The sequence below is a fragment of the Bombina bombina genome, chromosome 3, assembly GCF_027579735.1.
Source record: "Bombina bombina isolate aBomBom1 chromosome 3, aBomBom1.pri, whole genome shotgun sequence".
NCBI lineage: Eukaryota > Metazoa > Chordata > Amphibia > Anura > Bombinatoridae > Bombina > Bombina bombina.
The window spans coordinates 104,272,892-104,417,070 of NC_069501.1; the positions used below are offsets into that span (position 1 = coordinate 104,272,892).

At 40.0% G+C, this 144,179-nt stretch overlaps 1 protein-coding gene across 1 annotated transcript; it reads left to right on the plus strand.

Moving 5' to 3' along the window:
- Positions 1–12,663: 12,663 nt before the first annotated feature.
- Positions 12,664–97,354, plus strand: SETD4 (SET domain containing 4). Its single transcript, XM_053705949.1, has 11 exons — positions 12,664–12,840; positions 13,595–13,704; positions 14,239–14,334; positions 25,633–25,670; positions 58,026–58,114; positions 60,476–60,905; positions 68,255–68,429; positions 79,716–79,797; positions 87,167–87,247; positions 93,410–93,533; positions 96,115–97,354. The coding sequence occupies exons 2-11, from the start codon at positions 13,632–13,634 to the stop codon at positions 96,244–96,246; spliced, it is 1,320 nt and encodes a 439-aa protein (XP_053561924.1). The 5' UTR covers positions 12,664–12,840; positions 13,595–13,631; the 3' UTR covers positions 96,247–97,354.
- The last annotated feature ends 46,825 nt before the right edge of the window (positions 97,355–144,179 follow it).

A 144,179-nucleotide genomic window follows, 5' to 3' on the forward strand; every position in this document is an offset into this window, starting at 1 on the left:
GAATACAGAGTCTCTCAGCCTTTTTGCAGCAAGCACCCCATCAGGCATACATTTTTGCCCTAAGTACCCCCACTCCACTCTAAATATTATTTGGTTATGTCATGAGGTACTTGTGTATACTGCAGAATGTGATGGAACGGAATCAGATAATTTCCTGAAAATATTGAAATAGCATTGGCAGTGTTTTTGCGGATGTCTTTTTCATAAAAGACTTATATTTGTGTCTTTTGTGTCTAAATCAGACATGAATCTGTCTGTTTTTCTGTAAAAGGAGGTTCTGGAAGGATCCAGATGTTTGCGTAAAACAGAATTGGATCCAACAATGTTTTGATGTGTTTGTGCTAAAAAGACTTGGATGTGTGTGTGCATGTCTAAATAAGACATAAATCTGGTAGAATCTTGCTGTTTTTTCTTTTTTGTAACCCCCCCCCCCCAGTAGATTCTACCAAGAATCCCAAGCAGAAACTGCCACTGATCCCACCAGTGGCACTAGTTACATGACCCAGCTCTGTTTATTGTATCAGCGGCAGTTTTGATTTGGGACTAACAGTGTTTTGCAGGTCCCAAGGACTTTAACTATATGAATAGCTCCTTTTCAAGGGTTAAACACATAGCAATAGCTAGTAGCTAGTGTTAAAATTACTACTATAGAGACAAATGGTAAAATCCTTACAAGATGGTATCTCAGCCCACATTGTCTACATCAAATATACCCTACAGCTGCGGACACACACTTTCCTGAGACCATAGTTCAGTGAGCTGGGTACTGAGTGAAAATTCCAGCCTGCACTGTATCTCAGTACCCCTACAATCTGTGAGTAGACTACATATTTTTTGTTTAACAGTGTTTCTCAACTCCAGTCCTTAAAGTGATGGTAAACCCAAGCGTATAACAAATGCTAGGATTTACCATCACTAAATATAAATATGAGTTTCTCTCATAGTTTTGTAAAATATAGCCTTACACTCACCTGTCAGGGTATTGGTGAGTGATATATATATATATCAACATATAATATATTTAATATTATGTCTTGATACCTGTAAATGATACAGTTCTCTCTATCAATGACTGAGGTGGGCGACCCAGATCCCCCTTTGCTAAAAATGCTCAGATACCCAGCACAAGCCTAGCCTGTCACAGTACACAGAAAGAAAGTATGTTTATTCAGATTGCATGTTGTGACCAGATACACATTACAGATCCCCCTTACTGATCAAGACGCACTTCTAACAAACCTGATGTATGAGAGTTCAAAACAAACATTTGTTTAAATAGAGATAATGTCACATCTCAAGAATTTTTGATCATGGTCTCAGAGAAGAGGTCAGTTCAATAGAGTTTTTGTTGTGTGGTTTTCCCAGATTGAAATCTGTAAATTAAATAACCCTGAGAAACATTTTCCCCAGATCACCACCCCCTGGGGTGAGGGAAATGTTGGGTCTGTACTTTAGCTTAATAATGCTCAAAATCCTCTGGAACATAGTAAATTAACACTTATATGGTAATCAAATGGCAGATCACCAAGTCCTTTCAAGTCCCAATACACAACATACTGGCTAGAGGAGACATTTACAGGCATGTGAAAGCAGACTGGGATTTTAAATAACCTATATTAAAAAAATTCAAATATTTTATTTGTGCCTCAGTAATATATAAATAGATATATGTATGGATTCTGAGGGATATCTCATGTCTCAACCATGTTGCACAATACCTTTAAATATGAAGTGAAATGAATACATATCTATATTGATATTTAAGATGTTTAACAAACAATTTCAGAATTAATTTATTGAGATTTGGCAAGATTTGTGTTGAAATATTTGTTTATATTGTTAACTAAGCATTGTTAAGTTAGTAGTCCATGTTTTGGCATTGGACTAAGTGTTGCTGGTTAAATACAAATTGTTCTTATAAAATTAATGTGGGATATTTATTAAGTGATTCATTTTGAGTTAAGGTTAATTTATAGAAATAGTGTCCATACATGGGATAATAGACAATATCTATTGAATAGTAATTAATCTAAATATCTCTATAGCCTGCTTTATATTTTAATATTGTATTGAGAAATTGATAGATATAACTGGTCATAGGTGATATTCAGCTACTACATAAATATAATCAATGTGTATATAAAGATTAACTGACCAGAATTTAGGAATATTTTATAATGGGATTAAATATTAATTTTTAATAATATTATTGTTGTCAAATGTATAGATATCTCAATAGTGAAATTGTGGGGTACACTACAGAGATTTAACATCTTACTGGAGTGCATTGACAAAATTCTGCTATATTAATTGTAGATATCACTGGCGATAATTTTATACTGCTATTAATGATTAATATTCATAATTACAATACGTAACATGTTGGTGGCAACTGCTGCTGATAAATACACCAACATACAACTAATAAATAATTGTAAATAGGCTTACAAGTAGAAGTAGGTAACTTAAATCTGTGAGGGAAATTTCCACCATTGCCCTAACTGAATCAAGGCTAAGTAGTTTTAGTTTAGAAAAAAATGTTTTTTTCATTCACACACTAAAGTTTATTAAATCAAAATTTAACCACACATACACTTAGCAGAAGCTAAAAATTAAAAACACTGCACCTAAGTTGAACTAAGATTTTTGAATTAATCTGAAATCAGTATCACTGGTATCAAGCAGCAAAAATTATAGTTGTAAGCTAAGCCCTTACAATCCGAGGGCTATTTTAAATTTTAACTTTTTACAAATTATTAAAGCTGCATTTTTACCAGATCAACTAAGGTGAGCAAATTAAAAGGAAGGGGAAAGACAAAGCTTATCCCCAGGACCCCTGACGTACGTTTCACAAAAAACGCTTCCTCAGAGGGGTGTGGAGCTGCTGCAAAATGCTCTATTTATGAGTCATTAAGACTCTCCTCCGGTGTTGGAGTGGATGTCCCTTGATTGCCAGAGTTACATTCTCATTGGCTCATACAAATGTCAGTCACAGAAGTAACTGGTGATAGGGTACATAGAAGGATTGGAATTCAAAACGTCACGCTGCGTCCAAAAATGGGCGTTGTTGTTTACATTGACATTTATTGAACAAATCTCATTGGAGGATTGATCAACCATATGTTATGCTGATGTCTATAGTTGCTTATCTGACATGTCAATGCGAGGTATACCGCAGTAACTTATCAAATTAGATCGCTTACCATAAATAAATAGATCGTGTTAATATATCCCTTGTATATAAACAAACATTGCACTTAGGGAATACGTTTAGTAAAATTGCTGTCCGAAATAATCATACCTGAATACGGGGGATAGTGCATATAAGTGCATATAAATGAGAATCGGCATATCATATCTCCCATTATATATTACTTAACAGTATGCAGCGGTGGTTATTATTGATGGATGTGATGAATCTGCTCATTAACATTTATTCCGTCTATACAAGTGCACTGCTTATACGCTAACATTAATGTTATGTCTGGAGTGGGCGTGTTTGTTTATATTCACTTCTGTAGTAACGATCTTATTGGCTGATCACTTATAACATATGTTAACACATGAATCTAAAACATGGAGTAGTTATTGACAGATCTAAGCGTATATTATGATCTATAAGATTTGATTTTGTTTTAGTCCGCTGTTAGCTTATGTGAGTGATATATAGGGATAAGATATATCTACACGAAAACCAATTACTTAGTTTAATCTGGGTGAACTGCCATGTAAAATTCTAAAAAGAAAAGAAAGGTTACATAAAAGGCACCACTGTTTGTTGGAGAATGAACAGATACCAGGGATGAATTGTTGAGATGTTAATATTATTGTAGGCACAAATATGGTATGATGCCTCTTATTGGAACATGTATATCCGAAATAGCCTTTAGTTCATATTAGTTACCTATTCGGTTATATTTCCAAAGTGGAATAGTATACTTAGGTTTATTAAAAATGAATAGTATACTTAATTTTAATGAGATATTATTGTTCTCAGTAATACAAATGCTAATTTTGTATACAATGTTCAGGTCAGATCACTTTATCATAATAGGTGAAAAAATTATTATGAACAAAAATAGAAGTGAAAATAAAACATAAAAATAAAATGTGTGAAGAGTGCTATGGTGTGTTAAAGAATAAAGTTACATAATAAAATTAACATAAAGAGGGGGGGAAGACAAAGGTGAGACATGCCTAATCTAGTGTGTATATATTCACTGGATGAAATCTGCTTATACAAAATGTATAGGCTAACATGTGTACCGTGTGTGAATAAATAAACAAGTCGATTATAACTCTAAATGAATTTAGCTTATACGAAGTGTACAGGGTGACATGTGTACCATTCTGTGAATTAAATAGGCGAGTTAAAGTGTAGTACCCTTAACCTAGAAATTAGGGTAGTGTGGTGATTGTCAGATCAATATAAGTGAAATCTGGAATAAGCCAGAAATTTTTTTTTAAATACGTGATAAGACAAAGCAGTAATGAAAAGTGATACCCCATTTCATTTATAAATATACAAAGTAATTGTTGAAGTCATTCATGCCATTAGGTTTTACAGAGTTTAAACGGTAAATCCATTTGCATTCAAGTTTGAGTAATGTCTTCTCCAGATTACCTCCTCGTATTCCCAGTGAGGCTTTCTGAATGACCATATATTTCAGATTGCTAGTGGAACACTTGTGATGTATTTGGAAGTGTTTTGCTACAGATGTTAACTTTTTGCCACGGGCTTCATCCTTGTTGGCATTTTTTATGTTGTTAGCATGTTCAAGAATACGTACCCTGATCTCCCGGGTTGTCATGCCAACATAGATCATTTTGCATTGGCAAAAAAGAGCATACACAACCGCAATAGTTCTACAGGAGAAATGAGAAGCTAAATTATATAACTGGCCATCTTTGTCTTGAATGGTTTTTGACTTCATTACGTATGGGCATGCTGAGCAAGTCCCACATGGAAACATCCCTGGATCAGTGTCCTTTTTCTTAAAGGCTCTTACATAATGGCTAGAGACGAGTCTATCCCTGAGATTTGTGGGTCTTTTGTACCCAATTGAAATTCTGTCACCGATGTTTTCCTTCAGAGAAGGATCATTTTGCAGAATTTTCCAGTGTTGGTTGATTATTTTAGTTATTTCTGACATTTGTGGGTTATATGTAGTGATTAATCTTGGATTAGACTCACTGGTATTTTTGACCTTGGGAATGAGTAAATTTTCTCTGTGGGTATTTAGGGCCTTGTATTTGGCTCGTTTGACTGCTTTTCTGCTATAGCCTCGTGCCATAAGTCTGTCCATTAAGTTTTTGCTTTCCGTGAGATATATGTCAGTGCTGGAACAGTTACGTCTTAGGCGCAGAAATTCCCCGAAGGGGATAGCCTTAAGGGTACATGGTGGATGAGCACTAGACCTATGTAATAGAGTGTTAGTCGCTGTTTCTTTTCGGTAAATGGTGGTGTTAATGTAACCATCTTCTTTCTTGAATATGGTTATATCCAGAAAGGAAATTTTATATTGATCGGCTGAATATGTTAATTTGATGTTTTTATTATTCATGTTTATTTTGTTCATGAATTGATCTAATTCCAGAGATGTTCCTTGCCATATGAATAAGACATCATCTATATATCTTATCCATAGCGGAATATGATCAGTATGATGTTGTAATTCAGTTGAGAATACATTAAAGAGCTCCCAGTACCCCAAAAACAGATTGGCATATGTAGGTGCGCAGGCCGTACCCATCGCGGTACCCTGCGTCTGTAAATAGTACCTATCGTTAAAGGTGAAGAAATTATGTGTCAAGATAAACTGCAGTAGTTGGATTACAAAATTATTATGATCATCATTGTCATTTGTATTTGTTGACAAGAAATACTTGATGGCTGCTATTCCATCTGTGTGTCTGATATTAGTGTAGAGTGACTCTACATCTGCAGTTACAAGCCACATGTCATCAGAGAGCTGAATATTTTGTAATATTTGCAATACCTCCATGGTATCACGGACATATGAAGGTAATGTATTTAAGTACTCTCTTAATCTTTGGTCGACATATCTGCTGGCCTTTTCTGTTAGATTTTCATTCCCAGAAACGATAGGTCTGCCAGGGGGTATTTGGGAGTTCTTGTGCACCTTTGGTAAGAAATATAACGTAGCGACTTTAGGGTGATCTACAGTTAAATACTTTTTCTCAGTATTGGTAATGATATTGTCTGTCCAGGCTTGTTTGACTAAGTTGTTATATTGTGTCGTTTTTATTTTGCTCACCTTAGTTGATCTGGTAAAAATGCAGCTTTAATAATTTGTAAAAAGTTAAAATTTAAAATAGCCCTCGGATTGTAAGGGCTTAGCTTACAACTATAATTTTTGCTGCTTGATACCAGTGATACTGATTTCAGATTAATTCAAAAATCTTAGTTCAACTTAGGTGCAGTGTTTTTAATTTTTAGCTTCTGCTAAGTGTATGTGTGGTTAAATTTTGATTTAATAAACTTTAGTGTGTGAATGAAAAAAACATTTTTTTCTAAACTAAAACTACTTAGCCTTGATTCAGTTAGGGCAATGGTGGAAATTTCCCTCACAGATTTAAGTTACCTACTTCTACTTGTAAGCCTATTTACAATTATTTATTAGTTGTATTCTGTCCTTAACTTTAAATCTGTGGCAGGAGATCTCTGTGGTTAGGAGATTATAAAACTCAAATTGGGCCACCTGCCCTTAACCACTGAATCTCTTGTTATAATATACTTTGCCCTACCCCCACCCTCTCACTCTAAAATACACCAACATTACTGGAGGACTCCTGAGACGTATCAACACACCCTAGCTGTTAAGAAAGCATATCGCAAACACAGCATCTTTGGGTGCCCACGCACACCGCTTTCTTCAATGAGGTGACGTTTCCACCTCTAGACCTATAGCCGTCACCTCATTAGAGAAGAGCACTGTGCCGTGGTCGGCCAGAGGCGCTGTTTTGCGATATGCTTTCTTAACAGCTAGGGTGTATTTTACAAAATGATGAGATGAACTCATATTTATTTTTAATGATGGTAAATCCTAGCGTTTGTAATATGCTTGGATTTACCATCACTTTAAATGACCACTTAACACAAATTGTAAACGACATGTTTCTGAACCTTCATATCTGAGAATAATTTTGCAATGAAAACTGCAGCTTTATTTTGTTGAATGAGTATATTTGTTTTATGTTTATTAAAGCGACACAAGGGAAATTTTTGTTACACACATTGTTAAGAATCCAGACAATTTTTGGTTCAGACCCTGGACACTTGTTTATTGGTGGGTGAATTTATCCACCAATCAGCAAGAACAACCCAGGTTGTTCACAAAAAATGGGCCGGCATCTAAACTTACATTCTTGCTTTTCAAATAAAGATACCAAGAGAATGAAGAAAAGTTGAACAGCTTGCTAATTCCCTCGAACCTCTCCTCTCATCCTTCTCCTTTTCCTGCCCTGACCAATCTATCTGCCACTATAATTCCACCCTTACATCCGTCCTTGACAATCTGGCCCCTCTTACCATAGCTTGGAAATCACACACTTATCCTCAGCACTGACATACTTCTCTGACACTGTACCTACGCAGATGTTCCCGTACTGCTAAGCGGCACTGGAGAAAATCTCGGAGTTCAGCCGATTTTCTTCATTACAAATTCATCTTGAACTTCTACTATTCTGCCCTTAATCTCCATAAGCAACACTACTTCTCTACTCTTATCTATAATCTTTCTTCAAATACAAAACGTCTGTTCTCCACTTTCAATACTCTTCTTCGCCCTCCCTCACCTCCTATTACAACTTCTCTGTCAGCTCAAGACTTCGCCAACCACTTCATTAACAAAATCGACTCCATCAGAAACTAAATCAGCTCTCAACATAATTCCATTCTCTCACCCCCTCAAATGCTCTCAATCAACCACAACCCACATAACCTTAAACTTAGCTCATTCTCCCCTGTTACTGCGGAAGACGTATCGGCACTTATACTGCGCTCTCACCTCACTACCTGTCCCCTTGACCCTATCCCCTCACAGCTACTCCCCTCCCTCTCTGCTACCCTTACCCCTATACTCACACACATTTTCAACCTCTCCCTCAGCACCCGTATATTTCCCTCATCTCTGAAACATGCACTGGTCACACCTATCCTCAAAAAACCTTTCCTTGATCCTACCTCCCCATCCAACTACCGCCCTATTTCCCTCCTCCCTCTTGCCTCAAAGCTTCTCGAAAAACTAGTATATGCACGCCTATCCCACTTCCTTACATTAAACTCCCTCCTTGACCCACTGCAATCTGTATTTCGTCCCCATCACTCCACAGAGACAGCAATTGTTAAGTTTACCAACGACCTACTTACAGCAAAATCAAAAGGCCACTTTTCTCTGCTTATCCTCATTGATCTGTCCGCAGCCTTTGACACTGTTGACCACCCTCTTTTGCTCCAAACCCTTCAATCCTTCTGCATCTGTGACACAGCCCTCTCGTGGCTCTTTTCCTACCTGTCAAACCGTACCTTTAGTGTAGCCTTCTCTGGGGCCTCCTCTGCCCCGTCACCACTTTCTGTCGGAGTACCGCAAGGCTCTGTCCTCGATCCCCTTCTCTTCTCAATCTACACGTCCTCACTAGGTGCCCTAATAAAGTCCTACGGTTTCCAATATCATTTGTATGCTGACGACACCCAAATCTACTTCTCTGCACCAGACCTATCTTCTTCCTTGCTAACCCGTGTCACTAACTGTCTTTCTCACATCTCTTCCTGGATGTCCTCTCACTACCTCAAGCTAAATCTCTCCAAAACTGAACTCCTTATTTTCCCCCGTCTTCCAAAATCTCCACCCCCAATCTCTCTATAACTGTCGACAACTCCATCATTATAAACACAAAAAAATAGTGTAAATAGATACAACCAAGTAGCACTAATCCTGAATATATATGCTAATGTGATATATTGATATAAAACATATATAAAATATATTGATGTCTTAATATATATCAATATAATATATTGTAACAAATACAAATCCCACAAAGTATACAATAAATGAAAATACACTCATAAACATAAACAGAACCTGTGTAATCCAATATTTACAGTCCAATGTGTATAAGATAAGAATATATATCCATATAGAAAGTCTGACAGCTCCTCTTATAAAGGTGATTCCACAAACCCCATAACGAAAATTTCTGAAAGAGCGCAGACTCAAATGTAGAGTAGTAATCCTTTAATACGTGCGCACACACAAAAAGTGGCAACTCACAAGATAAATAAATAAAAACAGCATAGGACACAATGTGTTATGGTTATTGATGTGACTTATCCCACAAAACACCGGCTCAGCAAGCAGCTCCAGATACACTCCAACACTCCTGGGCTGATGTCAAAGAAACCCGGTCCGGGTTAGTAGCGATATTGTCCAAGTCTGTTTGGATTCCATGTGCTGATGTAGTTAAGCAGGCTGAAATTCCACTTGGGAAGATACTTTCTCCTCTTCTGTTTGGATCAGAAGATATTTTATTAAAGTGCCTTATTGCTAGGTAGCTCTTCTCTGAACAAACAAACTAATAACTCCATCATTACCCCTACCTCGCATGCCCGATGTCTCGGCATCACATTTGACTCAGATCTTTCTTTCACTCCTCACATTCAGTCCTTGGCTAAAGCCTGCCGCTTCCACCTCAAAACATCTCTAAAATTAGACATTTCCTTACACAAGACACAACTAAGATTTGAATCCACTCTCTCATCCTTTCCCGCCTCAATTACTGCAACTCTGTCCTCTCTGGTCTCCCCACCTGCCGCCTAGCTCCTTTACAATCCATAATGAATGCCTCTGCCAGGCTCATCTTCCTTACACGTTGCTCTTCATCTGCTGCACCTCTCTGCCAATCCCTTCACTGGCTTTCTCTTGCCTCTAGGATCAAACACAAAATTCTCACTCTGACATACTAAGCCCTCAACTGCACTGCTCCCCCCTACATCTCAGACCTTGTCTCCAGATACTCTCCCTCCCTTCCCCTTCACTCTGCTCATGACCTCCTACGCTCCTCCTCTCTTGTTATCTCATCACACTCCCGTTTACAGAACTTCTTCAGACTGGCTCCCATCTTGTGGAACTCTCTGCCTCGCTCCATAAGACTCTCCCCTAGTTTTGAAAGCTTTAATCACTCCCTAAAGACTCTACTGTTCAGGGATGCATGCAACCTACGCTAACCTTTCTTTATACCAGTTCCTCTCCTCCATTGCTATCGCCTGAACCCCCTTAGCATGCAAGCCTAAGAGTCCAGCTGTTTGTAGATCACCTTCATAAGAGCTGACGACAACAGTGCAACACTTGGCAGGGCCCTCTACCCATTTAATCCCTATACTTGTTTTGTTTTACTCCACATTTGTTTATAACGCTGCAGAATCTGTTGACGCTCTACAAATAACTGATAATAATAATAATAATAATAAAAAGTTGGTTAAAATTGCATTCTCTATCTGAATCACGAAAGAAAAAATTGGGTTCAGTGTCCCTTTAATTTCACTGATTTCCCTGTCCCCCAGAACAAAAGAATCCTTGCTAAATAATTACAAACTAATATTCAGATATAGCACAAACTCTGTTTGCACGTGTGCAGTTGAGAGAGATTGGGGAAGGCTGCCCTTATCTCTTCTTTAAAGGTGGTTTAACACTGATTCAACTTAGTTTGTATTGCAAAGAATGCTTCTCCTAATATGATTGTTGATGCAAAACTGATAATCCTCCTTTTACAAACATGTAACTGCTGAGAATCTTAGGGGGGCTAAGTAAACTAAAGCTTACATAAATTGCCTTAACCCTTTAAGGACGCAGCTTTCAGCTTGCTCAATTGTTTTATGACGGAAAAATTCCGTCATATGTCCTTAAGAGGTTAAAGGATTAACCCAAAACCTCCCTTTAAGAAAGTGAAACAAACACAATTTGCAGATGTATTTTACAGCAAAATAAATAATGTATATTGCAATAATGTTTCACTTGCGAAAATGAAACATTTTATATGTTGTTGAAATGTCAAGTTTAATGGTCCTTTAAGTACATACCACAGGTTAAATAATCAGCTGATTAGTTACCTTGGTTACTAACCTGCTCCTAACTATCAGCTGGTTAGTTCACCTGTTATCTAGTTAAGAGATCATGAATATCTAACCTGTTAGGGTACTAGAGGACTATTAAAGGGACAGTCTAGTCCAAAATTTTTTTCATGATTCAGATAGGGCATGTAATTTTAAACAATTTTCCAATTTATTTTGATCACCAATTTTTCTTTGTTCTCTTGGTATTCTTAGTTGAAAGCTTAACCTAGGAGGTTCATATGCTAATTTATTAGACCTTGAAGGGCGCCTCTTAAGAATGCATTTTAACAGGTTTTTCACCACTAGAGGGTGTTAGTTCATGTTTTTTATATAGATAACACTGTGCTCGTGCACGTGAAGTTACCTGGGAGCCATCACTGATTGGCTAAACTGCAAGTCTGTCAAAGAACTGAAATAAAGGGAGAGTCTGCAGAGGCTTAGATACAAGATAATCACAGAGGTAAAAAATATATAAATATAACTCTGTTGGTTATGCAAAACTAGGGAATGGGTAAAAAAGGGATTATCTATCTTTTAAAACATTAAAGGATTACTTTCTGTTATAATTTTTAAGCTAAACAACTAACATATTAAAGTTAATAAACATTAATTAAAACCTACTGACCTATATTTTCTCCAAAACGAAGTTTCATAACGTTCTAAAAGTTATATATTTTATTCGCCGATGATGTCACGTTATCCTGCCCACTATTTTCAGCACTGCATGTTCAAAATACTTAAACCAATAACTTTGTGTTTAAAGCGCCATTTTGAAACCTAGGTATTGTAAACGTATTGGTACAGAGCAAAGGATACCCACGGAGTGGGTTTGGAAAACAATTAAATTTGCAGACAAGATTTCTGATATACGGTAGAGATATGTTAATGAAATGCTATTGATAAAAAGAGTATTTGGTGTAGTTAGTTAGTAACGTGCATAGAAAATATTTACTTACAGTGGCCCTTTAACAATTCTGGTGTAGACTGTCCCTTTAAGAATCACTGAATTGAATAATACAGACTCACTCACATCATGTGGTGCCCCTTTTTCTACTATAATAATTGGAACAAATGCAGCAAACTGTATGATATAATACAGAGACCACAGTACACAAATGATGTAATATAATACATAGAGGCAGACGAATTGGTATTATAGAGAGGTCAGTGTAGGTTAATTGGTATAATATATATAGAGGTCACAAGCACACTGTTTATTATTATTATTATTATGGTACAGAGGTCAGTGCAGGCTTATTATTGTAATACAGAGGTCACAAGCTGCACAAAGTATAATTAGTATAGACGGTACAGAGGTCAGTGCAGGCTAATTAGTAAAAGATCACTTGCACACAGACTATTTGGTTTATATACACACGAAGTACACTACTCTGGACTGGTAGGTAATACAGTCACAGTGAATGAAACATGAATATATGCGGCAGGAAAGTGGCATTACTCGTGGAAGACCAATCAAAGTCTAGGGGTGGTGACTAAAGCCAATAACCCGGAAGTGGTGGTAATTTGTCCCACGTGTTCCGTATGTGCGGAGTTACTGATGGAAGTGAGATGTGTGTTTCACTGTCTTTGGGTCCTGTACCGGAAGCTGAGTTGTGCAACAGGCGTAGTAATGACTATTTATCTAGCAGTGATCATTGAGCTGCTGCAGAATAGTGTAATGAGTAAAAAACGGACCAATGAGGAAGGTACCTGCGCAAACATATTCACATTATGCCCATTATTTTTGTTCAGTAAATCAAAACAAAAAAAGCCATAGTAGATCGTTTAGGTTGGAGTTATCGTATTTAATGCAGCAGGCTTGACTGTCAAATCCATATTTGTTAGGCTGCTTTGTAGTGTTTTTATGTAAATATCTAAAAAAAAATCCATATAGTATTTTTAAACCAGTTCAAAACAAAAACATAAACCCCCACAAAAAACCTATTGTATAAAGATGTATAAATCAAATAAAACTACTTTCAAAACTTGATCGCTCCCCCGTTATTCTCATGAAGTAAATATAACTTGATATGTGATGTGCTTTTATGGTGTACAATAAAATTGGTTTTCACCAACACCTAATTTTAGCAATGCTGTTATTGCTTTAAAATCAGATTGAGTTTATAGAGACTCTTGACTACCAACACACTGCATTATGAATGATAAAGGATACCTCTACCAGAACTAAAATTACAAATAAAAAAGGGAATAGATGTTCTAGATCAATTTTTATTTTAATGACGAAACGTCTCAACTTTGTCTCATCATAAGTATTTAAAAAATATCACAATAAATATGTTCCCCGTAATATTTTTTTTTAATACAGCAAAGAAACTGTGATATATACATTAATAATTTATAAATAGACAACATATTTGTAGGATATTCTGATACCTATTGTACCTCAAGACTAAATTGGCTACAATAAACAAGGTTTGTTTTTACATATTCTATTTGAAGCTACACCTTTGAAAAAAATCAAAACTCAACTAGCAATATGAGATCTAAGAGAGGACGGACCGGGCGCAGGAGAAAAAAGAAAATGGTGACTGACTCAACCCAGAGTGCAGGTACAATAGACCTGAGAAAAAGTTTTTAGATATTCTATTAAAATGTTTTGTTCACTGATATTTAGATCAGTCCCTCTGTTAAAACTGTTACTGAATAAAAGGCACCTTTTATACAGTCTATGATATCTTACTGGCCAAGAAAGTGTCATTATCCAAGGATAGTTGCTTTTATTGTCACCAGGTTAGAAAGTAATCAGTCGCCCGCCTATAGAATATATCGAAGTCTAAGTATATCTGGGATCTTGGTAGTGGGATTATAGCTCCTCACCCCTCCTTGCTGAAAATGTTAGCCTTCCCCTAGTAACATAAGGTCAACAAGTGCATGTTTTTAAACAATCTCTGTCATTCCTTAGTCCGTTTCCCCCACAAATTACTTTTTTTCCTCAAATCTCTTTCCCTTTCCTCTCCCAATTTTTTGACAACTTCATTTATTCTTGTGACCCCAGCACTGGTCTCAGGACTGTGGACCGATAACAGGCATCTTACTGTATCCCTATGAGCTTGACAGTGATTATTTGTATTTCTTGTCCATAGTAAACAAAAGCCATGATAGCGAATATGTACAACTGAAAAGGTGGCTGAAGGTTAGAGGATTTCAGAACCATCATCTGAGGACAGCAGAGTTTACAGGTAGGATCTGGATTTAAAGGGACATGAAACACATTTTTTTTTCTTTCATGATTCAGATAGATAATATAATTTTAAACTACTTTGCAATTTACTTATTGTAACAGAAGCTTCTGTTACTTTTGTACTTGGAGAGGACTGCAGGCCAGCCTCCTCCCCACCGACTATGGATCCTGGAACTTGAGGGGATTCTTTGATTTGGGAGCCGGATGCCCAGTGTACATTTGGAGTACTTTTACCCTGGATTCAGGTTTACCCCGTTTCCATGAATTCCCAGAGACTCTGAGAACTGGAGGGCCCTGAAACAGAGTTTTGGTCCCTGTGTTTTGTTTGTAGTATAAGATGACAGCCCAATCCAGCATTGCTTGCTCCAACCCCCCCCCCCCCCCTAGACTCAGAGACTCAGAATGCTTGAGCTGATTGCAACCTCCTGCTCTTATGTTGGGACCTCCTGCTGTTATGCGTCTGCATATCTAGTCTAGGTGTAAAGTGTCTTTCTATTATTGTGTGAATCATCCATTGTCCTTTTGTAAGTCAGGATGGGATTGTCTCATTGTCTACTATTTCTATTGATTATGTGGTGACTACCCCCCTTTGTTGGAAATGTATAAAAGCTGTGTTTTCTGTGCAATAAAGCAGTTCCTATTTTGACCCTCAAGCATTCAGTCTCGGCTAATGTTCTTGGGGGTAGCTATAATAACTTGCAGTGGCCGTTATTCTAATAGAGGCTGGTATCCAGTGGAGGTTCATTGGTTGGCGATTGGCGGGAGGAAGCGGACTTTAGCGGATATACCCAGTCTGGGGTACCGAGACCCGCTACACTTCTATTATCTAATTTGCTTCATTCTCTTGGTACCCTTTGTTGAAGAAGCAGCATATATGGGCAGCCACCAATCAACAGCTCCTAAACCTACCTAGGTATCCTTTCCAAAAAAGTATTCAGCCGGACAGATAGCTTAGCATGCTAAGGCATTGTGGCTCTGTAGCAACCCAAGGGTTGCAGGTTCCATCCCCGGCAAGGTCCACTCAGCCTTTCATCCTTCCAAGGTCGATAAAATGAGCAGTGCCTTGGGACCCTTATGGGTGATTAGCCGCGCTTTACACGTACCCAATACATACAATACATTCTAAGAGAACAAAACAAATTAGATAACAGAAGTGAATTGAAATGTTGTTTAAAATCACATGGGGGAGTGTCTGAGTGAGACACGGCATGAGAACTAGCGCAGTGATGGGCAGCAAATATAAATATATATGAATATATACATATATATTTATGTGTATATACACATATTACCACATACATGATATATATGTATATAAGCACATACATATATATTATAGGAATACCACAGTTCCACATAGATCGCAATGTAAAGGCACTTTTTTTAGTGTGTTTTTTTTCTAACACCCCACAGCTGCCTACTTTAACCCCTCATAACTAATTATTGCAGTTTATTTATCAAACAATATAAATATGCTACATTTTTTTATTTTTAATCAACACTACACTTTTTTTGGGGGGGGGGGGGGCATTTGTGGCACATTTTGAAAATTAACCAGAGATCTGATCTCTGGTTAATTTTCGGAGTGCTAATTGCTACCGCAAGCTTTTTTTATGTAAGTTAAATCTAGTTTTACTTTTCCTAAATATGAGACACAGAAGGGAGCTCAACATGGAAGTGGTAGTGGAAAGGAAATAGATTAGACAGCAAAGTTGATGTAGGAGATAGGCAGGGAAAAGGGGGTTCATGAAAAAGGGAAAGACGGTGTAGGAGGGAAAGAAAGTTCATATGAAGGGTCTAAAGAAGGAAAAGAGTGTGAGGGAAATAGAGATATGAACAAAATGTTTTGTGTTAGAAAGATGAGGAGGAAGAGAAGGGGAAAGCATGTAGGATGACTAAAGAGTTATAGGGAGAGAGACAAGGGGCAGAAAGAGGGGTTTGTACAGTGTGAAGGATGTGGTGCAGAAACTATGTTACAGAAATTGGACAGGGAAGGTTAAATGAGAAGAGTAAGGATATGGGTGGGTTACAAATTTATAGAGTTAATGGATTTTAATCTGCAGACTGGCAAATTCATGCAGATTGAAGCCAGTGTCTACAGCCTCAAAAACAATGCTCTTCAATCTGTAATATAGATTCTCTTCTTAATCTTTGGCTTTAGTCTTATTAAAGGGATATTAAAGACTTGTGCTTGGGGTATAGGTATATATATATATATATATATATATATATATATATATATATATATATATATATATATATCCCCATTTAAGCACAGCATGACTAAAGATATACAAATAGCTTTAGATGGCATTGTAATAACTATAATTATCTTGCCCCTGTTTTGTTAATATTTCATTCTATTTATTGCCATAAGTATATGTTAGATCAGTTCCTGTTAGAAAAGACAGTTTGTTCACATGAGAACATGTGCGATAATAAACCAAGAACCTCAGAGATTCTTATTATTATCACTTATTTGTAGAGTGCCAACATATTCTGCCTCGCAGTTCTAATATGAAAGGTAGCTGGGCTTGTAGGCTTACATGTTAAGTGCTTCAGTGGTGAAAAAAGGAGAAGACGAACGGAGGTAAGGAAATGTTGGTGTATATTGTATACATCCCTGAACAGTAGTGTCTTTAAGAAGTGCTTGAAACTTTGTAAAATAGGGGAGAGTCTTGTGGAGTAAGGTAGAGAGTTCTACAAGCTAGAGTCCAATCTGGAGAAGTCCTGTAGACAGGAATGGGAAGAGGTAACTAGAAGAGGAGACAAGGAGGTAATGAGCAGTGCGAAGGGGACTGGAGGGAGAGTATCTGGAGGTGAGGTCTGAGAGGAGCAGTGATTTTGACTGCTTGAATGTCAGAGTCAGGATTTTGTGTTTTATTCTGGAGGTTAGATGAAGCCAGTGAAGGGATTGGCAGAGAGGTGCAGCAGATGAGGAGCGATGTCTAGGGAAGATCAGCCTAGTAGAGGCATTCATTATGGATTTTTAAGGAGATAGACGGCAGGTAGGAAGACCAGTGAGAGAGTGAATTAAAATCTTGGTTATGTCTTGTGTGAAGTGGCACATTTTGGAGATGTTTTATGGTGGAAACAGCAGGCCAAAGACTGGATGTGGGGAATGAAAGAAAGATCTAAAGTTAACCCTAAGACATTGGGAATGTGGGGTTGAGGTAATGATGTTATCAACAATTATAGAAAGTTGGGGAATAGAGATATTGTTAGAAGGGGGGGGGGGGGGTCAGTTTTGTAGAGATTTAGCTTAATGCTGTGACAGAACATCCAGGATGAAATGTTAGGACAGTTAGCAACACAAGTTAGCAAGGAAGGAAATAGGTCTCGTGCAGAGAGGAAGATTTGGGTATCATCAACATACCAACAATATTGAAACCCATGGGACTTTATAAAGAAACCTAAGGATAACGTATAAATTAAGAAGAGAATGGGACCAAGGACAGAGCCTTGTGGTACCTCAACATAAATTAGTAAAGGAGCAGAGGATGTACCAGAGAAGAAGGCTACACTAAAGGTCTGGTTAGACATGTAGGAGGAGAAGCACAAGAGGCGTATGTCGCAGATGCCAAAGGATTGGAGGGTTTGGAGCATTAGAGGGTGGTCAACAGTATCAAAGGCTGCAGACAGATTGAGAAGGATTACCTATTGCATGTTTAAGGGATGAGGGAAACATACCAGTGCTGAGGGAGAGATTGAAATTGTGTGAGGATAGGAGTAAGAGTAGGAGAGAGGGAGGACAGTAGTTCTGAGGTGATGGGATCAATGGGACAGGTAGTGAGGTGAGAGGAAGATATAGGGGCAGAAACTCAGTGCATTTTTACAGTTTTTCACAGTGTTAGTACTTGTATCATAAAGATAACATTATGCTCACTCCAGTGGAGTTATTTATAATTCAGTTCTGATTGGCTAAACTGGAAGTCTGTCAAAAGAACTGAGATAAGGGGGCAGTCTGAAGAGACTTTAGGTACAAGGTAGTTACAGAGGTTAAACGTGTATTAATATAACAGTGTTGGTTATGCAAAACTGGGAATGGGTAATAAAGATATTTTCTTTTTAAACAAGTTTGGTGTGAAGGTTAGAAGGTTAGAAGGAGGGAGAGTAGTAGGAGGAAGTGTTGTGATGTTGCAAGTGAGGAGATGATGGTCAGAAAGAGGAGAAGGGGAATTTGTGAAGTTTGAGAAAGTGCAGTGATTGCTGAAAATCAGATCAAGGGTGTCTTCATCATTGTGAGTGGGAGAGTCAATCCATTGGGACAGACCGTAAGAGGATGTGAGCTGAAGAAGATTTGTTGCCCCAGGGGCAGTGGGATTGTCAATAGGGTGGTTGAAGTCCCCAATATTGAGGGTAGGGATGTCTGAGGAGAAGAAATAAAGTAGCCATTATATGAAATTGAGTTGAGGAGCCAGGGGGCGATATATAACTGCAGCACGTAGAGAGAGGGGAGAGAATAAGCAAATAATGTGTGTTTTGAAGGAACAAATGTAAGGGAAGAGATGAGTTGTATTTTTTTAAAGGTGCAATAAGAGGAAAGGAAAATACCTACACCACCTCCTTGCCTTTCTCCAGACCTAGAGGTGTGGCTGAAATAAAGACCTCCATGTGACAATGCAGAAGGGGAGGGTGCGATTGAAAAAGAGAACCAAGTTTTTGTGACTGCCAGAATGGGAATGGGTGATGAAGAGGTCATGAATAGAAGTGAGCTTATTGCTAACAGAGCAAGAGTTCTAGAGTGCAAAAGCGAAGGGGGTGTTGGCTTTAGATACAAAAGGAACTTGAGTAACGTTTCCAGAGTTATAGTTTCTAGATCTATGGAAAGGCACATATGGGTGGGCAAGATTAGGAAGTTGTGGGGGACCAGGATTGGGAGAGATATCACCAGCAGTTAGTATGAGCAAGAGGGAGAGTGACATAAGATGAGATACAAATTTGCAGTATTAGGAGTGTCTTTGGGATGTGGTGCAAGAAGGAGAGTGAATTTAGGAACGGGTGAAGCTCATGAAAGCAAAAGTGAGGTGAGGAGAAAAGAGATGGGCCAATGAATAATGCAGGTGGTAAGGGGGAAGGAGTAAATGAAAAATATACTTTGTATACAAGAGGTAGCAAAAACGAATATGAAGATATAGAGCATTCGTACAAAAAGGGAATCGGTGAAACACACCAAACACAATGTTACAAAGTACTTGTCTTGTGTCTTCTCTTTTATTCACTTCTTGTTCAATTCTTGTATAATTCTTTTGACTAATTCTAATTGCCTCACTTGTAAGATGCTCGTTTAAGAAATATGAGCATTCGCTATTATGATAGTGCCAACCCATTGAAGTGCATTTCCCAAACTAGTGTTAAATTTATAGAGCAGTCAGCTAAATTGACAAGCAAAACCAGAAAGTCAGCTAAATTAACTAATGGCAGGATCACAAATAGCTTAAAGGCCAAATGGGAAGTTTGATTCAGGTCAGGTCAGGGGGAGATAAGTAAAAAAAAAAAACAGAATAGAATTTAGAGGAGGTTGAAATTATGCAGTCAACTATACATTTTAAGAATTATAGCGAGCATTGACAAGACTTGAACATCACATAGCAAATGACAAGACATTAGAAATAAAATAATTGGAAAAATCATCACAAAAATACAGGACTTAACAGCCTACAATCATTCTCAATTGACAAACCAAAATAGAGCTGAAAACATTTAGATTTGCAGGATCTGGTATAGGGACTCAGTTAAAATACATGAAAACAAATTAGAGAGAGTAGGGTTAACTTAAATTAGCTTGATGTAGTGTTTATTCCTTCAGCAGATGTTAATAGGCAGTTCATAAAGCTTAATAAGCAGCACTGTGGTGAGTATTGAGTACAATTCTAGTATAGTTATTTTGCCTAATCTAATTGCCTCACTTATAAAATGCTCATTTAAAGGGATACTAAACCCAAACTCTTTTCTTTCATTTTTGGTTTAGAACCCTGGGTAGCGCTTGCTGATTGGTGGCTACATTTAGCCACCAATCAGCAAGCGCTACCCAGGTGCTAAAAAATAATAATGGGCCAGCTCTTAAAGGGACAGTACACTGTAAAATTGTTTTTATATGAATGTATTTTCAATTACTTCTTATACCAGCTGCAGAGTATAAAATTTATGAGAAATTGCAATTTTCGGTTTATTTGTGTATATGAAGTAGCTGGTTTTGTGCTTTTAAACCACAGCCTATTACAATGGGTTGAGCTTCAGGTAATATCAGATCTCATTATGCTATCACTTTTATGTACACAGACTTGCTTCCTTATCTTATATTTGTCTGGAAAACCAAAGCTCAATACTTAGAGAGAACAATGTAAAATTATCATTTTATTATTTAACTATAATGCCCCCACTGAGAGTGTAATCTCTTTTGCTGGCTGTGTTTACTTAGGCTATTCAATAGAATATACTCCAGTATAGAAACTTTCAGTATAGGTTGGGATACCTCAGGCTAAATTAGCTATTTCAAATGCCAAAATAGGGGTAAAGGAGCTACTTGTAAACAATTTAAAACACTCCAGCAGGTAAAATGAATCATTGGGAACAATTTAAAGGGGAGACAATTTTGGGGTGAACTGTCCCTTTAAGCTTAGATTCTTGCTTTTCAAATAAAGATAGCAAGAGAACAAAGACACATTTATAATAGGAGTAAATAAGAAAGTTGCTTAAAATTACATGCTCTATCTGAATCATGAAAGAAAAAAATTGGGTTTTGTGTCCCTTTAAGAAATGTGAGCATACACTGTTATGATAGTGCTAACTGCCCTTCCAATGCAAACACATATGGCTAGATTACGAGTTTTGTCGGTAATGGTGTGCGGTGCTAACGATCAGTTTTCCCTCACCGCTCACCTACAGACAACGCTGGCATTACGGGTTTTTACAAATTTTGCTCCACATCTCACCTCAATACCAGCGCTTCTTACGTTAGCGGTGAACTGGCAAAACATGCTTGTGCACGATTTCCCCATAGGAATCAATGGGGGAGAGCCGGCTGAAAAAAAACCTAACACCTGCAAAAAAGCAGCGTTCAGCTCTTAACGCATCCCCATTGGTTCCTATGGGGAAATACATTTTATGTCTACACCCTAACATGAACCCGAGTCTAAACACCCCATATCTTACACTTATTAACCCCTAATCTGCCGCCCCTGACATCGCAGACACCTACATTATATTATTAACCCCTAATCTGCTGCTCCGGACACCGCCGCCACCTACATTATACTTATTAACCCCTAATCTTCTGCCCCCAACATCGCCGACACCTACCTACACTTATTAACCCCTAATTTTAACTAGGTAGTTATTAAATAGTTAATAACTATTTAATAACTATTGTACCTAGTTAAAATAAATACAAACTTGCCTGTAAAATAAAAATAAACCCTAAAATAGCTACAATGTAATTATTAGTTATATTGTAGCTATCTTATGGTTTATTTTATAGGTAAGTATTTAGTTTTAAATATGAATAATTTAGTTAATGATAGTTATTTTATTTAGATTTTTTAAAATTATATTTAAGTTAGGGGGGTGTTAGGGTTAGATTTAGGGGTTAATAACTTTAATATAGTGGCGGCGACGTTGGGGGTGGCAGATTAGGGGTTAATAATATTTAACTAGTGTTTGCGATGCGGGAGTGCGGCGGTTTAGGGGTTAATATATTTATTATAGTGGCGGCGATGTCCGGTTTGGCAGATTAGGGGTTAATTTTTTTTTATTGTTTGCGATGTGGGGGGGGGCCTCGGTTTAGGGGTTTATAGGTAGTTTATGGGTGTTAGTGTACTTTTTAGCACTTTAGTTAAGAGTTTTATGCTACGGCGTTGTAGTGTAAAACTCTTAACTACTGACTTTTAAATGCGGTACCAGGCTTGACAGGAGAGGGTCTACCGCTCACTTTTTGGAAGACTCGTAATACCGGCGTTATGCAAGTCCCATTGAAAATATAGGATACGCAATTGACGTAAGTGGATTTGCGGTATTTTCGAGTCTGACCAAAAAAGTGAGCGGTGAGCCTGTCATTTCAAGACTCGTAATACCAGCGGGCGTTAAAAAGCAGTGTTGGGACCTCTCAACGCTGCTTTTTAAGGCTAATGCACAACTCGCAATCTAGCCCTTAGTCTTTTTCAAAAGAAGAGAAAGGGGCGCCTCATAGTGTATCTCGTATGTATAACATGAAGACTGAGTAAAAATAAACTCACAAAAGTGGTGGCATCCTTCCAGGAATAGGTGCAAAACGGCAGGCTAACACTTAACAGTGGTTAGCTCATTGATGACAGGCTCTCAATGCGCTTGTAGGAGATGTTCTCATGTGTATTTGGCTCACCACATCCGCCATGATCATCAGCTGAGGGTAAAACACACTCCGTAGGGCTGGCCGTGTGCGGAGGAAAGAAGCCGTCCTAACCCCAAAGAATTAGTCAGAATACAGGGGTGTGGAATTTTTTTTAAAAACTACTTGTCCAAGAAACTAAAGCAGGAGCCCAACCTACTTGTCCCTCGTGACAATCTACTTGTCCTGATTCGCAAAATAATTTTAACCAAAACTGTATTTAAATAAGATTTTTATTGATAACAACACTGCAAAACACTGCTACCATTGAGTACATGTGCACACTCATGAGCTCTCATGAGCCTACCTAGATTTACTCTTCAATAAAAGATACCAAGAGACAAAGTAAATTTGATAATAGAATTAAATTGGAAAGTTGTTTAAAATTTCTGCTCTATCTGAATCATGAAAGTTTAATTTTGACTAGACTGTCACGAATCCTTAATAGGCACTAAAGCAATCGAAAAGCTGACTTTGTGCGTGAAACATCTTATAAAAAAAAACTGAGCATCTCATGAGGGATACTGAGAGCATGCAGGAGAGGGGGTGCCCTTTACCTTCACACCAGTACGACAGGGCTCTGTTTAAGAATCAGCGTTGCTGAAACTATAAGGGAGTCAAAAGAGGAAAAGCAAGTGATGCTTAGTAAAAATACATGTACAATAGCACGGTGAGTACTAGCCATGCTATTGTACTTAAACTATATCCATGCTATTGTACTTAAACTATATCCATACTATTGTACTTAAACTATGTCCATGGTATTGTATTTAAAGTATATCCATGCTATTGTACTTAAACTATATCCATGCTATTGTGCTTAAACTATATCCATGCTATTGTACTTAAACTATATCCATGGTATTGTACTTAAACTATATCCATGCTATTGTACTTGAACTATATCCATGCTATTGTACTTAAACTATATCCATGCTATTGTACTTAAAGTATATCCATGCTATTGTACTTAAAGTATATCCATGCTATTGTACTTAAACTATATCCATGGTATTGTAGTTAAACTATATCCATGCTATTGTACTTGAACTATATCCATGCTATTGTACTTAAACTATGTCCATGCTATTGTACTTAAACTATATCCATGCTATTGTACTTAAAGTATATCCATGCTATTGTACTTAAAGTATATCCATGCTATTGTACTTAAACTATATTCATGCTATTGTACTTAAACTATATCCATGCTATTGTACTTAAACTATATCCATGCTATTGTACTTAAACTATATCCATGCTATTGTACTTAAACTATATCCATGCTATTGTACTTTAAATTATGTACATGCTATTGTACTTAAACTATATCCATGCTATTGTACTTAAACTATATCCATGCTATTGTACTTAAACTATTGGGTTGTATTCCCTTAAACTGACAGTGCTCTGATAGTTTAAGGGCACTGTAAGCAGTTTTGATATGGAAGGGATTTTTAACATAGAAAACACTTGACATTACTAGAGTGGAAAGCGAATAAAATCCAAGTTCATTATGGTCAGTTTGGGTTAAAAAAAACATTAAACTTATAAATGAATAATGGAAAAAAACGTAAAAAGAAATGACATCTGGTAACTATGGAGTTTATCATTCCCCCTCACCGCTGCTCTGCCCCTGTCCCCTCCAGCCTTACTGTGCTTAACACCAGGGCTGAACTGGGAATAAAAAGCAGCCCTGGAAAAATGTAAGACTAGCCCTATAGTCCATAGAATATATGCACGCACTATAAAAATATATACATAATTTATTAAACTAACACAAAAGGTAAACTTTGACTTTCCAGATTCAGATAAAGCATGTAGTTTGAATACAATTTTTAATTAATTTATTTTATCACATTTACTTTCTTCTGTTGGTATCCTTTGTTGACAAGCACATGTACATATGCTCAGCAGCAACATAGCACTACTGGGAGCTAGCTGATGATTGGTGGCTACAGACATGCCTCTTGTCATTGGCTCAGCAAATGTGTTCAGCTAGCTCTCAGTAGTGCCTTGCTGCTAGAGACCCTTTGCAGGGGTTAAACACATGTTACATGTATTTAAAACAGTGCAATAATTAAATGCTCTAACTTAAAGTGAAGGTAAACTTTGGTGAATGAAAGCCCGTTTTTTAAAAATACTATTAAAAACAGGGGCACTTTCATTCATCAAAGTTTACAAAGCAGCCGTTTTGTTAAAAAAAATTACCTTTTTTTCCTTTTCACAGCCAGAGCAGCTTCCCCCACCTCGAGATCCTCTATTCACATGTCATCAATGACTAATCCTGCTTCCTCCAATCACAGCTTTCCCCCCAGGGTAGTTATTGCCTGAGGCCATGCTGTGATTGGAGGAACAGTCTGTGTGTGAAAAGTAATTATAGAATGGGTAATATAGCGAATTGTGATATATCGCCTAAAAATAGGTGTATATGTAAGTGTGTAAAAACTCTTGAGGTGTTGCGCTATGTGAATGGAATAGATGAAAAGGAATAAAAAAATGGGACTGGGGATTGAAGCTGTTTGATAATATAACATTTAATATAATGCTTAAAATTGCATGCTCTATCTGAATATCAAAAGAAAAAAATTGGGTTTAGTATCCCTTTAATAAATGTGATCATACACTATTATGGTAGTGCTAACTGTCCTTCCAATGCAAACACTTAGTCTTTTTCAGCCTTATCATATCGGTCTGATCCCTTCTCTCCTGGGAAACACAAACTATTCATTGATTGGTTGCAGTTCAATATTTCTTTATTTAGCGTCACTTATTGGATATACATTTATTTGAATACATTTTTAACTACAACCAGCTACTGTATATGTATATGACTGCTAAGGGGGTATTGTTCATATTCCAGTTTATCCATCACTTTAGATACATTGATATTTGTTCTAATCTAGTAATCCAAATGTTATTACTTTATAGATACAGGAAGAGGACTGATGACTACAAAATTCCTACAGGTTAGTGACCGTGTAACAGAGAGGTTTGGAGAGATTAAACTTTGTAACCTCTATTTTATGTGAGGTCCAATAACAAATTAAAGTGACAATGTTGTGTAAAATAGTTTTTCTTTCCTAAGACATGGAGAGTCCACAACGTCATTCCAATTACTAGTTGGATATTCACTCCTGGCCAGCAGGAGGAGGTAAAGAGCACTCCAGCAAAGCTGTTAAGTGTCACTTCCCTTACCCATAACCCTCACTCATTCTCTTTGCCTCTGTCAATGGAGGAGGTGAAGTTCGGTGTCTGAAGATTTTATTCCTTTTTTGGGTACTTTTCCCTGCAGGCAAGGATTTGAGTGTAGCTGTGTCCACGTCAATCTCTTCAGTAGAGTAGTGGTGGCTTTAAGCAGTTAGAAAGTGGTGAGGTGGTTCTTGCTTTGTTTTCTAACATATTTGCTGCCCTCGGTATAGAAAGCCAGAGTTGGTTACTCTGTTCTTTCTTTTTCTACAGGTCTCTGTAAGGAGTATGTGTCCTTTCACGCCTTGTAAGCTGTCTTCCTGTCTGACAGCTGGATTTGCAGGTAAGTGCTTTTGTCTTCTAGGTATTGGAGACTTGCACTTGAGAAGATTTTTTCTGCAGTATTTATTTGGGACATGTTTAATCCTTTATATAGCATTTAAATAGGCAGTATGCAGACACTTATTGTATGTGTTGAGACTAAGGGGTTAATCTTACCTTTCTGTTTATGGGAAGTTTATTCTGTGGCTGATAACTTATGTTTTAAGTGGGATTTATGTTATTTTTGGGGATTTGGAATGTTGGGCTCAACATTTAATCCTCCGGTCTTACTCGGCTGTTTTATAAGAAACGTGCTCTTTTGACTTGCTGAGCAGTTTCTTTTTCTGCCGGTCATGGGACTTCCCACTCATCCGCTTGAGTCTCTGAGCGGAGCGGCATCATTACTGTGCCGGCTTCTTCTGCGACGGCTCACTTGATGATCGGCAGGACATTTTCATGACAGTCTAAATTTGGGATACTTTGAAGGTTCAGGTAGGGCACCTCAGACTGTTTGAGGTGTAGAGGCGCTTATTTTGTTTCTCTTGTTCTAAGGATTAATTTGAGCGCATATAAGCTCTGAGGAAATAACATTTTTTTTCTTAAAGTGACAGTGTCATTTTCAAAGTATTTGCCATTCCTTTAATTTTTGGGAATTCTTTCAGTTATGGACATGTAACAGAAGTCTTATTTATATTGATAGATGTTTATTGTGACTAGATGCCCAAATTGTTTTGCCTATGCAATTTTGTTCTTCATGTTTAGCTAGAACGCTAGAGTGTAAAGACACATTATTGCCCTCTGAGCCTTTTGTCTTCCAGGATAATGCTGTTCAGGTTATGCCACAGCTTTCTCCTCAAACGTCCCAAGCCTCAATGGCATCACATACAGTGCCCTGTGGTTCCTCTCAGTCTCCTGGAGGAGTGTATTTGCCCAATAGATTTTGCTGCACAGATGGGAAAGCGCAAGAGGAAATCAAAACATTTTTCTGATAGTAAGTATCAGTAAGTATCAGATAGTGTCTGTCCCATCTGCTGCTGTGAAGGTTGACCTCTCTCATAAGTCTGATGAGGAGGATACCTCGGTAGCTTCTGAGGGTGAAATCTCAGATTCTGACAGTATAAATCCTTTGACTGATTCTGAAGAAGTAAACTTCAGATTTAAGCTTGAACACCTTCATTTACTTCTAAAGGAGGTATTGACTACTTTGGAAGACTATGATCCTGTTGCTGTCAACTCTAAAAAATTTAGTAAGCTTAACAAATATCATGATGTTCCTTCCCTTGTGGAAGTGTTTCCTATTCCAGACTGTGTGTCAGAGATAATTTCACAGGAATGGGATAAGCCAGGGATTCCTTTTTCCCTGTCTTCTGTCTTTAAAAAGATGTTTCCTATTGCTGACTCCATTCGAGACTCATGGCGCACGGTGCATAAGGTAGAAGGGGCTATTTCTACACTGGCCAAGAGAACTATGACTCCTATAGAGGATAGCTGTTCTTTTAAGGATCCCATGGACAAAAAGCTGTAGGCTTATTTAAAGAAAATGTATATTAATCAGGGTCTACAATGGCAACCTGCAGTTTGTATTCTACCACAAGACAAGAAGAATAGACCTTAGGGACGTCAAAATTCTAATTTTCGCTCCTTTCATAACTTCAAGGGTAAAAGTCTTCCTCCCCCTCCTCCAAGCCGGAGCAGTCCAAGTCCTCTTGGTGATCCAATCAGTCTTGGAAAAAGGGGAAGCAATCAAAGAAGCCTTCATCTGAGACTAAGTCAGCATGACGGATCTCCCCCCGGTCCGGGATTGGATCAAGTGGGGGGCAGACTTTCCTTGTTTCGACAAGCTTGCATTTGCGATTTCCCAGATCCTTGGGCTGTGGACATAGTATCGCAGGGTTGCAAAATAGATTTCAAGACTCATCCTCCCAGGGGCAGATTCCTCCTCTCAAGGTTATCTGTGGATCAGGTAAAAAGAGAGGCATTATTGAGCTGCGTTCAGGACCTTTCCTCCCTGGGAGTGATTGTTCCAGTCCCAGTAAGGGAACAGGGTCTAGGGTTTTATTCAAATCTGTTTGTGGTTCCCAAAAAAGAGGGAACTTTTCAACCCATTTTAGACCTAAAGTGTCTCAACAAATTTCTCAGGGTACCGTCCTTCAAAATGGAAACTATTCGTTCCATTCTTCCTTCGGTCCAAGAGGGTCAATTCATGACGACCATAGACCTGAAGGGTGCATATCTTCATGTTCCCATCCACAGGGATCATCACCATTTCCTGAAATTCGCCTTTCTAGACAAGCACTTTTAATTTGTTGCTCTTCCGTTTGGCCTTGCCACAGCTCCCAGAATTTTTACAAAGGTTCTGGGGGCTCTCTTGGCAGTTGTCAGGTCTCAGGGAATTGCAGTGGCGTCTTACCTGGACGACATATTGGTTCAGGCGCCATCTTTTCAACTAGCAAACTCTCATACAGAGATCTTGTTGTCTTTTCTACGTTCCCACGGATGGAAAGTGAATCTGGAAAAAGAGTTCCCTTGTTCCAACTACAAGGGTGTGTTTCTTATGGGCCATCATAGATTCCCTATCTATGAAGATTTTTCAGATCCAAAAAATCCAAAATTCTCTTTTCTTGCCTCTCTCTCCAGTCTACTGTTCGGCCATCAATGGCTCAATGCATGGAGGTAATTGGTCTGATGGTCGCTTCCATGGACATCATTCCCTTTGCTTGATTCCATTTGAGAGCTCTACAATTATGCATGCTCAGACAATGGAACAGAGACCATTCGGATCTGTCTCAGAGGATAGATCTGGACACGTTGACAAGAAATTCTCTCTCGTGGAGGATTTCTCAGGATCATCTGTCTCAGGGCACATGCTTCCGGAGACCCTCCTGGGTGATTGTGACCACGGACGCCAGCCTGCTAGGCTGGGGAGCATTCTGGGACTTGTTAAAGGCTAATGGCCTTTGGACTCGGGAGGAGTCTTCTCTCCCCATAAACATCTTGGAGTTGAGAGCGATCTTCAATGCCCTGATGGCTTGGCCTCAGTTGTCCTGAGCCTGGTTTATTAGATTCCAGTCGGACAACATCACCTCAGTGGCTTACATCAACCACCAGAGAGGAACGCAGAGTTCCTTGCCATGAAGGAGGTGATTCGCATCATTCAGTGGGCGGAAGCTCAAGATTGTCTCCTGTCTGCCATCCACATTCCAGGAGTGGACAACTGGGAGGCAGATTTTCTGAGCAGACAGACCTTTCATCCCGGGGAGTGGGCTCTCCATCTGGATGTGTTCTCCAGGTTCACCCTCAAGTGGGGGGTGCCGGAGTTGGATTTGATGGGGTCTCCTCAGAACGCCAAGCTTCCATGGTACGGTTCAAGGTCAAGAGATCCTCAGGCTGCCCTGATAGATGCTCTGGCGGTTTCTTGGGATTTTGGTCTGGCATACCGGTTTCCTCCGTTTGCTCTCCTTCAATGGGTCATTGCTCGTATCATACAGGAGAGAGCGTCTGTAATTCTGATAGCTCTTGCATGGCCTCGCAGGATCTGGTTTGCAGACTTAGTGAAGATGTCATCTCTTCCTCCTTGGAGGTTACCTCTGAGGAAGGACCTTCTAACTCAGGGTCCTTTCCTCCTTCCAAATGTCGTTTCTCTGAAGCTGACTGCATGGAGATTGAATGATTAGTTCTGGCTAAGCGTGGGTTTTCTGACTCAGTCATTGATACCATGCTTCAGACTCGCAAGCCTGTTACTCAGAAGATTTAACATAAGGTATAGCGCAAATACCTATATTTGTGTGAACCGAACGGCTTCTCTTGGAGTAGGGTCAGGATTCCTAGAATTTTGTCTTTTCTCCAGGAAAGTCTGGAGAAAGGATTGTCAGTCAGTTCTCTGAAGGGTCAGATTTCTGCATTATCTATTCTTTTAAATAAGCGTCTTGCGAATGTGCCAGATGTTCAATCTTTTTGTCAGGTCTTGGCCAGAATCAGGCCTGTGTTTAAACCTGTTGCTCCTCCTTGGAGTCTTAACCTAGTTCTTAGAGTTTTGCAGCAGGCTCCGTTTGAGCCAATGCATTCTGTAGATATTAAGTTGTTATCTTGGAAAGTTTTGTTTCTTATTGCTATTTCCTCGGCTCGTAGAGCTTCTGAACTCTCTGCTCTGCAGTGTAATTCGCCTTATTTTATTTTTCATGCGGATAAGGCGGTCCTTCGTACTAAATTGGGGTTTCTCCCTAAGGTGGTTTTGGATTGAAACATTAATCCGGAAATTGTTGTTACTTCCTTTTGTCCTAATCCTCCTTCTCATAAGGAACGTCTTTTGCATAACTTGGATGTTGTGCATGCTCTAAAATTTTACCTACAGCCTACTAAAGATTTTCGTCAGTCTTCTGCCCTGTTTGTTTGTTTCTCTGGAAAGCACAAGGGTCAGAAGGCCACTTCTACTTCTCTTTTCCTCTGGTTGAGAAGTATGATTTGTTTTGCTTATGAGACTGCAGGTCAGCAGCCTCCTGAGAGAATTACTGCTCATTCCACGAGGGCTGTCTCCTCTTCTTGGGCGTTCAAAAATGAAGCTTCTATGGAACAGATTTGTAAGGCGGCAAAATGGTCTTCTTTGCATACTTTTTCCAAATGTGATACTTTTGCCTCGGCTGAGGCCTCTCTTGGAAGAAAGGTTCTTCAAGCAGTTGTGCCTTCTGTTTAGGTCTGCCTGTCTTGTTCTCCCTCCCTGTTCATTCCGTGTTCTCTAGCTTGGGTATTGGTTCTCACTAGTAGTTGGAATGATTTCGTGGACTCTCCATGTCTTAGGAAAGAAAATAAAATTTATGCTTACCTGATAAATTTCTTTCTTTCCGGACATGGAGAGTCCACGACCCCACCCTTTAGATTAGACAGTATTTTTTACTAAACCTCAGGCACCTCTACACTTTTGTGTTATCTTCTTTTTCCATTTCCCTTCGGCTGAATGACTGAGGGTTATGGGTAAGGGAAGTGACACTTAAGAGCTTTGCTGGGGTGCTCTTTGCCCCCTCCTGCTGGCCAGGAGTGAATATCCTACTAGTAATTGGAATGACGTTTTGGACTCTCCATGTCCGGAAAGAAAGACATTTATCAGGTAAGCATAAATTTTATTTTTCCTTAAAGTGACATTACACTCTAAATAAATTATTGATGTATTCAGAGCAAAGATTAGCCTGAGAATAATTTGTACATGCATTTTTAACCCCTTAAGGACCGGGCATTTCAGACAAAAACTTCCCTAAAAGACCAGAGTATTTTTAGCATTTTTGCCATCACTACATTTAAACAGAAATAGAGTCTTTTTATATTTACCTATCAAAACTATATATTTCTCTTGCAAGGTGTATCCAGTCCACGGATTCATCCTTTACTTGTGGGATATTCTCATTCCCTACAGGAAGTGGCAAAGAGAGCACACAGCAAAGCTGACCATATAGCTCCCCCTCTAGCTCCACCCCCCAGTCATTCTCTTTGCCGGCTCTAAACACTAGGGTCTCTCTACGGGAGGGTAAAGTGAATGTGGTGTTAGAATTGTAGTTTTATATCTTCAATCAAGAGTTTGTTATTTTTAAATGGTACCGGTTTGTACTATTTACTCTCTAGCAGAAAAGTGATGAAGAATTCTGCTGAGAGGAAAATGATTTTAGCATGTTGTTTCGGGGCTGGACTGCACTGTTAAGTCAGGATCAGACTGATATGCTACAGGAAAGTTCTTCTCTGTGAAAGGCACATGTTGAGCAAAAAGAGGCTGCTTCTAGGGTGGTAACTAGCCATAGAACAAGCTATTATGCTATTGTTCGTTCCCAGGTTGAACGCTTCTCTCTTTTAATTTATGCAAATTATGACACTTGGGGAAGTCTCCCTAAGTGTGATGCGGGTATCCAGACATGGACCCGTTGCTCAGTGTGCCTAGAGGGTTATGGCTGCACCTCACTGACGAGGCCCACACTAGGCCGAAACGTACGTCTGGGGTTTTGCTGTTTCCCTTGTTCAGAGAGGGATTGCCTGGTATTTCGGGGCTGGACTGCACTGTTAAGTCAGGATCAGACTGATATGCTACAGGAAAGTTCTTCTCTGTGAAAGGCACATGTTGAGCAAAAAGAGGCTGCTTCTAGGGTGGTAACTAGCCATAGAACAAGCTATTATGCTATTGTTCGTTCCCAGGTTGAGCGCTTCTCTCTTTTAATTTATGCAAATTATGACACTTGGGGAAGTCTCCCTAAGTGTGATGCGGGAATCCAGACATGGACCCGTTGCTCAGTGTGCCTAGAGAGTTATGGCTGCACCTCACTGACGAGGCCCACACTAGGCCGAAACGTACGTCTGGGGTTTTGCTGTTTCCCTTGTTCAGAGAGGGATTGCCTGGTATTTCGGGGCTGGACTGCACTGTTAAGTCAGGATCAGACTGATATGCTACAGGAAAGTTCTTCTCTGTGAAAGGCACATGTTGAGCAAAAAGAGGCTGCTTCTAGGGTGGTAACTAGCCATAGAACAAGCTATTATGCTATTGTTCGTTCCCAGGTTGAGCTCTTCTCTCTTTTAATTTATTGTAACTAAAATCCACTGCTGTTCCCACACAGGACTGAGGAGTACCAGAAAACTTCAGTTGGGGGGAACAGTTTGCAGGCTTGACTGCAATGAGGTATGTTCAGTCAATTATTTCTAGACAAGACTGAGATAATGCTAGAAGACTGACAAGATCCCCATGTGGGGAGGGTAAGCTATGTTCTGAGACTTAGTATAGAATTGAATGCTTACATAACAGGGCTAAATAGGCTGGTTGACACTAATGCAGGGCAATCGATTATTTATTTAAGAAATACTCGTTGGAGACACTTTTTTAAGCACTTTGGAGTGTTTTACTGGGGTTATTATCCACATGGCATAAATTTAGTCACTTAGAAGTGATTTTTGTAGGCCTCACAACTCCGGAGTGGAGTGGGAGGGGCCTAATTTCGCGCCTCAGATGCGCACTTAGAATTGAAAGACTGTTCATGCTGCTTCACATGGAGGGTCCAGCTGCTTATTGAGGGCCTAAAAGAAGCTTTATTCCCCCAAATCTGATCCCTAAGGGCAGGTAGGGCTACAGCAGTAAGCTGTGGCAAGGTGCTGTAGTTAATTAACCGGTTGTTGGCTTTAGGCTGCTCCGGTTTGGGCATTAAGGGGTTAATCGTTCTGAAACTTGTGGTGCAATCATATTAAATCCTTAGGTACATACTGTGAAAATTTCAAAAAGATTGGTGCATTTTTCACTGTTTTGTAAAATTGTGTGCTCTTTTTATTTCTTAAAGGCACAGTAACGTTTTTTCAAATTGTGTTTTTTATTTGATTAAAGTGTTTTCCAAGCCTGCTTGTGTATACTACTAGTCTGTTAAACATGTCTGACACTAAGGAAAATCCTTGTTCAATGTGTTTAGAAGCCATGGTGAAACCCCCTCTCAGAATGTGTCCCAATTGCACTAATATGTCTATACACTTTAAAGATCATATTGTTGCACTTAAAAGTGTGGCCCTAGATGATTCTCAGACTGAAGGTAATGAGGATAGTCCGCCTACCTCTCCCCATGTGTCACAACCAGTTACGCCCGCTCAAGCGATGCCTAGTACCTCTAGTGCGTCTGCCCCTATTACATTGCAACAACTAGCGACAGTCATGGATAATTCCCTTGCGGTCTTTCTATCCAAACTGCCAGTTTTTCCTGCAAAGCGCGATAGCTCTGTTTTAAGAACAGATTATGAGCAGTCTGAAGCTTTGGTAACCTTATCTGATGTACCCTCACAACACTCCGAAGTGGGGGTGAGGGATTTGATGTCTGAGGGAGAAATTTCCGACTCAGGAAAGGTTTCTCATCAGGCAGAGTCAGATTCATTAGCGTTTAAATTTAAACTGGAACACCTCCGCGTATTGCTCAGGGAGGTATTAGCCACTCTGGATGATTGTGACCCTATGGTGGTCCCAGAGAAATTGTGTAAAATGGACAAGTACCTAGAGGTCCCTGTATACACTGATGCGTTTCCGATCCCCAAAAGGGTTGCGGATATTGTTACTAGGGAGTGGGATAGACCAGGTGTCCCTTTTGTTCCCCCCCCTATTTTTAAGAAAATGTTCCCCATAACTGACCCCAGGCGGGACTCGTGGCAGACGGTCCCTAAGGTAGAGGGGGCTGTTTCTTCACTTACTAAGCGCACAACCATACCAATTGAAGACAGTTGTGCTTTTAAAGATCCTATGGATAAAAAGTTAGAAGCTTTACTTAAGAAAATTTTTGTTCAACAAGGTTTCCTTCTCCAACCTATTGCCTGCATTATTCCTGTAACTACTGCAGCGGCTTTCTGGTTTGAGGCGCTGGAGGAGTCGCTCCAGACGGAGACCTTATATGACGAAATTATGGATAGAATTAAGGCTCTAAAGCTGGCTAATTCTTTTATCACAGATGCCGCTTAGCAATTAGCTAAGTTAGCGGCAAAAAAATCAGGTTTCGCCATTATGGCGCGCAGAGCACTTTGGCTCAAGTCATGGTCGGCCGATGTGTCGTCAAAATCCAAATTATTAAATATCTCTTTCAAGGGAAAGACCCTTTTCGGGCCAGAATTGAAAGAGATTATTTCAGAAATCACCGGGGGAAAGGGCCATGCTCTCCCTCAGGACAAGCCCTTTAAGGCTAGAAACAAAGCTAATTTTCGTTCCTTTCGTAACTTCAGGAGCGGTCCCACTTCAGCCTCTACAGCTGCAAAGCAAGAGGGTAACGCTTCACAGCCCAAGGCATCCTGGAAGCCTTACCAGGGCTGGAAGAAGGGTAAACAGGCCAAAAAGCCTGCAGCTGCTACCAAGACAGCATGAAGGGGTAGCCCCCGATCCGGGACCGGATCTAGTAGGGGGCAGACTCTCTCTCTTCGCTCAGGCCTGGGTAAGAGATGTTCACGATCCCTGGGCATTAGAGATTGTTACCCAGGGATATCTTCTAGAATTCAAGGACTCCCCTCCAAGGGGAAGGTTCCACATTTCTCGTCTGTCTACAGACCAGACAAAGAAAGAGGCGTTTTTACGCTGTGTAGAAGATCTACTTAAAATGGGAGTGATCCACCCAGTTCCGATTGCAGAACAAGGACTGGGGTTTTACTCAAACCTGTTTGTGGTTCCCAAAAAAGATGGAACTTTCAGACCAATCCTGGATCTCAAAATTCTAAACAAATTCCTCAGAGTCCCATCATTCAAGATGGAGACCATTCGGACAATCTTACCAATGATCCAGGAGGGTCAATATATGACTACGTGGATCTAAAGGATGCGTATCTGCATATTCCTATCCACAAAGATCATCACCAGTTTCTCAGGTTCGCCTTTCTGGACAAGCGTTATCAGTTTGTGGCTCTTCCTTTCGGGTTGGCCACTGCTCCCAGAATTTTCACAAAGGTGCTAGGGTCCCTCCTGGCGGTGCTAAGACCGCGGGCATAGCAGTGGCACCTTGCTTAGACGACATCTTAATTCAGGCGTCGACTTTCCAAAGAACCAAGTCTCACACGGAGATCGTTTTGGCCTTTCTGAGTTCTCACGGGTGGAAGGTGAACGTAAAAAAGAGTTCTCTCCATTCCTAGGAACCCTGATAGACTCGGTAGAAATGAAAATATTTCTGACGGAGGTCAGAAAGTTAAAACTGTTAACTACTTGCCGAGCTCTTCATTCCATTCCTCGGCCATCTGTAGCTCAGTGCATGGAGACAATCGGACTAATGGTAGCGGCAATGGACATAGTCCCTTTTGCTCGGATCCACCTCAGACCACTGCAACTATGAATGCTCAAACGGTGGAATGGGGATTATGCAGATTTGTCTCCTCAAATTCAGTTGGACCAGGAGACCAGAGATTCTCTTCTCTGGTGGATGTCTCAGGATCACCTGTCTCAGGGAATATGTTTCCGCAGACCAGAGTGGATCATTGTAACGACCGATGCCAGTCTGTTAGGCTGGGGTGCGGTCTGGGACTCCCTGAAAGCTCAGGGCTTATGGTCTCGGGAAGAAACTCTTCTCCCGATAAACATTCTGGAACTGAGGGCGATATTCAACGCTCTTCAGGCATGGCCTCAACTAGCTGCGGCCAAATTTATCAGATTTCAGTCGGACAACATCACGACTGTAGCTTACGTCAATCATCAAGGGGGAACAAAGAGTTCCCTAGCGATGACGGAAGTAACCAAAATAATCAGGTGGGCGGAAGATCACTCCTGCCATCTCTCAGCAATTCACATCCCAGGAGTAGACAACTGGGAGGCGGATTTTCTAAGTCGTCAGACTTTTCACCCGGGGGAGTGGGAACTCCACCCGGAGGTATTTGCCCAGCTGACTCAGCTATGGGGCACTCCAGAGTTAGATCTGATGGCGTCCCGTCAGAACGCCAAACTTCCTCTCTACGGGGCCAGGTCCTGGGACCCCAAGGCGGTATATTGATAGATGCTCTAGCAGCGCCTTGGTCCTTCAATCTGGCTTATGTTTTTCCACCGTTTCCTCTCCTCCCTCGTCTGGTCGCCAGAATCAAGCAGGAGAAGGCTTCGGTGATTCTGATAGCGCCTGCGTGGCCACGCAGGACTTGGTATGCAGACCTAGTGGACATGTCATCTGTCCCACCATGGACACTGCCAATGAGGCAGGATCTTCTAATACAGGGTCCGTTCAAGCATCCAAATCTAGTTTCTCTACGTCTGACTGCTTGGAGATTGAACGCTTAATTCTATCAAAGCGTGTTTTCTCTGAGTCAGTTATAGATACTCTGATTCAGGCTAGAAAGCCTGTCACCAGGAAAATCTACCATAAGATATGTATAAATATCTTTGTTGGTGTGAATCCAAGGGTTACTCATGGAGTAAAATTAGGATTCCCAGGATATTGTCCTTTCTCCAAGAAGGATTGGAGAAAGGATTGTCAGCTAGTTCCTTAAAAGGACAAATATCTGCTCTGTCTATCCTTTTACACAAGCGTCTGGCAAAGGTACCAGACGTTCAAGCGTTTGCTCAGGCTTTAGTCAGAATCAAGCCTGTCTATAAACCTGTGGCTCCGCCATGGAGTCTAAATCTAGTTCTTTCAGTTCTTCAAGGGGTTCTGTTTGAACCTTTACATTCCATAGATATTAAGTTGTTATCTTGGAAAGTTTTGTTTTTGGTAGCTATCTCTTCTGCTCGAAGAGTTTCAGAATTATCTGCCTTACAGTGTTATTTACCTTACCTGGTGTTCCACGCAGATAAGGTAGTTTTGCGTACCAAGCCTGGTTTTCTTCCTAAAGTTGTTTCTAACAAGAATATTAACCAGGAAATAGTTGTTCCTTCTCTGTGTCCTAATCCATCTTCAAAGAAGGAACGTCTACTACACAATCTTGATGTAGTTCGTGCTTTAAAGTTCTATTTACAAGCAGCCTCCTGAAAGAATTACTGCTCATTCTACCAGAGCAGTGGCTTCCACATGGGCTTTCAAGAATGAGGCTTCTGTTGAACAGATTTGTAAGGCAGCGACTTGGGCTTCACTGCATACTTTTGCCAAATTTTACAAATTCGATACTTTTGCTTCTTCGGAGGCTATTTTTGGGAGAAAGGTTTTGCAAGCAGTGGTGCCTTCCGTTTAAGGTACCTGTCTTGTTCCCTCCCTTCATCCGTGTCCTAAAGCTTTAGTATTGGTATCCCACAAGTAAAGGATGAATCCGTGGACTGGATACACCTTGCAAGAGAAAACAGAATTTATGCTTACCTGATAAATTACTTTCTCTTGCGGTGTATCCAGTCCACGGCCCGCCCTGGCATTTAAGTCAAGTAAAATGTTTGTTTTTGTTTAAACTACAGTCACCACTGCACCCTATGGTTTCTCCTTTTTCTTCCTAACCTTTGGTCGAATGACTGGGGGGTGGAGTTAGAGGGGGAGCTATATGGACAGCTTTGCTGTGTGCTCTCTTTGCCACTTCCTGTAGGGAATGAGAATATCCCACAAGTAAAGGATGAATCCGTGGACTGGATACACCGCAAGAGAAAGTAATTTATCAGGTAAGCATAAATTCTGTTTTTGTTTTAGTAGACAATCCAAAGTATTGATCTAGGCCCATTTTGGTATATTTCATGCCACCATTTCACCGCCAAATGCGATCAAATAAAAAAAAAAACTTCCCTGAAGGCACAGGGTGTGTGGACTCATGAGGAGGCTCTCCTTCCAATAAATATTCTAGAACTGAGAGCGATATTCAATGCACTTCAGGCCTGGCTTCAGCTGGCTTCGGCCAAATTCATACGTTTCCAGTCGGACAATATCACGACCGTAGCATATATCAATCATCAAGGGGGAACAAAGAGTTCTCTAGCGATGATAGAGGTTTCCAAAATAATTCGATGGGCAGAGACTCACTCTTGCCATCTATCAGCAATCTATATCCCAGGAGTGGAGAACTGGGAAGCGGATTTCTTTCATGTAATTAGCAAGAGTCCATGAGCTAGTGACGTATGGGATATACATTCCTACCAGGAGGGGCAAAGTTTCCCAAACCTCAAAATGCCTATAAATACACCCCTCACCACACCCACAAATCAGTTTTACAAACTTTGCCTCCTGTGGAGGTGGTGAAGTAAGTTTGTGCTAGATTCTACGTTGATATGCGCTCTGCAACAGGTTGGAGCCCGGTTTTCCTCTCAGCGTGCAGTGAATGTCAGAGGGATGTGAAGAGAGTATTGCCTATTTGAATTCAATGATCTCCTTCTACGGGGTCTATTTCATAGGTTCTCTGTTATCGGTCGTAGAGATTCATCTCTTACCTCCCTTTTCAGATCGACGATATACTCTTATATATACCATTACCTCTACTGATTCTCGTTTCAGTACTGGTTTGGCTTTCTACTACATGTAGATGAGTGTCCTGGGGTAAGTAAGTCTTATTTTCTGTGACACTCTAAGCTATGGTTGGGCACTTTTATATAAAGTTCTAAATATATGTGTTTAAACATTTATTTGCCTTGATTCAGGATGTTCAACGTTCCTTATTTCAGACAGTCAGTTTCATATTTGGGATAATGCATATGAATAAATCAATTTTTTCTTACCTTAAAATTTGACTTTTTTCCTGTGGGCTGTTAGGCTCGCGGGGGCTGAAAATGCTTCATTTTATTGCGTCATTCTTGGCGCGGACTTTCTTGGCGCAAAAATTTTCTTGTCATTTTTTTGCCGTTTTTGCGCCAAAAAATGTCGGCGTTACCGGATGTGGCGCCATTTTTGGCGCCAAAAGCATTTAGGCGCCAAATAATGTGGGCGTTTTTTTTGGCGCTAAAAAATTTGAGCGTCATTGTTGTCTCCACAATATTTAAGTCTCATTATTTATTGCTTCTGGTTGCTAGAAGCTTGTTCATTGGCATTTTTTTCCCATTCCTGAAACTGTCATTTAAGGAATTTGATCATTTTTGCTTTATATGTTGTTTTTTCTATTACATATCGCAAGATGTCTCAGATTGACTTTGAATCAGAAGCCACTTCTGGAAAAACGCTTAACTGAGTTTCAGTTCTACCAAAGCTAAGTTCATTTATTTTAAATGTTATAAATGTTTATCTTTAGCTATGGTTTGTAATAAGTTATTATGATATACTTTTACATGCAGAATCCATTAGTATTTATGCTTTATATATTTCCATTCTTACATCTTATGTACAAGAAATATTTAGAAGATTTATAAGAAATATTTTTCTGATTCTATTTTAAAGGCTTTGTCTGACTTCGTGCCTTCTAATAAAATTCTTAGGTCTTTTTCACTTCTTTTTTAATTTTTTAAGTTTCAAATGACCAACAATATACTGATTTATCCTTCTCTGATGATGTTTTTTCTCTTTCAGAAATTTTCTTCATCAGATGTTGACACTAACAAATCTACTTTTTTATTATTTTTCTATTATTAAAGTACATTTGTTCTTTGTTGAAAAGGTGTTGATTATTTTGGATATTAAGGTAACTAGTTCTTTAAGACTAGCTGACACTATTTCTGCCTATTTATTTCTTCTGTGTTTTCAGAGGTTTTCTTTCCAATTCCCCATTCTAGGGAATGGAATAGGCTGAGAATTTTCTTTTATTCCTTCATCAAAGGTTTTAAACTATATTTCTCCAACATAGGTGTGTCCGGTCCACGGCGTCATCCTTACTTGTGGGATATTCTCTTCCCCAACAGGAAATGGCAAAGAGCCCAGCAAAGCTGGTCACATGATCCCTCCTAGGCTCCGCCTTCCCCAGTCATTCTCTTTGCCGTTGTACAGGCAACATCTCCACGGAGATGGCTTAGAGTTTTTTGGTGTTTAACTGTAGTTTTTATTATTCAATCAAGAGTTTGTTATTTTAAAATAGTGCTGGTATGTACTATTTACTCTGAAACAGAAAGGTGATGAAGATTTCTGTTTGTAAGAGGAAAATGATTTTAGCAACCGTTACTAAAATCGATGGCTGTTTCCACACAGGACTGTTGAGAGGAATTAACTTCAGTTGGGGGAAACAGTGAGCAGACTTTTGCTGCTTGAGGTATGACACATTTCTAACAAGACGATGTAATGCTGGAAGCTGTCATTTTCCCTATGGGATCCGGTAAGCCATTTTTATTACATAAGAAAAAAAGGGCTTCACAAGGGCTTTTAAGACTGTAGACATTTTCTGGGCTAAAGCGATTGATATATAAACATATTTTAATACTTCATAGCTTTGAGGAATTATTTTATTCTTGGGATTTATGTAAAATAACCGGCAGGCACTGTATTGGACACCTTATCCTCTAGGGGCTTTCCCTAATCATAGGCAGAGCCTCATTTTCGCGCCTCTATTGCGCACTTGTTTTTGGGAAGCATGGCATGCAGATGCATGTGTGAGGAGCTCTGATACACAGAAAAGACTTTCTGAAGGCGTCATTTGGTATCGTATTCCCCTTTGGGCTTGGTTGGGTCTCAGCAAAGCAGATACCAGGGACTGTAAAGAGGTTAAATATAAAAACGGCTCCGGTTCCGTTATTTTAAGAGTTAAAGCTTTCAAATTTGGTGTGCAATACTTTTAAGGCTTTAAGACACTGTGGTGAAATTTTGGTGAATTTTGAACAATTCCTTCATACTTTTTCACATTTGCAGTAATAAAGTGTGTTCAGTTTAAAATTTAAAGTGACAGTAACGTTTTTATTTTAAAACGTTTTTTGTACTTTGTTATCAAGTTTATGCCTGTTTAACATGTCTGAACTACCAGATAGACTGTGTTCTGTATGTGGGGAAGCCAAGGTTCCTTCTCATTTAAATAGATGTGATTTATGTGACACAAAATTTAGAGAAAATGATGCCCAAGATGATTCCTCAAGTGAGGGGAGTAAGCATGGTACTGCATCATCCCCTCCTTCGTCTACACCAGTCTTGCCCACACAGGAGGCCCCTAGTACATCTAGCGCGCCAATACTCCTTACTATGCAACAATTAACGGCTGTAATGGATAATTCTATCAAAAACATTTTAGCCAAAATGCCCACTTATCAGCGAAAGCGCGACTGCTCTGTTTTAGAAAATACTGAAGAGCATGAGGACGCTGATGATATTGGTTCTGAAGTGCCCCTACACCAGTCTGAGGGGGCCAGGGAGGTTTTGTCTGAGGGAGAAATTTCAGATTCAGGTAAAATTTCTCAACAAGCTGAACCTGATGTGATTACATTTAAATTTAAATTGGAACATCTCCGCGCCCTGCTTAAGGAGGTGTTATCTACTCTGGATGATTGTGAGAATTTGGTCATTCCAGAGAAATTATGTAAAATGGACAAGTTCCTAGAGGTCCCGGGGCCCCCCGAAGCTTTTCCTATACCCAAGCGGGTGGCGGACATTGTAAATAAAGAATGGGAAAGGCCCGGCATACCTTTCGTCCCTCCCCCTATATTTAAGAAATTGTTTCCTATGGTCGACCCCAGAAAGGACTTATGGCAGACAGTCCCCAAGGTCGAGGGGGCGGTTTCTACTCTAAACAAACGCACCACTATACCCATAGAAGATAGTTGTGCTTTCAAAGATCCTATGGATAAAATATTAGAGGGTTTGCTTAAAAAGATGTTTGTTCAGCAAGGTTACCTTCTACAACCAATTTCATGCATTGTTCCTGTCACTACAGCAGCGTGTTTCTGGTTCGATGAACTAGAAAAGGCGCTCAATAAAGATTCTTCTTATGAGGAGATTTTGGACAGAATTCATGCTCTCAAATTGGCTAACTCTTTCACCCTAGACGCCACTTTGCAATTGGCTAGATTAGCGGCGAAAAATTCTGGGTTTGCTATTGTGGCGCGCAGAGCGCTTTGGCTAAAATCTTGGTCAGCGGATGCGTCTTCCAAGAACAAATTGCTTAACATTCCTTTCAAGGGGAAAACGCTGTTTGGCCCTGACTTGAAAGAGATTATTTCTGATATCACTGGGGGCAAGGGCCACGCCCTTCCTCAGGATAGGTCTTTCAAGGCCAAAAATAAACCTAATTTTCGTCCCTTTCGCAGAAACGGACCAGCCCCAAGTGCTACGTCCTCTAAGCAAGAGGGTAATACTTCTCAAGCCAAGCCAGCCTGGAGGCCAATGCAAGGCTGGAACAAAGGAAAGCAGGCCAAGAAACCTGCCACTGCTACCAAGACAGCATGAGATGTTGGCCCCCGATCCGGGACCGGATCTGGTGGGGGGCAGACTCTCTCTCTTCGCTCAGGCTTGGGCAAGAGATGTTCTGGATCCTTGGGCGCTAGAAATAGTCTCCCAAGGTTATCTTCTGGAATTCAAGGGACTTCCCCCAAGGGGGAGGTTCCACAGGTCTCAATTGTCTTCAGACCACATAAAAAAACAGGCATTCTTACATTGTGTAGAAGACCTGTTAAAAATGGGAGTGATTCATCCTGTTCCATTAGGAGAACAAGGGATGGGGTTCTACTCCAATCTGTTCGTAGTTCCCAAAAAAGAGGGAACATTCAGACCAATCTTAGATCTCAAGATCCTAAACAAGTTTCTCAAGGTTCCATCGTTCAAAATGGAAACCATTCGAACAATTCTTCCTTCCATCCAGGAAGGTCAATTCATGACCACGGTGGATTTAAAGGATGCGTATCTACATATTCCTATCCACAAGGAACATCATCGGTTCCTAAGGTTCGCATTTCTGGACAAGCATTACCAGTTTGTGGCACTTCCGTTCGGATTAGCCACTGCTCCAAGAATTTTCACAAAGGTACTAGGGTCCCTTCTAGCGGTGCTAAGACCAAGGGGCATTGCAGTAGTACCTTACTTGGACGACATTCTGATTCAAGCGTCGTCCCTTCCACAAGCAAAGGCTCACACGGACATTGTCCTGGCCTTTCTCAGATCTCACGGGTGGAAAGTGAACGTAGAAAAAAGTTCTCTATCTCCGTCAACAAGGGTTCCCTTCTTGGGAACAATAATAGACTCCTTAGAAATGAGGATTTTTCTGACAGAGGCCAGAAAATCAAAACTTCTAAACTCTTGTCAAGTACTTCATTCTGTTCCTCTTCCTTCCATAGCGCAGTGCATGGAAGTAATAGGTTTGATGGTAGCGGCAATGGACATAGTTCCTTTTGCGCGAATTCATCTAAGACCATTACAACTGTGCATGCTCAGTCAGTGGAATGGGGATTATACAGACTTGTCTCCGACGATACAAGTAGATCAGAAGACCAGAGTTTCACTCCGTTGGTGGCTGTCCCTGGACAACCTGTCACAGGGGATGAGCTTCCGCAGACCAGAGTGGGTCATTGTCACGACCGACGCCAGTCTGGTGGGCTGGGGCGCGGTCTGGGGACCCCTGAAAGCTCAGGGTCTTTGGTCTCGGGAAGAATCTCTTCTCCCGATAAATATTCTGGAACTGAGAGCGATATTCAATGCTCTCAAGGCTTGGCCTCAGCTAGCAAAGGCCAAATTCATACGGTTTCAATCAGACAACATGACGACTGTTGCGTACATCAACCATCAGGGGGGAACAAGGAGTTCCCTGGCGATGGAAGAAGTGACCAAAATCATTCAATGGGCGGAGACTCACTCCTGCCACTTGTCTGCAATCCACATCCCAGGAGTGGAAAATTGGGAAGCGGATTTTCTGAGTCGTCAGACATTTCATCCGGGGGAGTGGGAACTCCATCCGGAAATCTTTGCCCAAATTACTCAGTTGTGGGGCATTCCAGACATGGATCTGATGGCCTCTCGTCAGAACTTCAAGGTTCCTTGCTACGGGTCCAGATCCAGGGATCCCAAGGCGACTCTAGTAGATGCACTAGTAGCACCTTGGACCTTCAAACTAGCTTATGTATTCCCGCCGTTTCCTCTCATTCCCAGGCTGGTAGCCAGGATCAATCAGGAGAGGGCATCGGTGATCTTGATAGCTCCTGCGTGGCCACGCAGGACTTGGTATGCAGACCTGGTGAATATGTCATCGGCACCACCATGGAAGCTACCTTTGAGACGGGACCTTCTTGTTCAAGGTCCGTTCGAACATCCGAATCTGGTCTCACTCCAACTGACTGCCTGGAGATTGAACGCTTGATCTTATCAAAGCGAGGGTTCTCAGATTCTGTCATTGATACTCTTGTTCAGGCCAGAAAGCCTGTAACTAGAAAAATCTACCACAAAATATGGAAAAAATATATCTGTTGGTGTGAATCTAAAGGATTCCCTTGGGACAAGATAAAAATTCCTAAGATTCTATCCTTTCTTCAAGAAGGTTTGGAGAAAGGATTATCTGCAAGTTCTTTGAAGGGACAGATTTCTGCTTTATCTGTGTTACTTCACAAAAAGCTGGCAGCTGTGCCAGATGTTCAAGCCTTTGTTCAGGCTCTGGTTAGAATCAAGCCTGTTTACAAACCTTTGACTCCTCCTTGGAGTCTCAATTTAGTTCTTTCAGTTCTTCAGGGGGTTCCGTTTGAACCCTTACATTCCGTTGATATTAAGTTATTATCTTGGAAAGTTTTGTTTTTGGTTGCAATTTCTTCTGCTAGAAGAGTTTCAGAATTATCTGCTCTGCAGTGTTCTCCTCCTTATCTGGTGTTCCATGCAGATAAGGTGGTTTTGCGTACTAAACCTGGTTTTCTTCCGAAAGTTGTTTCTAACAAGAACATTAACCAGGAGATAGTCGTGCCTTCTTTGTGTCCGAATCCAGTTTCAAAGAAGGAACGTTTGTTGCACAATTTGGATGTAGTTTGTGCTTTAAAATTCTATTTAGATGCTACAAAGGATTTTAGACAAACATCTTCCTTGTTTGTTGTTTATTCTGGTAATAGGAGAGGTCAAAAAGCAACTTCTACCTCTCTCTCCTTTTGGCTTAAAAGCATCATCAGATTGGCTTACGAGACTGCCGGACGGCAGCCTCCTGAAAGAATCACAGCTCATTCCACTAGGGCCGTGACTTCCACATGGGCCTTCAAGAACGAGGCTTCTGTTGATCAGATATGTAAGGCAGCGACTTGGTCTTCACTGCACACTTTTACTAAATTTTACAAATTTGATACTTTTGCTTCTTCTGAGGCTATTTTTGGGAGAAAGGTTTTGCAAGCCGTGGTGCCTTCCATCTAGGTGACCTGATTTGCTCCCTCCCTTCATCCGTGTCCTAAAGCTTTGGTATTGGTTCCCACAAGTAAGGATGACGCCGTGGACCGGACACACCTATGTTGGAGAAAACAGAATTTATGTTTACCTGATAAATTACTTTCTCCAACGGTGTGTCCGGTCCACGGCCCGCCCTGGTTTTTTAATCAGGTCTGATAATTTATTTTCTTTAACTACAGTCACCACGGTATCATATGATTTCTCCTATGCAAATATTCCTCCTTTACGTCGGTCGAATGACTGGGGAAGGCGGAGCCTAGGAGGGATCATGTGACCAGCTTTGCTGGGCTCTTTGCCATTTCCTGTTGGGGAAGAGAATATCCCACAAGTAAGGATGACGCCGTGGACCGGACACACCGTTGGAGAAAGTAATTTATCAGGTAAACATAAATTCTGTTTCTTTGCCAGCAGTTAAATTCAATTTGGAGGGTTCTCCAATTTATTGGGGCTATCTCTACTTCTACTAATTATGCTATTGTTCCTATAGCAAAATAGTATTTATTTTCCTTTAGATACTTGTATCTTATGTATGGAAAATTATTTAGTTTCAGGTACTTTTCTTGGTCCTGTGATTTATTTGGATATTGCAATTGCTTCATTTTTTCTGTTTACTTTAAGATCAAGTATCAGATTATGATTTATTTTAGCATTGTTAAGGGACAACATTTACTAGACTAGGTGCTGTTGCATTTGTCTTGTTGTTTTGCATTTATTGATTATGCAAGTCCACTGTATTGACTGGTCCTTTAAACTGGACTATCATGCTAATAATTTCATTTGTGTCTTCATTTTATTGAATATCTTCGCAAATGAGGGTTAATCTATGTCTTTAGCTATTTTAGCTAGAAGAATTTTGTGATTTTTAAAAAAAAATAAAAAAATCCATGTTTCTTTTGTTCTAAAATAATCAATTATTTGTTTTATAATTGGTCTCAATTCTTAACTGTTACTCTGGGCTTCAAGATTGAGTTCTAAGACTAAAACTTTAAGCTTATACTAGTTTGGTTGTTCTTATTAAGGAACAAATTCCTGAGTTCTTTCCCAAGTAACATGTTTATAATTGGGGTTCGAAATCAGCTCCCTAATATTGCGATGTACGTGCCGTATTCCAGCTTGGCTGGTAAGGGGCAGGTTAAGACTTCTTTAAAATTTATTTGGTTCTATTTTGTCCAAATTTCTTTGATTTTATTCCAACAAGGCTAACACTTTCTTTAGGTGTGTTTCTGTCCTATATATTTTGGGTACTGTTGAAGCATGGCTGGGCACCCATGGGGTTCAAGCGCTGCTCAGACCTGGAATCTTCTGGGGTATTTCTTCCAGTTCCTTTTTTAGGAACCGGGTTTGGAGTTTTATTCAAATTATTTTGCCTTTTTATGGTCATTGATAGCATTATTTGTTTTCATTAGATACAATAAATGCATATTTTCATTTTTCTGTTTTCATTCAGATTATTTTCTGAGGATGCGGAATCTCATATGATTCACTTGCTCTTCAGGACATAGTTAGAGGATCTTTTTTTCGAAAGCTCTTGATTCCTCACACAAGGGTCACCTTTTTTAGGTTTCCAGATAGTTTGTGTCACTGTCTTTGTCTCTATCAGACAAGGGATAATTCTATTGGGTTCCGTCTGTCGGTACCTTTAGTCTCTATTATTTCCTTCAGTTGCTATATATGCATAGAAGTTTTAGGTCTTATGGCCACAGCATTGGATTCAATTCCCTTTGCTCATTTTCACTAGAAAGAACCTTTCCAGTCTTTTATGAGTGTTGTTTCTTCTAGAACTTGGTTGGAGGATCAATTTACCAAAAAGTTCGTTGATTCCTCAGACAAGGGTAACCTTTTTAGGTTTCCTGATAGATTCAGTGTTCTTGACTCTGTCTCTGACGGACAAGAGACGTCTGAAATTGGTTTCAGCTTGTCGAAACCTTCAGTCTCAATCTCCCTTCGGTAGCCTTATGCATGGAAATTCTAGGTCTTATGACTGCTGCATTGGACGCGGTCCCCTTTGCTCGTTTTCACATGCGACCTCTTCAGCTCTGTATGCTGAACCAGTGGTGCAGGGATTATACAAAGATATCTCAATTAATATCTTTAAAACCGATTGTACGACACTCTCTGACGTGGTGGACAGACCACCATCGTTTAGTTCAGGGGGCTTCTTTTGTTCTTCCAACCTGGACTGTGATTTCAACAAATGCAAGTCTGACAGGTTGGGGAGCTGTTGGGGGTCTCTGACAGCACAAGGGGTTTGGGAATCTCAGGAGGTGAGATTACCAATCAATATTTTGGAACTCCGTGCAATTTTCAGAGCTTTTCAGTCATGGCCTCTTCTAAAGAGAGAGTCGTTCATTTGTTTTCAGACGGACAATGTCACAATTGTGGCATATGTCAATCATCAAGGAGGGACTCACAGTCCTCTGGCTATGAAAGAAGTATCTCGAATTCTGGTATGGGTGGAATCCAGCTCCTGTCTAATTTCTGCGGTTCATATCCCAGGTATAGACAATTGGGAAGCGGATTATCTCTTTCGCCAAACGTTACATCCGGGCGAATGGTCTCTTCACCCAGAGGTATTTCTTCAGATTGTTCAAATGTGGGGACTTCCAGAAATAGATCTGATGGCTTCTCATCTAAACAAGAAGCTCCCCAGGTATCTGTCCAGATCCAGGGATCCTCAGGCGGAGGCAGTGGATGCATTGTCACTTCCTTGGAAGTATTATCCTGCTTATATCTTTCCGCCTCTAGTTCTTCTTCCAAGAGTAATTTCCAAGATTCTTAAGGAGTGCTCGTTTGTTCTGCTGGTGGCTCCAGCATGGCCTTACAGGTTTTGGTATGCGGATCTTGTCCCGGATGGCCACTTGCCAACCGTGGACTCTTCCGTTAAGACCAGACCTTCTATCACAAGGTCCTTTTTTCCATCAGGATCTCAAATCCTTAAATTTGAAGGTATGGAGATTGAACGCTTGATTCTCAGTCATAGAGGTTTCTCTGACTCTCTGATTAATACTATGTTACAGGCTCGTAAATCTGTAACTAGGAAGATATATTATCGAGTCTGGAAGATTTACATTTCTTGATGTTTTTCTCATCATTTTTCTTGGCATTCTTTTAGAATTCCTAGAATTTTACAGTTTCTTCAAGATGGTTTGGATAAAGGTTTGTCTGCAAGTTCCTTGAAAGGACAAATCTCTGCTCTTTCTGTTCTTTTTCACAGAAAGATTGCTAGTCTTCCTGATATTCATTATTTTGTACAAGCTTTGGTTTGTATAAAACCTGTTATTAAGTCAATTTCTCCTCCTTGGAGTTTGAATTTGGTTCTGGGGGCTCTTCAAGCTCCTCCGTTTGAACCTATGCATTCGCTGGACATTAAATTACTTTCTTGGAAAGTTTTGTTTCTTTTGGCCATCTCTTCTGCTAGAAGAGTTTCTGATTTATCTGCTCTTTCTTGTGAGTCTCCTTTTCTGATTTTTCATCAGGATAAGGCGGTGTTGCGAACTTCTTTTAAATTTTTACCTAAGGTTGTGAATTCTAACAACATTAGTAGAGAAATTGTGGTTCCTTCATTGTGTCCTAATCCTAAGAATTCTAAGGAGAGATCGTTGCATTCTTTGGTTGTAGTTAGAGCTTTGAAATATTATGTTGAAGCTACTAAAAATTTCCGAAAGACTTCTAGTCTATTTGTTATCTTTTCCGGTTCTAGGAAAGGTCAGACGGCCTCTGCCATTTCTTTGGCGTCTTGGTTAAAGTCTTTGATTCATCATGCTTATGTCGAGTCGGGTAAAACTCCGCCTCAAGGATTACAGCTCATTCTTCTAGGTCAGTTTCTACTTCCTGGGCGTTTAGGAATGAAGCTTCGGTTGATCAGATTTGCAAAGCAGCAACTTGGTCTTCTTTGCATACTTTTCCTAAATTCTACCATTTTGATGTGTTTTCTTCTTCTGACGCAGTTTTTGGTAGAAAAGTACTTCAGGCAGCTGTTTCAGTTTGATTCTTCTGCTTATATTTTCAGTTTTTTTCATTATAAGATTTAAACTTTATTTTGGGTGTGGATTATTTTCAGCGGAATTGGCTGTCTTTATTTTATCCCTCCCTCTCTAGTGACTCTTGCGTGGAAGATCCACATCTTGGGTATTCATTATCCCATACGTCACTAGCTCATGGACTCTTGCTAATTACATGAAAGAAAACATAATTTATGTAAGAACTTACCTGATAAATTCATTTCTTTCATATTAGCAAGAGTCCATGAGGCCCACCCTTTTTTGTGGTGGTTATGATTTTTTTGTATAAAGCACAATTATTCCAATTCCTTATTTTTTATGCTTTCGCACTTTTGTCTTATCACCCCACTTCTTGGCTATGCGTTAAACTGATTTGTGGGTGTGGTGAGGGGTGTATTTATAGGCATTTTGAGGTTTTGGAAACTTTGCCCCTCCTGGTAGGAATGTATATCCCATACGTCACTAGCTCATGGACTCTTGCTAATATGAAAGAAATGAATTTATCAGGTAAGTTCTTACATAAATTATGTTTTTCTAAGTCGTCACACTTTTCATCCGGGGGAGTGGGAGCTCCATCCGGAGGTGTTTGCACAATTGATTCATCAATGGGGCACACCAGAAGTGGATCTGATGGCATCTCGTCAGAATGCCAAACTTCCTTGTTACGGGTCCAGATCAAGGGATCCCCAAGCAGTACCGATAGATGCTCTAGCAGTACCTTGGTCGGTCAACCTGGCTTATGTGTTTCCACCATTTCCTCTCCTTCCTCGTCTGATTGCCAGAATCAAACAGAAGAGGGCTTCCGTGATTTTGATAGCACCTGCATGGCCACGCAGGACTTGGTTTGCAGACCTGGTGGAAATGTCATCTCTGCCACCGTGGACACTGCCACTGAGACGGGACCTTCTCATTCAAGGTCCGTTCCAGCATCCAAATCTAGTTTCTCTGCGGCTGACTGCCTGGAGATTGAACGCTTGATTTTATCTAAGCGGGGATTCTCTGAGTCGGTCATAGATACCTTGATTCAGGCTCGAAAGCCTGTCACTAGGAAAAATTACCATAAGATATGGCGTAAATATCTTTATTGGTGCGAATCCAAAGGCTACTCATGGCGTAAGATCAGGATTCCTAGGATTTTGTCCTTTCTCCAAGAAGGATTGGAGAAGGGGTTATCAGCTAGTTCCTTAAAGGGACAGATATCTGCTTTGTCAATTTTACTGCACAAGCGTCTGGCAGATGTTCCAGACGTTCAGTCGTTTTGTCAGGCTTTGGTTAGAATTAAGCCTGTGTTTAAACCTGTTGCTCCTCCATGGAGTTTGAATTTAGTTCTTAAAGTTCTGCAAGGGTTTCCGTTTGAACCTATGCATTCCATAGATATTAAGCTTCTGTCTTGGAAAGTTCTGTTTTTAGTTGCTATCTCTTCGGCTCGAAGAGTTTCTGAACTATCTGCATTGCATTGCGACTCGCCTTATCTTGTTTTCCATTCTGATAAGTTGGTTTTGCGTACCAAACCTGGATTCCTTCCTAAGGTTGTTACTAATAAGAATATTAATCAGGAAATTGTTGTTCCTTCTCTGTGTCCTAATCCTTCCTCTAAGAAGGAGCGTATGTTACACAACTTGGATGTGGTTCGCGCTTTGAAGTTTTAATTGCAAGTGACCAAAGATTTCCGTCAAACATCTTCTCTGTTTGTTGTTTATTCTGGAAGACGGAGAGGTCAAAAGGCTACGCTTACCTCTCTTTCTTTTTGGCTGAAAAGCATCATACGTTTGGCATACGAGACTGCTGGACAGCAGCCTCCTGAAAGGATTACAGCTCACTCTACTAGAGCGGTGGCTTCCACATGGGCTTTTAAAAACGATGCTTCTGTTGAACAGATTTGTAAGGCTGCGACTTGGTCTTCACTTCATACTTTTTTCAAATTTTACAAATTTGATACTTTTGCTTCTTCGGAGGCTATTTTTGGGAGAAAAGTTCTTCAAGCAGTGGTGCCTTCTGTTTAGGCATCTGTCTTGTCCCTCCCGTTCATCCGTGTCCTGTAGCTTTGGTATTGTATCTCACAAGTAAAGGATGAATCCGTGGACTCGTCGTATCTTATAGAAAAAAAGTAAATTTATGCTTACCTGATAAATTGATTTCTTCTATGATACGACGAGTCCACGGCCCGCCCTGTCAATTTAAGACAGATTATATTATTTTTGATTTAAAACTTCAGTCACTTCTGCACCTTTTAGTTTCTCCTTTTTCTTCCTATACCTTCAGTGGAATGACTGGGGGGTGGAGTCAAGGGGGGAGCTATATAGACAGCTCTGCTGTTGTGCTCTTTGCCACTTCCTGTTAGCAGGAGGATAATATCCCACAAGTAAAGGATGAATCCGTGGACTCGTCGTATCATAGAAGAAATCAATTTATCAGGTAAGCATAAATTTACTTTTTTCACAATTTTTGGTTTCTCACTGAAATTATTTACAAACAGCTTGTGCAATTATAGCACAAATGGTTGTAAATGCTTCTCTGGGATCCCCTTTGTTCAGAAATAGCAGACATATATGCTTTGGCATTGCTTTTTGGTAATTAGAAGGCCGCTAAATGCCGCTGCGCACCCCACTTATATTATGCCCAGCAGTGAATGGGTTAATTAGGTAGCTTGTAGGGTTAATTTTAGCTTTAGTGTAGCGATCAACCTCCCACCTGACACATCCCATCCCATGATCTCTCCCTGACCCCCCTCAAACAGCACTATTCCCTCTCCCACCTTAAAATTGTCAACGCCATCTTAAGTACTGGCAGAAAGTCTTCCTGGTTCCCCCCTAACCCCCAACCTCCCTGCCCCCCCATAAAAGCTCTCTTACCCTCCCCCCTCTATCTATTTGCCACCATCTTAGGTACTGGCAGCTGTCTGTCAGTTTGTTGCAAAATTAGCAATTAAAAAAAAAAAAAAAAAAAAGGCCCATTTTTTCACAGAGTGGCCCTCTCTGCATCGGTAATTCTGCAAATCTATTTCTGCAGTGCCCCACTCGTGAGGCATGCAGAAATAACGCAATCTCACTATTTTGAGCAATATTGCGGCAGAGAAAAGCCCAGGACTGCAGCGACGTACAGGGTACGTTGCTGGTCCTTAAGGGCATAACGACCAGCGTCGTACAGGGTACGGCGCTGGTCGTTAAGGGGTTAAAAATGATATTAGTTGTTCAAATATTTAAAAAAATAAGGGTAAAGTTAATGCCCATAAAACAGTGGGCGCTGCCAAGTTGTAACTTAGGTTACCTTTTCTGCTGAGGCCAGTAAGGAATGGTTAGAAATGGCTCACTAGAGTATGCAGCCAATGACTGTGTGGAATATATCTGTGTCTGCACTTCCATGTTTAACATGAGTTTGAAATCCTACAATATTCAGAATTAAATTACAGAAAAAGAGAATAAAATAAATAATGATAGTATATTACAAAGTTGTTTTACTACATGTAATTTATATATTGAGGTGTTTAATGTCCCTTTAATGTGTTTCCAATGTCTTGTTATAGCAACTGCAGAGTTTAAAACATATGGGAAATGGTTCCTTTAGGTATATATTTGTATATAAAACGGCTGTTTCAGCCGAATAAAACCACAACCCAATACAATGGACTTATCTTGTAGGGAGAGAATACCTCAATATCTTATCTGTCTAATTATTTACACAAAATCTGCCTTATCTTTATTACTGTTTACTCAAAGGCCAATACTTAGACAACAATGGAAAATTAACATTTTACTACCTCTCTGTCAGCCCCCCCACAGTGAGCATTATTTTACAGGTATGTAAATCTTCTTGTTTATTTGTTGTTTTTTTTTTGTAACCAGAACTTGAGTTCATAAATGTTCAGTAGAGGTGGGAACACAATAGGTAAAATCAGCTATTTCAAATGAAAAAAATATGGTGAAGCGGCTAACAATTTAATACACTAGTATGTAAAATGGATAATTGAGAACACATTAAAAGGGAGACACTACACTGTCCCTTTAAAGTACAAATGTGATATATTGAAAAGGTGTATGACGTTTCAGTCATAAAATACATTAATATTAATAGAATCTTCATTCAAGCTTTAATGTCCCTCAATGGAATGTTCCTGGAAGAGAGGGAATAAAGGAAGTACAATTAGTGCAATGTAATCCTTCTCTATGGAGTTTTAGTCACTTGCAAGCCACTGGTGTTGCAGGGAAGTGCCTTAGCCTCCTCCTGTCTGGCAACGTGAACGTACTTTCTATAAGGTCCCATACTGTTAGTCACAGTTTCTGGACAGATACTTGCTACATATTGAACAAGCAGTGAGTACCATGGTTGCTGGGTAAGTACCCAAGCCAAATATTACTCAGGACATCAGAGAGGAGTCCTAAGTTAGGAACATTGGCCCTACATACCCCTAGTAAGGAGAGTCCTGTAGGGCAGACTATCTGTCATAGCAGATGTGGGCACATTATGTGGGCACAGATTAGGTAGTTTAAAAGTATATGTGGCATGATTGCACTGATTACTATTTAATCTAGTACTGATCCTTTTAGCCCCTTACTCCAGCAGCCTCCGGTACCTCAGAGTTCCAGTCGCATTCTTGTCACTTTCCGGAGTGCTAATAAAGCAGCAGTTTGCACTGTGGAGGTTGGGAGCAGCCAGACTTGCCTTTTCTGTGTGGTGGAAGGAGTTAATTTATTTTGTGCCGCAGGAGAGCGTGTTTTGGCACGATCCTGCCCCTTCCTCTGAGGATACTGATGCCGGAAGGTGCAATCAGGAGGGCGTTCAGGAGGGGTTAGGATTCCTATACTGGAGCAAGGGGGGCATGTACAGGGATTAATGGTACATAGTAAAATAAATCATTTTTGGGAACAGTTTATTGCCTATTCAGCATTATTGGGGAACAGCTGACAAATACATTGCAGTACTACATGCTACTCACATATACATGATTTTTGGGACACTTTTAAATGCATAAAGCTGGTCTGAGCACTTGTTTTCTGCAGTGTTTGCATACACTGTACTTTATAGGTGCTGGGACAATTTTTCTTCTGTTTACCCTTTTACTGTCTATCACTAAGGTTAACATGGATCATTCTGAGACTGACGCAATGTCAGCTGAGGGTCGTTCATTAAGCATTGATATTCCCCTGGATAAATGCCTAAAGTGTAAAATAGTGACAATTTGTCCACCTACTCAGCTGTGCAGGACTTTCTTAGCGTCTTTTTTTACAGCCTCATTCTCAGGGCGCCAGTTCTCTCTCTACTATTGAACATCCACCTGTGTATATTACCCAGATTTTAAATCTAATTTGCAGTCAGCAGTTTCTGCAGCTATTGCAGCGCTGCCAACAGCGAGTAAACGTAAGCTAAACAGCATAAAATATTTCCCTGTACCGCTATTGGTTTCAGAAATCATTTCTAAGGGATGGGACAAGCCAGGAGTTCTCTTCACTCCTCCTACCTTTAAAAAAATCTAATTTAGAATTATGGGGAACTGTTCCCAAGGTAGACGGTGCTATATCTACTTTAGCTAAATAAACTTCTATACCTCTGGAAGATAGTACTTCATTCAGGGACCCAATGGACAGAAAGCTGGAAGGATATTTGAGAAAGGCATTTTTACAAGGGGGACTATTGTTTTAACCTGCAGTGAGCATAGCTGCAGTGGCTGGAGTAGCAGCTTTCTGGTGTGACTCTTTAGCTGATGGGTATGGGTCGAGATCCAGGGACCCTCAGGCAGAGATAATAGATGCCTCAGTTGCCCCTTGGAGATATTGTCTAGTCTATCTGTTTCCTCCAATTGTACGTCTTCCCAGGGAGGTGGCTCTACTCAAGCAGGAAAATGTCCAGTGCTCCTCCGTGGCAGCTTCCTCAGCGTCCAGATCTTCTAACACAGGGTCCGTTCTTCTATCAAAATCTTCGATCTCAAAGTTTAACTGCTTGGAGATTGAACGATTGATTCTTTCTCAGACAGGTTTCTCTGAGTCTGTGATTCAGACTTTAATACAGGCTCATACGCCTAGCTGCTATGAGAAAGATTTAATACAAGGTGTGGAAGATGTATCTTTCTTGGTGTCCTGGTAGGTGTTATTCTTGGCATTCGGTGAGAATACCCATATTCTTCAGTTTCTTCAGGAAGGCCTTGATAAGGGATTGTCCAGTTCTGTCAAGGGTCAGATTTCTGCACTTTCCGTTTTATTTCACAGGATACTAGCTTGTCTTCCTGATATTCAGTCCTTTGCTCAGGCTCTGGTAAGAATCAAACCGGTTTCTCCACCTTTTAAACCAATGCATTGCTTGGACATCAAGTTGCTATTTTGAAAAGTTCTTGTTGGCTATTTCCTCAGCCCGTAGGGTTTTTAGAGTTATCGGCTTTGTCTTGTGATTGCCTTATTTGGTTTTTCATCAGGATAAGGCTGTGTTGTATATGGTGTCTGTTTTTTTGCTAAAGGTATTTTCAGCTGAGAATATTCATGAGGAATTTGTTGTTCCTTCTTGATGTTCCTAAACCACAGTCTTCTAAGGAAAGATTATTACACACTTTGGATGTGGTTAGGGTATTGAAGTTTTATTTACAAGCTACAAAGAATTTTTGCCAATCCTAGAAACTTGTTTCTTATATATTCAGGAAAACATAGGGGCCAAAAGGCTACTGCTTTGTCTTTGTCTTTTTGGTTATGAAGTTTAATTCACAAGGCTTATTTGGAGGCGGGTCTTCAAGAATGATGCTTCAGTGGATCAGATATGCAAGGCTGCAACCTGGTCTTCATTGCATACCTATACAAAATTTTATAATTTCAATGTTTTCGCTTTGGCTGAGGCGGCTTTTGGAAAGAAGGTCCTTCAAGCAGTGGTTCCTGGTAAATAGGTGCCTGCCTTTCTTGTTTATATCCCACCCTAAATTTGTGGACTTCTCAGCTTGGGTATTAGTTCCCAAGGGTAAGGTCTTGTGGACTCTGACAACCATTATAAAGAAATATAATTTATTCTTACCTGATAAATTAATTTCCAGACCAATTTTCTGTTGTTTTAGTTTTGCACCTTTTTACCCTACTTTCATTCCTCCTTTTCTTCCTATCCTTGGCTATACGCACTACTGGGAGGGAAGAGGAAGTGGGAAAGATACTTAAAGGTCGGGTGTGTCTTTGTCTTCTCCTGGTGGCCAGGTGATGTAATTCCCAAGAGTAAGGTCTTGTGGACTCTCACAACTAATAAATACATGAATTTATCAGGTAAGTATAAATTAGTTTTCCCCCCGTATGTAAGTCTTCTTTGCTTGTGTCTGTTTTGATTTTTGTGTTCTAAAATGAAATAAAAAGCCTATATTTATTTAAAATGACAAATAGTACATTTCTGATTACAGTACTGTACAATCTTTCTGATGTATATAAAAGTATTAGACATTATATAACACTACATTTAGGTTACATGTATAAGCTGTATTATGACATGTAAATATTGCCTAAATTACATAAAATATTGTTGTTTACACTTGGTTCCAGCCCATCTTCAAACTGTCCCATTTTGCAGATGCAAATATTCAGAAATCCAAACCTTTTCCGGTCCCAAGCAGTTTGTATAAAGGGTTTTCTGGCACACTACCATTTTTCTATAGGGGATGTGGTATGGCTTCTGATTGGCTTTACTGTATTAAATTGAAGTAGTTGTTTTTGCCTATTAAAAACACCACATGTACAGAAAATGGGTACTGATATATGCCCTATAGAAAAGCTATGTAAACTGGATACAGATGCATACATTATCCTCCCATTGGGGGAAGGAGATTATTTTTGTATCTGAAATAGCTGTTTTTTGACCAGACATAATTAGCATTTTAGTACCTAACTATTTTTATAGGAGATAACATTAGCAGGTTTGTACTTTCTGCAGGCTTAGCCCATTTAAATGGGCATGTCCTTGATAACAATAGGTGATGGTTGTAATAAGCAAAACCAGGTATTTAAAATACAAAAATAAACATGAAGAAACAAAATCTAATACTCTGCATTAGGTGTAACAAGTAATTTGGAACCTCTGCAACAGGTGTAACAAATAATTTGGAACACATTAAGGTAAAACCTATTTTATAGTAGTGTTCATTAAAATGTAATTTGCGATTTAGACTGCGTAGGTCACATACACACCGTGTTTGCACCTACAATCTAAAGGTTACATTTCAAACAAACTGTAAGGTTTTCTTTCATTATATTTTTTGCAGCAGGGAGAACTGATCATTTCTTTGCCAGAAAAATGTCTTATTACAACAGACACTGTTCTCCAAAGTTATCTTGGAAAATACATTACAGAGTGAGTATTTCAAACATTGTTATATTATAGTTACTGAATATTTTGTATTATTGTAATCTTTAATCTCCTCTAGTTAGAATTTTTGGACCCATGTTTAATCTCACTCTGACCCTAAACATGGGTAATATACTGAGACAAATAGATTTTTTCTTCATAAATAGAAAGAGTCCACAGCTGCATTCATTACTTTTGGGAAATAAGAACCTGGCCACCAGGAGGAGAAGGTTGACCCCCCGAAGCCTCAGGGACAGTCGTTCCCCCAGAGAGCTGAACAGGCCACCTCATGCCTGAAGAGCCTTGGATAACGGAAAGCGAACAGTATCTAACACCAACTTCTGGAAGTTGCATACGCCCCAGTGCCAAAATTATGGACATGCGACATTGTGCCGAAATCCCTGAGAAGGATAAGCAATTCTGGGTTACCTGCGTAGTAAGCGATGGTGGAAGGGAACTCGCCACTCGGAGGACAGAGGCCCCAGGGGCGGATGGCTCAGCGGCTCCTTGATTCCCCTATCCCGAGGAATTGAGCACTCTAATACGGCATTCAGAACATAACTGATAGGCTAGTATTATCCGTGGAAATAGGCATTCTGCGCAAGGAGTAGAAATTGAAACAGAGACGTCCGTCTCCACGATATCAGACTCCTCCATAGCTAGGATATTGATACAAAATTTGGACCCAAAACTTAAACGGCACCTGACACCCACAATGGCTGGGGCACTCACCACCTCCTAAGAGCCCGACACCAGAAGATCAGAATTTCTCCGTCGCCACAGGGCCAGGAATGTGGAAATTTAGAGTAAAAAACGTAATCACAAAGTGAACTGTACAGTCCAGAAAAGGCGCGCCCAACCGCAAAGGCTGCGTCACTTCCAAAGGCCGTTATGTTCCACAAAGCCATGAGCCTAAGTAACACTATGCATAAGCAGGTCGAATTACATAACAAACATGATTAAAAAAACCCTGTTCAATAACCCCCTCAGGAGATATTACCCATGATTCCAAGATACAAAAGGCGCCTCACTGAGACCCTTATATATAGTTAGTCCCGCAAGGTGGTAGCCTCTCGTTAAAACATTTGTAATACAATACAATCATGACAAAAGTAAAATGAAACGATCTTACCGGAATCTACGCCGTGGAACAGGCACATGGCCCTTCAAGTGTGACAGATAGTAGCATCGCCTCTCCCATAGACTTGAGAGAAGAAAGCATGCAGCGAAACTCGTCAACACTGATTGCTTGTGGAGCTTTTAAAATGAGTCAGGATGGTTTCGCAGAAAGACTCTCCCTGCATCTCCGGACACTAACTTTCATCCATGCTTTCACTGAAAGGCTGACAGGACTACTTAAAACTCCAGTCCCATGTCGAAGAGTACTACCCTCCATAAGAGACTGTCGAAAACGTCTGACACTTCTCTGCCAACCTCCTGGGACGAAAGGCAAAGAATGACTGGGGGATGAGGGAAGTGGGAGGAGTATTTAAGCCTTTGGCTGGGGTGTCTTTGCCTCCTCCTGGTGGCTAGGTTCTTATTTCCTAAAAGTAATGAATGCAGCTGTTGACTCTTTCCATCTGAAGAAAAGAAAATGATCAGGTAAGCATATTTTATGTTTTCTTTTCTTTCAGTTTTATATTTTTTGGTGGAAAATATTTTGTTCAAAATATAGGCGTTACTTAAAGGGACATAAAATGATTTATGTTTTTGATTTGCTAAATGTCATCATATAAAATAAATGTTTTTAAAATATTTAAAAGTGCAATTTTGCTATAAAAATTTGCATTATTCTGCATTTAACGGACACACCCATTGAAATGACAATTAGTATTGCCTATATTATCTCCGTTGCTGTGGTCAGTCAGCTGCAGATATAAATGAGCTCCTGCACTGATCACGCAATCACTGTGTAGAATGTAGCAGGGTCAGTGTTCTATAGTTTGCATTATGCACTTCATCCTCTCGCTGAAATTAGTAAAAACACAATTTTTAATAATGTATAATGACAAATACATTATATGGGCAATTCAGTTTTATGTTTTATGTCCCTTTAAGATGCCAGTACTTGCCTTTTATACAGTGGTGCCTTAGACTAATCCTATAATAATGTATTTTTTATGAATGAGAGTAAACAAATATAAATGATTACATGAATACGCAAGTCTTACAAAGTATTGTTAATGTATCAGTGCAGGCGCTAGTGATACGCAAATCACTGACAAGAAAACAATATGCCAACATAATACAAGCCAATTGCATAGACTTGTCCTAACTTACTCTCAATGTATTTACTTTTAACTCTAAGATTTATAAAGAGGCAAAGTTAGAACAGTGAAGATAATAACATATTTTTTTTATGTTCAGATGGAGCCCTCCCATCTCTCCCTTGTTGGCTTTGTGTACATTCTTAATCACAGAAAAGCGCGCTGGAGACAATTCCCAATGGAAGCCCTATGTAGCTGTACTGCCCAGAACATATAGCTGCCCTGTTTACTGGGAGTCGGTGGTAGTTCATCTACTACCAGAACCTGCTAAGCAAAAAGCCCTGGAACAAGTGGCTGAATTACATGAGCTGTATCTTTCATCCTTACCATTTTTTTATTCATTGCAATCGCTGTTTCATGATAGCACTGAAAACATTTTTACTTATGATGCAGTGCGGTGGGCTTGGTGTACAGTCAATACCAGGACGGTTTACATGAAGCATAAGCAACGCTTCGGCCTCTCTACAGAACCGAACAACTACGCTTTGGCGCCATATTTAGACCTGCTGAATCACAGTCCCGCTGTACAGGTAAAGAAGGTGGTTGGTTAATATTTTTGAGGGGAGGAAACCCACGTGCTGTTTAGATTTGATAATGGAAATTATACTTCCTCTTTGCTTAAAGGTACAGTAAAATCAAAATTAAACTTTCACGATTCAGATAGAGCATGCAATTTTAAACAACTTTTCAATTTACTTCTGTTTTAAAATTTGCTTTGTTGTCTTGGTATCATTTAGGGCTGCAACTAACAATTATTTTCATAATCGATTAATCGGCTTACTATTTTTTCGACTAATCGGATAAAAAAACAACAACACATTTTTACTTTATTTAGAATAAAATCCACATACTGAGTGTCACAAATAGAAAACTTCAGACTAAAATTGTACAATAACACAACTGTTAATTATTTCAGAAACTTTGCATTGAAATGCAAAAATGTCAACATGCTCCTGGCTGAGGCTGGTTCTCTTTTTTTGCAAGCTATTTTGCCTGCAGCAGAGAAGAGGCGCTCGGATGGTGTTGAGGTGCCTGAGATGTATAAGTAGGGTTTTGCCAATTTTGCCAAGGTGGGATATTTATCTTTTTGTTAGCTCCACCAACGCAAAGGGTTTTCCTCCTTAGCAAGGGGCCTCTCAATAAAGTAAGCCTGGACTATATATCAATAACAGGACAAGGCCTTACACATTTTTCTATACAGAACACATAATTAGCAATAGCAAGCAATCAGCCAATAATTGTGCAAACAGATAATAGTGCACATCAATTCATATAATAACTCCCATCAATCTAGGGCTAGGTATAAATAACAAGCTCGGCACTATATCATGCATAGTCCCAAATCACTTGATTTAATATAAACAATCTAAATGATGACTCCTATTATTTCTGGGTTGCACATAAGCTGCACATAGTTGTAAACTTATAAATAAACGTATACTGTCCTGAAAAAGGGAAAAGTAAACATTTGTTGACATCCTTTAGGCTAAAGACATAACCATAAAACACAAAACCATGTGCAGGAGCTCATTGGAGTGAAGCAGCCGGTGCTGTATGCAGACCAACTAATCGCAGACCAACTAATCGATTATGAGATTCGTTGATGACTATTTTCATAATAGATTATTGATTATATCGATTAGTTGTTGCAGCTCTAGTATCATTTGTTTAAGAGCATACCTAGGTAGGCTCAGGAGTAACAAAGCACTGCTGGGAGCTAGTTGGGGATTGGCTGGTTGCAAATATATGCCTCTTGTTATTCGCTTACCAGACGTGTTCAGCTAGCTCCCAGTAGTCCACTGCTGCTCTTGAGCCCACTCATTAACAAATGATTCCAAGAGAGAGAAACAAATTTGAGAACAGAAGTAAATTGCAAAGTTATCTCTCTTTGAATCATGCATGTTTAATTTAGATATTTTACTTTCCTCTTAATGTGTTCCAAATGACTTATACTTACTGCTTACTATTAAATGTATGGGAAACTGTTCCTTCATGTTCATTTTGTATTTGAAAGCTGTTTTTTCTCATTAAAACCATCACCTAGGACAGTGATGGCGAACCTTGGCACTCCAGATGTTTCAGAACTACATTTTCCATGATGCTCGGCTGGACTGCAGAGTGCCTAAGCATCAAGGGAAATGTAGTTGTGAAACATCTGGAGTGCCAAGGTTTGCCATCACTGTCCTAGGACATGGCCATAGCAAAAGGTCTGAGCCTGTAAGGAAAGCAGACCTTGTAATCGTATTCATGTTAGATATATGCCTGGGGGGTTCAATAAACACAACCAGCTATTTCAAATGCACAATCTAACCCTTCCTCGTACCACCCACTGGGAGATTAATTAGTGCTATTTTACATAGCTTTTCTATAGAGAAAATCTTTGTTACTTATTTTCAGTATAGGTGAGGATACAACAGGTAAAAATAGTTATTTAAAAAAATGTAGCTAAAGGAGCGGTTTACAAACATTTAAGTACAATGGGAACACATTAAGGGCTAGATTACAAGTGGAGCGCTAATTTATTGCACTGGCATATTTGCTCGTTTATGGGTGCGCAATAAATATCCAGCCATTACAAGTGGCTAGTTATTGCTTGCGGCAGCAATTAGCGCTCCGAAAATTAACCAGAGATCAGATCTCTGGTTCATTTTCTAAATGTGCCCCAATTGCCCCCTAAATTAAGCGTGGGGTTATTTTGAAAAATAAAAAAATAGTAGCATTTTTTTTTAAAATTAACTGCACAAAGCAGTTTTTAAGGGTTAAAGTTGGTGGGTGTGTGGTGTTAGATAAAAAAACGGAAAAAGAAAAGTGCCTTTACATTGCGGACTATGGGGACTGTGTGTTCTATATACATTTATATGTATATGCTTATATACATATAATATTATTAACAGGTATTTGTAGAGCGCCAACAGATTCCGCAGTGCTAAATAATTGTGTATATACACACATAAACACATACATATATATTTAAATCTGCTGTCTATCACTGCACGCCTTACCCCCTTCGCTGCGCTAGGTTCTCAGTGGTGTCTCACGGAATGAGAACGAGACTATGGAAGTGCTTCCTTGCAATGCGAACACGAGCTTGTGTTTGCATTGCGCTCTACTTAAAATACCAGCACACATTTGCGTGCCCTGTTTTTTTTAATGAGTGAAGCGCAAATATTGCACTCACATAAGTGCAATTTTGCGCTCCACTCGTAATCTAGCCCTAAATGGGAAAATGTGGAGTACAATGTCCCTTTAAAGGTACATTAAATGTCTATCATGCATATGACGAACCACTATTTTATTTAGGTTTTTTTTTTTTTTAGTTAAAAAAAAAGGTTATATATAATTATATATATATATATATATAGCCACAAACAGGAGAGGCTCTGAGCTTCCTAAACTCATCATCATTATATGATCACTCCCCCCTCTAAAATGGAGATTTAACGCTCTGACTTCTAATAATGACGACTGCAACCTATGAACAGAAGCAGCCCCATAACAGTGGGTGTTTAGTGTGCTTGTGTGATGTATGTGTATGGCCTGACATCCATATCTATCTCTCGATCTCTCTTTCTCTGTCTGTCTAATCTTCTTTGCTGAGACCAATAGGGACAGTTACAGAACTTCTGCACTTATCAAGCTATCGTTGTGTAGAATGTGGAGTTGGACACACAATTTAAATTGAACAAGTTAAATTGCAGTATGGGGGGAAATGAATGGTCAGTACAAAGTATTTCTACTATAGATAATTAACCATTTTATGCTTTTTGTCCCATATAGCTGCCAGCTTTTTGTTGCACATGGGAAGAGGTGAGGAGTAGTGTAAGATACTCCACTGTAACATTAACCCTACTTTGGACTGATAACAAAGTGCTGTATACTGATGGCATGGAAAAAGCCTTGACAGCGAAACGTGTCAGAGGCGTCTATGTTTGTTTGTTTGTTGTGTATCTATTTTAATAGCTAAATGGGAACATTATAACTATATCAAGAAGAGGTAAATATGTGGAATCGGCGTAATTCACTCTAAATTGTGATTGCAGCAGCTCACAATCAATTCTTTGACTAATAATATAGTGGCAAGGGTTCTTGAACCCATACTGGCTTACCATAACGTTTTTTGCCTAGAATATGCTGTAATCGGTCACTTTATTTAAAAACGCCCAATGTCAAATTTCACAATCTAACGGTTCTTTAATAGCCTAAGTGCTCTTACAAACCGGACTGAGCATTACCAGGGTAATATTTAACCCTATGCTTATTACTCAAATACCCTTAATCTATTTACACTGTGCTAAACAAACACCGCAATTGTGAAATCCTATTATTTTCCCTTCAGATTCATTTTCATAATTCCCATTTATGTGTTTTTATCACATAACTTATTTTTTAATTTTTCAACTTTGAATAAAAGTTAAGTTTTAACAAGAGAGCATTAACACTGTCATACTACAATACGTCTGTGAGTGCAATATGTGTATACTTTCTTTTCAGTTCTCAAACTGAACAACCCTTTTTAAAAATGGTTTATAAACAGTTAATGAAATGGATAACTAGATGTATAGAACAGAAGGGCTTTAGCTTGGACAGTCTTATGACACATAATCTACTTCCTATAAGAGTCGTCGTAGCAAAGAGTCTTCATGAAGCAATTGACTTGAAGACATCTAAAGTCAATTTACAAATGTATTAAATGTATAAAAATGTTAATTTGCTTAAAGGAAATACTTGTTTAGGTTTGTAGGGCTTGTTCAGGTCCAATAGAATTGTATGAGTTATACTTGTTAGCCATTGGTCTTCAGTCCCACATACTAGTTCCGGTTTCAAAGTTAAAATAAACTGCTTAAACCTAACCTTTTCTCCAACATAGGTGTGTCCGGTCCACGGCGTCATCCTTACTTGTGGGATATTCTCTTCCCCAACAGGAAATGGCAAAGAGCCCAGCAAAGCTGGTCACATGATCCCTCCTAGGCTCCGCCTACCCCAGTCATTCTCTTTGCCGTTGTACAGGCAACATCTCCACGGAGATGGCTTAGAGTTTTTTAGTGTTTAACTGTAGTTTTTATTATTCAATCAAGAGTTTGTTATTTTGAAATAGTGCTGGTATGTACTATTTACTCAGAAACAGAAAAGAGATGAAGATTTCTGTTTGTATGAGGAAAATGATTTTAGCAACCGTCACTAAAATCCATGGCTGTTCCACACAGGACTGTTGAGAGCAATTAACTTCAGTTGGGGGAACAGTGTGCAGTCTCTTGCTGCTTGAGGTATGACACATTCTAACAAGACGATGTAATGCTGGAAGCTGTCATTTTCCCTATGGGATCCGGTAAGCCATGTTTATTACGATCGTAAATAAGGGCTTCACAAGGGCTTATTAAAACTGTAGACTTTTTCTGGGCTAAATCGATTCATTATTAACACATATTTAGCCTTGAGGAATCATTTTATCTGGGTATTTTGATATAATAATATCGGCAGGCACTGTTTTAGACACCTTATTCTTAGGGGCTTTCCCAAAGCATAAGCAGAGCCTCATTTTCGCGCCGGTGTGGCGCACTTGTTTTTGAGAGGCATGGCATGCAGTCGCATGTGAGAGGAGCTCTGATACTTAGCAAAGACTTTCTGAAGGCGTCATTTGGTATCGTATTCCCCTTTGGGCTTGGTTGGGTCTCAGCAAAGCAGATACCAGGGACTGTAAAGGGGTTAAAGTTCAAAACGGCTCCGGTTCCGTTATTTTAAGGGTTAAAGCTTCCAAATGTGTTCCCGCCGTTTCCTCTCATCCCCAGGCTGGTAGCCAGGATCAATCAGGAGAGGGCGTCGGTGATCTTGATAGCTCCTGCGTGGCCACGCAGGACTTGGTATGCAGATCTGGTGAATATGTCATCGGCTCCACCTTGGAAGCTACCTTTGAGACGGGACCTTCTTGTTCAGGGTCCGTTCGAACATCCGAATCTGGTTTCACTCCAGCTGACTGCTTGGAGATTGAACGCTTGATTTTATCGAAGCGAGGGTTCTCAGATTCTGTTATTGATACTCTTGTTCAGGCCAGAAAGCCTGTAACTAGAAAGATTTACCACAAAATTTGGAAAAAATATATCTGTTGGTGTGAATCTAAAGGATTCTCTTGGGACAAGGTTAAGATTCCTAGGATTCTATCCTTCCTTCAAGAAGGATTGGAAAAAGGATTATCTGCAAGTTCCCTGAAGGGACAGATTTCTGCCTTGTCGGTGTTACTTCACAAAAGACTGGCTGCTGTGCCAGATGTTCAAGCCTTTGTTCAGGCTCTGGTTAGAATTAAGCCTGTTTACAAACCTTTGACTCCTCCTTGGAGTCTCAATTTAGTTCTTTCAGTTCTTCAGGGGGTTCCGTTTGAACCCTTGCATTCCGTTGATATTAAGTTATTATCTTGGAAAGTTTTGTTTTTAGTTGCAATTTCTTCTGCTAGAAGAGTTTCAGAATTATCTGCTCTGCAGTGTTCTCCTCCTTATCTGGTGTTCCATGCAGATAAGGTGGTTTTACGTACTAAACCTGGTTTTCTTCCAAAGGTTGTTTCTAACAAAAACATTAACCAGGAGATTATCGTACCTTCTCTGTGTCCGAAACCAGTTTCAAAGAAGGAACGTTTGTTGCACAATTTGGATGTTGTTCGCGCTCTAAAATTCTATTTAGATGCTACAAAGGATTTTAGACAAACATCTTCCTTGTTTGTGGTTTATTCTGGTAAAAGGAGAGGTCAAAAAGCAACTTCTACCTCTCTCTCTTTTTGGATTAAAAGCATCATCAGATTGGCTTACGAGACTGCCGGACGGCAGCCTCCCGAAAGAATCACAGCTCATTCCACTAGGGCTGTGGCTTCCACATGGGCCTTCAAGAACGAGGCTTCTGTTGATCAGATATGTAGGGCAGCGACTTGGTCTTCACTGCACACTTTTACCAAATTTTACAAGTTTGATACTTTTGCTTCTTCTGAGGCTATTTTTGGGAGAAAGGTTTTGCAAGCCGTGGTGCCTTCCATTTAGGTGACCTGATTTGCTCCCTCCCTTCATCCGTGTCCTAAAGCTTTGGTATTGGTTCCCACAAGTAAGGATGACGCCGTGGACCGGACACACCTATGTTGGAGAAAACAGAATTTATGTTTACCTGATAAATTACTTTCTCCAACGGTGTGTCCGGTCCACGGCCCGCCCTGGTTTTTTTAATCAGGTCTGATAATTTATTTTCTTTAACTACAGTCACCACGGTACCATATGGTTTCTCCTATGCAAATATTCCTCCTTAACGTCGGTCGAATGACTGGGGTAGGCGGAGCCTAGGAGGGATCATGTGACCAGCTTTGCTGGGCTCTTTGCCATTTCCTGTTGGGGAAGAGAATATCCCACAAGTAAGGATGACGCCGTGGACCGGACACACCGTTGGAGAAAGTAATTTATCAGGTAAACATAAATTCTGTTTTTTTTAAATGTAAAAACAAGCATTTTACCATTTGTAATTAGTGCTTATTCATATATGTGACATATTTTTATTATAATATCTCTTTAACTCATTGTTTGCTCCTTGGAATATGTTTGTCCCTATATAAATTAGATCTAAATCAGGGCTTGACAAATACTGGCGAGCCTGGGAGCCATGGTTTCTAAAATTTGACTTCCGACTCCTGATTTGTTTTTTGATTACAAAGTGTGTGACTGACTCTTTTGTTTTCTCCCATATGAAACTTGTTGATCCCTGATTTACATACAGCTGCTGCTCACTTTATTGTAAAGGTGTCTGTTATCTAACTGATGCCAGAGCACCTACAGTAGGTCTTATAATTATGCTCGCCACAAAAAACTTTTATGTAAATATATAACAAGTTCTTGTATCTTTCATCATTTACAAGGTTGAAGCTGCATTCAATGAAAAGAGCCGATGTTATGAGATACGGACTATGGATGGCTGTAGGAAGTATGAACAAGTATTTATTTGTTACGGACCTCATGATAATCAGCGGCTTCTTTCGGAGTATGGCTTTGTGGCAGCGAACAATCCTCACCAGAGTGTTTATGTGACAAAAGGCGAGTAAATAGATTTTTCTTTAATTAAACCTTTTCTCTTTCTCTGCTTTAGTAAGCACTGCATAGAATTTTTAGATCCATGTAAACTATAGTGTGACAACATCTGACACATGTATTAATTGAATTATTGGCATGTAGCATCTGTGTCCAAAGTTCAATCTATTACTTATATTTAAATGTAGGACTGATTATTGACAGGATCAGAGGTAAGGATCTGTTGCTGGCTACAGGAGACAATGCAATAAGATTGTAAATAAATTGTAAGTGTAAATGCTTTTAGCAGAATGTCCAGGAATTTGAGTGAATGATATATAAAGTGACATGAAAAATAAATGTTTTCTTTCAAGTTTACTTCTGTTGACAGATTTACTTTGTTCAGGGGAAGGCTTCCCGGTATGGCCATATTGGTTGGCTTAGTGACTGGGAAGATGATCTGATCTGTTGATTATCACTCATTAGGGAAAACATCCTGCTGTTCCAAATATAAACTCTGATGTAGCAGGGGATACTGATCAAATAGATGTAAGAATTAAAGCAACTTCCAGCCCTATCTACCGGAATAGTGTAGCTTGCAGTATGCCCTGTAGAGGTTAATGGCCTTTACTATCCCCACGTGTACCGGGTAAAGCAGCTGTCCTATTAACACTACTCTCCAGACTGACATCACTGTAAATTTTGAGGTTTTGAGCTGAGATTTCACTATTTCACTATCTTCCAGATTTTTTTATGTTTTGGATGACTCATTGCCCAAGTATCTCATTTGAATTGTGGAGGAACATGCCGACTCTGTGTCTCATGCTTAAATACAATGCAGTGAGCTGCCTTTATCTCGGGTAGAACCAAAATGAGCTGTTTACCACCTATTTATCAGTCATAGCAACAGAGGAGACCAATGAAGAATGGGCTGCAGTTCCTGAGAGAGACAATGTTAAAAGGACACAGATGGCTGCTGTGTGTGGAAATGTAGAAGCGATATAGTGTGTAAGTGCACTAGCCGGTTCTGCCCTGGTGGATAGAAGAAGGATCCAGTGTTCTGGCTGTCCACAATGGGCTGAATTTGACTTTGGAATTGTTCCAAAGAGATCATCTCTGGAGGGGTCCTCTGCTTGGTCAGAGCATTATTCCCATCATGGTTGGAGGATGTTGCCTCTTTGGCGTTTGTGACCTCCCATTTCTGGCAGATTGACCGGATTGTCAGGTGATCGCACAAGCTGGCAATTTGCAGTTGTCTCCATAGCCCATCTAAGTGAAGGGCTCAGGAACAGGACCGCTGTGAGACTTTTGCTGTTCTAGCAACTGCTGTCTATTGAAATCAGAGTCGCTATCCTGGAGATCCAGTATGGGTTGAAATAGACAAATTAGGTCCTGTAATTTTTTTTACTATTATGGCTCTTTAAATTAAAGGCATCTTGTCTAAAATCTTGTTTGTTGATATGTATTTAAAGTTAGAATTTGCTAGAACATATATCTCCAGCTATTGTGGCACGGTGAGTTATAGAATACATAGGTGTCATGACTTATCTATTTAAAATGATAACCTTTGGTTTGAATATTGATTTAGCACTCTGATATATTGGATTGGTTCAGGTATCTGGGTCTTTACTACTAATGAGATACCTGTAGTTTAAGGTTAACCAACTCCACTAAATCAATTCCATGCCTACTGTTCATCCACTATTTTGCTCACTATTGTATTGTCATCTGTTTTATTTCTGTAATTAAGTTATCTGGACAAATTCATTCAGGTGCCAAATCTCCCATTCAAAATGTTCAAGTTCTTAATTTTTCCAATCGCCTCCTCCTTTATACAGTAGCTTCTAACTCGGCTGTATTTACTCATAAATATACTCCTCTTGCAAGATATTATCTGATAGGCTATAGTCTAAGCTAGTATTAATGCGACAAGTGGAAGTACATTTGTATTTGTCTCCTATGTATTATGTGTGGTGTGATAACGCTAGTTTATATGTTAGTTGGTGGACAAATTTATAAGTGTACAACCTTTTGTAATAGTATCTGTATGAACATTTCTCATTTGAACTTCAAAAACTCAAAAATTAATTTGTTTAATTGGTGTCCTTTGTTGAAAAGGAGGTATGTAGGCTCAGGAGTATGCTTGTGCCTAGAGGACTATATGGCAGCAGTTTTGCAAGACAGCTCTTAAAGTGATGGTAAATTTTAGTTCAAATAGCCCTATGCATTCCTTATTGTTTTATAATGTTAATCGCTATGTTTCTTTTTTTTTATTGTGCACGATCATTTAAAAAAATAATATATTTCTTTCCTAAGACATGGAGAGTCCACAACGTCATTCCAATTACTAGTGGGATATTCACTCCTGGCCAGCAGGAGGAGGCAAAGAGCACCACAGCAAAGCTGTTAAGTGTCACTTCCCTTACCTATAACCCCAGTCATTCTCTTTGCCTCTGTCAATGGAGGAGGTGAAGTTTGGTGTCTGAACAATGGATTCCTTTTTCGGGTACTTTTCCCTGCAAGCAAGGATTTGGGTTTAGCTGTGTCCACGTCAATCTCTTGAGTAAGAGTAGTGGTGGCTTTTAAGCAGTTAGAAAGTTGTGAGGTAGTCCTTGCTTGGTTTTCTAACATGTCTGCTGCCCTTGGTTTGTTACTCTGTTCTTTCTTTTGCAGGTCTTCTGCAGGTCTCTGATAGGAGTATGTGTCCTGTCACGCCTTGTGAGCTGTCTTCCTGCCGGAAAGCTGGATTTGCAGGTAAGTGCTTTTGTCTTCTAGGTATTGGAGACTTGCACTTGAGAAGATTTTCCTGCAGTAATTATTGGGACATAATTAATCTTTTCGGAAGGATTTATAAGGGCAGGGGGCAGGCACTTTATGTGTGGAGACCAAGGGGTTAACTTTCCATGCAGTTATAAGATGTTTTCTCTGATATATATCTCTATCTCTATATATAAGTTTCAGTTTATTGGGACTTTTATTTATTAGGATATGTGATTGTTGGGCTCTATTTTGTTGTATTACGTTTTTACTAGGCAGTTGCTGCTAGAAACGCATGCTTTTAGTTGTTGCGGCGCAGTTTCTTTTTCTGCCGGTCATGTGACCTCTCCCTCACCCGACTGAGTTCCTGAGCGGAGCTGCGTCATTTTGGACAGCTTCTTGGTGTCGGATCGTTTTTTTGATCAATGTATAGCTGCTTGCCTAACAATTTGGGAATTGAAGGTTAAGGTAGGGCACCTCAGTTTGCCTGAGGTGTAGAGGCACATTTTTATTTGTTTTGAATATTACTCTGAGGAGATTAAAAGTTTTTTTTCTCTTAAAGTGACAGTGTCATTTTCATATATCATTCCTTTAATTATTGGGAATTCTTTTACCTATGGATATGGAACAGGAGTCTGCTCCTATGGATAAATGTTTATTGTGTCTTGAGGCCCAAATTGTGTTACCTATGCAATTTTGTTCTTCATGTTTAGAAAAGACTTTGAAATGTAAAGATAAACTTTTTGTTTCTGAGCCTGTCTCTCAGGATGATGCTGTTCAGGCAGTGCCACAGCTTTCTCCTCTAACGTCCCAAGCCTCCACGGCTTCACATACAGTGCCCTGCAGTTCCTCTTAGCCTCCTGGAGGAGTTTATTTGCAGATTTTGCTGCATAGATATCCTTTGCGGTATCAGCGGCTTTATCTGCTTTTCCCGTAAAGGGGAAGCGCAAGAGGAAATATAAATTTTTTTCAGAGTGTAAGGTGTCTGTCCCGTCTGCTGCTACGCAGGTTGCCCTCCCTCATAAGTCTGATGAAATCTCAGATTTGGACAGTATAATTCCTTTGTTTGATGCTGAAGAAGTAAACTTCAGATTTAAGCTTGAACACCTTCGTGTACTATTAAAGGAGGTAATGGGTACTTTGGATTACTTCGACTCTCCTGTCGCTGTCAACCCTAAGAAATCTAGTAAGCTTAACAAATTCTATGATGTTCCTTCCTCTGTGTAAGTGTTTCCTGTTCCAGACCGTGTGACAGAGATTATTACACAGGAATGGGAGAAGCCAGGGATACCTTTCTCCTCGTCTCCCGTCTTTAAAAAGATGTTTCCTGTTGCTGACTCCATAAGAGATTCATGGCGCACTGTGCCTAAGGTAGAAGAGGCTATTTCTACCCTGGCTAAGAGAACTACAATCCATATTGAGGATAGCTGTTCCTTTAAAGATCCCATGGACAAAAAGCTGGAAGCTTTTTTGAATTATATGTATGTTCATCAAGGTCTTCAATGGCAATCTGCAGTTTGTATTGCCACAATAGCAAGTGGTGAGATGCTTTGTCTGAATTGATTTTAAAAGAGACTCCGTTGGAGGAGATACAAGATAGGATTAAGGCTCTCAAACTAGCCAACTCCTTTATCTCTGATGTGAACATGCAAGTTATAAGACTGGGAGCCAAGATGTCTGGCTTCACTGTTCTAGCCCGTAGGGCTCTGTGGCTAAATTCTTGGTCAGCTGATGTTACCTCCAAGTCCAAGCTTCTGTCGCTACCTTATAGAGATAAGACCTTGTTTGGTCCTGGTCTGGCAGAAATAATTTCTGAAATTACGGGTGGAAAGGGGTCCTTTCTACCACAAGACAAGAAGAATACACCTAAAGGACATCAAAGTTATTTTCATTCCTTTCATAACTTCAAAGGTCCAAAGTCTTCCTCTCCCTCCTCTAAGCAGGAGCAGTCCAAGCTTTCTTGGAGACCCAATCAGTCTTGGAACAAGGGGAAGCAATCAAAGAAACACTCGGCTAAGACTAAGTCAGCATGAAGGATCTGCCCCCGGTCCGGGATCGGATCAGGTTGGGGGCAGACTTTCCCTTTTTTGTAAAGCGTGGATATGAGATGTCCCAGATCCTTGGGCTGTGGACATAGTATATCAGGGTTACAAAATAGTATTTAAATCTCGTTCTTCCAAGGGCAGATTTCTCCTTTCAAGGTTATCTGCGGATCAGGTAAAAAGAGAGGCATTTTTACAGTGTGTTCAGGACCTTCCCTCCCTGGGAGTGATTGTTGCAGTTCCAGTAAGAGAACAAGGTTTGGGATTTTATTCAAACCTGTTTGTGGTTCCCAAAAAAAAGGGAACTTTCCGACCCATTTTAGACCTAAAGTGTCTCAACAAGTTTCTCAGGGTTCCGTCCTTCAAAATGGAAACCATTCGTTCCATTCTTCCCTTGGTCCAAGAAGGTCAGTTCATGACGACCATAGACCTGTAGGACGCATATCTTCATGTTCCTATCCACAGGGATCATTACCAGTTCCTGAGATTTGCTTTTCTAGACAGGCACTTTCAGTTTATTGCTCTTTCATTTGACCTTGCCACAGCTCCCAGAATTTTCTCAAAGGTTCTGGGGGCTCTCTTGGCAGTTGTCAGGTCTCGGGGAATTGCAGTGGAGCCTTATCTGGACGACATATTGGTTCAGGCGCCATCTTTTCAACAAGCAAACTCTCATACAGAGATCTTGTTTTTTCTACGTTCCCACGGATGGAAACTGAATCTGGAGAAGAGTTCCCTTCCCAGCTACAAGGGTCTGTTTCTTAGGGACTATCTTAGATTCCCTATCTATGACGATTTTTCTGACGGAGGTCAGAAAATCCAAGCTTCTCTCCTCTTGCCTCTCTCTACAGTCTACTGTTCGGCCATCAGTGGCTAAGTGTATGGAGGTAATTGGTCTGATGGTCGCTTTCATGGACATCATTCCCTTTGCTCAATTCCTTTTGAGAGCTCTGCAATTATGCATGCTCAGACAATGGAACGGAGATCATTCAGATCTGTCTCAGAGGATAGATCTGGACCAGTTGACAAGAGATTCTCTCTTGTGGTGTATTTCTCAGGATCATCTGCCTCAGGGCACATGCTTCCAGAGACCTTCCTGGGTGATTGTGACCATGGACAGGGCCGCCACTAGAAATTTTGGGGCCCCTGACTTAACCATTGATCCGGGCCCCCCCTTGACATGTGCAATTTTTGACCAAGTGACTAAAACGTATATGCACTTTATTCTTAAGTGTCTATTTAAACTTGGAAATGTTGTAACGGTAGTAACATACAAACACACAGACACACTCATACACTGAAACACACACTCACACATAAGGATTCACATATAGACACTCTAGCAGACACGCAAAGAAACACACAAACACACTCGGACACAGACACCCACACAGACACTCAACACTTGATTACATTGACCTGACAAGTAATGAGGTAGACTACAGTTTTGTAAAAAAAGGAAATTTAGAAAACAAAATATGTTTTGTTATCTTTTTGTAAAGGAAGATGCCAACTAAATGATGACAACAGCATGAAGTGGCTGAAAGTAAGGGCCCTGAGCTGCCTAAACAATAATTTAAAGGTTAAATGGTGGATTGGTGACTTCCGTAAAGGTCTCATTAGTCTCAAAGTCTGTAGAAAGATGTGAATAATCAGTAGTAAGGTCAAAATGTCCTAAAAAGGAACAGACAATGGACACACACACAAACTCAAACTTGCACATACACCCAAGGAAACACCGACAGAGACAGCCTCAAAAAACACACAAAGACATACAAACACACAGAGACACCCTCAGAAAACACACAAAGACATACACACACAGAGAGACAACTACATAAACACACAAAGACATGCATACACACACCCTCACTGAGACATCCACAGAAAACACACAAAGACATACACACACCCTCACAGAGACACCCACAGAAAACACACACCCTCACTGAGACATCCACAGAAAACACACAGACATGCACACACCCTGACAGAGACACCCACAGAAAACACACACCCTCACAGAGACATCCACAGAAAACACAGACATACACACACACACACACACACACCCCCTCACAGAGACATCCACAGAAAACACAGACATACACACCCACCCTCACAGAGGCATCCAGAGAAAATACACAAAGGCAAACATACAAACACACTCGCAGAGACACCCATAGAAAAAGCTCAAAGACATACACACCCACCCTCACAGAGAGACCCACAGAAAAAAAATACATACACACTCATAGAGACACAAACCAAAGCACAAAGACATAAACACAGACACCCACAGAAACACTCACAGGAGGAAACATTTATGCACCTTGCATCCCCTAAATCAACAGTGTGTGACATGCATGATAAAAAAATTGCAGAAATTAAGAGATCACTTTTTAAAGAATGATATTTGTAAATGTGTAAACAAAAATAATTCTGTGAATTCAAAATTGTACATTAATGATCTGGGTAGATGACTAGATGAAGAAAAGTACTTTTAAAAGGTTGACATATGTTTGTTTGTTTTCCCCCCATTTTCCCCAACCAAGAGCACCACTTCAAATATAGTGTACAAATGTTCCCATCTGTCAGCTGTACTTATGGGTTTTGAAAATGCTGTACTCTATATGGTCTTGGTGGAACCATAAGCTGTGGTACTCATACCATTAGATCTTGTTAAATGTAGGATTTAGGCTTGTTGGTATGTATTTCAAAATTAAGTCAGCTGTAGAGTAAACTGAACAGTTTTAAGTTAACCTGTCTCATTTCAACATACATAAAGGGGCAGTAAACTGGAATGTAATATATATATATATATATATATATATATATATATATATATATATATATATATATATATATATATATATATATATATATATATATATATATATATATATATATATATATATATAAATGCATATCTGCCAAAAGGGCACCTACCATTTGAGTATTGAGGAGGAAACATTTCTGCATGGTTTTAAATATAGAATTTCTACAGCATTGTCAAATAATCATAAATACACTGCTGATAAAAAGAAATTGTTTTTATGGACCCCTGGCCCCACCATACAACTACTACCACACTGAAGTTGCAATCCGAAATTGCACAAAGAAATAAAAAACATTTGCTAAGTAAGTCCTACCTCCTCTGCAAATGAAAGTTATCTGCAGTCTGACTCAGGCACACACTGAACAAACTTAAGTGCCAAGTATGTCTCACACTGTGCATAGTGGTTTAGTACACATTCAGAAATCCTCTCAAATGCTAATACTTTACTCCTTGTAATAACATTTCCCATGCTCAATTAGGACTCTGCCGTAGTACCCACTGGTGGCTGCCAAAATTTAAAAAAAAGTTCTTGCCTCATGGGGCCCCCTGGCCCATTGGGCCCCTGACAGGAGTCACCCCTTTCAACCCCTGATGGCGGCCCTGACCACGGATGCCAGCCTTCTAGGCTGGGGAGCAGTATGGGACTCGTTAAAGGCTCAGGGCCTATGGACTCGGGAGGAGTCTGTTCTCCCCATAAACATCTTGGAGTTGAGAGCAATCTACAATGTCTTTAGCCCGGTTTATCAGGTTCCAATCGGACAACATCACCTCAGTGGCTTACATCAACCACCAGGGGGGAACTCGGAATTCCTTAGCCATGAAGGAGGTGGCACGGATTATTCAGTGGGCGGAAGCTTACAATTGTTTTCTATCTGCTATCCACATTCCAGGAGGGGATGACTGGGAGGCAGATTTTCTGAGCAGGCATACATGTCATCCTGGGGAGTGGGCTCTACATCTGGAGGTGTTCTCCAGGCTAACACTCAAGTGGAGGGTGCCGGAGTTAGATCTGATGGCCTTGCCTTATTTTTCTTAAAATTCTACCTACAGGCTACTAAGGATTTTCAGTCTTCTGCCCTGTTTGTTTGTTTCTCAGAAAAGCGTAAGGGTCAGAAGGCTTCTACTTCTCTTTCCCTCAGGTTGAGAAGTATGATTCGTTTTTCATATGAGACTGCTGGACAGCAGCCTCCTGAGAGAATTACTGCTCATTCCACTAGGGCTGTCTCCTCTTCTTGGGCTTTCAAAATGAAGCTTCTGTGGAACAGATTTGCAAGGCTGCAACATGGTCCCCTCTGCATACTTTTTCCAAATTTTCCAAATTTGATACTTTTGCCTCGGCTGAGGCCTCTTTTGGGAGAAAGGTTCTTCAAGTGGTGGTGCCTTCTGTTTAGGTCTGCCTGTCTTGTTCTCCCTCCCTGTTCATTCCGTGTCCTCTAGCTTGGGTATTGGTTCCCACTAGTGATTGGAATTGCATATTGAATGAACTCTCCTTGTCTTAGGAAGGGGAAAAAAAATGAATTCTTACCTGATAAATTTATTTTCGGACATGGAGAGTCCACGACCCCACCCTTAAGATTAGACAGTAATTTTTTTTTCTAAACCATAGGCACCTCTACACCTTTGTGTTATCTTCTTTTTCCATTTCCCTTTGGCTGAATGACTGGGGGTTATGGGTAAGGGAAGTGACACTTAACAGCTTTACTGTGGTGCTCTTTGCCTCCTCCTGCTGGCCAGGAGTGAATATCCCACTAGTAATTGGAATGTCGTCGTGGACTCTCCATGTCCAAAAAGAAAGAAATTTATCAGGTAAGGATAAATTGTATTTCCTCCTACCCGCCGAAGGAAGCTTACTCCACCCCCTCTCTTTTTCCTGCTTTCTGAACTATGTGACATAGAAAGCGGTCCCACTCGCTCCCTACGTAATTCTATGAGCTTTCTGCCTTTAAGGTACAGTTTGCGCATGCGCTAAAGATATCCGCCATGCGCTATACGAGTAAGGGGCGTATGATTAACATCGAAGGACCCCAGCTTTAACATAGACGGGCGGAGGAACAGCGCAGGAATAAAGATGCTTCATTGATATTCAATGCATATTAAACGATACTGATGAATGTACGTTATTCACATGCTGCGTAACGGATAGCGATTGTTTGCCTTCACTACTGCTGCCATCTAGTTTCCTATACACGTGCACTCTACCTACATTTGTATTCCCTTTAAAAAGGAATAACATGAGGACAAAGTAAATTTGATAATAGAATTGTAAACTCCTAAAATTGTTTTGTTTATCAGAATCATGAAAGAAAAAAAATTGAGGTTTCATGTCACTTTAAGAGTTGGTCAGTTGAAGAGGTTGATGGAGTGGGTTAATAATCTGGTAAGGTTGATCATATATGTGAGGAGCGATTTAGGCTGCATTTGCTGGGCCCTTAAATGTTAAACCCTGTTTCTCATGAACTTGTAACTCTGCAATGCATGAACAATTTCCTTTACATTTTTCATTTCACAAATGGCGAATATGACCACGGGCAGTGGCATTCGGCTATTTTTTGTGCAGGATGCATTAGGGTTAATGGATTTGCAGAGATATTTGTGTGTTGCTCTTTAACACTTATATATACGGCGCTGTATAAAGTCGGATGACCTGTGGCTATATTCGCCATTTGTTTGTAACACTAATTCCAAATTTATGCACATGCCTAGTGACAACTGACAATGGTAGTTTTACAATAATCAGTGTATTTTTTTATTAGAAGGACATAAAAGTGCTAAAAGAAAATCATCTAGTAAGTTAGAGCATATTATTATTGCACCACTACTTAATACCTGTAAAAGGATTAAACACATAGCTAAAGTCAGCTACATAGCAGCAATGCACTACTGCGAGCTAGCGGAACACATCTAGTGAGCTAATGACAATAGAGTATGTGTGTAACTACCAATCACACCAGCTGGCTCCCAGTACTGCATTGCTGTTGCAAAAATATGTACATATGTCTTTCAACAAAGGAGAACAATGTAAATTTTATAAGAGAAGTTAATTTCAAAGTATCTTAAAGAGACCGTAAAATCGAAATTTCATGATCCAGACAGAACATGGCATTTTAAATATATTTCCAGTTTTTTTCTATTATCTAATTTGATTTGATCTCTTGTATTCTTTGGTGAAAAGCATACCTAGGTAGGCTCAGGAGCAGCAATGCCCTACTGAGAACTAGCTGCTGATTGGGGGCTGCACATATGTGCCTTTTGTCATTGGCTAACCCGATGTGATCAGCTAGCTCCTTCAATTAAAGATGCCAAAAGAATGTATCAAATCTCATAATAGAAGTAAAATAGAACGTGTTTAAAAAAGAATGTTCTAACTGAAAGAAGGTTTTTTGGTTACATGTTCCTTTAAGTTTCCATGCTGACATTTCAAAGTCTGATTTTCTTGTCCTGTTAATGTAATTAACTATATTGTAATACACCCTGCGACTATATTCATCATATTGCTATAGTTTGCTTTCACTGTTCCTTTAGTTACTGTATGCTATTGGACTGGCATTTTTTGAGGTTTGTTTTATATAAGATTTGATGATGCATAATGCTTGTAATGTTTCCTTTTTTATTTGTAGTTTAAGATGAACCTTCTTTTAATGAACATTTAGTAAAAAATATATTATTATTTATTTAAAGACGTCATCCTTCAATGTGTATCTTGCAAAGAAAAGCAATTTGTCAAGAAGTGGTCACTGTTGAGGGAGAATGGTTTTCTAGAGTAAGTATTTGCTCTTTTAACTGATCTATCCACTGACTAGTCCTGCTAGCTCACACCGGCAGTACACACTGTACTATCTGTTTTATTGTGTCATTCAACTCTGAGCTGTTGTCTACAGCAGTGTTTTTCAACCAGTGTGCCATGAGAGATCCTCAGGTGTGCCGCGGCAGACTGACAACAGTGCGGGGTTGTCCCTCTTTCAAATTTTGAAATATTGGTAGGTATGTGACAGGCTCATCAGGCATCATTTACAACCATGACATTGACATTCATTCACAGACAATCATTATGATTGTTTGGGAATGAATGTCAATATGTCATGTATAGTTTGTAGGAGGCATGGCAGCACAGTACAGTGTGTGTGTATATATATATATATATATATATATATATATATCTCCTGTATATATATCCTGTATTAGGCTACAATGTGTGATTTTGTAAAATTTTGGGATGGTGGTGTGCCACAGGATTTTTTAATGTAAAAAAGTGTGCCACGGCAAAAAAAAGGAAAGGTTGCAAATCACTGGTCTACAGTACATGTGTTTTTTTAACTAGTCTCAAGGGGTGTAGAAAAAAATCAGTATTAAATTGTCATTGTCTCATTTTTTTCTTCTAAGTTTTACTTATAGTTTTTTATGCCAGTAAAATACTGCACAAGACAGCTTTAAAGAACCATTAAAGGGATAGTCTAGTCAAAGTTAAACTTTCATGATTCAGATAGGGCATGCTCTCTTGGTATTCTTTGTGGAAAGCTAAACCTGGGTAGGCTCATATGCTAATTTCTAAGCTGTTGAACTGCCTCTTATCTCAGTGCATTTTGACACTGCTAGTTCATGTGTGTCATATAGATAACATTGCGCCCACTCCTGTGGAGTTATTTGAGTTAGCACTGATTGGCTAAAATGTAAAAAAAAACTGAGATAACGGGGCAGTCTGCTGAGGCTTAGATACAAGGTAATCACAGAGGTAAAACGTGTAGTTATATAACTGTGTTGGTTATGCAAAACTGGGGAATGGTTAATAAAGAGATAATCTATCTTTTTAAACAATAACATTTTTAGTAGTAGTAGTAGTCCCTTTAAATACAGTTGAATTGCATAATCAGCAACTGCATAATAAAAGACAATGCAGTAGCAGTCACAATAATTTTCAAATTAAACAGTATATATTTTTGTGACACTCATCGACCAATCAGACCCATATGTATACACACTATGAACCCTTGCACATGCTCAGTAGGTGCTGGTGCCTCAGAAAGTGTGTGTTTAAAAAGATTGGGCACATTTTGATAATGAAGTAAATTGGATTTTTTTTTTTTAAATTGCAAGCTCCATCTGAATCATGAATGTTTAGTTTTGACTTTAGAGTCCTTTTAAAAGAGTAGCACAAAATGAAACACCACCAAGAAAACCATTTGTTGTGTACAACTGTTTGGCTTGTATAGGGACACTACAGACAAAATTAATATTTCTCCAACATAGGTGTGTCCGGTCCACGGCGTCATCCTTACTTGTGGGATATTCTCTTCCCCAACAGGAAATGGCAAAGAGCCCAGCAAAGCTGGTCACATGATCCCTCCTAGGCTCCGCCTACCCCAGTCATTCTCTTTGCCGTTGTACAGGCAACATCTCCACGGAGATGGCTTAGAGTTTTTTAGTGTTTAACTGTAGTTTTTATTATTCAATCAAGAGTTTGTTATTTTAAAATAGTGCTGGTATGTACTATTTACTCTGAAACAGAAAAGAGATGAAGATTTCTGTTTGTATGAGGAAAATGATTTTAGCAACCGTTACTAAAATCCATGGCTGTTCCACACAGGACTGTTGAGAGGAATTAACTTCAGTTGGGGGAACAGTGAGCAGTCTTTTGCTGCTTGAGGTATGACACATTCTAACAAGACGATGTAATGCTGGAAGCTGTCATTTTCCCTATGGGATCCGGTAAGCCATTTTTATTCAGACAGTAAATAAGGGCTTCACAAGGGCTTATTAAGACTGTAGACATTTTCTGGGCTAAATCGATTCATATATTACACATATTTAGCCTTGAGGAATCATTTAATCTGGGTATTTTTGTTAAATAATATCGGCAGGCACTGTTTTAGACACCTTATTCTCTAGGGGCTTTCCCTAATCATAGGCAGAGCCTCATTTTCGCGCCGGTATTGCGCACTTGTTTTTGAGAAGCATGACATGCAGTCGCATGTGTGAGGAGCTCTGATACATAGAAAAGACTTTCTGAAGGCTTCATTTGGTATCATATTCCCCTTTGGGCTTGGTTGGGTCTCAGCAAAGCAGATACCAGGGACTGTAAAGGGGTTAAAGTTAAAAACGGCTCCGGTTCCGTTATTTTAAGGGTTAAAGCTTCCAAATTTGGTGTGCAATACTTTTAAGGTTTTAAGACACTGTGGTGAAATTTTGGTGAATTTTGAACAATTCCTTCATACTTTTTCGCAATTGCAGTAATAAAGTGTGTTCAGTTTAAAATTTAAAGTGACAGTAACGGTTTTATTTTAAAACGTTTTTTGTACTTTGTTATCAAGTTTATGCCTGTTTAACATGTCTGAACTACCAGATAGACTGTGTTCTGAATGGGGGGAAGCCAAGGTTCCTTTTCATTTAAATAAATGTGATTTATGTGACACTGAAAATGATGCCCAAGATGATTCCTCAAGTGAGGGGAGTAAGCATGGTACTGCATCATTCCCTCCTTCGTCTACACGAGTCTTGCCCACTCAGGAGGCCCCTAGTACATCTAGCGCGCCAATACTCCTTACTATGCAACAATTAACGGCTGTAATGGATAATTCTATCAAAAACATTTTAGCCAAAATGCCCACTTATCAGCGTAAGCGCGACTGCTCTGTTTTAGATACTGAAGAGCATGAGGACGCTGATGATAATGGTTCTGAAATGCCCCTACACCAGTCTGAGGGGGCCAGGGAGGTTTTGTCTGAGGGAGAAATTTCAGATTCAGGGAAAATTTCTCAACAAGCTGAACCTGATGTGATTACATTTAAATTTAAGTTGGAACATCTCCGCGCTCTGCTTAAGGAGGTATTATCCACTCTGGATGATTGTGAGAATTTGATCATCCCAGAGAAACTATGTAAAATGGACAAGTTCCTAGAGGTCCCGGGGCTCCCAGAAGCTTTTCCTATACCCAAGCGGGTGGCGGACATTGTAAATAAAGAATGGGAAAGGCCCGGTATACCTTTCGTCCCTCCCCCCATATTTAAAAAATTGTTTCCTATGGTCGACCCTAGAAAGGACTTATGGCAGACTGTCCCCAAGGTCGAGGGAGCGGTTTCTACTTTAAACAAACGCACCACTATACCCATAGAAGATAGTTGTGCTTTCAAAGATCCTATGGATAAAAAATTAGAAGGTTTGCTTAAAAAGATGTTTGTTCAGCAAGGTTACCTTCTACAACCAATTTCATGCATTGTCCCTGTCACTACAGCCGCGTGTTTCTGGTTCGATGAGCTAGTAAAGGCGATCGATAGTGATTCTCCTCCTTATGAGGAGATTATGGACAGAATCCGTGCTCTCAAATTGGCTAATTCTTTCACCCTAGACGCCACTTTGCAATTGGCTAGGTTAGCGGCGAAGAATTCTGGGTTTGCTATTGTGGCGCGTAGAGCGCTTTGGTTGAAATCTTGGTCAGCGGATGCGTCTTCCAAGAACAAACTCCTTAACATTCCTTTCAAGGGTAAAACGCTGTTTGGCCCTGACTTGAAAGAGATTATCTCTGATATCACTGGGGGTAAGGGCCACGCCCTTCCTCAGGATAGGTCTTTCAAGACCAAAAATAAACCTAATTTTCGTCCCTTTCGTAGAAACGGACCAGCCCCAAGTGCTACGTCCTCTAAGCAAGAGGGTAATACTTCTCAAGCCAAGCCAGCCTGGAGACCAATGCAAGGCTGGAACAAGGGAAAGCAGGCCAAGAAACCTGCCACTGCTACCAAGACAGCATGAAATGTTGGCCCCCGATCCAAGACCGGATCTGGTGGGGGGCAGACTCTCTCTCTTCGCTCAGGCTTGGGCAAGAGATGTTCTGGATCCTTGGGCACTAGGAATAGTCTCCCAAGGTTATCTTCTGGAATTCAAGGGGCTTCCCCCAAGGGGGAGGTTCCACAGGTCTCAATTGTCTTCAGACCACATAAAGAGACAGGCATTCTTACATTGTGTAGAAGACCTGTTAAAAATGGGAGTGATTCATCCTGTTCCATTAGGAGAACAAGGGATGGGGTTCTACTCCAATCTGTTCATAGTTCCCAAAAAAGAGGGAACGTTCAGACCAATCTTAGATCTCAAGATCTTAAACAAGTTTCTCAAGGTTCCATCGTTCAAAATGGAAACCATTCGAACAATTCTTCCTTCCATCCAGGAAGGTCAATTCATGACCACGGTGGATTTAAAGGACGCGTATCTACATATTCCTATCCACAAGGAACATCATCGGTTCCTAAGGTTCGCATTCCTGGACGAGCATTACCAGTTCGTGGCGCTTCCTTTCGGATTAGCCACTGCTCCAAGGATTTTCACAAAGGTACTAGGGTCCCTTCTAGCGGTGCTAAGACCAAGGGGCATTGCAGTAGTACCTTACTTGGACGACATTCTGATTCAAGCGTCGTCCCTTCCTCAAGCAAAGGCTCACACGGACATAGTCCTGGCCTTTCTCAGATCTCTCGGATGGAAAGTGAACGTGGAAAAGAGTTCTCTATCTCCGTCGACAAGGGTTCCCTTCTTGGGAACAATAATAGACTCCTTAGAAATGAGGATTTTTCTGACAGAGGCCAGAAAATCAAAACTTCTAAACTCTTGTCAAACACTTCATTCCGTTCCTCTTCCTTCCATAGCGCAGTGCATGGAAGTAATAGGTTTGATGGTAGCGGCAATGGACATAGTTCCTTTTGCGCGCATTCATCTAAGACCATTACAACTGTGCATGCTCAGTCAGTGGAATGGGGACTATACAGACTTGTCTCCGAAGATACAAGTAAATCAGAGGACCAGAGACTCACTCCGTTGGTGGCTGTCCCTGGACAACCTGTCACAAGGGATGACCTTCCGCAGACCAGAGTGGGTCATTGTCACGACCGACGCCAGTCTGATGGGCTGGGGCGCGGTCTGGGGATCCCTGAAAGCTCAGGGTCTTTGGTCTCGGGAAGAATCTCTTCTACCGATAAATATTCTGGAACTGAGAGCGATATTCAATGCTCTCAAGGCTTGGCCTCAGCTAGCAAAGGCCAAGTTCATACGGTTTCAATCAGACAACATGACGACTGTTGCGTACATCAACCATCAGAGGGGAACAAGGAGTTCCCTGGCGATGGAAGAAGTGACCAAAATCATTCAATGGGCGGAGACTCACTCCTGCCACCTGTCTGCAATCCACATCCCAGGAGTGGAAAATTGGGAAGCGGATTTTCTGAGTCGTCAGACATTACATCCGGGGGAGTGGGAACTCCATCCGGAAATCTTTGCCCAAATTACTCATCTGTGGGGCATTCCAGACATGGATCTGATGGCCTCTCGTCAGAACTTCAAGGTTCCTTGCTACGGGTCCAGATCCAGGGATCCCAAGGCGACTCTAGTAGATGCACTAGTAGCACCTTGGACCTTCAAACTAGCTTATGTATTCCCGCCGTTTCCTCTCATCCCCAGGCTGGTAGCCAGGATCAATCAGGAGAGGGCGTCGGTGATCTTGATAGCTCCTGCGTGGCCACGCAGGACTTGGTATGCAGATCTGGTGAATATGTCATCGGCTCCACCATGGAAGCTACCTTTGAGACGAGACCTTCTTGTTCAAGGTCCGTTCGAACATCCGAATCTGGTCTCACTCCAGCTGACTGCTTGGAGATTGAACGCTTGATCTTATGAAAACGAGGGTTCTCAGATTCTGTTATTGATACTCTTGTTCAGGCCAGAAAGCCTGTAACTAGAAAAATTTACCACAAAATATGGAAAAAATATATCTGTTGGTGTGAATCTAAAGGATTCCCTTGGGACAAGGTAAAGATTCCTAGGATTCTATCCTTTCTTCAAGAAGGATTGGAGAAAGGATTATCTGCAAGTTCCTTGAAGGGACAGATTTCTGCCTTGTCTGTGTTACTTCACAAAAAGCTGGCAGCTGTGCCAGATGTTCAAGCCTTTGTTCAGGCTCTGGTTAGAATCAAGCCTGTTTACAAACCTTTGACTCCTCCTTGGAGTCTCAACTTAGTTCTTTCAGTTCTTCAGGGGGTTCCGTTTGAACCCTTACATTCCGTTGATATTAAGTTATTATCTTGGAAAGTTTTGTTTTTGGTTGCAATTTCTTCTGCTAGAAGAGTTTCAGAATTATCTGCTCTGCAGTGTTCTCCTCCTTATCTGGTGTTCCATGCAGATAAGGTGGTTTTACGTACTAAACCTGGTTTTCTTCCAAAAGTTGTTTCTAACAAAAACATTAACCAGGAGATAGTCGTGCCTTCTTTGTGTCCGAAACCAGTTTCGAAGAAGGAACGTTTGTTGCACAATTTGGATGTTGTTCGCGCTCTAAAATTCTATTTAGATGCTACAAAGGATTTTAGACAAACATCTTCCTTGTTTGTTGTTTATTCTGGTAAAAGGAGAGGTCAAAAAGCAACTTCTACCTCTCTCTCTTTTTGGATTAAAAGCATCATCAGATTGGCTTACGAGACTGCCGGACGGCAGCCTCCTGAAAGAATCACAGCTCATTCCACTAGGGCTGTGGCTTCCACATGGGCCTTCAAGAACGAGGCTTCTGTTGATCAGATATGTAGGGCAGCGACTTGGTCTTCACTGCACACTTTTACCAAATTTTACAAGTTTGATACTTTTGCTTCTTCTGAGGCTATTTTTGGGAGAAAGGTTTTGCAAGCCGTGGTGCCTTCCATTTAGGTGACCTGATTTGCTCCCTCCCTTCATCCGTGTCCTAAAGCTTTGGTATTGGTTCCCACAAGTAAGGATGACGCCGTGGACCGGACACACCTATGTTGGAGAAAACAGAATTTATGTTTACCTGATAAATTACTTTCTCCAACGGTGTGTCCGGTCCACGGCCCGCCCTGTTTTTTTAATCAGGTCTGATAATTTATTTTCTTTAACTACAGTCACCACGGTATCATATGGTTTCTCCTATGCAAATATTCCTCCTTAACGTCGGTCGAATGACTGGGGTAGGCGGAGCCTAGGAGGGATCATGTGACCAGCTTTGCTGGGCTCTTTGCCATTTCCTGTTGGGGAAGAGAATATCCCACAAGTAAGGATGACGCCGTGGACCGGACACACCGTTGGAGAAAGTAATTTATCAGGTAAACATAAATTCTGTTATAATGTAAATTTCTTCTTTTTTTTCACTACAGAAATTTGACCTTTGGATTGGACGGGCCGTCCTGGAAACTATTAGCAGCTCTCAAGTTACTTTGCCTTGGACCAGAGGAATTGTATGACATTTATGAGACGTTGGATATCTGTGTTTCTTTTCATTGTTTTGGTGTCATTTTTATTGTGGCTTTTTGACAAGGAACATTATTTTAATGTATATTTTTGGCTTATGCTTTATTTACTTTAAAAAAAAAAAAAATTGTGTCGAAAACATTACGTTAGAGATGTCCAGGAAAATATTTAATTCAATTATTGAGCCAACAGTGTTCTTTTCGGCCATTTGTTATTTTTCCCCTAAAGAAACAGTAACTATTTTTTAGAAGCACTGCATATTTCTTTCATGTAATTGGCAAGAGTCCATGAGCTAGTGATGTATGGGATATACAATCCTACCAGGAGGGGCAAAGTTTCCCAAACCTCAAAATGCCTATAAATACACCCCTCACCACACCCACAATTCAGTTTTACAAACTTTGCCTCCTATGGAGGTGGTGAAGTAAGTTTGTGCTAAGATTTCTACGTTGATATGCGCTTCTCAGCATTGTTGAAGCCTGATTCCTCTCAGAGTACAGCGAATTTCAGAGGGACGTGAAGGGAGTATCACTTATTGAATACAATGATTTCCCTAAAGGGGGTCTATTTCATAGGTTCTCTGTTATCGGTCGTAGAGATTCATCTCCTACCTCCCTTTTCAGATCGACGATATACTCTCAATTTACCATTACCTCTACTGATAACTGTTTCAGTACTGGTTTGGCTATCTGCTATATGTGGATGGGTGTCCTTTGGTAAGTATGTTTTTTATTACTTAAGACACCCCAGCTATGGTTTGGCACTTTATGCATTTTTATAAAGTTCTAAATATATGTATTGTACTTATATTTGCCATGAGTCAGGTTCATGTATTTCCTTCTGCAGACTGTCAGTTTCATATTTGGGGAAAATAAACATTTTTAAGAAATATTTTTCTTACCTTTTTCAATTGACTATTTTCTTGCAAATTGCGGGCGGTATTAGGCCCGCGGGTGCGCCAAATGCTAGACTTTATTGCGTCATTCTTGGTGCGAGAATTTTTTTGGCACGAAAAATACGTCTATGACGCACCTTCGTCATTTCCGGGGTCATAGTTGACGCCGAAGCCTTACACACGGTTGCGTCATTAGTGACGCGAGTGTGTCATTTCCAGTTATTATTGCATTTTCACCTTCTAATAAACGCAAAAGGTCTTTTAAAACTTCTCATTCAGTTGATGAAAATTTCAAATGACCAACAACATAATAATTTATCCTCCTCTGATGAGGATCTATCTGATACAGAAGATCCTTCCTCAGACATTGACACTGACAAATCTACTTATTTATTTAAAATAGAGTATATGCGTTCTTTATTAAAAGAAGTGTTAATTACTTTGGATATTGAGGTAACCAGTCCTCTTGACGTTAAGTCTAATAAACTTTTAAATGCTGTTTTTAAACCTCCTGTGGTTTCTCCAGGGGTTTTTCCTATTCCTGAGGCTATTTCTGATATGATTTCTAAGGAATGGAGTAAGCCAGGTACTTCTTTTATTCCTTCTTCAAGGTTTAAATAATTGTATCCTTTACCAGCAAATTCTATAGAGTTTTGGGAAAAAATCCCCAAAGTTGATGGGGCTATTTCTACTCTTGCTAAACGTACCACTATTCCTATAGAAGATAGTACTTCCTTTAAGGATCCTTTAGATAGGAAGCTTGAATCTTATCTAAGGAAAGCCTATTTATATTCAGGTCATCTTCTCAGACCTGTAATTTCTTTGGCTGATGTTGCGGCTGCATCAACTTTCTGGTTGGAGGATTTAGCGCAACAAGAATTGGATTCTGACATATCTAGCATTATTCGCTTACTGCAATATGCTAATCATTTTATTTGTGATGCCATTTTTGATGATATCAAAATTGATGTTAGATCCATATCTTTAGCTAGAAGAGCTTTGTGGCTTAAATCTTGGAATGCTGATATGACATCTAAATCTAGATTACTATCTCTTTCTTTCCAAGGTAATAATTTATTTGGTTCTCAGTTGGATTCTATTATTTCAACTGTTACTGGGGGAAAGGGAGTTTTTCTGCCTCAGGATAAAAAACCTAAGGGTAAATCTAAGGCTTCTAACCGTTTTCGTTCCTTAAAATAAGGAAGAAAAACCCAATCCTTCCCCCAAGGAATCTGTTTCCAATTGGAAGCCTTCTTTAAATTGGAATAAATCCAAGCCATTTAAGAAACCAAAGTCAGCCCCTAAGTCCGCATGAAGGTACGGCCCTCATTCCAGCTCAGCTGGTAGAGGGCAGATTAAGGTTTTTCAAGGATATTTGGATAAATTCTGTCCAAAATCAATGGATTCAGAGCATTGTCTCTTAAGGGTATTGAATAGGATTCAGAGTAAGCCCTCCTGTGAGAAGATTTTTTTCTCTCACGTATCCCAGCAAATCCAGTAAAAGCTCAGGCTTTCCTGAAGTGTGTTTCAGACCTGGAGTCTTCAGGGGTAATCATGCCAGTTCCTTTTCAGGAACAAGGTTTGCGGTTTTATTCAAATCTATTCATTGGCCTAGCAACAGCTCCGAGAATCTTTTCAAAGGTTCTAGGTGCCCTAGTCTCTGTAATCAGAGAACAGGGTATTGCGGTGTTTCCTTATTTGGACAATATCTTGGTACTAGCTCAGTCTTTACGTTCTGCAGAATCTCACACGAATCAACTAGTGTTGTTTCTTTGGAAACATGGTTGGAGGATCAATTTACCAAAAAGTTTCTTGATTCCTCAGACAAGGGTCACCTTTTTTGGCTTCCAGATAGATTCAGTGTCCATGACTCTGTCTCTAACAAACAAGAGACATTTAAAATTGGTTGCAGCCTGCCGGCACCTTCAGTCTCAGTCATTCCCTTCAGTGGCTATGTGCATGGAAGTTTTAGGTCTCATGACTGCTGCATCGGACATGATCCCCTTTGCTCGTTTTCACATGAGACCTCTACAGCTTTGTATGCTGAACCAATGGTGCAGGGATTATACAAAGATATCACAATTAATATCCTTAAATCCCAATGTTCGACACTCTCTGATGTGGTGGATAGATCACCATCATTTAGTTCAAGGGGCTTCTTTTGTTCGGCCAACCTGGACTGTGATCACAACAGATGCGAGTCTTTCAGGTTGGGGAGCTGTTTGGGGATCTCTGACAGCACAAGGGGTTTGGAATTCTCAAGAGGCGAGATTACCAATAAATATTTTAGAACTCCGTGCAATTCTCAGAGCTCTTCAGTTTTGGCCTGTGTTAAAGAGAGAACCGTTCGTTTGTTTTCAGACAGACAATATCACAACAGTGGCATATGTCGATCATCAGGGTAGGACTCACAGTCCCCAAGCTATGAAAGAAGTATCTCGGATACTTGCTTGGGCGGAATCCAGCTCCTGTCTAATCTCTGCAGTGCATATCCCAGGTGTAGACAATTGGGAGGCGGATTATCTCAGCTGTCAGACTTTACATCCAGGGGAGTGGTCTCTCCATCCAGATGTGTTTTCTCAGATTGTTCATATGTGGGGTCTTCCAGAGATAGATCTCATGGCCTCTCATCTAAACAAGAAACTTCCCAGATACCTGTCCAGGTCCAGGGATGTTCAGGCGGAAGCAGTGGATGCGCTGACACTTCCTTGGTGTTATCATCCTGCTTTTCCCGCCTCTAGTTCTTCTTCCAAGAGTGATCTCCAAAATCATCATGGAACAATCGTTTGTGTTGCTGGTGGCTCCAGCATGGCCACACAGGTTTTGGTATGCGGATCTGGTTCGGATGTCCAGTTGCCAACCTTGGCCACTTCCGTTAAGGCTGGACCTACTGTCTCAAGGTCCGTTTTTCCATCAGGATCTCAAATAATTAAAGGTTTGAAGGTATGGAAATTGAACGCTTAGTACTAAGTCATAGAGGTTTCTCTGACTCAGTGATTAATACTATGTTACAAGCTCGTAAATCTGTTTCTAGAAAGATTTATTATAGAGTTTGGAAGAGTTTGGAAGACTTACATTTCATGGTGTTCTTCTCATAAGTTCTCTTGGCATTCTTTTAGAATTCCTAGAATTTTACAGTTTCTTCAGGATGGTTTGGATAAGGTTTTGTCGGCAAGTTCCTTGAAGGGACAAATCTCTACTCTTTCTGTTTTATTTCACAGAAAGATTGCTATACTTCCTGATATTCACTGTTTTGTACAGGCTTTAGTTCGTATAAAGCCTGTTATTAAATCAATTTCTCCTCCTTGGAGTCTTAATTTGGTTTTGAAGGCTTTACAGGCTCCTCCATTTGAGCCTATGCATTCTTTGGACATTAAACTACTTTCTTGGAAAGTGTTGTTCCTTTTGGCTATCTCTTCTGCTAGAAGAGTTTCTGAGCTATCTGCTATTTCTTGTGAGTCTCCTTTTCTGATTTTTCATCAGGATAAGGCAGTTTTGCGGACTTCTTTTCCATTTTTACCTAAGGTTGTGAATTCTAACAACATTAGTAGAGAAATTGTTGTCCCTTCCTTGTGTCCTAATCCTAAGAATTCTTTGGAAAGATCCTTACATTCTTTGGATGTGGTAAGAGCTTTGAAATATTATGTGGAAGCTACTAAAGATTTCAGGAAGACTTCTAGTCTATTTGTTATATTTTCTGGTCCTAGGAAAGGTCAGAAGGCTTCTGCTATTTCCTTGGCTTCTTGGTTAAAACTTTTGATTCATCAAGCTTATTTGGAGTCGGGTCAGGCCCCGCCTCAGAGAATTACAGCTCATTCTACTAGATCAGTCTCCACTTCGTGGGCCTTTAAGAATGAAGCTTCAGTTGATCAAATTTGCAAAGCGGCAACTTGGTCCTCTTTGCATACATTTACTAAATTCTACCGTTTTGATGTATTTGCTTCTTCAGAAGCAGCTTTTGGTAGAAAAGTTCTTCAGGCAGCTGTTTGATTCTTCTGCTTTTGATTTAAGTTTTTTTCTTTCATTTATGAGAATAAACTTATTTTTTTGGGTTGTGGATTAATTTTTTCAGTGGAATATGGCTGTTTTTATTTTTATCCCTCCCTCTCTAGTGACTCTTGCGTGGAGTTCCACATCTTGGGTATTGCTATCCCATACATCACTAGCTCATGGACTCTTGCCAATTACATGAAAGAAAACATAATTTATGTAAGAACTTACCTGATAAATTCATTTCTTTCATATTGGCAAGAGTCCATGAGGCCCACCCCTTTTTTATGGTGGTTATGATTTTTTTGTATAAAGCACAATTATTTCCAAATTTCTTTTGTTGATGCTTTTTACTCCTTTCTTTATCACCCCACTGCTTGGCTATTGGTTAAACTGAATTGTGGGTGTGGTGGGGGGTGTATTTGTAGGCATTTTGAGGTTTGGGAAACTTTGCCCCTCCTGGTAGGATTGTATATCCCATACGTCACTAGCTCATGGACTCTTGCCAATATGAAAGAAATGAATTTATCAGGTAAGTTCTTACATAAATTATGTTTTTTTTGTGCTGCTGGCCTGTAGCAGTAGCACAAGCTACTATTTTAACATTAACTGTCCAGCTGCTCCTCTGGTGCCTTGAATATGTTTCCCCATAGGAAATAGCAGATGAACGGATTTTTGCTAATTCTTAATGACCCTTTGAGTGAATATCGGACATAATATAAGAATTTTTTTGTGTGATGAATGATTTGTTCAAAATCAATAGCTTTTTTTTTTTGGCTGTGCATGTGTCTAGTATTTACTATCACGCGTTTCTTCCCACAGCGCTGGAGAATCTATTGATGCTATAACAAAAATTAATAATAAATGTATTTCACTTGACATGATTGCAGTTTTTAGCCTGTTTTTTCTGTAATTGTCACAGAGGTCAATGAATTACTAAAAATGCAGTTTTATAATTGATGCCATAACAGATAATACAGATTTACAAAAATACTGCATTTATAAACATGGTCATGGTGAAGAGCAAGAAGAGCAAACTCCCCCTCCAGCACTCATTTAAGTGGCTTTCTTAATGCAATAAAGTCACCATTTTTAAAAGAATGTGCATGTGACTCTCCCTTGCTGCAAAGGTTGTTATTTTTGAGGTATCAGTTTTCCCCTAGAGTTCTGTGCGTAAGTTTAGCAACATGTTTTTTCATTTGACTAATGGCAACAAACCTTTTACTTATTTCTGGGGTTAACACCCAAATTATTCTCATTTCAGCACCTGCTGGAAGAAGATTCTTTTGGGAACTTCGGTTTCTGATTCTAATGACCGTAACTGTATGGAACTTGTGAGAAAAGTTTGCACCCACTTGCTAGAAGAAACATCCCAAAGTCTTATGAATGTGAGTCAGCTATGAATATTAATCATTAATCACAAATGCATTGATTACTTTTTTATACTGTGTACTTAAGGGACATTAAATCCTCCATAAAATGCTTTTTCCATACTTTTAATTTGTTAACGCTGCAAATTGTCCACCCCCTCCAGAAAGCCTAGAGTTTTTATTTATGTATTTATTTATTAACTGACTGGGGGCACATCTAATTAGCCACAGTCCTAGACTGTATGCAGGGCAGCAAGTGCACACTCTGTTAGTGTACAGGGCAGGTAATATGGCAGTCCAAAATTTCCCACGCACTGAAGATACAATGTTACAATATGATCCACAGTCAATCAGCTCATAAAAAACAAAGTTTATTTCTTCCAGTTAAAATCGTAGTGAACAAGTGAAAATCGAGTACAGAAAAACCTGGTGATCCAATGTAACGGCTCATTATCTGTAATACAACTTGTATTATATTTATTACCTTAAATACATAAAAGAGAAAAAAAGTCGCTTCAATGGTGCAGGTTATCCCACAAACTTCAGGATGTCACAGACCCTGTAATCCCACCATAGGGGAATGCACTATCATACAGTGCAAGTCAGGCAGGCTGGATGGCTCACCGTAGCAAACCGGATCCGGTAGTAGGAATAAAATAGCACAAGGATGGAGTGTGATCAGGCCAGAAAATTCAGCAGCCAGAATAATGCTCACAATACAATCAATAGGTAAAGAAACCCTATATGCAAAGGGGTAGTTTTATTCATAAAAAGTTAAAAACAAACTGCAACGCGTTAATCAATGCTAATAGCACTGCTTCCTCAGGCAGATACATAAAAAAATACAAGAAGCCACATAAAGCTTAACAATTAGCCCTTTAGCATTTTAAAAAAAAAACTACACCTCCTGAACCGCAATGTCCTGTCAGACCGCCATCACTTCCGCACCACGTGGTTTACGTCACTGGTGGTTCCACGTCACGGGGTGGTTGCCATGGCCACTCATAACAGACACATTAAAAAGACGGCAAGAGCCGATCACGGATATCAAAAAGAGTGTAAGCAAACATCTAAAGACCGATTGCTATATACGATTCTTCATAAGTTGTTGGTCCACAAACCTCCCCAGTACTTATGATGAGCAACAAAACTGACATCACTTAATCATACTGTGAGTATAACCCTATGGTGGGATTACAGGGTCTATGACATCCTGAAGTTTGCGGGATAACCTGCACCAATGGAGCGCCATTTTTCTCTCTTTTATGTATTTGTTTAAAACAATATGTAGATAAGACATAAAGTCCACTTAGCAAGCAATTTTTAGAACATGTGAGGTCAATTGAGGATCCAGAATCTGAAACACCCATTGTTGAGAAATAAAACTTAGTCAACTAGAAGTTTACTAGATCATGTTTTTGCAGATCCAGCCTCCCACTTGATCTGAATACACAAATAGATGGGCATCTTTTTGTGTAAATTCAACATTGAGTGTTGATAAAATTACGTAATGAGGTGAAAGTGATAAAGTTCAACTATTTGAATTTTTGGTTGGTGACATAAATTTATTGTAAAAAAATAATGTCTTGCACATGTTTATAATATGGTTTAAAGTACTGTGTATGCTATTGTATATGTGTTCGGTTAACACATACATTTTTTTTTGAGCATTGTTATTAATTCGTTTGATGCTTATACTTGTTCCTATATGATATAGAAAACAACCAACAGGGGTTTCACTTGTACTGTATTTATTATAATTGCTACTGTCTCTTTAAAATATGTATGTATATATGTTGAAGACCGTAGCTCCATACGGCAGTGAACAAGTGAGCAATCTCAAAATATGTCTGCTTTGGAGCCACGGTCTCCCCATGCTGGATTACCAGGTTTTTCTGTACCCGATTTTCACTTCAGTATGATTTTAACTGGATGTTTTTATGAGCTAATTGACTGTGGGTCAAAATATAATATTGTATCTTCAGTTCTTTGACAATTTTGGATTGTTTATATTGGTTTGGCGTGTTGGACGCAGATGCCGTCTCCTGCACTGGATCACGTTAACCCCTACTATCCATAGAGCCTCTGCTGTAGACCCTGATACTGAGACATATGTGCTTTCCATTCGTACATCACATATGATACGGCAGCTGATTAGTTGTATTCTCCACCAGTTGAAAAATTAAAATAAATTGCACCAAGTACCAGAAAATTTAGCCTTTCGTAAATGTTTCAGCCCCCTTGCAGGTAAACTTTTAGTAGAATTTCCTGCTTTTAAAGCATTACAGAATAGAGTCCCTTTAATAATAACTGGTATAGTATTCTGTTTTGTCCTGAACTATATTCACATCTTTTTTTGTTTTGTTCTTTTTTTATATAAAGATTGTTCTCTTTCCTTGTTTTCAACAGATATTCATCTTTATTTAATGATGTTTGTCTTGAAATATTAGATTTTCTTTGTAGGCCACACACTATAGTAGTTCTCCAATTAACTGATTCCTGAGACCAGTAACAGTATTAATGGGAAGCAGCCTAACAAAGCTATAGACATTGTTTCTTGTTTAATGATTTCTCATGCATTAAAAATTTGCGTGCACAGATTTCACTGTTGAAAATGAAGAAGACTTCAGAAAACCACCTGGCCTTGGTCGAAGCGTTGAGATTAGAAGAACTTAAAATTCTTCAAACATCAATGGATATTCTAAAGAATGGACAATATATAACAAGTTAAAACTTATGTCGTCTCTTAGACCATTGCTCTGGCTGGAGTTATCTACAAGAATTGGGCTGCTTATCATATATTATGATAATAGTACGGCTTTATATATTATTTCTCTGCAAACTTTATGTGACAATGTGTAACAGTTGCCCTGTTTATCTGGTGGGGACACGCATCAAACCAGCCTCTGATTTGCAATATTGTCTCATTTTAGCGACAAATGGGACAGTAAACACCTTGTAATTACAAGACATGTCTGTCGTGCTGTTCTTGAATAACATATCAGCCAAGACTAAAAAATTTAAAGCAAATTACCATCCTCATTACTGAAATTATTTATCAATAGCCAAACTCCGCCCACCATTTACATTATTTGGAGGAGCCAATCTGAGCTTGAGCCTTCAAAGAACAAACAGAACAAAGCCAGTCACAGACTGAGGGAGTCATGTATTGTAAGTCGAGCGGACAAGCTTCTCAACTAGAGAAGTTGTCTGCTTGCCTTTGCGGCATACGTGCAGTGGATCCTGTTCGTCTGCTACTTGTATGCATCATTACACGTTCAAGTGAGCATGTAAAGCCCCCCCTTCTCTTGTGCAACCAATCACGTGAGAGAAGGGCCCAGCAATCATCCCTAGCTGGCGAGTTTTAGGTGATTTCTCTTCGCCACTTCAGAGCATGTGTGAACCTACCCCAAAAGGGCTCCGGACAGCTTACACTGCTTTGTACATGGAGCCCATTATGTAAGTATAAAGTACATTGCTTTGCAATTGTTATTAGTTAAAACCAATTAGGGAAAGATATGTTGCAAGTCAGCAGGGTTCATTTTTCAGAGCTGAATTAAATGAATAGGAAACTAAATAATGAAAGTATATTGCAAAGTTATTTCATTACACAAAACTAAACACTTATATAAAAATCTCAAGGTGTTCACTGTCCCTTTAAGTAGTGGCACTCCCAGTTACATTTAGTGACTGTTATATCCATTAACATTGCCACTTGAAAGAGATTTTTACTTTTTATATATTCTGGACTCTGTATGTAAGAATTGTCTGGTTGTCTAGATGGATTGTGTTTTTATTGGGAAAACTAATTTATCTTTAAAGTGTATATTTTACAACAATCTTGATTGTTTCCATTTTTCACTTTTCCGATCTGTTTTTTGATTGTCCTGAAAACAAATAAGCCGTAAGGCTTTTTTATAATTTGAAGACTTGATAATTGGACGTTGGAGTAACACTTAAATTAAATTTAAATGCAAATTATTCTGGGGGTCTATATTCCTATCACAGGGGTTGATCATCAGTTATCTGTATGTTGGCGGCTGTAGATGAGCCGATAAGATTATAAGAAGCCATTTTCTATGTTTATCAGCAACATTTATATCATTTATCGGTTTGCTGAAACATGTCCCTATACTTAACATGTGTAAGTCCTGCTTTTCCTGATCATAATCCTACAATTATCGGTCATTTTTTACTTCTTTTTAAAGTTCTTAATAAACTCTCAGACAACACATAGTACCTTATCAGCTACCCCACAAAGTTATTGACCAAAGCATCACTTTTGTGCACGTGGAAAGCACTGACATTACACTATTGTGGGCTAGATTACAAATGGAGCGCAAATTTGCCTGCTGCGGGCGCGCGATAAATAACCAGCCATTACAAGTGGCTGGTTATTGCTACTCCTAGCACTTGTAAAATTATCCAGAGATCAGATCTCTGGTTAATTTTATAAATGTCCACCAAATGCCCCCAAACTTGTGTGATATATTTTATTAAAAAATAAAGATAGTAGCATCTTTATTTTTTAATAAAATAACTGCAAAAATTATATTGGGTTAAAAGTGGCAGGTGTGGGGTGTTAGAAAAAAAAAAAGGCACTAAAAAGTGCCTTTACATTGCGGTCTATGGGAACTGTGTTTTCCCTGTAAATATATATGTATATGAATATATACATATATATTTATGTGTTAATGTGTGCATCTACATTCATATATATTTATGTGTTAATGTGTGCATCTACATTCATATATATTTAAAAATGTTGCCCATCGCTGCTCTACTTCCCCCTTCGCTGCGCTAGTTCTCATGCCGTGTCTGATGCCATCAGAACGAGGCTCCCATTGGAGCCTAGGGAAGCGCACTCTTGTGAGTGCAATGCTTTCTAGCAATGCGAACGCGAGCTTTCATTCGCATAGCGTTCAACTTGTAATATCAGCTCACATTAGTGTGCGCTTGTATTACTTGTGAAAGTGATATTTAGCACTCCACTTGTAATTGGCCCTGTATTGCATGATGTCAACCAACAGATACCAATGCTACCTGCTGAATCAATGTCAAAAAAATAATAAGCACTTTTACACTAAATAAAATAGTGCACTCAATAACACAGCAAATGCACATGCCCATAATGTCCCTGTTAAAATCCCTTAGTGAGACTTATGCACAAATCTCTATGGTTTTGGCACACAACAGGTTAATTATACACATGACACCTATTAGCATCATTGCACACTATGAAAGGGATATACATGCACTTCAGCTGTGATTTAAAGGCTGGGAAATCACCATTTTATTTATTTTTTTGTATTGTGGTTTTTTCATTTTCAATATTGTTATTGTGAGAATAAGAAGAAAAATATAGATTTAGTTTTTGTTTTGGGAGTTACTGACTGTGCATGAGGGTTATTATTGGAAGAGGCATTTTGTGATTGTGATCACTGGAAAGATGCTGAAAATGTTGGCCTATGTTCAGAAATCATTATTGGTGATCAGCCTCATAGTTTGCTAAACAAGTTTGAAATAATCTTAGGGATAAAAAATTAACACTTAAGGGGGCGGAGCCGGGAACCGACTAGGATGGCCTTGCGCTACGTGAGCTCCATGTCCTCCGCTACTACTACATGCATTACGGGTTCACAATAGATATCCAGCCCTCACAAAACTGGATCACTTGATGTGCTTTAAGAGACTGCACCATTAATGCCCTGTCTGACACACTCAAATCTAGAGCTCACAAACAGAGGCAGCCTACAACACGAGGCACATTTACTCTGCAGGTGTTTCATAGTACTCACTACACATGAGTGGCAGTTGATTAGTAGCCACAATATACATACATGCCCTTTTATTACAACTATGCACAAAGGTACTGTGACCATGATGTTTGCAAAACCACCTTAGAGTGTAAAGAATATGCATGTGATAGTGGCTTGAAAGAAATCACAGCGATGGATCACCTTTAAGATGAAAGTGTATTGTTTGGTTTCTGGGGACAGTATCTTGTTAGAAGCTTCTGCAGGAGATTTTTATACCGTGACATGACAGTTTCTGGTGACATTTAAAGCTACAATGTATATGTAGGGATTCGTCTGTATGCCAGCATCACCAAGACTTTTTGGCTACCTGCTGCTGTTTTTGGTAGTGAAAGCTTTACTGTCTACTTCATTTATATCCTCTGTATACACTCTCAACCTTTTGCAGTTGTTGAAAAGCCTACAATATGTCTCCTAAAAAGCAGCCAAAGTTGGTTAAACAAATTATGAATTCTCAGCATCATACTCCTTCCGTTTGTAATTATTTTAAAACTCTGGAATCTGCCTCTGTCCTTATGCTATCTCCGCTACAAAGATCAATTTCTCCTGCCTTAGATTATGAGTCTGATATGAGACAAATTCCTAAATCTGTAGTTAAATTTCTGCCCATTAAACAGGACTTTTCAAATCTCATAAAATTAGGTACTCAGCTGTATAAAGGAGCAAAGGAGTTGTGCTAAGAAGTGATATAGGAAACTGGGCATTGGAAGGTGGTGCAGAGTCACAAGATGTGGCTATCTCCAAACTTCAAGATGATTTAAAGACACATAATGATCTCCTTGAGCAACGGCAAGACAAGATTAAAGATCTTGAAAACTGCAGTTGGAGACAACATTCAAGTGCATGCCATGGTCAGTACCTACAGGATATATTTCTTTCATACATTGCACCACTTGGTATGGCAGGTAGTGAATGAAAACATAATTTATGCTCACCTGATAAATTAGTTTATTTTATGGTGGTGAGAAACCACAATCCATTGCTCCTGGGAATTACTCTTCTCTACCACTAGAAGGAGGCAAAGATTTCCAAACCCCAAGAGCCCTATAAAACCCCTCGCACATACCTCAGTCTTTACTTTGCCTCCGCTGGAGGTGGTTGAAGAATGAAGATTTGCATTTGATTCTTCAGAGAGGGGTTTTCAGTGTTAATTGTTTTCCCCTCAGAGTACAGTGCTTCTCAGAGGGATGTATATGGGGTATGGTTTGTGATTCTTTTTTCACCATATGAATGCAGACTGCCTCATCGTTACAGACAGTGACACGGTCTGTGTCACTGTCTGTAATGATCTTGAGTGCCTGTGGGAGGTGCGGGAAGGAGGCGGGTAGGTGGCACAGCGAAAGTGGGAGTGGCCATACACTACAGAAATGTTTTTGAAGGGAGTGGGAGGGAAGGGATGCTACGCTACAAAAAAAATGGGGGACCAGGGAAGGGGGGGCCTACAGTAGCGATTGTGGGGAGGAGGGGGGACCGTTACACTACAGAAAATAATAATAAATATAAATAAAAACTATAAACTAGGTACTGGTAGACACAATTGGGGGAGGGTTACAGAGCTGTTTGGGAAGGATTAGAGAGGTGGGAGGGTAAGGGGGGATCCTACACTGCAGAAAATAAATAAATAAAATTAAGTTTTTCTCTGAAATTTCCGGTAACAAAAGGTTTAAAGGGATATGAAACCCAAAACATTTCTTTCATGATTCAGATACAGCATGCAATTGGAAACAACTTTCCAATTTACTTATATTATCAATTTTGCTTCATTATCTTTGTATCCTTTTTAGAAGGAGCAGCAATGCATTACCCGGAGCTAGCTAAACCCATGGGTAAGCCAATGACAAGAGGCATATATGTGCAGCCACCAATCAGTAGCTAGCTCCCAGCTCCTGAGCCTACCTAGGTATTCTTTTCATCAAAGGATAACAAGAGAATCTGAATCATGAAGGTAACATTTTGGGTTTCATGTCACTTTAAATTGTAGCTGGCCAGCCTCGGCTGAAATCTGATGTCTGGGTAAGCCAATCCAGCCATGTCCACATATTGAAATGGTTATAGTTTATTTTATCATTTGAAGCTGTAAAAGAAAAAAAATGCATTCTACTCCAATGATTGTGCTCATATGAACAACAACACATGACATATTACACTGTGTCATGATTTATTTAACAAAAATAAAGCCAACATAGAGATGCCATGTGTGAAAAACAAAATCTACCTTATGATTCAATAGCTTGTAGAACCACCTTTAGCTCTCTTAAGGTCCTCCCACAGCATTTCAATCGGGTTGAGGTCTGGACTTTGACTGGGCCATTACAACACCTTGATTCTTTTCTTTTTCTGCCATTCTGTTGAAGATTTGCTGGTGTACTTGGGATCATTGTCCTGTTGCATGACCCAAGCTTTAGCTGTCGGATAGATGGAGTTCATGGTCGACTCAATGACTGCAAGGTGCCCAGGTCCTGTTGCTGCAAAACAACCCCGATTCATCACCCCTCCACCACAGTGCTTGACAGTTGGTATGAGGTGTTTGTGCTGATATGCTCTGTTTGGTTTTTCGACAAAGGTGGAGCTGTGCATTATGGCCAAACATCACCATTTTGGTCTCATCTGTCCAAAGGACATTGTTCCAGAAGTCTTGTGGTTTGTTCAGATGCAACTTTGCAAACCTAAGCCATGCTGCCATGTTTTTTTAGAGAGAAGAGGCTTGCTCTGTACAAACCATACTTGTTCAGTCTTTTTTTCTAATTGTACTGTCATGAACTTTAACATTTAACATGCTGAGGCCTATAGAGTCTGAGATGTAACTTGTTTTTTTTTGCAATGTCTCTGAGCATTGCACGGTCTTACCTTGGGGTGAATTTTCTGGGACATCCACTCCTGCGAAGATTGGCAACTGTCTTGAATGTTTTCCACTTGTGAATAATCTTTCTCACTGTAGAAGGATGGACTTTAAATTGTTTGGAAATGGCCTTATAACCCTTCTCAGATTGATGGACAGCAATAATTGCTTCTCTAAGATCATTGCTGATGTCCTTTCTCCTTGGCATTGTGTTAACACACAACTGAATGCTCCAGACCAGCAAACTGCTAAAACTCCGGCTTTTATAGAGGTGGTCACACTTGCTGATGATCAATTAATCAAGGGCATCAAAGAGGGGGTACTTTCTTTTTCACATGACTATATATAAATAAATCCAAAAAGATGCACACTATATATTTTAAAAGTCACAAATGCCAAGGCGCTTTATAGTAAGTCCAGATATCAAAAGCAGAGATAAGCACTCATTGGACTTTTTCGAAATAAAACTTAACATTTATTATTCACAAGTTTAAAACAAAGCATAATGTTTCAGAACCCCCGGGGATGTGTTTGCATTTGACAAAGGGACCTATGTGGTTCTGAAACGTTATGCTTTGTTTTTAACTTGTGAATAATAAATGTTTTATTTCAAAAAAGTCCAATAAGTGCTTATCTCTGCTTTTGAGATATATATATATATATATATTATATTAAAACTATATATATATATATATATATATATATATATATATATATATATATATATATATATTGCAAATTCATGTAGAATGGCACACACTATCAAAAAAACAGCACCCTGGTGCACTGCTAAATAGCATACAGCAACTCTTAATGTAAACTTGCAAAGCAGAGAAAACCGGCAATCGTCAAGGCACATTTTAAATCAAATGTAAATGTATTTAATATCAGGAAACAGATGCAGTTAAAAACTAAGACTTCATGATTTCAGCTAGTCAGGCATCTAACATGTTTCAGCTTAGTCAGCCTTGATCATAGACATAGTGAGTGGTAGGTGGCGAGCTTTAAAGGGACATTAAACCCACATTTTTTCTTTCATGATTCAGATAGAGAATACCATTTTAAACAACTTTCTAATTTACTTTTCTTATATAATTTGCTTTATTCTCTTGATATTCTTTCCTGGAAAGCATATCTAGATAGGCGCAGTAGCTTCTGATTGATGGCTGCACATAGATGCCTCATATGATTGGCTCACCAATGTGCATTGCTATTTCTTTAACAAAGGATATCTAAAGATTGCACCACGTTAGATAATATAAGTAAATTGGAATGTTGTTTAAAATTGTATTCTCTATCTGAATCGTGAAATAATTTTTTTGGTTTTAATGGCCCTTTAAATACTGCCCACATCCTACCATTCAATCAGCATTAGCTGAGTATTTAAAGGTACAACAATTTCTTTTAACATGACACATCATATGGGACTATCTGAGAATACCAGATTAAGGGATATAAACCTACCTATACATACAGGGTGTTAAACAGACTTAGACGAATGAAATGATAATACAGTTACAGATGTGACATGTCATTGCTACATATTTGCACAATATTGGCATCAGACGATATACATAATAATATCCATTTTTCTAAGTCCTACTCAGCTCACTACCCTTACTTATACTGTACATTGTTCGAAATGTATTGCTCAATATACATTATTAATATATTTGGTTTTCAATGATCAAGGTAAAATAAAGACTACGAGTATGTATAACTAGCCACGTATGCCATGTTATGTTTATAAAAGCTTTATCTCTGCCAGAAGTTTATTATGTCCCCTTCGATGTTAAACCCTGCTGGTTTTCTGGCTTTTAAGTGGAAGATCCAGAATGCCTCTCTAAAAAGCAGACTGTTGGCCCTATCCCCACATCTCGGTTGTGCCTTCACGTGTTCAATGATCTGCCATCTAAAACTGGCAACAACTTATTTATGTTCAAAGATGCTGGCTAGATCAGAGCACTCAGTTGCCCTTTTAATATCATTCAGATGTTCCATGATTCTATTTCTTACCTCCCTTGTTGAGCAACCTACATACTGTTTGTTGCATAGGGTGCATTCGACCAGATAGACAGAGAATGTAGTCCTGCAGTTTGTACATTCCCTGAGGTCATATACCCTATGGGTGACTTTAGACTTGAAAGTATGGGTCTTAATTGTATATCTGCATGCAATGCATTTATTGTAATAAGTGGCCTTTGACACTGAGCCAACTGTTGTCTCTTTTTGTGTTATTTTGTAGCATACTTGGGGATAAAACATTGCCTAAAGTGCAGCCACTTATAGCAACAAAATTACAGCTACAAGAAACGTAGTCCTTAAGGCTGTCTTCTGCTGTTAAAGTAGGCAAATGTTTAGCCAAAATTTTGCACACTCTAAATTGTGGGCTATAAGTTGTCACTAGAAATTGTTTGGACTCATCAAATCTACTAGATTTATATGCAGGCTGCTTGGTCTGTAACAACTCAGATCTGTCCATCCTAACAACTTCAGAAAAGGCTCTATCAACTGTCTTTCTTGAGTAACCTCTGTCCAGCAATTGCTGTTTTCAGACATTACTCTCCTTGTGAAAATCTAGATCACTTAAGCAATTACGTTTTGTGCGTATAAATTGCCCTTTGGCTATGCCAAAGCCAGTATGGCGAGGATGGTTACTACAAGCATGAAGGACTGCATTTGAACTTATTGGATTCTTATACAGATTATTACTGATCTTATGAGTCTGGACATCAGCAGTCAAGGTTGCATCCAGGTAAGGTATGCTTACACTTTGAAAGCTATACGTGAATTTTAAATGTACTCCATTTGTATTAATATATGGTACAAAATTCGTGGCCTCCTCTTCGGTGCCAGTCCAGACCAACAGGAGATCGTCAATGTATCTTTTATACGTTTTGATACATTGACGAAAAGGATTTGTATCTCCAAAGACGTGGGACCTCTGCCATGTAGTCAGTTCTATTTAATATTACTATGCTACCACCCTTATCCGATTCGTTGATAACAATATCCTCTTTTTTTCTTTAATGTATCTATAGCCTGTCTTTGGGCAAGGGTAAGATTAGGGTAGGTGCGTTTATGGCTGCGTGACAGAGTAATGAGATTTTCCTCAACTCTGTGATGAAAAGCTTCAATAAAGGGACCTCTATCCCTGGTATAGTAAAAAATGATCTGGGTTTGAACCCCCCTTGGGACATTTTTAAATCATAATCCTGTCAGTGATTCTCTTTGTAAATCCTGCAAAGTAAGACAGTCACATACTTCCCCAAAATCAACTTTGTCATACACCTTGGGTAGGTCAGGGTACAAACCATACTTGCTAAGTCTTTTTTTTCTAATTGTACTGTCATGAACTTTAACATGCTGAGGCCTGTAGAGTCTGAGATGTAACTTAGGTTTTTTTGCAATTTCTCTGAGCATTGCACGGTCTGACCTTGGGATGAATTTTCTGGGACATCCAGGGGGTTCTTTCTTTTTCACATGAATAAATATATAAATACTATATATATATATATATATATATATATATATATATATATATATATATATAAACTGTGTGTGTGTATATATATATATATATATATATATATATATACAGGTGGCCCTCGGTTTACAACGGTTCAATTTACACCGTTTCAGAATAACAACCTTTTTTTCTAGTCATGTGACTGCTATTGAAAAGTATTGAGAAGCAGTGCATTTATAAAAATAGCCAGTAGGTGGAGCTGTCCGCTTGTGTTGCAGCAAAGCCAAGCAAGCTGAAATTAATCAGTTTAACCAGACCTGAGCTATCAAGCAGATTTCAAAGGAACAAGATCTTCCTGTCTATAAATCAGTCCAGATTGGAATGCATAGAAAGAACTGTTTGCAGAAAAATGCAAGTGAAGTCTGTGTTGTGTGATTATTGTATTAGGTTTATAACGCTGTTTAGCAAATGTTTTTGTTAATTTAACTTAGTTTAATTATATATTCTGTGTTGTGTGATTATTTCTTCTGTTAAGTGTGATCAGTCCACGGGTCATCATTACTTCTGGGATATTACTCCTCCCCAACAGGAAGTGCAAGAGGATTCACCCAGCAGAGCTGCATATAGCTCCTCCCCTCTACGTCACTCCCAGTCATTCTCTTGCACCCAACGACTAGATAGGATGTGTGAGAGGACTATGGTGATTATACTTAGTTTTATATCTTCAATCAAAAGTTTGTTATTTTAAAATAGCACCGGAGTGTGTTATTATCTCTCTGGCAGAGTTTGAAGAAGAATCTACCAGAGTTTTTGTTATGATTTTAGCCGGAGTAGTTAAGATCATATTGCTGTTTCTCGGCCATCTGAGGAGAGGTAAACTTCAGATCAGGGGACAGCGGGCAGATGAATCTGCATAGAGGTATGTAGCAGTTTTTATTTTCTGACAATGGAATTGATGAGAAAATCCTGCCATACCGATATAATGTCATGTATGTATACTTTACACTTCAGTATTCTGGGGAATGGTACTTCACTAGAATTACACTGTAAGAAATACATAAAGCTGTTTAATAACTAGAGATTATGTTTAACGTTTTTGCTGGAATGTAAAATCGTTTTCATTTACTGAGGTACTGAGTGAATAAATGTTTGGGCACTAGAGGAGAGGTCAAAAAGCTTCCGCTACCTCTCTTTCTTTTTGGCTTCGTAGCATAATTCGTTTTGCTTATGAGACTGCTGGACAGCAGCCTCCTGAAAGAATTACAGCTCATTCTACTAGAGCTGTGGCTTCCACTTGGGCCTTCAAGAATGAGGCCTCTGTTGAACAGATTTGCAAGGCTGCAACTTGGTCTTCGCTTCATACTTTTTCCAAATTTTACAAATTTGACACTTTTGCTTCATCGGAGGCTATTTTTGGGAGAAAGGTTCTTCAGGCAGTGGTTCCTTCTGTATAAAGAGCCTGCCTATCCCTCCCGTCATCCGTGTACTTTTGCTTTGGTATTGGTATCCCAGAAGTAATGATGACCCGTGGACTGATCACACTTAACAGAAGAAAACATAATTTATGCTTACCTGATAAATTCCTTTCTTCTGTAGTGTGATCAGTCCACGGCCCGCCCTGTTTTTAAGGCAGGTAAATATTTTTTAATTTATACTCCAGTCACCACTTCACCCTTGGCTTTTCCTTTCTCGTTGGTCCTTGGTCGAATGACTGGGAGTGACGTAGAGGGGAGGAGCTATATGCAGCTCTGCTGGGTGAATCCTCTTGCACTTCCTGTTGGGGAGGAGTAATATCCCAGAAGTAATGATGACCCGTGGACTGATCACACTACAGAAGAAAGGAATTTATCAGGTAAGCATAAATTATGTTTTTATTAGGTTTATAATGCTGTTTAGCATTTAAAGTCTTCATTTCAAAGCTTTAAAAATAATGTATTAGGTGTTACTTATGACAATTTTGAGAGGGGCCTGGAACCTAACTCCCTCACTTCCCATTGACTTACTTTATAAACTGGGTTTCAATTTACAACGGTTTCGATTTACAACCATTCCTTCTGGAACCTAACCCCGGCGTAAACTAAGGGCTACCTGTATATATATCTATACGTTGATTGGAGTAGCCGTGTTAGATTTAGATATCAAAATAACTAGAGTATTGCATTGAGCAATGATACTTTTTTATTGGACTAACTATACATTTATAAGATGACAAGCTTTCGGGAGAATGTCTTCCTTTTTCAAGTCTGAAGCAATACTGACCAACTTGATGGAATTTACAGATTATATCTTAAAACACAGGCTAAAAAGTGTTACAGAGGTGTGAATGCAGGGGGTGGAGGGGGTGTCGTAAAAATCATGATGGGGGTTTAGGAGACAGGCAGACAGTGTCAGTAAAAGATTACAGGCAGGGGGAAAAATATGGTAATACACACAGCATATACTATATATAAAGTTATATATCAACATAGAATCCATATGAAAAAAAATGGGAAATTAGGTATACAGGGGAATATAAAATAGTCAAAAAAAGGAGAGAAAGAAAAAAAAGGGGAATAATAATAATGACAAAAGTGTAGACATAGTTTAGACTCTGGTTTCTTAACCCATTATCAAACTTTTTTGTAATGTACAGGCAGTCCCCGGGTTACGTACAAGATAGGGACTTTAGGTTTGTTCTTAAGTTGAATTTGTATGCAAGTTGGAACAGGCACTTTTTTTAGGTGAAACTCTAGCCAAACATTTTGTTTTTGTTTTGGATAGCATAGGATAAAGTTTGTTTTGCTATCTGTGCCCCTGTTCAGAAAATTTCACATCACTTTCTGTCCTTGTGACAATTGGATTTTCAGTATTTTTGATTATCCTGGAAAGAAGGATTGTCGATAAAGCTCTATTTTCTCTGTATGTAAGTACGAGTTGTACTTAAGTCGGATGTCTGTAACCCGAGGACTGCCTGTACTTTCATATACTGTAGTCAATTACTTTGTATATTCCACACTCTCTATGCATAGGTACGCAGGTAACACACTTTTGTCATCATTATTATTCCCCTTTTTTTCTTTTCCCCTGTATACCTAATTTCCCATCTTTATTCATATGGATTCTATGTTGATATATAACTTTATGTCAGTATATGCTGTGTGTATTACCATATTTTTTCCCTCTTGTTATTTTGAGATATATATATATATATATATATATATATATATATATATATATATATATATATACTTGTCCCAGGACATACTTGAAAACAAGAGAAATCTCAATGTATTCTTCCTGGTAAAATATTTTATAAATAAATATATATATATATATATATATATATATATATATATATATATATATATATATATATATATATATATATATATATATATATACACACATACACAGTATCTCACAAAAGTGAGTACACCCCTCACATTTTTGTAAATAGTTAATTATATCTTTTCATGTGACAACACTGAAGAAATGACACTTTGCTACAATGTAAAGTAGTAAGTGTACCGCCTGTATAACAGTGTACATTTGCTCTCCCCTCAAAATAACTCAACACTCAGCTGTTAATGTCTAAACCGTTGACAACAAAAGTGAGTACACCCCTAAGTGGAAATAACCAAATTGGGCCCAATTAGCCATTTTCCCTCCCCAGTGTCATGTGACTCCGTGTTACAAGGTCTCAGGTGTGAATGGGGAGAAATGTCCAAATTGGGACCAAAGTGTTAATATTTTGTGTGGCCACCATTATTTTCCAGCACTGCCTTAACCCTCTTGGGCATGGAGTTCTCCAGAGCTTCATAGGGTGCCACTGGACTCCTCTTCCACTCATCACATCACAGAGCTGCTGGATGTTAGAGACCTTGCGCTCCCCCACCTTCCGTTTGAGGATGCCCCACAGATGCTCAATAGGGTTTAGGTCTAGAGACATGCTTGGCCAGTTCATCACCTTTACCCTCAGCTTCTTTAGCAAGGCAGTGGTCGTCTTGGAGGTGTGTTTGGGGTCGTTATCATGTTGGAATACTGCCCTGTGGCCCAGTCTCTGAAGGGAGGGGATCATGCCCTACTTCAGTATGTCACAGTACATGTTGACACTCCCACCACCATGCTTGACTGTAGGCAAGACACACTTGTCTTTGTACTCCTCACCTGGTTGCCGCCACACGCTTGACACCATCTGTACCAAATAAGTTTATCTTGGTCTCATCGGACCACAGGACATGGTTCCAGTAATCCATGTCCTTAGTCTGCTTGTCTTCAGCAAACTGTTTGCAGGCTTTCTTGTGCATCATCCTTCTGGGACGACAGCCATGCAGACCAATTTGATGCAGGGTGCGGCGTATGGTCTGAGCACTGACAAGCTGACCCCCCCACCCCTTCAACCTCTGCAGCAATGCTGACAGCACTCTTACATCTATTTCCCAAAGATAGCCCCTGGATATGACGCTGAGCACGTGCACTCAAATTCTTTGGTCGACCATGGCGAGGCCTGTTCTGAGTGGAACCTGTCCTGTGAAACCGCTGTATAGTCTTGCCCACCGTGCTGCAGCTCAGTTTCAGGGTCTTGGCAATCTTCTTATAGCCTAGGCCATCTTTATGTGGAGCAACAATTCTTTTCTCCAACATAGGTGTGTCCGGTCCACGGCGTCATCCTTACTTGTGGGATATTCTCTTCCCCAACAGGAAATGGCAAAGAGCCCAGCAAAGCTGGTCACATGATCCCTCCTAGGCTCCGCCTTCCCCAGTCATTCTCTTTGCCGTTGTACAGGCAACATCTCCACGGAGATGGCTTAGAGTTTTTTAGTGTTTAACTGTAGTTTTTATTATTCAATCAAGAGTTTGTTATTTTAAAATAGTGCTGGTATGTACTATTTACTCTGAAACAGAAAAGAGATGAAGATTTCTGTTTGTAAGAGGAAAATGATTTTAGCAACCGTTACTAAAATCGATGGCTGTTTCCACACAGGACTGTTGAGAGGAATTAACTTCAGTTGGGGGAACAGTGAGCAGACTTTTGCTGCTTGAGGTATGACACATTCTAACAAGACGATGTAATGCTGGAAGCTGTCATTTTCCCTATGGGATCCGGTAAGCCATTTTTATTACAGAAAGAAAAAAAGGGCTTCACAAGGGCTTTTTAAGACTGTAGACATTTTCTGGGCTAAATCGATTTATATATAAACATATTTTATACTCCATAGCCTTGAGGAATTATTTTAATCTTGGGAATTATGTAAAATAACCGGCAGGCACTGTATTGGACACCTTATTCTCTAGGGGCTTTCCCTAATCATAGGCAGAGTCTCATTTTCGCGCCACTAATGCGCAGTTGTTTTTGGGAAGCATGACATGCAGATGCATGTGTGAGGAGCTCAGATACATAGAAAAGACTTTCTGAAGGCGTCATTTGGTATCGTATTCCCCTTTGGGCTTGGTTGGGTCTCAGCAAAGCAGATACCAGGGACTGTAAAGGGGTTATATATAAAAACGGCTCCGGTTCCGTTATTTTAAGGGTTAAAGCTTCCAAATTTGGTGTGCAATACTTTTAAGGCTTTAAGACACTGTGTTGAAATTTTGGTGAATTTTGAACAATTCCTTCATACTTTTTCGCAATTGCAGTAATAAAGTGTGTTCAGTTTAAAATTTAAAGTGACAGTAACGGTTTATTTTAAAACGTTTTTTGTACTTTGTTATCAAGTTTTTGCCTGTTTAACATGTCTGAACTACCAGATAGACTGTGTTCTGAATGTGGGGAAGCCAAGGTTCCTTCTCATTTAAATAGATGTGATTTATGTGACACAAAATTTAGAGAAAATGATGCCCAAGATGATTCCTCAAGTGAGGGGAGTAAGCATGGTACTGCATCATCCCCTCCTTCGTCTACACCAGTCTTGCCCACACAGGAGGCCCCTAGTACATCTAGCGCGCCAATACTCCTTACTATGCAACAATTAACGGCTGTAATGGATAATTCTATCAAAAACATTTTAGCCAAAATGCCCACTTATCAGCGAAAGCGCGACTGCTCTGTTTTAGAAAATACTGAAGAGCATGAGGACGCTGATGACATTGGTTCTGAAGGGCCCCTACCCCAGTCTGAGGGGGCCAGGGAGGTTTTGTCTGAGGGAGAAATTTCAGATTCAGGGAAAATTTCTCAACAAGCTGAACCTGATGTGATTACATTTAAATATAAATTGGAACATCTCCGCGCTCTGCTTAAGGAGGTGTTATCCACTCTGGATGATTGTGAGAATTTGGTCATTCCAGAGAAACTATGTAAAATGGACAAGTTCCTAGAGGTCCCGGGGGCCCCCCGAAGCTTTTCCTATACCCAAGCGGGTGGCGGACATTGTAAATAAAGAATGGGAAAGGCCCGGTATACCTTTCGTCCCTCCCCCCATATTTAAAAAATTGTTTCCTATGGTCGACCCCAGAAAGGACTTATGGCAGACAGTCCCCAAGGTCGAGGGGGCGGTTTCTACTCTAAACAAACGCACCACTATACCCATAGAAGATAGTTGTGCTTTCAAAGATCCTATGGATAAAAAATTAGAAGGTTTGCTTAAAAAGATGTTTGTTCAGCAAGGTTACCTTCTACAACCAATTTCATGCATTGTTCCTGTCACTACAGCAGCGTGTTTCTGGTTCGATGAGCTAGAAAAGGCGCTCAATAATAATTCTTCTTCTTATGAGGAGATTATGGACAGAATTCATGCTCTCAAATTGGCTAATTCTTTCACCCTAGACGCCACTTTGCAATTGGCTAGGTTAGCGGCGAAAAATTCTGGTTTTGCTATTGTGGCGCGCAGAGCGCTTTGGTTAAAATCTTGGTCAGCGGATGCGTCTTCCAAGAACAAATTGCTTAACATTCCTTTCAAGGGGAAAACGCTGTTTGGCCCTGACTTGAAAGAGATTATCTCTGATATCACTGGGGGCAAGGGCCACGCCCTTCCTCAGGATAGGTCTTTCAAGGCCAAAAATAAACCTAATTTTCGTCCCTTTCGCAGAAACGGACCAGCCCCAAGTGCTACGTCCTCTAAGCAAGAGGGTAATACTTCTCAAGCCAAGCCAGCCTGGAGACCAATGCAAGGCTGGAACAAAGGAAAGCAGGCCAAGAAACCTGCCACTGCTACCAAGACAGCATGAGATGTTGGCCCCCGATCCGGGACCGGATCTGGTGGGGGGCAGACTCTCTCTCTTCGCTCAGGCTTGGGCAAGAGATGTTCTGGATCCTTGGGCACTAGAAATAGTCTCCCAAGGTTATCTTCTGGAATTCAAGGGGCTTCCCCCAAGGGGGAGGTTCCACAGGTCTCAATTGTCTTCAGACCACATAAAAAGACAGGCATTCTTACATTGTGTAGAAGACCTGTTAAAAATGGGAGTGATTCATCCTGTTCCTTTAGGAGAACAAGGGATGGGGTTCTACTCCAATCTGTTCGTAGTTCCCAAAAAAGAGGGTACATTCAGACCAATCTTAGATCTCAAGATCCTAAACAAGTTTCTCAAGGTTCCATCGTTCAAAATGGAAACCATTCGAACAATTCTTCCTTCCATCCAGGTAGGTCAATTCATGACCACGGTGGATTTAAAGGATGCGTATCTACATATTCCTATCCACAAGGAACATCATCGGTTCCTAAGGTTCGCATTCCTGGACAAGCATTACCAGTTTGTGGCACTTCCGTTCGGATTAGCCACTGCTCCAAGGATTTTCACAAAGGTACTAGGGTCCCTTCTAGCGATGCTAAGACCAAGGGGCATTGCAGTAGTACCTTACTTGGACGACATTCTGATTCAAGCGTCGTCCCTTCCTCTAGCAAAGGCTCACACGGACATTGTCCTGGCCTTTCTCAGATCTCACGGGTGGAAAGTGAACGTAGAAAAAAGTTCTCTATCTCCGTCAACAAGGGTTCCCTTCTTGGGAACAATAATAGACTCCTTAGAAATGAGGATTTTTCTGACAGAGGCCAGAAAATCAAAACTTCTAAACTCTTGTCAAATACTTCATTCTGTTCCTCTTCCTTCCATAGCGCAGTGCATGGAAGTAATAGGTTTGATGGTAGCGGCAATGGACATAGTTCCTTTTGCGCGAATTCATCTAAGACCATTACAACTGTGCATGCTCAGTCAGTGGAATGGGGACTATACAGACTTGTCTCCGACGATACAAGTAGATCAGAGGACCAGAGATTCACTCCGTTGGTGGCTGTCCCTGGACAACCTGTCACAGGGGATGAGCTTCCGCAGACCAGAGTGGGTCATTGTCACGACCGACGCCAGTCTGGTGGGCTGGGGCGCGGTCTGGGGACCCCTGAAAGCTCAGGGTCTTTGGTCTCGGGAAGAATCTCTTCTCCCGATAAATATTCTGGAACTGAGAGCGATATTCAATGCTCTCAAGGCTTGGCCTCAGCTAGCAAAGGCCAAGTTCATACGGTTTCAGTCAGACAACATGACGACTGTTGCGTACATCAACCATCAGGGGGGAACAAGGAGTTCCCTGGCGATGGAAGAAGTGACCAAAATCATTCAATGGGCGGAGACTCACTCCTGCCACTTGTCTGCAATCCACATCCCAGGAGTGGAAAATTGGGAAGCGGATTTTCTGAGTCGTCAGTCATTTCATCCGGGGGAGTGGGAACTCCATCCGGAAATCTTTGCCCAAATTACTCAATTGTGGGGCATTCCAGACATGGATCTGATGGCCTCTCGTCAGAACTCCAAGGTTCCTTGCTACGGGTCCAGATCCAGGGATCCCAAGGCGACTCTAGTAGATGCACTAGTAGCACCTTGGACCTTCAAACTAGCTTATGTATTCCCGCCGTTTCCTCTCATCCCCAGGCTGGTAGCCAGGATCAATCAGGAGAGGGCATTGGTGATCTTGATAGCTCCTGCGTGGCCACGCAGGACTTGGTATGCAGACCTGGTGAATATGTCATCGGCTCCACCATGGAAGCTACCTTTGAGACGAGACCTTCTTGTTCAAGGTCCGTTCGAACATCCGAATCTGGTCTCACTCCAACTGACTGCTTGGAGATTGAACGCTTGATCTTATCAAAGCGAGGGTTCTCAGATTCTGTCATTGATACTCTTGTTCAGGCCAGAAAGCCTGTAACTAGAAAAATTTACCACAAAATATGGAAAAAATATATCTGTTGGTGTGAATCTAAAGGATTCCCTTGGGACAAGGTAAAAATTCCTAAGATTCTATCCTTTCTTCAAGAAGGTTTGGAGAAAGGACTATCTGCAAGTTCCTTGAAGGGACAGATTTCTGCCTTGTCTGTGTTACTTCACAAAAAGCTGGCAGCTGTGCCAGATGTTCAAGCCTTTGTTCAGGCTCTGGTTAGAATCAAGCCTGTTTACAAACCTTTGACTCCTCCTTGGAGTCTCAATTTAGTTCTTTCAGTTCTTCAGGGGGTTCCGTTTGAACCCTTACATTCCGTTGATATTAAGTTATTATCTTGGAAAGTTTTGTTTTTGGTTGCAATTTCTTCTGCTAGAAGAGTTTCAGAATTATCTGCTCTGCAGTGTTCTCCTCCTTATCTGGTGTTCCATGCAGATAAGGTGGTTTTACGTACTAAACCTGGTTTTCTTCCGAAAGTTGTTTCTAACAAAAACATTAACCAGGAGATAGTCGTGCCTTCTTTGTGTCCGAATCCAGTTTCAAAGAAGGAACGTTTGTTGCACAATTTGGATGTTGTTCGTGCTCTAAAATTCTATTTAGATGCTACAAAGGATTTTAGACAAACATCTTCCTTGTTTGTTGTTTATTCTGGTAAAAGGAGAGGTCAAAAAGCAACTTCTACCTCTCTCTCTTTTTGGATTAAAAGCATCATCAGATTGGCTTATGAGACTGCCGGACGGCAGCCTCCTGAAAGAATCACAGCTCATTCCACTAGGGCTGTGGCTTCCACATGGGCCTTCAAGAACGAGGCTTCTGTTGATCAGATATGTAAGGCAGCGACTTGGTCTTCACTGCACACTTTTACTAAATTTTACAAGTTTGATACTTTTGCTTCTTCTGAGGCTATTTTTGGGAGAAAGGTTTTGCAAGCCGTGGTGCCTTCCATCTAGGTGACCTGATTTGCTCCCTCCCTTCATCCGTGTCCTAAAGCTTTGGTATTGGTTCCCACAAGTAAGGATGACGCCGTGGACCGGACACACCTATGTTGGAGAAAACAGAATTTATGTTTACCTGATAAATTACTTTCTCCAACGGTGTGTCCGGTCCCCGGCCCGCCCTGGTTTTTTTAATCAGGTCTGATAATTTATTTTCTTTAACTACAGTCACCACGGTATCATATGGTTTCTCCTATGCAAATATTCCTCCTTTACGTCGGTCGAATGACTGGGGAAGGCGGAGCCTAGGAGGGATCATGTGACCAGCTTTGCTGGGCTCTTTGCCATTTCCTGTTGGGGAAGAGAATATCCCACAAGTAAGGATGACGCCGTGGACCGGACACACCGTTGGAGAAAGTAATTTATCAGGTAAACATAAATTCTGTTTTTTTCAGATCCTCAGAGAGTTCTTTGCCATGAGGTGCTATGTTGAACTTCCAGTGTCCAGTATGAGAGAGTGTGAGAGCGATAACACCAAATTTAACACACCTGCTCCCCATTCACACCTGAGACCTTGTAACACTGAGTCACATGACACCGGGGAGGGAAAATGGCTAATTGGACCCAATTTGGTCATTTCCACTTAGGGGTGTACTCACTTTTGTTGCCAACGGTTTAGACATTAATGGCTGTGTGTTGAGTTATTTTGAAGGGACAGCAAATTTACACTGTTATACAGGCTGTACACTCACTACTTTACATTGTAGCAAAGTGTCATTTCTTAAGTGTAAAGTTATGATAAAAGTTATGATAAAATATTTATAAAAATGTGAGGGGTGTACTCATTTTTGTGAGATACTGTATAATATATATATACAGTATATATGTATATATATATACAGTATATATTTATAAATATATAGCAAATCCGTGTGGAATGGCACACATTATCAAAAAACAGCACCCTCGTGCACTGCTAAATAGCATACAGCAACTCTTAATGTATCCAGGTTCGGGAACTCCCAAGATGATACAAAAGCAGGCAACACAGGTAAGAAATCTTTAAAAAGCCTTTAATAAGGTAAACGAATTTGGCCCAAAGCCATAGATTTCTAACCTGTGTTGCCTGCTATTGTATCCTCTTGGGAGTTGGATACATTAAGAGTTGCTATATTTATTTATATATATATATATATATATATATATATATATATATATATATATATATATATATATAAACAGTTTTAAAATACTGCATAAATCTTTCCTTTTAATAAATTTCCACTAGGTGTCGCTGCAGGACTTTTCTTCGTCCTGGTAAACATTGCACAACCTTTGAACTATGAAATTTATGAGGAGTAATGAGAGGAAATGGTTCACACATTATAAACTATGTAGAAAACTTTTAAGGGCTTCCCGTGCAGTCATATTTAAAATAAAGTGTGTTGCATATCCCGTATTTCACAGAAGTGCTTGGCATGACTACCTTTTTATTTGGCAGAAATCAGTAGCTTAATTATGCTGTGTTTTATGTGAATGTTGTAGGAATATGAAGAAAAAAAAAATCCAAATGGTTATTTAATTCCTTGTATAACAATTTTTTTTTTTAACTATTTCACCACCAAGGAGGACTGCACAATACATTGCAGCCCTTATAGTCTGTCTGCCAAATGGTTAAAGCAATACAGTTATGTTGTTTTCTAAATTTATTAACTCTTGTAATGTTGCAGGGCTTAAATTACACTTGTCGCTCCAAAACAAACACTATTAAAAATAGTTTTAAATTTGTGCCTAGTCTGTGGCATTTATTTCTAGACACGGTAGCCCGTTAACTACTTTTGGTCTGTAAATATTTCTCCCTGGTGTCCTGTGGGGTTTGGATTGTCTCTGCATGCCCACACTATGGGCACGATTTATCAACCTCTTCATCAGACTTTCGCCTGCCTATGACTGCAGGTTCTCACAAGAAAACCTGCACGCCGTATTTACCAAGCAGCGTTCATCAGACCGCTGCTTTCCTACCCTTTCGCCAACTTCTTAGGTGGCGAAATTCAATCTCCCCAGTCGGACTCCTGCCCGCGCGTGGTTGACTGCGGGCAAGGGGTGGGATTGCACGCAAGCGCAAAATAGCGCTCGTGTGCAATGCTGAATTCCGCCAGGGGAATTCAGCCCGCCAGAGGCATACTGTGGCGGAGAGGGGCGCATATGTGTACCCCTGTCCACCTCAGCGTGATAAAACGCCCCCTATGTGACTGGGAAATTCCTCCATGTGTGGGATGGTATTGAATAATCTCAAGTGGGTGTTTGCAATATGTATAACTGAGAACGTTTTCATTATTCTCCACGCATCCTAGAGCTGATGATCTTAAGCTCTCCTCTCTGGATGGATTATCTAAGAGTTCTCACCAATGCTGTGAGGCCCTCAACCTATTTTACAAAGACAAATTTTAGCTTGAGATCAGTTTATATTGCTATACGAGGATCTGTATGTGAAGGGGAGACACCTACAGTACAAAATAAAAAAAAAGTCCCCAAAGATTTTGCGTTATTTCTCTCAATGAGTTTTTGATAATTGGACCCCTAGAGAGGTACTTGGTAGGAGCAATACGTGCACGACAGTTTGTCACAGATCATAATAAAGGGTCATACATCCCTAATCTAAGAGAAACACCTGCATGGATAAAGGTTTAACTCTGATTGTATCTTTGGCTGCTTGGAAAACGGGTTAAATCCTAATCTGTATGCAATTGCCTGTATGGGGTTAATCAGTTATGCATATGTAGTTACCTGTAAAGAGTTAATCATGTGGGTACCTGGGAGGGGTTTACCACGGATTTTAGACTGAAAGAAGTTTGTAACTGATCTACATCTCTGTCTGGAAAGGGTTAATCATTCTTCTGCATCTATGGTGTAAATTAAAGTGAATATAAAGTTTGACAAATGTGTGCCCGGTTTTAAAAATCCTATTAAAAACAGTGGGACTTTATTCATCAAACTTTACATTTTATTCTTGAAAGCCGCACCAGAGCTTCCCCCGCCCGTCGCAAGCCTCTTCATACGTCCGCAATGACGAATCCAGCTTACCCCACCAGAGCAAACATTGCCTGAGGCCAAGCCGTGATTGGAGGAAGCCAGATTCGTCATTTTGACATATGAATAGACTTGCAACGGGCGGGGGAAGCGCTGGAGCGGCTTTAAAAAAGAAAAGGTATTTTAACAAAACAAGTGAAATGTAAGTTTGATGAATGAAAGTGCCTGTGTTTTTAATAGGATTTCTAAAAACCAGGCACACATTCGTCAAACTTTACATTCACTTTAATTATCTGTATGTAGGAGATGGTAATTGATCTATAAATTGTCGTATGGAAATGGTTATTGCTTATCTGCCTAGAAAGGGCTGGTCTAGTGCAATTACACCTTATGGCCACTAAGTGTCGCACTTGCATCAAGAAAACAATCAACTGCACAAAGATTATAGAGTGAGAATATCCATAATATATCAACTGTAGATTACCAGAAAGTTTTTAAAAGGATATTGGAGGACAATTACATTGACACGATTAAAGTAAAAATAAAACCTCATGGTTCAGACAGCGCAAGTCATTTTTAAGAGACTTTTCAATTTACTCCTGTTATTAAATGTATTTTGTTCTATTTGTGTCCTTTGTTTAAAATCATACCTAGATAGGCCCAGGAGCACCAATGCACTACAGGGAGCTAGCTGGTGATTGGTTGCTAAACACATATGCCTCTTATGTGACTGGGAAATTCCTCCATGTGTGGGATGGTATTGAATAATCTCAAGTGGGTGTTTGCAATATGTATAACTGAGAACGTTTTCATTATTCTCCACGCATCCTAGAGCTGATGATCTTAAGCTCTCCTCTCTGGATGGATTATCTAAGAGTTCTCACCAATGCTGTGAGGCCCTCAACCTATTTTACAAAGACAAATTTTAGCTTGAGATCAGTTTATATTGCTATACGAGGATCTGTATGTGAAGGGGAGACACCTACAGTACAAAATAAAAAAAAAGTCCCCAAAGATTTTGCGTTATTTCTCTCAATGAGTTTTTGATAATTGGACCCCTAGAGAGGTACTTGGTAGGAGCAATACGTGCACGACAGTTTGTCACAGATCATAATAAAGGGTCATACATCCCTAATCTAAGAGAAACACCTGCATGGATAAAGGTTTAACTCTGATTGTATCTTTGGCTGCTTGGAAAACGGGTTAAATCCTAATCTGTATGCAATTGCCTGTATGGGGTTAATCAGTTATGCATATGTAGTTACCTGTAAAGAGTTAATCATGTGGGTACCTGGGAGGGGTTTACCACGGATTTTAGACTGAAAGAAGTTTGTAACTGATCTACATCTCTGTCTGGAAAGGGTTAATCATTCTTCTGCATCTATGGTGTAAATTAAAGTGAATATAAAGTTTGACAAATGTGTGCCCGGTTTTAAAAATCCTATTAAAAACAGTGGGACTTTATTCATCAAACTTTACATTTTATTCTTGAAAGCCGCACCAGAGCTTCCCCCGCCCGTCGCAAGCCTCTTCATACGTCCGCAATGACGAATCCAGCTTACCCCACCAGAGCAAACATTGCCTGAGGCCAAGCCGTGATTGGAGGAAGCCGGATTCGTCATTTTGACATATGAATAGACTTGCGACGGGCGGGGGAAGCGCTGGAGCGGCTTTAAAAAAGAAAAGGTATTTTAACAAAACAAGTGAAATGTAAGTTTGATGAATGAAAGTGCCTGTGTTTTTAATAGGATTTCTAAAAACCAGGCACACATTCGTCAAACTTTACATTCACTTTAATTATCTGTATGTAGGAGATGGTAATTGATCTATAAATTGTCGTATGGAAATGGTTATTGCTTATCTGCCTAGAAAGGGCTGGTCTAGTGCAATTACACCTTATGGCCACTAAGTGTCGCACTTGCATCAAGAAAACAATCAACTGCACAAAGATTATAGAGTGAGAATATCCATAATATATCAACTGTAGATTACCAGAAAGTTTTTAAAAGGATATTGGAGGACAATTACATTGACACGATTAAAGTAAAAATAAAACCTCATGGTTCAGACAGCGCAAGTCATTTTTAAGAGACTTTTCAATTTACTCCTGTTATTAAATGTATTTTGTTCTATTTGTGTCCTTTGTTTAAAATCATACCTAGATAGGCCCAGGAGCACCAATGCACTACAGGGAGCTAGCTGGTGATTGGTTGCTAAACACATATGCCTCTTGTCATTGGCTTAACAGATTTGTTCAGCTAGCCCATTGTCGCTCAGGAGCTGACTTTAACTATGTGCTTAAACTCTGCAATGGTTAAACACAGATATTTGCCAGCAGCAGCGCAATAACATCTCCTAACACATTAGATCATATTCTGTTTGCCCTAGTAAGCCCCATTAAGCTCAAAATGCAAATCCTCGCAAAATGCTTAATTAAGAAAAAGATTACAATATACAGCACCTCTGATGTAAAATAGCTCTTATTTTGCAGCCCCCAAACTGGTGCAGCTCTCCCGTACTATGGTGAAATGTACTAGGCATGTGCGTTATTTCTGGCTTTATTATTCATTAGTGAAATAAGCCTGAAAGTGGCAGCAGTCTGCTGTATTCGACTAATATCAGAGCCAGATATATATGGGAGAAAAAGGGCACAAATTTCTGTATGTGCACAAAATATGTGTGTGTTACACTGCTTCTGAAATAAATCCTGCACCGAATATCACTGAATGCTGCAGACTGAGGTCACATGCCTAAAATTTACCTAACACAGCCATAGTGTTACATCAGCATTCAGCAATGCAATGGCCAGCGGTGTAGCTCTGTACCGATCTGGATTGGCACCTATAAAAACCTGCTCAAGCTTACTATGCATATATACAAATGACTAATTGCCAGGTGACATATATATCTCAACAGCCTATATACAAACAGCAAATTGAGAGGTGTTTGAGGCTATATGGGTAATTCAATTCTATAGAAAGCTACATTCAATAAAGATGCATTAAAGGGACAGTCAACTCAAAAATTGTTATAGTTTAAAAAGATAGATAATCCCTTTAACACCGATTCCCCAGTTTTACATAACAAACATTGTTATATTAATATGCTTTTTACGTCTGTGATTACCTTGCAACTAAGGGGCCGATTTATCATCGTGCGAGTGGATCATGTCCTCCGCACATCGCTAAGTGCCGATGGCATTTATCATTGCACAAGCATTTCTAGTGAAATGCTTGTGCAATGCTGCTGCTTCTTAACTTCTGTTCCGGCGAGCCTGAAGGCATACATATGCATTCGGGCCTTAATAAATTTGCCCCTATGCCGCTTCTGACAGCCCCATGATCACATGACTTTTTATTTATTATCTATTAACTTGCATTTAAAGGGACATTAAACCCATATTTTTCTTTTATTATTCAGATAGAAAATATATTTTTAAACAGCATTCCCATTAACGTCTATTAGCTAATTTGCTTCATTCTTTAGATATTCTTTTTTGAAGAAATATCAATGCACATGGGTGAGCCAATCACACGAGGCATCTATGTGCAGCCACCCATCAGCAGCTTCTGAGCCTATCTAGATATGCTTTTCAGTAAAGGATATCAAGAGAATGAAGCAAATTAGGTAATATAAATAAATTAAAAAGGTGTTTAATATTGCATGCTTGCTTTCTAAATCATGAAAGAAAGAGAGTCTGTTCATATCTATCTATCTATCTATCTATCTATCTATCTATCTATCTATCTATCTATTCTACCTCTCTCTAGTCTGTTCATATCTATATATAATCTATCTATCTATCTATCTATCTATCTATCTATCTATCTATCTATCTATCTATCTATCTATCTATCTATCTATCTATCTATGTATATATCCTCTCTCTAGTCTGTTCATATCTATCTATCTATCTATCTATCTATCTATCTATCTATCTATCTATCTATCTATCTATCTATCTATGTATATATCCTCTCTCTAGTCTGTTCATATCTATCTATCTATCTATCTATCTATCTATCTATCTATCTATCTATCTATCTATCTATCTATCTATCTATCTATCTATCTCTAGTCTGTTCATATCTATCTATCTATCTATCTATCTATCTATCTATCTATCTATTCTACCTCTCTCTAGTCTGTTCATATCTATATATCATCTATCTATCTATCTATCTATCTATCTATCTATCTATCTATGCATCTATCTATGTATATATCCTCTCTCTAGTCTGTTCATATCTATCTATCTATCTATCTATCTATCTATCTATCTATCTATCTATCTATCTATCTATCTATCTATCTATGTATATATCCTCTCTCTAGTCTGTTCATATCTATCTATCTATCTATCTATCTATCTATCTATCTATCTATCTATCTATCTATCTATATATCCTCTCTCTAGTCTGTTTATATCTATCATCTATCTATCTATCTATCTATCTATCTATCTATCTATCTATCTATCTATCCTCTCTCTAGTCTGTTCATATCTATATCACTATCAATTTAAGCCTGTATATTTTATGACTGTGAAGTACAGAAGGAGGCTTGTTTTTCTTAACTAAAATCATGTTGCATACTCTCTAAAACTTACTGTTGCAACCAAAAAGCCCCAGTCCAGATTTATGAGTGGTTAAAAATCACCATTACCATTTTCCTGCAAAACATTATGACTGCATAGTTTGGCAGGCAGGGGGTTAACAGCAATTTCTGGGAAGGAGGAATCTGGGAATGGGATAAAATCTAGGTGGGGTTGTGACTTCATGTTGACTTCATGTTGCCCTCTCAGGGGTTGGAGTTCTGACCCTTATCATTTTCCAGTACTCTGATAACCCCAACTTAACCCTTTTCTTGACAGTTGAACACTTCAGGCAGGTGTGTTTAAATTACACATACACAATGATTTAGTGAAGGCCTTATACTTAAAGCTAGAAGAATATATATAAATTCAGATAATTGAGGAGTCACCTGGGCAATGTAACAAACCTTATAGGAGTAAGTGCATGTTGTGGATGTACAATATGTATGTATATATATATTAAACACCGTAGCTGTAAACATTAAAAAACAAACAAGTAAAAATGCCCACAGTTTCCAAAGTTCCACCCACTTTGTTCCACCCAAAAAAAAACTATAAAAAAGTTGCACAATATATGCAGAAAACTTGAAATATTGTATTATGCAATCTAATATGCAAACTGCAAGAAATTCACAGATACTAGTTTACCAAATTAAATATTTTAATGCTCTGCTGTTTTAATGTGAAGTGGAGAAGACTGACACCACAATATGTAAACAAATACTGTATATAGATAAGACCCATAAAGACCTCACATCTGTTTGCCACAGTCTGTGGACATCTATACCAATTCCCTACCTCCCTTTTTTATAGTGCAGACTCCTAGGACAATTGTGCAGCAGGAGTGGTGGCCAAAAAAAACAGGACTTTTGCTGAATATTAAGGGCTAGATTTATCAATATGCGGATGGGCAGGATTCGCATATTGCGAACCTGTTCGCATTTCATCACAAATTGTGGGCACGTTTATTCCCTTTATTTACAAGCGACCGCTTGTGCAATGCTGCCCCCCTGCCCTTGCAAACTAATTGTGTGAGAGTAGGGCTTGTCAATCACCCCAGTCTAATTAATCCAGGGTTATTTTCTGTACCTGCTACAAGCGGGTGGTAAGTCACAGCTGAGATGCCACTCTGCTATTGGTGGATATTTGCAGCTCCAGGTTAGAGACATGGGCACTGGGCGGACATCCCTGGGCAGCGTGGATGTTGATTATATCCTGCTGCATTATTTGTTTTTAGTGCTAGTAGATTTGCTTACAGGTTGAGATGTGTTATTATGAAGCATTACTGCTAGCTAGCCACTTTGTAACATTAATATATTGGTATTTGTAATGATCTTTTGCACTTAGAAGAGTATGCTTTCTCCTTTTTTGTTCTTGTTTTTAATAGATAGACGTGCACAAATTTATAATTCAGCATTTATTTCTATAATATGGCTGCAGGCTGCAGTATTCGGCTAGCTTCAGTGATGGATTTATTAGTGTAAAAGGGCAAAACAGAAATATCTGCATTTACACTAATCTGGTGCCAAAAACAGCCACAGCCAGCCATGTTCAGCATTTTGTGCATGTCTAATAGATACAGTTTGGTTTTGTCTGTTTTATGTCTGTTTTTTGTTTTGTTTTTTTACACCATAAATCCATGTTGTGTTTTAGCCTCCCATGTATCCAGCGCTACTGAATTTGCCAGCGCTTTACAAATAAATGTTACAATAAATGCACTCAGATAAGAGGCGGCCTTTAAGGGCTTAGAAATTAGCATATGAGCCTACCTATGTTTAGCTTTCAACTAAGAATACCAGAGAACAAAGCAAATTTGATGATAAAAGTAAATTGGAACGCTGTTTAAAATTACATGCCCTATTTGAATCATGGAAGTTTAGTTTGGACTATACTGTCCCTTTAAGTTTTAAATGAAATTTATTTCCCCTGTAGGATTTTGACAAAGAGAGGTCACTTGCTAATGACATGGGCAGATTGGTAGAGGATTACATCTGTTATCATAAACCAGGAACATGGATCCCACCAGACTTTCAAGAGGTATATTCCAAAACTGCTCTTGATTTGCAAAACCTTATAAATTGTGCACTGCTAATAAAATGAAATTATTTTAAAAACTAATTTTGTAATGCAGTGCTCAGTCGCTAATATGTGGTGTAAGTGGGACAATTGAAAGTTTATCATTTTCTTAGAGAATGGAATTTTAAAAGGACATAAAACCCCAAACTTTGCAGTAAAATTCCAGTTTACTACTAGTATTTAATAATCTTTATTCTCTTGGTATGCTTTATTGTAGGCGCAGCAATGCACCACTGGGAGCTAGATGAACACATTGGGGTCGTTTTATCAAGCTGCGGCAGACAGGGGCACACATACGCGTCTCTGTCCGCCGCAGCTCGCCTCTGGCGGGCTGAATTCCTCTGCCAGAATTCAGCATTGCACACGAGCGCTATTTTGTGCTCGCGTGCAATCCCGCCCCCTGCCCGCGCACAGCCAATCACGCGTGGGCAGGAGCTGTCAATCTCCCCGGTCGAAACGAGACCGGGGAGATTGAAATTCGCCACCTAAGAGGTGGCGAAAGGTTAGGGAAGCAGCGGTCTGATGACTGCTGCTTGTTAAATACAGCCTGCAGATTCTCTTGTGAGAACCAGCAGTCGTAGGGGGTCGAAGACTGGCGAAAGCCTTTTATAAATCGACCCATTGGGTGAACCAATGACCAGAGGCATATATGTCCAGTGACCAATCAGCAGCTCGCTGCTAGCAGTGCATTGCTGCTCCTTAGCCTACCTAGGTATGCTTTGCAACAATTGATACAAAGAGAGCGAAATAAAATGTGATAATAGTATATTGGAAAGTTGTTTAACACTGTATGTTCTATCTGAATCATGAAAGTTTACTTTTGATTTTACTGTCCCTTTAAGGCACTTTTCAATGTACTTCTATAATCATATTTGTGTTGTTATCCTTTGTTGAAAAACATACCTAGATTGGGTGTTTAGTGTTTATGTTGTATTTTCTCTATAGGTTCAGGAACAGCAATGCACAATTAGATTCTAGCTGGGATTGGTGGATATGTACATATGCCTCAAATGGGATCAGCTAGGTCCCAGTAGTTCATTGCTGCTTTGCAGCTGACTTTAGCTGTGCAGGGGTTAAACATACATTTATCTAAACAAATAGTGCAATTATATAGTGTTCCAAGACATTTCCTTTACACATTGATGTTCTTTTAATGTCCATATACGTTAGGAACTTGTACAGTTGTTGTCTGGTGAGGATACATTCACTCAGAATCCATGTGCTAAATAGTGATGTAGATTGGCTACCATGTATCTTGCTTTCTGTGAACTAAATATTACTTTCGCTCTGCGATTCCCTGTAGACCTCCCCATGTGCCTTGTGTTTTGTCTTCGGGAGTGAAATGTCAGCGTGTAACGTGTCAGGCTTGTCTTGTTCCTTTCATCTGCATTATCGCACCTTAACATTGTTTCAGCAGATCCTTTTTATCTTTAAACACCGTTAACAATGCTTTGTGCTAACAAAAAGGAACCCAAAAGTTTGATTTTGTAACGCCAGTCTGTGCGCCAGAGCTGTAACCCCACACTAATCTTTACAACAGATTAAATGTTTGTAATGAAAGCCAAAGAACAGGATGTTTTTACAACCCATATTTTAATTATTATTCCAGCTTACATTCCCAATCAGATCCAGCTATTTAACATATTGTATTTTTGTAGTAAATGTACACACACAGACACATATGTAAAACACAGATTTTGATGGCAGATAAGAAACAAAAGGTTTATAGAGTCTGCATATATTCCATTTCTGTATTGTAAGCTTAAAGGGACATTAAAGGTTCATAAAGAAAATATCCTTGTGTTAAAAGTAATTTATTATTGTACTGTTGCTTGCATTTAACTATGTGTTTAACTACTGTAAAGTCATTAACAAGACAGTAAAACACCTTATTTTTATTACAAAACATCTCTGTTTTGCTATAGAATAACATGTAAGCCAAGTCTAAAGATTTTAAAAACAAATTACCATCTTGTTTGCTGCAGCTGTTTTTCAACAACCAAACTCCACCCACCATTTTGCCTTATTTGGTGGAGCCAATCCCAGATTGAGTTTGCAGACAGGCTAGCCACTGTCATTCTGTTTGTACAACATGCATTCTTTTGCAATAGTTATCCGTTAAAGCCAATTAAGGAAAGATATGTAGCACAGTTAGAATTGAGTGAGGTGGTTTTCAAGTTCTGAGCATTATAAAACAACACAATTTTAAGACCTAAATTACATGAAAAGGGGCAAAATAAATAAGGGCAGTATAATGCAATGCATCTGGTGAGCCAATGTCAAGAAGCATATTTGTGTATTCACTAATCACCAACTAGCTCCCAGTAGTGCACACAAAACAAACGTATTTAAAATATTTAAAAACGTGCAATGTTCTGCAGGCACTGGACATACCTCCTGTATATTATTTATCTTACTTCCTTTGCCCTGGCCAATTAAGGACATATATTAACAAGTCCCTGCACATATTAAACAATCACTGTGCTGCATGTAGGAGTGTCAGGGTTCGGCAGGTGGAAATATTACAATGTTAAAACTTATAAAGGGCCAGTGTACTGTAAAATTGTCTCCCCTTTAATTTGTTTCCAATTATCCATTTTACCTGCTGCAGTGTATTAAGTGGTTTAACAATAGGTCCTGTAACTGTATTTTTACATTTAAAATAGCTGATTTTGCCTGTGACATTTCCACCTATACTGCACATTTCAATACGTAAAGGACCACTCAGTGCAGTTTAATTGCATAATTAACATGTGCACAATAAAAATAAAATAATGTAACACCTACTCTGTATTTCAAATAAGCAGTAGATTTTTTTTCTGACAAATGTATATTTCTCTTGTAAAGGTGTATCCAGTCCACGGGTTCATCCATTACTTGTGGGATATTCTCCTTCCCAACAGGAAGTTGCAAGAGGACACCCACAGCAGAGCTGTCTATATAGCTCCTCCCCTAACTGCCACCCCCAGTCATTCTCTTGCAACTCTCGACAAGAAAGGAAGTATCAAGAGATATGTGGTGACTTAGTGTAGTTTTTACCTTCAATCAAGAGTTTGTTATTTTTAAACGGTACCGGCGTTGTACTGTTTTACTCTCAGGCAGAAATTGGAAGAAGAATCTGCCTGGAGGTTGATGATCTTAGCGGTTTGTAACTAAGGTCCACTGCTGTTCTCACACATAACTGAAGAGTATGGAAAGAAAACTTCAGTTGGGGGGACGGTTTGCAGATCACCTGCTTTGAGGTATGTTCAGTATATTTTTTCTAGAGAGATGATAATGTCTAGAAAATGCTGACAGTGCCTGGTATATTTGAGATAAGCCTGATACAGTGTTTTAACAACGACTGGGATCATGCTTACAAGATAAGGGTAATATTCATGTTAATTCTCTTATTACTTAGGGTAAAAACGTTTGCATAACTTACAGAAAAAACGTTTTTTCTCTGAGGGTGATAAATCTTTATTTGGGGCCTAGTTTTCCACATGGCTTGTTAGATTACTCCTAGGAGTACTTTTTTAAGGCCCTCTGACATTGAGTGCATGGTGGGAGGGGCCTATTTTCGCGCACTTTATGCGCAGTTGATATTCAGACTGAGACATCCAGCTTCCCTAAAGGAGTCCTCTGGCATCTAGGACCACTATAGAGGGTTTTTTTCCTGCAAAAATCGTGTTTAAGGGCAGGTAGGAGCCACAGCAGAGCTGTGGCAGTGTGTTTGACTATTTTTTAACGGTTTTACTGTTTTTCTAATCCGGTTTGGGGCCTAAGGGGTTAATCATCTATTTGCAAGTGGGTGCAATGCTGCTTTGGTCTCTTATACACACTGTAAAAATGTTGTAGAGTTTACTACTTTTTAACACTGTTTTGCAGTTTATGTGGTAGTTTTTTTCTCTTAAAGGCACAGTACCGTTTTTGTTTAATTGCTTTTTCACATTTATTAAAGTGTTTTCCAAGCTTGCTGGTCTCATTACTAGTCTGTTAAACATGTCTGACATAGAGGAAACTCCTTGTTCATTATGTTTAGAAGCCATTGTGGAACCCCCTCTTAGAATGTGTACCAAATGCACTGATTAAGTTATAAAGACCATATTATGGCTTTTAAAGATTTATCACCAGAGGTTTCTCAGACTGACAAAAGGGAGATTAAACCACCTAGCTCTCCCAATGTGTCAGAACCTATATCTCCCGCGCAAGTGACGCCAAGTACATCTGGCGCGTCCAATGCGTTTACCTTACAAGACATGGCGGCAGTTATGAATCATACCCTTACAGAGGTATTGTCCAAACTGCCAGGGTTACAAGGAAAGCGAGACAGCTCTGGGGCTAGAACAAATACAGAGCTTTCTGATGCTTTAGTAGCTATGTCTGATATACCCTCACAATGTACAGAAGCCGAAGCAGGAGAGCTTCTATCTGTGGGTGACATTTCTGATTCAGGGAAGGCGTTACTTCAGTCTGAGGTTTTAGCGACTCTGGATGACTGTGACACCATTGTAGTCCCAGAGAAATTGTGTAAAATGGACAAATACTTTGCAGTGCCTGTTTACACTGATGTTTTTCCAATCCCTAAGAGGTTTTCAGAAATTATTACGAAGGAATGGGATAGACCAGGTGTACCGTTCTCTCCCCCTCCTGCTTTTAAAAAGATGTTTCCCATAGATGCCGCTACACGGGACTCGTGGCAGACGGTCCCTAAGGTGGAGGGAGCAGTCTCTACCCTAGCTAAGCGTACAACTATCCCCGTTGAGGACAGTTGTGCTTTCCTAGATCCAATGGATAAAAAATTAGAGGGTTTCCTTAAGAAAATCTTTATACAACAAGGTTTTATTCTCCAGCCTCTTGCATGCATTGCCCCAGTCACTGCTGCAGCGGCTTTCTGGTTTGAGTCTCTTGAGGAGGCTCTACAGGTGGAGACCCCGTTGGATGATATCCTAGACAGGCTTAAAGCTCTTAAGTTAGCCAATTCATTTATTTCTGATGCCGTTTTTCATTTAACAAAGCTAACGGCTAAGAATTCAGGTTTTGCCATTCAGGCGCGTAGGGCGCTATGGCTTAAGTCCTGGTCAGCTGACGTTACTTCAAAGTCTAAGCTTCTCAAGATCCCCTTCAAAGGGCAGACCCTATTTGGGCCTGGACTGAAGGAGATCATTTCTGATATTACTGGAGGAAAAGGCCACCCCCTTCCCCAGGATAGGTCCAACAAATTAAGGACCAAACAGACTAATTTTCGTTCCTTTCGAAACTTCAAAAGTGGCGCAGCTTCAACTTCCTCTACTGCAAAACAAGAGGGAACTTTTGCCCAGTCCAAGCCAGTCTGGAGACCTAACCAGGCTTGGAACAAGGGAAAGCAGGCCAAAAAACTCTAAGACAGCATGAAGGAGTAGCCCCCGATCCGGCACCGGATCTAGTTGGGGGCAGACTTTCTCTCTTCGCCCAGGCAAGAGACGTCCAGGATCCCTGGGCTCTGGAGATTGTTTCCCAGGGATATCTTCTGGATTTCAAAGCCTCATCTCCAAAGGGGATATTTCATCTCTCACAATTATCTGCAAACCAGATAAAGAGAGAGGCATTCTTACGTTGCGTTCAAGACCTTCTGGTTATGGGAGTGATCCACCCAGTTCCAAAAGAGGATTCTATTCAAATCTGTTTATAGTTCCCAAAAAAGACCAATCTTGGATCTCAAGATCCTAAACAAATTTCTCAGGGTCCCATCCTTCAAGATGGAGACTATTCGAACCATCCTACCTATGATCCAGAAGGGTCAATATATGACTACCGTGGACTTAAAGGATGCTTATCTCCACATTCCGATACACAGAGATCATCATCGGTTTCTCAGGTTTGCCTTCCTAGACAGGCACTACCAGTTTGTGGCTCTTCCCTTTGGGTTAGCCACGGCACCAAGAATCTTTATGAAGTTTCTAGGGTCCCTACTGGCGGTTCTAAGGCCACGAGGCATAGCGGTGGCTCCTTACCTAGACGACATTCTGATACAGGCGTCGACTTTTCAAATCGCCAAGTCCCATACGGACATTGTTCTGGCATTCCTGAGGTCTCACGGGTGGAAGGTGAACGAAGAAAAGAGTTCTCTCTCCCCTCTCACAAGAGTTTCTTTCCTAGGAACTCTGATACATTCAGTAGAAATGAAAATTTTTCTGACAGAGGTCAGGTTGTCAAAGCTTCTAACTTCCTGCTGTGCTCTTTATTCCACTTCTCAGCCATCAGTGGCTCAGTGTATGGAAGTAATCGGCTTAATGGTAGCGGCAATGGACATAGTTCCGTTTGCCCGCCTACATCTCAGACCACTGCAACTTTGCATGCTCAATCAGTGGAATGGGAATTACACAGATTTGTCCCCTCTGCTAAATCTGGATCAGGAGACCAGGGATTCTCTTCTCTGGTGGCTATCTCGGGTCCATCTGTCCAGGGGAATGAGTTTCCGCAGGCCAGAATGGACTATAGTGACGACAGATGCCATCCTTCTGGGCTGGGGCGCAGTCTGGAACTCCCTGAAGGCTCAGGGTTCGTGGACTCAGGAGGAAACCCTCCTTCCGATAAACATTCTGGAACTAAGAGCGATATTCAATGCTCTTCAGGCTTGGCCTCAGCTAGCTGCGGTCAGGTTCATCAGATTTCAGTCGGACAACATCACGACTGTATCTTATCCTTTCTCCAAGAAGGATTGGAGAAGGGATTGTCAGCTAGTTCCTTAAAAGGACAGATTTCTGCTCTGTCTATTCTTTTGCACAAACGTCTGGCTGAGGTTCCAGACGTTCAGGCATTTTGCCAGGCTTTAGTTAGAATCAAGCCTGTGTTTAAACCTGTTGCTCTGCCATGGAGTTTAAATTTAGTTCTTAAAGTTCCTCAAGGGGTTCCGTTTGAACCTTTGCATTCCATAGATATTAAACTTTTATCTTGGAAAGTTCTGTTTTTAGTAGCTATCTCCTCGGCTCGAAGAGTTTCAGAGTTATCTGCTTTACAGTGTGCTTCACCTTATCTGATTTTCCATGCAGATAAGGTAGTTTTGCGTACTAAACCTGGGTTTCTTCCTAAAGTAGTATCTAATAAGAATATCAATCAGGAGATTGTTGTTCCTTCATTATGTCCTAATCCTTCCTCAAAGAAGGAACGTCTTTTACACAATCTTGATGTGGTTCGTGCTTTAAAGTTTTATTTACAAGCTACGAAGGATTTTCGTCAAACATCTGCTTTGTTTGTTGTCTACTCTGGGCAGAGGAGAGGACAAAAGGCTTCGGCAACTTCTCTTTCTTTTTGGCTGAGAAGCATAATCCGCTTAGCTTATTAGACTGCTGGCCAGCAGCCTCCTGAAAGAATTACAGCTCATTCCACTAGAGCGGTGGCTTCCACATGGGCTTTTAAAAATGAGGCCTCTGTTGAACAGATTTGTAAGGCGGCGACTTGGTCTTCGCTTCATACTTTTTCTAAATTCTACAAATTCGATACTTTTGCTTCTTCGGAGGCTATTTTTGGGAGAAAGGTCTTACAGGCAGTGGTGCCTTCCGTTTAGGTTCCTGCCTTGTCCCTCCCTTCATCCGTGTCCTAAAGCTTTGGTATTGGTATCCCAGAAGTAATGGATGAACCCGTGGACTGGATACACCTTTACAAGAGAAAACAAAATTTATGCTTACCTGATAAATTTATTTCTCTTGTGGTGTATCCAGTCCACGGCCCGCCCTGTCATTTTAAGGCAGGTGTTTTTTATTTTTAAACTACAGTCACCACTGCACCCTATAATTTCTCCTTTTTTCTTGCTTGTCTTCGGTCGAATGACTGGGGGTGGCAGTTAGGGGAGGAGCTATATAGACAGCATCTGCTGTTGGTGTCCTCTTGCAACTTCCTGTTGGGAAGGAGAATATCCCACAAGTAATGGATGAACCCGTGGACTGGATACACCACAAGAGAAATACATTTATCAGGTAAGCATAAATTTTGTTTTTCTCTAATCTTCCGGCCCACTGTATCACGTGACAGACGTCAGCCAATCACAGCCTAGTATACCCTGTGTGCTTGTGCACATGCTCAGTAGGATCTTGTTCCCCAGAAAGTGTGTAAGATTGTGCAAAATGTGATATTGGAAGTAAATTAAAAAGTGTCTTAAAACTGCTGCTCTATCTGAATCATAAAAGTTTATTTTGACTTGCGTGTCCCTTTTTTGGCTTTATAAAAGCTATGTAAACATAACCAGCAGACATTACACTCCCAGTGGTCGGTAAGAGAGATAAGTAATAAAATGGTAATTGTTCTCTCTAAGGGCCTGATTCTAAAAATCTCTCCAGGCCAGTGAGATTCTATAAGAATTCTCGCTAGCACTTATATCTCCCTGGTGGAATTCTATAAAGCCACAGGGTGTCTTGCTAAGTGGTGTATACTTCGTATGGGAAGGAGATGCCTAAATTACAAAAGTGCACAATTAAAATCTTAAAATAAAAAATCATACAAAACGAATAATTGAACCATGCACACAAAAATACTCAGGAAAAAATGGTATTGTTAAAGGGATATGAAACCCAAATGTTTTCTTTAATGATTCAGTTAGAGAATGCGATTTTAAGCAACTTTCTAAATGACTCCTATTATCAATTTTTTCATTCTCTTGGTATCTTTATTTGAAAAGCAGGAATGTTAACTTAGGATCCTGCCCATTTTTGGTTCAGACCTGGGTAGCGCTTGCTGATTGGTGGCTAAACATTATTGTGCGTGCAATATTGTAAATTAGGCTTTTTACTCTTGTTGGTTTAGCACGTGAGCGAAACCAATTTACTTTCAACTTGTAATAAGAGCGCAACCTGATGTGCACAAAAAGCTTACTTCTAGCGCAGTTAACACTTGAGTGAGATCGTTAAATAATGCTCCACTTGTAACCTGGCCCTTAATTAGTTGTGGCACCAAAGAAAAAAACATTTAATTTCATATACAATTTCATATACAAACATAAACCAAAAGGAACAATTTCTCATACATTTTATACTCTGCACACATTAAGGGAAATTAATTTTACAGTACGCTAACCCTTTAAATTCCAGGAAAAGCTAGCAAAATAAATAATGGAAGTGCATTGCTATGGGATCCTATGGGATAACTTAGGATCCTGCCCATTTTTGGGCAGACCTGGGTAGCGCTTGCTGATTGGTGGCTAAACATTATTGCGCATGCAATAATGAAAATTAGGCTTTTTACTCTTGTTGGTTTAGCACGTGAGTGAAACCAATTTACTTTCAACTTGTAATAAGAGCGCAACCTGATGTGCACAAAAAGCTTACTTCTAGCGCAGTTAACACTTGAGTGAGATCGTTAAATAATGCTCCACTTGTAACTTGTAATTGGTTGTGGCACCAAAGAAAAAAACATTTAATTTCATATACAATTTCATGTACAAACATAAACCAAAAGGAACAATTTCTCATACATTTTATACTCTGCACACATTAAGGGAAATTAATTTTACAGTACGCTAACCCTTTAAATTCCAGGAAAAGCTAGCAAAATAAATAATGGAAGTGCATAGCAAAGTTATTTAATTATGAATAATTAGACATTTTATGATAAATTACAAATTTGACTTTCATGCACCTAATTTTTAACTCCTTACCACCTCACCTGGAAGCTTATTCCATGAATAAACAAAACTATCTGTAAAGAAGAGCTTACACAAATTATTCCATCAATTTGAGATTGTGAACTTTTGTTCTGACATTGCTCTTTTTGCAGTCTGATTGATTAAATCCCTTATTCTTATGAGCAACTGAATTATTTTTTCTGTTCTGCTGGAGGATAAAAGCGAAATATTAATCATAGTTACAGTAATCTATGTATTAGCAGAGTCAAAATGTCTTTCACTAACCCAATACACGTTAATGGATGCCTTAAGGTGACAGTCTTAATGCGTCTTAGTGATATTACGTTGACTGAAATGAAAGATTCAATGGGTGGTCTATTGTGGTTTATAGGACAAGAGTTTATGTGGTAAGCAAATCACACCCTGAGTTAAAAACACTGGCAGTGATCAAGCATGTTAGAGCCTAACCCGTGTTATACAGCTGTACACACATGGTAAGAGGGATGAAGTGAAACGTCTGTAATTTGTTAATGTAATGAAGTGACGGCAAATACATTCACAGGTGTATTCCTGCTAGGGCCCTGGTTGGCTAGACATGATGAGCTTATCTCATTCTTTGGGTATTCCTTAAAGAATGATTTCTAGTATGGTAACCTTGTAACATGATATATACACATTTTTTATTAAAGGGATGTTAACGCCAGGATGAAAAAAAATCTCTATGTATAACTTTTAGAGCCTTTTCTCGATAAGCAGTTTATAATTGTTTTGAATTTTACTGTCATTTGTTAAAGGGTTGTGAACCACTTGGAGTTTGGAATTGTAAACAAATAAAAAAAACATTTGAAAAGTATTTTTAATGAGTAAATTGCACAATATCCCTGTATTTTAGCTCTGAAATTTAAGATTTTTCCAATTCTAAGAATTGGAAGTGCACACGCCTTACTGTATATCTGTCCCTAGTTGGCCTCAAGAGGATCAGCCAAGGATCTACCAAAAATAAAACAATGAAGATTTTGCTAATATAATAATCTAGCTGTATCTATTTCAGTAACAAGTCCAGTTTGGCTCATCCAAATAAGGCTAGTGGTGTTGAGACTTTGGCTATTGAAATACAAATGTAGCAAACAATATGTTAATATAATTTATACTCACCTAGTATGTCAAGTTAATGCAAAACTTATGAAAAATCTTGTAATTATGTGTTTTATTTCCTAGACGGAGTATAAGTTTATTAAAAAATTATTAAAACATTTTCAGGTCATACATTTCCTTTGAGATTGGCACTTTCCCTCCTGCCCATCTGAGAGAGAAGTAACCATGACTGGTACTTGTAGTTACTGTTGATTGTTACTTATGTTTGTGTGCACAGCAGGTACTGGGTAATTACTTTCTCTGTATACTCCAAGACTGGTAGCAGGGTAGTGGAAGAGGTGCAAATCCCAAGAAAATCAGAGATTTATTTTTGTATAAGTATATTTCCTTCTTAATATGAGGAGAGTCCACTGCTTTATTCCTTACTTGTGGGAAATACAGAACCTGGCCACCAGGGGGAGGCAAAGACACCCCAGCCAAAGGCTTAAATACCTCCCCCACTTCCCTCATATCCCAGTTATTCTTTGCCTTTCGTCACAGGAAGTTGACAGAGAAGTGTCAGAAGATACGGAGTAGTTCCTTATAAAGGGTATCTACCCTTTGAAATGGGACTGGAGTTTTAAGTAGTCTTGTCAGCCTCTCGAAACGAGAAAGTTAGGGTCTGGAGATGCAGGGAGATGCTTTCTGCGAAACCATCCAGACTCGTATTAACAGCTCGTAAGCACTCGGTGTTGACGAGTTTCACTGCCTGCTTTCATCACTCAAGTCCATGTCAGGAGCGATGCTACAAGACTATCACACTTGAGAGGCTGTGTTTCTATTCTACAGCATAGATTCCGGTAAGATTGTTTAATTTTTTACACATATGGTAATGCTAGAAGACAGGGTCACAGTGTGGCTCCTTTTATCTATATGGATTTAAGGGTTAATATCTATTAAGGGGGGATTATTGAACAGTGGGGATTAATCTCATAATTTTTTATTTGATTTATACTGCGTTATGTGTGAGATGTTTCTGAGGCTCATAGGCTGAGGTTGGAATATACAGGTTACTTTCACTTTAGAGCTGAGCAGCTTTACAAGCTTGGCACGTTTTTCCTTAGCGGAGGCGGTCCTAGGTTACGCTCCATGTGACCGGGTGTGGTCGTAGTTTCTCTTCCTACTCTGACCATGCTGGTTATTGGAGAGAAGTGGTTTACTCTGTGTGCCTGGGTCATAGGAGGTGGTGAGTGTCCCAGCCATTGGGGGTATAAAGTTGCCGTTTTTATATTTTATATAACGTTCGTTATTGTTATATTAGGACATAGCCCATAGCTATGGAGGACTCTAACGTTTTAGAGGGTACTCCCTCTATACCTAAGACTAATGCCTGATTATATTGTGACGAGGCCGAGGTTTACCCGCCCTTTCAATTATGTTCCACATGCCTAGAAAAAGTAATTATGTAAAAAAAGGTTAAAATGTTTGATACCACTGAGCCTTCCACCTCTGAGGGGTCTCCGTCCCGTGAGGTGCGCACCCTGCTTTCATCTCCTAATACACATGCAGTTTCCCATAGCACGCCTGATCCTCCATCTGGAGGAGGCCTTTTACCTCCAGACTTCACTGCACAGTTACAAACGGCGGTGTCTGCGGCCATTTGTGCTTTACCTCGCCCTGCTAAGCGCAAGCGATAGGTCAAATATTGCTATCCTTGCCAGGGGTCATCATCTAGTTTATTAGCTATCTTTCTGATACTTATCTTTCTGATACTTCAGAGTTTGAACTTCCTGGGTCTGAATCGGCTGCCTCTAAGCCTCCGATTGCGGAGGAACCAGATTTTAGATTTAGGATGGAGCACTTGTGTTTTCTTTTAAAGGAAGTTCTGGCTACCTTAGAGGTTCCAGAGGCCAAACTGCTTGAAGAACCTTTAATTCCTAAACTGGATAGTTTACGAAGACAGGGTTGTTCCTCAGACTTTCCCTGTTCCTGTAAAGATGGCAAACATTATTAAGAACGAATGGGAGAGGATTGGTTCTTCCTTCACCCCTTGGTCTGCCTTTAAGAAACTGTTCCGGACTCTCAATTGGAGTTGTGGGGTTCTGTCCCTAAGGTGGATAGCGCTGTCTCCACGCTTGCAAACGCACTACTATCCCACTGGAGGATAGTTTGTCGTTCAAAGAGCCCATGGATAAAAAGATGGAAACTCTGTTAAGAAAGATGTTTCAACATTCAGGATATTTATTTCAGCCAGCGGCCGCAGTTGCGGTAGTGGCTACCTACTTGTGTGATTCCTTATCGGAATTGATCAAGGTGGAAGGTCCCCTCGATATTATTCTTGATAGAATGAAGGCTTTAAGGGTCGCTAATTCTTTTATTTGTGATGCGAATATGCAAATTATTCATTTAAATGCTAAAAATGCTGGGTTTTCTGTTCAGACCAGTCCTGGTCTGCGGACTTGACTTCGAAGTCCAGACTCCTTTCCCTTCCATTCAAGGGTAAGATTTTGTTTGGTCCATGCCTAGACTCCATTATATCGATGGTTATAGGGGGCAAGGGTGCCTTCCTACCGCAAGATGAAAAGAACAGATCTAAGGGACAATCTAATAATTTTCGTTCTGATAAATCCCAGCGCCAGCAATCCTCCGCTAAGACCGAGCAAGTCTTGGAATCCGGCGCAGTCCTGGAATAAGTCCAAGCAGAGCAAGAAGCCTGCTGAGACTAAATCAGCATGAAGGAGTCACCCCCGGTCCTTCTATGGATCAGGTAGGGGGCAGACTTTCGCTCTTCTCAGAAGCTTGGTTCAGGGATGTGCAGGATCCTTGGGTCCTGGAGGTCATTGCTCAGGGTTACAGAATTGGGTTCAAGTCCCTTCCACCCAAGGCAAGATTTCTTCTCTTAAATCTGTCATCAAAACCAGAGAAGAGGGATGCATTTCTGGGGTGCGTTCGGGATCTGTCCTCCTTAGGAGTCATTGTCCCGGTTCCCGTAGAGGAACGAGGCTTGGGATACTAGTCAAACCTTTTCGTGGTCCCAAAGAAGGAGAGAACTTTCCGCCCGATTCTGGACCTAAAGTGCTTAAACAAGTTTCTAAACTTCCCCTCGTTCAAGATGGAGACAAGGTCTATCCTTCCCTTAGTCCAGAAGGGACAGTTCATGACCACTATATATCTGAAGGATGCTTACCTTCATGTCCCAATCCACAGGGAACCCTTTCAGTTCCTAAGGTTTGCCTTCCTGGACCAGCACTTCCAGTTTATTGCTCTTCCGTTTCGCCTAGCTATTGCCCCAATAATTTTCATAAAGGTTCTGGGGGTTCTCTTAGCCATGGCCAGAAACCAGGGCATTGCAGTAGCACCTTACTTGGACGATATTCTGGTACAAGCACCATCCTTTAGTCTAGCGGCAGAACATTTGGAATCTCTTCTCTTTCTTCTTCGATCCCATGGATGTAAGATAAACTTTCCAAGCACCAGGGTAGAATTCCTGGGCACTATAATAGACTCACTAGTTTGCTGGCTTCGGCATGTCTGGCCCTCGGACCTCCTCAAGGCCCTCTGTGGCGCAGTGCATGGAGGCGATTGGTCTCATGGTGTCCAGCATGGACATAATTCCCTTTGCCAGGTTCCATCTCAGACCGTTACAGCTGTGCATGCTGAGACAGTGGAACGACAATCATTTGGATCTGTCTAAACAGATCTCTCTGGACAACCGGTAGAGAGAATCGCTCTCTTGGTGGCTCTGTCCAGATCACCTGTCCCGAGGGACATCCTTTTTAAGAACATCCTGGGAGATTGTGACTACAGATGCGAGTCTCTCAGGATGGGGAACAGTTTGGGGAGCCAAGAAGGCTCAGGGCCTTTGGTCTCGGGAGGAGAGCTCTCTTCCGGTCAACATTCTGGAACTTCGACCAATCTTCAATGCTCTGATGGCTTGGCCCTGTCTGGGTTCGCCCCAGTTTTTTATATTCCAATTAGACACTATCACCTCGGTGGCTTACATCAACCACCAGGGAGGAACGAGTAGCTCCCTAGCAATAAGGGCGGTATCTCGGATTCTGGAGTGGGCGGAGGCCCACAACTGTTCGCTGTCAGCGATCCACATTCCGGGTGTGTACAACTGGGAAGCGGATTTTCTCAGCAGACAATCATTTCATCCAGGAGAATGGTCTCTCCATCCCGAGGTGTTTGCGGAGATATGCAATAGGTGGGGGACTCCGGAGATAGATCTCATGGCATCCCGTCTCAATACCAAGCTACCCAGGTATGGGTCGAGATCCAGGAATCCTCAGGTCAAGCTAATAGATGCATTAGTGGTGCCTTGGAGGTTCAGTCTAATATACCTTTTTCCGTCATTACCTCTCCTTCCTTGAGTAGTGGCTCGCATCAAGCAGGAGCGGGCATCAGTGATACTGTTTGCTCCATCGTGGCCGCAAAGTATGTGGTTTGCGGATCTAGTGGGGATGTCATCATCTCCTCCATGAAAGTTACCTTATCGCAGGGATCTGCTGGAACAAGGTCCTTTTGTTCATCAAATCCTAGATTCTCTGAGGCTGACTGTGGGGAGATTGAATGCTTAGTCCTAGCCAAGAGAGGTTTCTCTGAGAGAGTTATTGATACTCTCATTCAAGCTCGTAAGCCGGTTACTCGTCGCATCTATCATAAGGTGTGGAGGACCTACTTATTCTGGTGTGAAGAGCGTGGAATCCCCTGGCATAAGGTCAGGGTTTCCAGGATTCTTTTCTTTCTCCAGAATGGTCTGGAGAAGAGCCTTTCTGCTAGCTCCCTTAAGGGACAGATTTTGGCCCTATCTGTTTTACTGCACAGGAGGCTCGTTGAGCTTCCAGATGTTCAGTCTTTTGTTCAGGCTCTGGCTAGAATCAGGCCCGTGTTTAGATCTAGTGCTCCTCCTTGGAGTTTAAAATGTGTTCTTAAAGTTTTGCAGAAGGCTCTGTTTGAGCCTATGCATGTAGTTGACATCAAATTACTGTCTTGGAAGGTTATTTTTCTACTGGCCATTGCTTCGGCACGCAGAGTCTCTGAAATGGCTGCCTTGCAATGTGAGCCTCCTTACCTAGCATTTCATGCTGATAAGGCTGTTCTTTGTACTGGGTTAGGTTTTCTTCTTAAGGTCGTGTCAGATCGCAAGATCAATCAATAGATTGTGGTTCCTTTCTTGTGTTCTAATCCTCCTTCTTCAAAGGAATGGTTACTTCATAATTTGGATGTGGTTCGGGCCTTGAAGTTCTATCTTCAGGCTACGAAGGAGTTTAGACAGACTTCTTCTTTGTTTGTTGTCTATTCTGGGAAGCGTAGAGGGCAGAAGGCCTCGTCCACTTCCTTATCCTTTTGGTTAAGGAGCATTATTCGCTTAGCTTATGAGACAGCAGGTCATAAACCTCATCAGAGGATTAAGGCTCATTCAACTAGAGCAGTGGCTTTCTCTTGGGCCTTCAAGAATGAGGCCTCTATGGATCAGATTTGTAGGGCGGCTACCTGGTCCTCCTTACATACCTTTTCTAAATTTTACAAGTTTGACGTTTTTGCTTCTGCTGAAGCATCTTTTGGGAGAAAGCTGTTGCAGGTTGTGGTGCCCTCAGAATAGGGTCCACCTCTTTTTTTGCCCTCCCATTCATTCAGTGTCCTCTGGAGCTTGGGTATATGTTTCCCACAAGTAAGGAATGAAGCCGTGGACTCTCATATTAAGAATGAAAACATGAATTATGCTTACCAGAAAATTTCCTTTCCTTCTGTATGAGGAAAGTCCACGGCCCCCACCCGTACTCTCTGAAAGGCGGACCTAAATTTTGTTTTTATTCTTCTGGCACCATTTATACCCTGATATTTCTGCTACTGTTCCTTGTTCCCTTGGCAGAATGACTGGAATATGAGGGAAGTGGGGGAGGTATTTAAGCCTTTGGCTGGGGTGTCTTTGCCTCCTCCTGGTAGCCAGGTTCTGTATTTCCCACAAGTAAGGAATGAAGCCGTGGACTCTCCTCATACAGAAGGAAAGGAAATTATCTGGTAAGCATAATTCATGTTATTGCACAGATAAATATAACGTTATGGTAAACACCATATAATACTGATAATTCCTGTGCTTATATTCCGATGCCCATACACAGAGGGTTTATTCTTTATAACGAAGCGGCTTGCTGTGCTATATGGCGGTCTGTAACAACAAGTTATTTATATTCAATTTCATAAATGTAAAAGGCAGAAATATTAACACAGTTTATTGAGAAAAGACTAAATTATTGTAATCTATAGATTCATGTTTATATTGTCTTGAACGTCCCTTTATTTTTGTGGGAAATAAAACTCATTTAAAAACTTTTTTTTTTTTGTCTTACATTTTCCCTGATTTTATTTTAGGTAAATACCCCTAGATTGTAAACTCTGGTGACCAGGGCATTAGCAGTTTATAAATACATAGGGTCAGATTACAAGTGCCGTGCTATTTAGCACTTTTGCTAATATTTATAGTACATACACACTAAAACACATTATTAAATACTAGTTGATAAGCCTGCCCAAAGGGCAGTCTGTGTGAAAAATATAACACCCCAAGCTACAAAAAAATAAAAAAGTAAAAATACAGAAAAAAATAAACAACACTATCCAAAATAGAAAAAAGAAACCTAATCCCTATGAAAATAAAAAAGCCCCCCCCCCAAGGGGGGCAGAGTCAACTGTGGAAACGAGCAGACGCAGGTATTGAGAGCTCCTGATCTAATAACATGATAAAGTGCTCCAAAGGACTTTAAAAATAGCGTTTTGGATAGTAAACTAGATGTAAGCTTCATTGATCACATTTGAGCATCATCAAGACGCATATATGCAATAATTGAGGGAGTGGAGCTAAGTTGATATTCTTAGAGCCGGACAACGTGTGGATCACCTCTTGCCTACCTATATTCTATTAGGAGAGTGCACACTACAAAGTACTGGGGACAGACTGGTCAGCCACTCTATGACCCAGCTTTCTGTCGTGATCACGAAGAACAGCTTATAAAGAGGCGCGAAGCCGCCATTGTAGCAGTGATTTCATGGACATTACGATCTCTCCGAAGGCGAAGGGCCAGCTACCTCTACCACTACCATCGGAACCTTTAAACATTAGGATTCATTCGCACCCAGATCCTGGACTCTCATTTAAGGTTCATCCTTTGGGGGCAGTTTGATTCCCCAACCAACAGAGAAGATGGACTCCCAAATAAAAAATCCACTAGCTGCGCTGGAACGCCGCATGGATGCTCAGTTTAACTCTCTTCTCCAACACCTCTCTCTTGACCGGGAGGGCTTATCTGATGCTCCAGAGGGTGACCTCAACATAGCTGTTTACCTACCGGAAGAAGAAAATAACCCACAACACCTATGTCTCCTTGACAGGATAGCAGCTGAGAGCAGTGGAGCTCTACCTACACTATTGAGCGGCCCATTATGACGGATCCTCAGATCGCATTCCCCCCGACCCCAGAGAGCCACCCGGGCGTTACTTTTTATTGTGCAGCTGTTCGCTTGGCTCCTGCTTCGAGGCGGCCAGTCGGAGCAGAGCTTGTGAGAGACAGGCCTACCACCAACATCACTGGGAACACTCACATCTCTATTCCTTGTGGAGTGGATAACTCAGGGTTTCTCTGGGGCTTCATGGGGGGGGGCCAGGACCTCCACTCTATAGACCCTCTATCACATTAGACTCTTTGGGCCAGTTTCGCAGCACCTCTACCCCTCTTCTCCCTATGCCTCCACTCCTGAGGCTGGGGGTCCTGCCCCTTCTGGCAGCTGCTCCTTTTGGACTGCTGGTTGTAGGAGTAGGCTAAAAATTTCAGACACTATGCCTTCCGTCATACTTAGCACTAATCAAATATATTAGGCATGTTGGTTTATTAGTTAGTCGTAACCTGTTCCTAACATTATTATGGCTTTTGTGTTTTTGGCACGCTTCCTACTTTTGAGTTATTCTAGATAACTTAAAATGTGTATACTAGATTTATGTGTCCCTTGGTTTAGGATACAAGTTAACGATGTTCTGTGTGTAGTTCACTTTATCTTAGTCACTCCAGCAATCCCTTACCGTACCTCCTCCTTTATGCACCCCACTCAGCCTCTCCTAGATGCTATATTTCAGGTCATAAA

Coding starts and splice junctions, on each gene's coding strand:
- SETD4 (XM_053705949.1), top strand. CDS start 13,632: ATGAGATCTAAGAGAGGACGGACCGGGCGCAGGAGAAAAAAGAAAATG. Junction 87,248..93,409: donor TGCCTTGGACCAGAGGAATT/GTATGACATTTA, acceptor TTCTCATTTCAG/CACCTGCTGGAAGAAGATTC. Junction 93,534..96,114: donor CATCCCAAAGTCTTATGAAT/GTGAGTCAGCTA, acceptor TTGCGTGCACAG/ATTTCACTGTTGAAAATGAA.